Source organism: Canis lupus, chromosome 18 (genome assembly GCF_003254725.2).
Source record: "Canis lupus dingo isolate Sandy chromosome 18, ASM325472v2, whole genome shotgun sequence".
Lineage (NCBI taxonomy): Eukaryota > Metazoa > Chordata > Mammalia > Carnivora > Canidae > Canis > Canis lupus.
The window spans coordinates 32,657,304-32,801,062 of NC_064260.1; the positions used below are offsets into that span (position 1 = coordinate 32,657,304).

General features: G+C 47.8%; 2 protein-coding genes across 18 annotated transcripts in view; both read right to left on the minus strand.

Moving 5' to 3' along the window:
* Positions 1-5,667: 5,667 nt before the first annotated feature.
* Positions 5,668-96,641, minus strand: CD44 (CD44 molecule (Indian blood group)). Of its 17 annotated transcripts, none has more exons than XM_025452462.3 (19): positions 96,371-96,641; positions 59,897-60,062; positions 55,601-55,734; positions 49,325-49,393; positions 46,535-46,768; positions 42,418-42,537; positions 40,013-40,141; positions 38,634-38,759; positions 35,909-36,022; positions 35,323-35,439; positions 32,469-32,597; positions 30,892-31,020; positions 27,665-27,766; positions 25,723-25,809; positions 24,635-24,841; positions 21,916-21,981; positions 18,161-18,232; positions 16,079-16,157; positions 5,668-8,860 (listed from the first exon to the last, which is right to left on the minus strand). In XM_025452462.3, the coding sequence occupies exons 1-19, from the start codon at positions 96,435-96,437 to the stop codon at positions 8,656-8,658; spliced, it is 2,352 nt and encodes a 783-aa protein (XP_025308247.1). In that variant the 5' UTR covers positions 96,438-96,641; the 3' UTR covers positions 5,668-8,655. The 17 variants fall into 17 exon arrangements, with proteins under 17 accessions (XP_025308247.1, XP_035557268.1, XP_035557269.1 ...); XM_035701375.2 differs by lacking the exon at positions 96,371-96,641 and adding an exon at positions 91,958-92,201; XM_035701376.2 differs by lacking the exon at positions 42,418-42,537 and having other exon boundaries at positions 96,371-96,605.
* Positions 96,642-140,564: 43,923 nt separating this feature from the next.
* LOC112663468 (uncharacterized) overlaps positions 140,565-143,759 on the minus strand; it is a 5,865-nt gene continuing 2,670 nt past the window's right edge. The window contains exons 3-6 of the mRNA XM_049096397.1: positions 143,324-143,456; positions 142,489-142,538; positions 141,481-141,634; positions 140,565-141,090 (exon numbers count right to left, since the gene is read on the minus strand). The gene's annotated coding sequence lies outside the window, so the exon portion shown is untranslated. The remainder of the gene's footprint in view (positions 141,091-141,480; positions 141,635-142,488; positions 142,539-143,323; positions 143,457-143,759) is intronic.

Here is a 143,759-nt window from a genome sequence, read left to right on the forward strand (position 1 = left end):
ACTTTTCTTGATTAGGTTTTACCCAAAGCTCTATATTTTGCCAAAGGAGAAAGTGACCTGTAACAGAGGGTCAAGGAGTTGAGAGATACCCTGTTGAGAGATGTCCCAGCCTCGTGCTGCCATAAGAGAGAGCCCACCATTGCCAATGACTGTGTCCCCCCCCCGCCCCCCAGGGCCAGATCTTGTGGTGCTGCCGGTGACGGGTCCCAGCACCTGGTGAGACTAGCTTCAGAGAGTGAAAGATCAGAGAGGCCAAGTGTGGCCAATCCAACCTGCCCTGGAGGGGCAAACGGCCAAGCTCACTTCGGAACTGGATTTCTCTATCTTCTGTAGACAAGAAGGCCTTATTAAATAAGTAGGAACTTGCTTTCCCTACATTTGTTCAAGTCTTGCTCTTCTTTGCATTCCTCTTAACTCTATTTTTATCCTTCCGATAACTTTTCCTGATATTTATTTCTTCATTTCTTAATGAGATTTGAAGAATCCTTGGAGAAGGAGAAAATAAAAGGTACAGTGCTTTTTGAACTCCAGTAACCTCGCCTGAAGTTCGGATTGCCCGTAAGCCTTTACTGTTGAAAACCTGTCTCTCCACTTCTCCATGGAAGGGTTCCCAAGGTGTGGGCCGGGCTCTGGAGCTAGGCTCCTAGAATTCCAACCCCATCTCCTCTCTCTCCTCCTCTAAAAGCCACCCTGAAGCCCCACTCTGGCAGAGTCTCCGTGCAGTAAGATGTTGCCAATAATAAGCCTGCATGCTCTGCCCTTCCTCAGAAAACAGGAGGGAGAGCCTCTTTTCCCCTCTCATGGTTACTTGGGAGCCTCAGAGTGGGAGGACCCCAATTCTTGGAAGGGTGGAGGGCTCAGAAATTCTCAGGATATTGACTTTCCCCACACCATGGTTCATATTCTATTTAGGTTCCTACTATGTGTTCCCATGAGAAAAATGTTGAAGACGGCAGGGAAGACGGAGAAAACCTGTGGACATCTATTCTATTCCATGCATTTTTTCATACATTATCTCATTTAATCGCTCATCCATCTTTCTGGTAGCCATGATGATTCTCATTTTATAGATGAGGAAACTAAGGCTCAGAGCCACTCAAAAATGCACTTAAGGTCACATAGAGGGTAAGTGTTAGGGCTTAGGTTTGTGCTCAGAATTTTATTTTAAAGACCATTTTCTGACTAAACTCTAGCTGCCATTCCTGAGTTTCTTGCCATTCTTCTGTAAGAGTGAGGAAAGAGGAAGTGGTTTGGACTAGACTTCTGGAAAACAGTAGTCATCACATGATGAGGCAAGCAGTCTGGAAGCCTGAGGGAGTGGGTTGAGGAGGCGGGTTATGGGGAGCCCTGATGGGCAAACCACCAGTGTTGAAGACCAGATGTCAACACAGGCAAGAAATGGGGCTGGAGGCTGGGTGCTAGATATTAAGAAAGAAGGATGGCTCAGCCAGACTTCCTGCTCCCCTGACCCTTTGCCCAGGCAGCATGGCAAAAATCTTATTTACATAGGACCTGCTTCTTCTCCTTCCAGTAAACTAAGCATCTATGAGGTTGTATACAGTTTCCTAAATTAATTCTATCACCAATCTGGCCTAAATAGTGAGTGTATCTTCACCTACTCATTCCCAAGCCCTTCCTGTGGTTTCTGGAAGCTTCCTTCAGTCCCACCAGGCCCAGAGGATGAGGGCACGCTGACCTGGTTTGCAGCATTTGGAGATGACCTCCTAACTCTGACAAGTTCAGTTTACCAGACTTCTGACTACAGGCAACAAAGCATGTTAGGTCAGAGGCCCTGGACAGAGCTGAGCTCCATTCCAGCTTCTACTCCTTTTTACTTGTGTATCTTAAGGACAATAATTAACTTCTCTGCCTCACCTATTTAAATCAGGATATGAATTCTCCTTCATGGGTTATAGGAACAACTCAAAGGTGTGTAAATCCAGGAGTCTATAAGTGCTCAGTAGAGGGTAACTTTTGAGGCCATTATTGATCTCGGCCTTCTGCTGTGCACTGGAGATACAGAGCTGAGTCCTGCCTTCAGGCTTGCTGTCTTGTGGAAAAGACAGGCCCCATGGGGCAATTAATTAGGTGCGGAATAAGACCTGCTTCAATGACACCTGGACCAGGTAAAGGGGTGGCTCTGGGAGGGGAAGGGGCTCAGCCTGGTTGGGAGCGTGTTGAGGCAACTTTCTGGACATCTTGATCAAAGCCGTGGGTGGAGCTGCAACTTTGGTTAATCCACAGCCACTGCTTGAATGGCCAAGGTTTCATCAAGGGATGCCAACTAATCTGCTACCGGGACTCCTTGCTCTTTAGTCTGACTTTGGAACCAAAAAAACCTTTCTATGGAAATCAAAGAGCCTTCGAGTCCAAAATATTCTGGTTCTAAGCATCCTAAGTTAATAGCTTAAAAGCTGATTAGAGTTCTGGAAACCGGAGGTGATGGCGAAGAGAGAAGTTAAGTGCCTACTGTGCATGAGGGAGGTGAATTAATATTCACCTAGGAATTGATATTTTCATGGGCCTGATATATGTCAGGCCCTCCCAGGTACTATTACCTCATTTAATCCTCAGAGCAGCCCCATGGAGGTTTTTTTTGTCCTTCTTTTACAGATAAGAAAACTAAGACTCGAAGTGTTTAAGATGTGTGAACAGGGTTGCAGTTAAGTGGTAGAGTCAGGATTAAAACCCAAGTTTGTCTGATTCCAAATCTCATTCTCTGTCTACTGTTTCAGACAATTTCTGGAGCGGAGATTCACACAGGTCCCAGCTCCTTTCTTTCCCAATAAACATGGCATTTATATATGTCATTGATGGTTTTCTAAATTAATGCTCTTGCCCACATGGCCAAAATGGCATGTGCACATAAGCGTAAACATGAGAGGTGCCCTCAAGTACAAGAACCGTTCAACATATCAGTCACAGATTGATTACACTAGTGACCCTGATCATTGGCCTCCTTGTAACCACACTTTTTGCAATGTGACTTTGCAGCTCCTCCCATTAAGGGGTAAAATCTGTTTTCCATCCCTTAAGTCTGAGCTGCCCTTGCATTGTCTATATGGTGGAATGATGAGAGCCAGCTCCAGGTCTAGGCTGGGGGAAGCCTTGTGGGCAACTACCGTCACTTGCATCCCCGTCAAGCCTAGATTAGACAGCTTGGGGCATGTGAGGGACACATAGAAAGAGAGCCCTCCCCGCCCCCATCTTCCCAGCCATCCCAGGTGAACCATCACAGATTCTAGCTGACTTGTTTGTGAACACAGACACACATGTGACTACAATCATGCCCAGCTGAGCTCTGCCTGGATCCGCGGCAGCACCCAGTCAAGGGGCAAGCTCCTGAGAAATAATAAATGTTTGTTGTTTTAAGTTCCTGCATTTTCGGAGTAGTTTTTAATGCACCAACAGCTAACTGCTAGAACCAAAAATGTCATTTTCTTCTTCATTAGAGGTCAATTCATTTATTGTCAATACTTCAGTTTGGACGGGCTGTGCCCTAGAGCTGCTGTGCGGCTACCGTTGCGGGATCTCCCTGTTTCATCATTACAGGAATTCCCTCTATTTTGCTTTCTGAATCTCATGCCTTCCTCCTTCTGGGTAACTCCCTTGTTTTGATGGAGTACATCCTGTGAGAGTTGCCTAAAAATGGGTGGGTAGGTTTGGAGACAATACATATTTGGAACACATTCATGCTACCCTTTCTCTTAAGTTGTGGGTTAGCCCAAGTTGAGTTCTAGCTGGGAAATATTTCTTTCAGAATTTTGAGGGTACTGTTTCATGGTCTTCTGTGTGGCTGTTGAGGAGTCTGGTTCTATTCTGATTCTTAATCCTCTGTATTGTCCATTTTCCCTCTCCAGAAGCTTATCAAGTAGTCTCTTTGCCTCAATTGCGATGCATTTTTAAGATGATGCGCTTTAGTGTGGGTCTGTTTTCATCCATTGTGGTGGGCATTCACTTGGTCCTTTTAATCTAAATATTCATATTCTTCAACTCTGGGAAACCTTGTTGATTTATTCTTGAATGAATCCTTTCTCTTAATTTTCTGTTTTTTTCTTTCTGAAACTCCTATTATTCACATGCTAGATTTTCTAGAGTGGTTCCCTATTTGTATCTTTTCTCCTCTGTTTCCTTTGCTTATTTTTTGCTCTCTTTTCTGGGATATTTCTTCAACATCACGTTCCAAATCTCCTACTGAGTTTATTTTTTAATTTGTGCTTTTGAGTTTAAAGAGCTCCTCTTTTTTTTTTTTTTTTTTTTTTTTTTTTTTTTTTTTTTTTTTTTTTAATTTTTATTTATTTTATGATAGCCACACAGAGAGAGAGAGAGGCAGAGACACAGGCAGAGGGAGAAGCAGGCTCCATGCACCGGGAGCCCGATGTGGGATTCGATCCTGGTTCTCCAGGATCGCGCCCTGGGCCAAAGGCAGGCGCTAAACCGCTGCGCCACCCAGGGATCCCCCAAGAGCTCCTCTTTTGTAGGTGTTCCCTCAGTGTTCCTTTATATGCTAGTGTTGTGTTCTTGTTTCATTGATACACTATCTCCTCTTATCTTAAGGAGGTTAGTAATGACGTTTTTAAAGGTTTTCTTCTCTGTGAATCATCTCTACTTCTGATGTTTAAGAGGGAGCCCCCGGATGCTATGAGTCCTGTGTGCCTGGCAGGGCTTGAGATGTGATCATCACTGAGCCATTTCCTTAGGGGAGGATCTCTCATGTTAGTATTTTTAGACTTTTCTCTGAGGCTTATCAAATTCCCCAGAAAGATTGGTCTTCTGTCTGATGGGTACTTGCTTGGTGCTGGCATTCTAGAAGCCAAGCTGGGGGAAGGGCAGGGGAGTCTCAGCATTCCTTATGTATGCTTTACTTCTTAGCATGGTATTTCTAATGTCAACTGGATATGCCTTGTTGCCCCTCCGAGACTGTTTTGCCCTCTCTAGAGAGTGGGCTACTGGTCATTGGTTGGGATTGGAAAACAACAGTCACTCAGCTACTTGGAGTGAGGAGGGAGATTTGGAGTTCTAACTGCATCTTAAGTAGACTTCAAAGCCATCCTCCTAATTTTAGCCCCATCTTCTCTAGCACATTCCAGTGGTAGCTAATGCTGCCAATTTCTGAGCCTTTGGTGGGGGTTCTGCTTCACCAATGCAGTTGTGTCTCAACTTCCCCACTGCTGGCTTAGGATTCAGCTTCCTCAGATTCGCTCGGTTACCAATGAACCGTCACTTCCCAGCTTCAAATTTTTGTTCCTATTGCCTCTTCTTCCATTTTCTTTGATCCCCCTGGTTTACACCTTTTTTGGAATATCTCTTTATTGTCTTTTCATAGGCCTGCATGAGAGAATGGAGGTGAGTATGTTCCCTCTTCTCTCTTTACCTGGAAATCCAGGAGTAGTTCTTGGCTTTTAAAGAACTAACACTTCAAGATATCTTATTTAGTTTAGGCCACGTGGACCACATGTTTACCATAGAAAATTAAACTTTCTCCCAAAGAAGACCCTCAAGTGGTAGAAGTATATGTGATTTCTCTTTTTAGAAAAAAATGAGTTCAAGCCCTCAGTCACTTCACAAACTTACCCTTGTGGTTCCAAATTGCCCAGACTGCCAGACAATCACAGTGGTACCCCTCCCAGACTTCCATTCCCTTTAAATCAGAGACTCCTGAGTCCATTTGCTTTAACCTTTTAATAGTAGCCTTTTGGTATTTTCCTATAAGTGCTTTCAACTGGGCAATATACATATCATGCTTTCCTCATTATCACTGGTCCATCAATAAATATACAAAAAATCAGAGGAAGGGTGTCCTGTGAAAAATTGAAGTAAAAATGGTCACTATACATGCATGAACAATGAGCTATTCTCTGAAAACTCAACACAAGTGATTTATAGAAAGGCATACCTATTACATAAAGGCAAATGGGCCATGTTATTCTTCTACTTAAGTACACTTGACATTTCTAGAGAAGTCAGAGATTCCTTTCTCCCACTCCTCTGCTGTACCAGTATTGAATGAACATTGGCTATGGAATCAGTTCTTGGTATCATGGTCTCAATATAAAACTTTGAGAGTTTCTGCTGGAAAAATCCATTCTGCCAGGCTAGAATCTACGAAATATGGATAAGAAGGTGTCTCTTGCCCCCTTTTATTTTCACCCAATGCTAATTTAAAGGCAGCCCTCAGGAGACACAAAAGATTTACAATTGTAGGAAAAATTACACCTTAAGCTCTTGGCTTAATGGAATTACACCATTATTTCAAATGGGAGAGAATACATTTTATTCCATGAACTTTGGACAATATTATAGGGGTATTACATACATCCAAGGGATGGAAGCTCTGGGCCTCTCCCATTGCTATTGGAGAACACAGAGGTATATCCAAGTGAGAGACTACAACAATAATAAAAGGAAAGATCATATTAAATTCTAAAATAAAACAGAAAATAATCACCTATCTCAGCCTATTTATTGGAAACGTCTAGAAGAGGAAAACCATCCTTAGCTGTGAGATTTGTAAGACTATCCATGACCCCAAAGAGAATCTGGGGACAGATAGAGCCTAGCATAGCCCTCCTGAACCTGATCCAGGAGTGGCTAAAGAGCTGGAGTGAGCGTGTCAGCAGCAGACCCAGGAAAGCTCTTGGAAAGCAGGAAGCACCTGGACACTAGTGGCTGTAAAACAGAGTGGCTATATGTCCATTTCTTTTTTTCATCTTGAAAATAAAAAGAAAACCAGACAGCTGGATATGGCACTGGCCAATGAAGTTCACAGAAGAGAAGGAAATTTTCAAAGATCATGATTGGGAGGAGGTTATGAGGGTGGATAGGGGAGAACAGAAGTTGGAAATGAGTGCAGAAAGTGGGCATCTCTTTTAAAAACAGATCCTTCATAATTACCCCATGTATAAGCCCAGCCCTATGTGGGACCTATTTTCTTCTTTTCCTCCTCCTCCTCCTACCTCCTCTTTCCTCTTTTTCTTTTCCTCCTCCTTCTCCTCCCTTCTTCTCTCTCTCTAGTCCTAGCAACATCAGCAGTTAAAGCTATCGGTTTAGGCAACAGATGACCTTTTACGGGGGCATAAGGAAGGAGGGCTCGTTTTAGAGGAGTCCTTACTTTATAGATTCAATTTCTTCTATTACAAATCCTCTTTGGGAGTTCCAGGGCCGATGGGACTTCTGAACTTATAAGTAAAATCTGAGGACTTGCCAAGCAAGGGATAAAGCTATTATTCTCTTATTTGGTCATAAACCTGCCTATCTGGTGCTAAGATTCCAATGGTGGGAAGGCCTGTAACCTTCTGAGGGACTTCCCAGGCACTTCACCTATTCAGAGTAACAACTGCATGGGGAACAGACAGCTGGCTTGTTAACGTATAAACAAATACAGCCATAAAAATACTCAAACAGGATCTACACAGCCTCCTCTCTTCCCCAACCTGTGGGAATCAGTTGGCTACTATCTATGCTCTCTTTCATCTCCATTGGCTTTTCTTTTTATTACAAGAACTCAAAAGGTACTTTCATATTGTTTTTGGACATCATTTCACAGGGTCAGCATCTATGAACTGGTATCTATCTGTGCCACGAAAGGTTAGGTCATGCAATGTAATGTGACTTTTCCTAGCCTTTCAGGGCAGAGCACTGGTGGCCATTAACACATAAAAGCAGTTGAGGCTCCTCCCCTTGCAATTCTGGTGCTAAGACAGGAGAAAGTCTTTGGAGCCCCAGAGATAAAATAGCACTGTCTTCCTTGATTTTCTTTGAGATTTGGTTGAGTGAGCCCGACTGGGGGCTTAGTGGCTCTGAGATGAAGACTTTCAAGGAGGACCTTCTCACAACTTCCTGATGAGTTTCTGGGGACCAGACCTTGCTGAAGGATCACAGCACAAAGGGTTAAGTTGGAAAAAGTACAGATGTTTATTATGAATCAGCTTAAACCCTTTATGCCTCTGACAAAGTAACCAAAAAAAAAAAATCATATCGATCAAAGGACCTCCAGGGTTTAATATTTCAAAAAAACAGATAAATAGCATCCTACAGATAAATAGCTTCACCTTTTGGGTATTTCCCAGAAGCATCTGAAAAATTTCCAGATGGTCTGTAGAAGCGGATGTGTAACCAGTACATTCCGACCCCCTACCCCACTGGAAAGAAATGCCCAGGGATTGGGCTGCAGGAGGGGCAGGGGGCATGTGGTACCTTTTAAATATCCTCCCAAGGGACCAATCCCTTTTAGCCCTGGGGGATGTTCTTAGCAGGTGGTTGTTGCCTGAGAGGGGGAAGGGAGGGAAGGTGGGGGATCAAGAAGATGTATATGTGCCTTCTGTTAGAAGCCGTCCATAGCACATCCTAGGGGGTGGAGGCTTTTAGATGGGAACTGGAACAGTCAAATTCTTGTGGATTATCCATTGGGCCCTCATTTCAGAAAGCAATGCTGTTTTTATAAATTGGACCTGACTTTAAAAAACAAAATGCAAAAAAAAAAAAAAAAAACCAAACAAACAAACAAACAAAAAAAGAAGTAGAAAACGTTATACTAAAAAAAGATCCCCAATAATGAAACAATCAGTAGCACATTGCATCTGTGAAGTGTCCCAGCTCCTTGCCATGATTCTGTCTCCAACTGCCATTTCTCTCCAAGGTCACCAAGTGTGGGGGTTACACCCCAATCTTCATATCCACGTTCTGCAGGTTCCGTGTCTCGTCGGCTGTCGTATACTGATCGGGGGTCTCTGAGGGTTCCTTGTTTACCAAGTGCACCATCTCCTGAGACTTGCTGGCCTCTCCGTTGATCCCACTTGGCTTCCTGTCCCCCACTGCTCCATTGCCATTGTTGATAACCAGCTTTTTCTTCTGCCCACACCTAATGATTCAAAAAAAAGTCACATGAGAAGGTGCCCTGATAACTCAAACCATCATCACTGTCGTCACCACCATCAGCATCATCACGACAGTGTTTTCTTTTTTTTTTAAGATTTTATTTATTTATTCATGAGAGACACAGGGGGAGACACACACACACACACACAGAGAGAGAGAGAGAGGCAGAGACACAGGCAGAGGGAGAAGCAGGCTCCATGCAGGGAGCCTGACATGGGACTTGATCCCGGGACCCCAGGATCACGCCCTCAGCCGAAGGCAGATGCTCAACCGCTGAGCCACCAGGGGCCCCATCAGGGACATTCTCCATGGCCAGCCTGAGCATGTTTCACCTGACTGACTGTAACTCATCCGTGCTTCTCAGAGTGTGTCCCTGAACCAGCAACAGAAGCATCACTGGTGAACTTATTAGAAATGCACACTTCTCAGCCTGACCCCACATGTACTAAGGTGGAGAAGCCTAGAAGTGGGTTTAATATCTGTGGTTTGAATAAGTCCCCAAGGGGTTTCGGTTGCACACTGGATTTGGGGAATCCGTGGTCACAACTCTGGGAAGCCAGGGCTAGTACTGTCCCCCTATGGCCGGTGAAGAGATCCTTATGCTCCAAGAATTCAGTTATCCCAGTTATTCAGCAAGCAATAAAAGAATCGGGATTCAAGCCCTTCCATGTCTGATTCCTAAGTTCTAATTCTCCTTCCCCATCCTGTGCAATGGCAATGTTTGCCTTTTTTAGACACATTAGCAGTTCCCGCAGACTTGGATAAACGATGAATATGATATGATGACTATAAATCATTCTGATTTGTGTAATTCAACCAAGCCCCATAACTTCCTCTCCCAGTGGACCCTTTGGTGGCCTTATCGAGGTTATTACTGGATGGCTTGAGAAAAAGGAAACCCTATTCATATTATTCTAGAAGAGTGGGGCCATACTGATTTTCATAGGCTAACACTGGGTAACTCGCATAGACGGGGGGGTTTCACTCCCTAAGGAAAGGCATTCGCCGTGCCCACAAGGCTTCTCAGGACCCTGCTCAAGGCGCGCATGCAGAAGGTCTCCTATGGAAGCCCATGACCTTGATCGCGTCCCCAAGTCTTAGTGCTGTTGGGGCATTGCCTCACCCCCCACCCCCAGCCTGTTGCAACGTTTCCTCTATCCTGTCACATGGGCACGGCCACACGTCTAGAAGTCAGATGGAAGCCAAGCTGCAGAGCCTCGTGGCATCGAGTAAGGTGGGGACGAGGGGAAATGGGCTGGCATTTACTGGACACCTCCCCAAAGCCAGACATATTAAATACAACTTCATGAAAGCCTCACAATAATCCCATGATGCAGCTGTTACTCTAGTTACACAGTAGTGGAAACTGAGGTCCAGGAATGTTTAATAAGTAGCTTGGGGTCACAGAGCTAGGAAGACGGAGTCAATATTCAAATCTCCGCCTCTCTGAGTAGATGCCAGGACTCTGCCCAGCTCTATTCACGCTGCCAACCATCTGGAGATCTGGAAACAGCATGAAGTCGGAATCGTTCACTTTGCCGCTGGATATTTGGACTCAGAGAGACAAAGACTCTATTATTCATGATTAGGGGCCATTCCCTCTAGAACTGCCAAGGCCATAAACTTTAATCTCTTATTTGGGGAAACAGAAATTATACCTCCTCGACAGGAGGTAGATCCTGTCTCCTCTGGCATGATGCTCGATGAGGGGTGGAGGGAAGGCTGCTTGACCTCTGGGGCACATCTGCGGGGCTGGGACTATGGGCACAGTCCGTGCAGAGTAGGGGCTGGGAAGGCTTGGTTTTGAGGCCTTATCGCTGTGGGGCCTGGACCAACTCATTTGACCTCTCTGGCTCTCAGTTTTCTTATCCATAATATGGGGCCAGGAAGAGCACCAACCTCACTGGATTGTGGGATGCCCTTGAAACAAAGCCCAGCACTGATACGGGAGTCTATTATTGTTATTATTGCTCTTACTAAATGGGGTGGGGAAGCCAAGGCCTTGGAGGAGCACTTGGGACAGAATCTGGAACGCAGTAAATGTTCAAAAAGCGTGTAGTTGTTCATAGAACCAGAGCCATATGAGTTTGGCTTTTGCTGGTTTGCCCTGGCTGCCTCCACGCAGTCGTTATATTTACCATGAAGATGGCCCAGGAGGCCGAAGGTGGAAGTCTGCTCGTTTTAGTTCAAATTCTCAAACGGTATCTCAGGTGTTCTTTGGAGGGAAAATATCTTATTAAAGCAATTCCCATTTGCTGACCTGAGGGTAGTTTAGAAGTCGAATGACATATTGTAGAAAAGACACTAACAATCATAAAAATAAAATGTTGGTGCCTGGGTGGGTGGGGTGGGGGATTTGTGCTCTTTAGGCTCAACAGAGCTGATTTTAAAAGTGGGTGACAGGGAACCCGCAGCGCTCAGAAATGCCCTGGTTGGGTTTGTCCTGCCCCCGTTTCCCTTTGGATTCATGTGTCTCTGTTATCTGAGTTCCTTCAGGGGGACAGGATGATTCTCACAAATAACCAGCCCAGTATGTGTTGCTCCAGGGCCTTAATGAGTCCTTTTATCTTTTAACTCACGACATCACCAGTTTATTACAAAAGGACATAACCCAGGAACAGCCAGATGGAAGAGATACATGGGGCGAGGTACGAGGAAGGGATGTGGAGCCCCCATGCCTCTCTGAGAGCACCATTCTCCCCGAATCTCCATGGGGTCACCACCTCAGATGCATTCATGAGTACTTTTAAAAGACAAGTTCTCATTTTTCCATTCTCCTTAGTTATAGGATTTTCAGAAAGAACACCAGAGCTGAGGGGACTTCAGACGTCGCCTAGCCAACCTCTTCCTTATATAAAACAGAGACTGAGTCCAGGAAGTGAAAGGGATCGTCTGAGGCCACGCGGCTGGTTAGGGCAATAAATGGGGTATCTGCAACTTAGACTCTCTGACTCCAAAGGTCAGAGATCTCTACCAAACTGCATCCCCTCTTCGCCCCTTGTCTCCTCAAATCTCAGGCATCCATCAGCCGAGCAGTGACCATGTGATGTGGGAAGGAGCCATCCTGGAGTCTCACCAGGAGAGGGTGGGCAGGCGGGGTGGGTGAGAAACCAGGTAACACACGTTCAGGGCATGGAGGAATTTATCTTGGAAAATTTGGGGGAGTAACTTAACAACCACTCTTTATGTCTTTTCTGCCTGACAATCCCTAAAGATCTTTAGAGAAATTTATGTTGCATTGGGTCAGAGCTGTGCCACCCAACGTGGGAGCCACCGGCCCCAGGTGGCTATTGAAATGCAAGCCAGTGAAAAGTGAACGAGGTTCAAAATTCACCTCTTCACTCAGACTCAGCCACATTTCAAGGGCTTAGGAGCCACAAGTGGTTAGTGGTTGTGTGCTGGTGCAGATGTAAAACCTTTCCATTGTCGCCGAAAGTTCTATTGGACAGCTCTGTTCCAGAGGACGGAACAAGGCTGGCTGAAGACAGACTGCGATAAGCCTGGCTGATGCTTAGGAGAAGGATGGCATTTCCAAACCATGGAGTTTTACAGAGGGGACCTGCAGAGCAGGGGAGGGAATGAAGGCCCTCCAGGGTGCACAGAAAGGATGATTATTCCCATTCCCATTAAGCCCTGGTGAAAGCCTTTTCTGTACAACCAATATAGTGACATCCCTGAATCATTCCTGTCTTGTGAAACCTCCCCTCGTAAGGTCCTCACATTTTTTTTTCTCCTTTTCATAGAATCAGATCAATTCCTTAGGGGAAAGGCACCTCTTGGGCCTCATCCGATACCTACCAACTCAACTGACTCCTAAGACAACTGTCTGCTCTTAAGGAAATGGAAGGAAGTAGGATTTCCATTGGAAAGCTGAAATTCAAGGACCCTGGTTATGAATATCAAGGAAAGATGGTGTGGGGTATCCCAGGGATGGGAAAACCTAAAGAAATAGCAGGACCCCTAAATCAGCATCTTTACGATGCACAACTCATCACTTTGTCCTGGAAGCCTGTGGTCAGGCCTCGCACAGCATTTCAGTGGCTGCTTCTCCACTTTCACCTTTTTTTTTTTTAAGATTTTATTTATCTAGGGATCCCTGGGTGGCGCAGCGGTTTGGCGCCTGCCTTTGGCCCAGGGCGCGATCCTGGAGACCTGGGATCGGATCCCACGTCGGGCTTCCGGTGCATGGAGCCTGCTTCTCTCTCTGCCTGTGTCTCTGCCCGCCCCCCGCCTCTCTCTCTCTATCATGAATAAATAAATAAAAAATCTTTAAAAAAAAAAAAAGGATTTTATTTATCTATTCATGAGAAACACACACACACACACACAGAGAGAGAGAGAGAGAGAGAGAGAGAGAGAGAGGCAGAGGAAGAAGCAGGCTCCATGCAGGGAGCCCGATGTGGGACTTGATCCCGGGACCCCAGGATCACGCCCTGAGCCAAAGGTAGGCGCTAAACTGCTGAGCCACCCAGGGTGCCCCTGGTTTTGTTTTGTAAAAGATTTTAGTTATTTATTTGAGAGAGAGAGAGAACACAAGTGGGGAGGAGCAGCAGAGGGAGAGAGAAGCAGACTCCTCACTGAGCAGGGAGCCTGAAGTGGAGCTCAATCCCAGACCCTGGGATCATGACCTGAGCTTAATCAATGGAGCCACCCAGGCGGCCCCCTCACCCACCCACTCTTATCTTCTAACCTAAGTTCCTACACCAGTACCCGGCCCAGAGTATCTCATCAATAAACATCTGCAGACTCCGATCCAACCGGTCAGTGCTGCTGCTGCCCCTCCAGGTCCCTCTGGGCCGGGCTGGCACCCTTCCCATTTTTAATCTCTTCTCCCTCGCCCGCTGCGATCACAGGAGCTCACTGAAAAGATGTTTGCTGAATAAACGGAAGCTGGCCATAGAGCCTCATTTTCCACCAAACTTTCTTTCATGAAAATAGGATGCTGGATCTCTCTAAAATGTCATATTTGCAGCGGAAAAGGCCCCAGCCTTTCAAGAGGATTAGAAATGGGCTTGCGGCCTCGGAAACGCAGCAGGTGCCGAGAGGCCCGAGCCGGCCTTAGCCACCCCTCAGCTGCGTGGCAAATGTGTTTTCGATTATCAAACCAGCACGTGGTCACTCAGGGCGTCTGAGCAGCTACTCTCCTGGTGAGATCCTCACTGTGTCGGATCTCGCGTGTCCCTGTTTGCTTGTCGCCAGGGTGACCACTGGTCTTGGGCTGAGGGTGTGCAGCCCCGGGCTGGCAGGGTGGAGGGCGACCGGGGTGGGGGTGCTGAAAACAAGCCCCGCTGTGCAGACTCCAGCTGCTCTCGGGGACAGCTGAGATGCTTCCCGGAGGAATCGCCCCCATGGTCGGCATCTGGGGCCAATGTTTCTATGACGACGTGTGCAAAGCTTATGGACTGGATAGGCGAGCAGAAGGGGTGCAGTCTAGGCCCTGGAACAAAAGGACTCATTTCCAACAACTGGAAATTCATCTGTCATTGAGCAAAAGTAACCTAAGAGAAGACCAGAAGGCTGGGGGAAAGTATAAAGACTCTTTGTAAGGGCTCCCTCAAGCCACATTATCTAAATCAGCCAAACAAAAAGCTCTTTCCATTCCGTCACAGGAGCCTTCTAGGAGGTCTTTCAGATTTCTTTTCCTAATTTTCGTTCCTCATACAGTTGGCTATCATGAGTGATTTTTTTATTATTCTCTCATAGGTATAGATAGCAACAGCTATTTGACTTTGGTGTAGCCCTAACTTGCACCAGGGTTAAGTGACACTATCTGATGTCCTCGGATAATCAGAGATCCTGCAGATGCGTGACACATGGCCTGAGAATTAGCCGGTGATGTCCAAAAGCCAACAAGAAGGATTCTAGCATGTTCTCTGGGTCCTCTCCCCAACCGAGGGGCCCCTTCTGGCATGTTAGATGATCTAGTGATACAATAAAGAGAGCCCTACTTGGAAGTAGGATTCTTTTGCCTTGTAGGAAGCAAGTTCCAGGGACATTTATAAAAGGTTGAATGTTCCTCTGCATACGCTCAGAGGAAAGCAGTGTACCTTTAGAGCATCTCGAACAGGAAACTTAGACTCACCCTTTGGAATGCCCTGTCAAAATTCACGTCCTCAGTTGCTAGAATGAGGTTTTCTCTTATTTCACTTAGGTGGCGTTACATCTGGAGCCTGGTCACTGGCTCAGTCAGGCCCAGTACTATTTAAATAATTTCCAACATGACAGGCCGTGGTTGAGGTGAGGAGAGAGAGGGACCTCTGAGGATATGAAGACATCCCATGCCCGGTTGGACTGTCTTTAGTCAGACACTTCTAAGGAAAGTTCTTCATCATTTCATAGACCTTACTGTTGGGGAGCTCTTCCTAAGCAACAACCTGAATCCTTTCAACTACAGTTTCCAGAAAATATAAATTAGTATCATTGCAAAAAACAAACAAACAAACAAACAAACAATAAAAAACCACAGATACCCAACACCTATTTCGGGTAAGCGTTCTACAAGGTTCCATGGGCCACAGACAGGCTAAAGGAGATGACCAATGCCTAGATCTTTATATGGTGTTTTTGCACATTGTGAATGCACTTACTAAATATTGTTTAATCAGTCAATGAAGGAGTGCATACTTTTGTGCCTTCCCAGTGATATATATATTTTTTTAATATTTTATTTATTCCTGAGAGACACACAGAGAGCGGCAGAGACACAGGCAGAGGGAGAAGCAAGCTCCCTGCAGGGGGGCCTGATGTGGGACTTGATCCCAGGACCCCGGAGTCACAACCTGAGCCAAAGGCAGATGCTCAACCACTGAGCCACCCAGGTGCCCCCCATCCCCAGTGAGATATTTTATAACTTTCAGCAGATAGCATCTCCATGGGCTTAACTCTGAAAAAATTAAGAACCTCCAAAGATTCAACACTATTTAAAAGTGATGGTCCAAATAATCACAATGTCTCTTTTATCTAAAGAAGGTGCCAGAGCAGGGCTTCTTAAACTGTACCATGCTCACAAGTCCCCGGGATCTCATCAAAACACAGACTCTGACATAAGATATCCGGGTAGGGCCTGAGATTCTGCATTTTTAACAAGTTTCCAGGGTGTTGGGGCTGCTGGTGCCAGGGCTGCACTCTGAGTAGCAGGTCCATGGAGCCCACATAGAAGTGACGTCCTTCCAAAGCGAAGGCCCCGAGCGCACCCCCTTACCTTCTTCGACTATTGACAGCGATGCAAACGGCAAGAATCAAAGCCAAGGCCAGGAGCGAGGCCAAGATGATGAGCCATTCTGGTGAGAGGGAACCAAAAGACACCTGTGAGCTTGGGAAATACACTTTGTAAAAACAGAAATGTACTTTATGTACTACAGATGGGTCTGGCCAAGTGGCCCTGCCGACCAGCAGAAAATGCTAGAACAACTCTGCTCTAGGTGTCTGCCCAACAGGCCTCTTGTTTTAAACTCTTATCACTAGTCAGGATTTTCAAGTTCCTCCAGGAGAAGCATGTCTCCAAAAAAGCGTGGAATGACCTGTAGAAACTTGTAACTGCCTTTGGCGCAATATTATTAGGGAGACTAAAGGGAATTTATGTTTCCCTCAAAAGGAACATGCCTCTCCTATATAAGAGCACCCACCTTGTGTTTTATTAAGAAACTCAAATGGGGGCCATGCACAATGGGTGGGAAGAGGACACCCCCATGGAGGGCTGAGCTTTTTGCATGTTCAGCTGGGTGTGTGGGGGGTCATTTGGCAAAACTCCTTCGAAATGTGCATCCTTTTGAATCCCGCTTTTGGGAATTTATAAGACCTCAGAATTTGTTACGAAGACGTTCATTGCCGCGCTATTTATCATAGTAAAAGTTGGAAACAACCTCATACGGGAGGAAGGGATCAGTTCCACAAATTAGGGTACACCCACCCTATTCTGCACTGCGAGAGCAGGAGAAGATCTACTGATGTTCGAAGCTGTGGGCAACCAGCTGGGAGGGGTGGTGGTTTCCTAAACAGCATGTGCGGCCTACTTCCATTTTTGTATGTAAGTTACATTTTAAAATGGTGGGAAGGACACCTATGAAAATGGTAACCATGGCATTTCGGGACGGCGAGGCAGCTAATAAATGATTTACACTTTGGTCCTTTGGTTTGTATTCTCTCAAATGTCTCCAATTATCGTGTATCACTTGTGGGCTGCTGACATGTTAGACACAGGTTTTACAATCAAGCTGTAAGAGGATGAAAATATGACTTGGCAACGTGGATGGATTCTCTTGCCAGCTGGGTTGTCTATCTGTGCAATGAGCTGGAGCTCAAGCACCAAGAAGGATAGGGAGGCACTGATTGTCCTTTCCCCTTTGGGAGTCTTGGGTTTCCTCCCCTGTCCTGCTCAGGACCGCGTTTGCCTGGCCTCCACCTGGTTAGGTGAGTTCGGGGAGGGAGGTGGAGGCAGGTGGACCCATTTTATCCTTTGCTCTGGTCTCTCCCGTTCGCTCTCACTGGAGCTGGGAAGAACATTGCAGATTGCTTCTCCACCACCCCCTCTCCCACTGGCTCCCATTCCAGCTGTGCTCAGGCAAGCTGAGGCAAGGGGGTGAGGTGCCCCCTACATTCTTCCCTCTCCCCGAGGGAGGCTCAGCTCGGAGGCCTCTGAAGAGGGGGTAAAGTTGAAAAGAGAATTTACAACCCTAGGAAAACCCTTTCTTCTTTGTAATCCCACTCCTTAGAAATGCTCAGTTTTGAGCCCAAGTCAAATAAAGAATTTGCCTCGAGTGCCTTAAATCTTGGTGCTCAGGAGAGCGGGGTGGCCCAGCCCTCCGACCGCGCGCTGGGACTCATTCAGACACCTTCCTCTGTCTGGATCCGTAAAGACTGTCACTTGAGAAACAGTAGTTTGGGGCCAGAAGAATGTTCTTATGCCACCCCACACACACGGCCCTTGTAGCTCCTCACTGCCTGCAATGGGAGAGGAAAGCTGTATGCTTCACCCCCCAGCCCAGACATAAAGGAGAAACCGGGCCGAGAGAGGCAGGACCTGGGGTGTGGCACAGAGTCCCTTGGGTGGTAGATCATTGCCATGGGAAGGAAGCTTTAGCGACTCACATGCCACCTCTTTGGGACAGGCCGGGGACAGGTCTGAAGGTTAGCTCATTCAGTTTTGGGGACCCGGAAGAAAGAAAGTTCCATTCTTTCCTACCAAATGCTCTCATTCCCTCTTTAGCTTGCAAAGAATGTGCTTTTTCAGTATCCTCTTTTCTTTTTTTTTTTTTTTTTTTGTCCTGCACAGTTTGAAACTTACCTGGGATTTGAGGTTTCCGCATAGGACCCGAGGTTGTGTTTGCACCACCTTCTTGACTTCCACTTGAGTGTCCTAAGGGGGAAAAAAACCCAACATCTCTCAACCAAAAGTTTGGAATGCACAACTACGAGTTCCTTACACAACAGCACGCAGGGCCAACCTCTCTTCTGTTCTGCGTCACTGCGAAGCTATTTTCTAGATCCAAGCCACGGACATTTATAAAGTATTACAAGAGAGATACCTCCCCAGAAAAGTTGGTTTGATAAAGGCCAACATCTGGAGATGTCATTTTTCATGAAGAACATGAGAATTCTCGCCAGCGGCACTATGTAGTGTTTAAGACCTTGGGCTCCAGAGCCCGGCAGCCCTGGATTCAAGTCCTACCTCCACCTCTTGCTAGTGACATTCAAGCTACTCTCTCCAGGTCTCAGCTTTCTCATTCAGAAAATAGGGATAAGGATAAAATCCACTTCACCATAATTCCACAGAGGTGTACAGAAGCACACAAGAATGGGAACTGGGTGTAGTTGCTCCGTGCTAGCTCTGATTTAGGACCTTGCCACTCAGAGCATGGTCCCTGGACCAGCAGCACAGGCATCACGTGGGCGCGTGCTAGGAAAACGGGATCTCAGGCCTCATCCCAATCCTACTGAATCAGAATCTTCATTTTAACGAAGATCTCTAGACGATTCAAATGCTCCAGAAAGTCCAAAGCAAATCTAACAATCGCATCTGTGTATTCACAGATGTGAAAATAAATATTAAGAATTAAGGGTTTAGGGGGGGCAAAGGCCCTTTCTGTCTGGAAATAAATCACCCTCTTGGAGTCCCTTGCTAATGTGCTATTGAAACATGCCCAGTTTTCAGAGGAATAAATATCTTCTACTGCCACAAAACAAAGTAAGGGAACAAATGAAGCATCTCAAACTGGAAGGACGCGTCAGAAGACAAAAAATCCACAGCTCCGCCTGGGAGGCTCATCAAAATGAGGGAAGCATCGTGTTTTTCTTTTAAAGTTTCTTTTAAAAACTTCTAAGACATCTCGTGAAGAGACTCACCTAAGGTAAAGCTTGGGTTTTTTGTTTGTGTTTTTTATGCTTCCTCCCTGGCTTCAAAACAAAATGTGAAAATATCCCACAGAAAGGAACTTGTTCCTGCCTACCAATGGGGGGCCCGCTACAAAATTCTAAAGTCTACCAAGGGAAGAAAAAGCAAATCAGGGCAGTCTGCGTGGCTAAGCAATGGATGGAGATGGACAGGCTTGAATTAAATGAAGATGTCTGTGGAGGGCCAAACTTCAGACAGTGGACAGTGAAATTCTGATGACGGTGGTTTATTTTGGATAGGCCAATCTGCTGTTTTCGTTAAACTCAAAATGGAACAAAACACATTCTTACCAGACCTCTGGCCATTCCACACACCTCATGCCACTTTGACACTGGCCTTGTACTTGGCAAACCCCAGAAGGAGTCCAAGATGCTTTTCCTAGCTGCCCCCCAGGGCCCTTGGTCATTGGCACATCTTTACCTGCACGGGTCATGGGATGTTGGCCATCTACACTGGAGATCTTTGGGCTTGAAAACCACCTAAGTGGTATAGGCACTCTCCCTGGTCTTTCTCTGACTCATAGCAGCCTTTGATATTTGAAAAGGAGGCCACTAATGGATCATAATCTCTTTATTTTGGTTTTCAAAAAAAGCGCTCCCAGCAAGGAAAGATCTGGGTGTGTGTACAAGATGAAACCTCCTACTTGAACAATACACACCTGCATAGGAGTCAAACAAAAGAGGCCGCTCCCGCCCACCTGATTCTCACTTCAAGCAAAAGACAGAGAAGATGGACGAGATATGGCAGGCCTCACCTTGCACCCCAGAGGTCTACAAATCCAGCCAGGGGAGGGCCGGCTGGGAAAGCAAGCCCCGCAAAGACGGACACTTGACACTGTAATTTGGAGATGAGAATCCAACCTGAGACGCGTGCACAGAGATAATTCAACTGGCCTCGACTGTGAGAAAAACAGTCTAGGACAGAGCTTCTCAAACTTCAGTGCACATACAAAACACCCAGTGTGGGAGGAGGGCTAGTTAAAATGCAGACCTTGATTCAGTAGGTCTGCGATGGCTGGCGCTTCTGCATTTCCAGCCAGCTCCTAGGAGATGTTCAAGGACCACGCCTGGAGTAGCTAGGGTCTCTTGATTCTAGAGAGCATGCGTTTTGATAATAACTCCCTATCATTTCCCAAACTCTTTTGTTTTCCTGATAGCTCACGTTCTTCCCAAGAACTCTGGGAGGTAACCGAGGCAGGTGCACTGATCCCTGTTCTACTAGGAAGGAAAGGGAAAGGCTGATCCCCTTTTTTACTAAGAGCTTGGGAAAAGCCAGATGCCCCACCCAAGGAACTCAGAGAGCCAAGACTTTGGTCTTTACTTTAGAAGTATTCCTAACGAACCCCGATATCCTGTGCTCTTATGTGAAAGCTTATTACCAAGCCACCATGTAAATATCCGTCTTCGTATTTGCTTTAAGTGTGTGAACCTTTAGACCTAGAGGCAACTGCAACCCTGACTTGGGCATGAAGGGAAGACCATGGTTCGGACAGATTACCTGGTTTTCATGGAATCACCTACACTGACAATATCAGGGCCACCCATACCAGCAGGACCTTTCAGTGGTCCCAGTGATACTGGTCACAAGTAAACCTGCTTCATGTCAGACTTTTGTTGCCCGCAGTAATGTTTCCAGGGGTGTGATCTGAGTCACAGTAAACACTTATCCATTTAATAATACGTGCCTGGCAGTAATTATGGTCATTATGGAGTGTTTTCTCCAGAACATACTTATAGAGGCAATATGAGACCTCAGGGCTTGAAACCTGGCTCCACCACTCAACTCACCAGTGACGTCAACTCAGCCAAGGTACTTGCCCTCTCTGAGTCCTAGTGTCCTCGTCCGTAATACAGGGGTGATAAACAGTACTTACATAGGTCACAGGGTTTGTAGGATGATTAAATAAAGTAATATTAGATGAACCATATGAAATCCTGGGTATTTGACGGTTGACCTACAAAAATGGCAGTGTCATGTGGTCCACCCTAGTTTATGTGAAGTGTTCACATGACACCACCAGCACACAGTAAATTCTCATTAGATGCTAGCTACAGTGCCATGTGCTGGGGGTTATGCTAAATGCTTTACATGGTTTCATCATTTAGTCTTTAAAACAATGCCCTGCAAAAAAATAAATAAATAAAAAAATAAAATAAAATAAAACAATGCCCTGCGACAATTATTATCCCAATTTTAATCATTAGGAAACTGAGTCTCAAATCCCTAACGCAACATCCTCAGTGTGTGGAGGAGTTGGGATCAAGCCCAGGCCATTCTTACTCCAAGACCCATGTTCTTAATCAAACTGGCTTAATATCTTGCTCAATTGAGACCCTGCCTGAATTCTTTTTGATCCTTCCACATGGAAGACTTTTCTCCAACACAGTAGTTCTGCATTGTCCCTGCAGTGTCAGCATCACCAGGGAACTTACTAGAAATAAATATGGTCAGGCTCCACCTCAGACCTACAGAATCAGAAACCTTAAGGATGGGGCCCAGCAGTGTGATTTAATAAGCACTCTCTGTGATAGTGATGCATGCTAAGAAAGTCTGAGAACCACTCTTCTTGAGCCAATGACTCATACTTTATTAATCATCAGCAGGCTCAATGATGATAACAGCAAATGACTACAGTAGCTCAAACTTACCAGCTGATTCTGATCCATGAGTGGTATGGGACCTCTCACTGGGGTGAACCGATGAGTCGTGGTCTTCTGTGAGGAGCAAGCAGAAAAGGCTCATTACTGGGTGTTCCACTGCAATTTACATTTCCTTACTTTTGCATTTTCAGACAGCTTATCGCAAGTTTAGTGTTTTAAAGGTCACCAGAAAAACAGTGGCAAGGAGCCTTGAATGGCTCCATGGTATGAATTACTGTTCATTGCTTGATCCACTGGTAAGTAGGCTAGAGCTTTAATCAAAATTAAATAAACTGGGACAGCACAGACCATCCAGGATGACCACAGGAAGTGTGGTTTTGGTAGAAATCTAAGAACATTAACACTCTGTTATGATGTCTTTGTAGGTCTGAATTGGAACTTGATACTATGTCTTTGAAATAGAGACTAAATGCTTTGAATTATACAGATGTGATCGCTGGGAGTGGTGTACTCTCTGACTCAGAGCATGAGCCACTTACGGAGTTTTCTCTGAGGCAGGAAATAGAAAATGGTTTTGGTGTGCAAGATCTTGGTGTTGAGTTATGCAAAAATTCAAAGGAAAGGTCAACTGCTTATGTAAAGAAAAGGAGTTTGAAGATAAGTGAAAAAGGAATAAGATGGGTGCTAACATGTAAAAAATATGGACCTGGTTATTAGAATAAAAATAAATAATAAAAAATAAGATTTTTCAAAATTGAAATCCGAATTTTCAACATCAAGAGTTAACATAATCTCCTCTCCCCAGATGTCTATCACCAAAAGGTTTTCAATTGAGACAGACTCATGAATTGCTAATATCTGGGTCCATAGGTCAAATCAAACATATGTAAATTTAACATATGGAAACAACCCTCCCCGCTCTCCTCTCTCTTCCCCAAACACTTCCAACATGCTGGAATCTTAGAACAAAACAAAACAACAAGACAAACAACAATGACAACAAAAAGGGAAAATGGTTTCATAAAATGGTTACCGTCACCCATTATGAAGACCTGTAAGGAATATGTAGAAATCTGATCATCACCATTTCCTTGATTAGAGAAGGTGGAGGTAAGCATCCTGTAATCCCTTGTGTAATTGTATAGAGGAGACAGATTGTTTTGTTCTTTAGTTAGAGTACTTGAAAACAGCATTTGCTGAAATGCCAACACCAGCACCCCCGATACCACCACCACCATCGTCATCACCACCACCACCACCACACCACTGCAACTGCAAATGTTTTAGTTCTGAACATCAAGCATCAAGACTGAGAAAAACGTATGGAAGACTGACCTTTACCTGAGTGGCTTGGAGGAAAACTAAGGATGACAGTTGAATCACTTACTAATCATTTAGTGCAGGAAGAACCACAGAAAATCCATCTGTTTGATCACGGAATATAGAAGGAATCTGCATATGTGAATATTAATTTTGTCGAAAGCATTTTATTTACTAACAAATATGTTATGTGACCCTTTCATAATACTATCACTTTTAAAACTGCCATTTAAAATTTAAATTCATTTGATCTCACAACGGTCCTTATTTTGCCAAGAGAAACAAGGCAGTGGTCTAAGATTAATTTCTCTGAAAGAAAACTGACAATGCTACTTGGAATGTTTAATAACTGAGGGCAGAACCATGCTGGATAAAGAACCAAAGGGTGTGAGGGGCTATGTCTTGCTACTATCACCAAAGTTAGTATCTTTAAAAACTGCCTAGAAAAGGAAGCTCTGGGTGAGCAGCCCAGAGGCAAGAATCCAAGCATGTGACATCCTGAGTCTTCTGTCCCCATATCAATTAGAGCATCACAGATGTCATCTGTTTTATCTATTGGGTTCTCATAAAACTTACTTTTTTTTGGGGGGGTGGGGAGGAAAGACAGACCTGGCTACAAATATACATTTAAAATCACGAATCTTTAATATAATTCAATGGTTGAGTGGCAAGAAGCACTTGAATCACTGGGATGGGGAGGAGAGATTGCAATTCTCATTTCTTAACCAGAGTAGTTATGTCCAGTTCTTTTTCCTTCAATGTAAGTTTCTTTTTTTTTTTTTTTCAATGTAAGTTTCTTAATGCAAATGGAGGAGCAAAGAAAGGGAGAAGTAGGCGAGATTAGGTATTTGAGAAAAGAAGTCTCACTCTCCTTTTAGGTGGTGTCCAACTTAATTGAATGAGTCATCTTTAGTCATCTCTTTGCCATTACAACACGAGAAATCAAGCCTATGCATTATTAGTAGATTAAATCATAAAGTCTGAAGTGTGAATCATAAGCAGGTTTAGCCACGAGCCCTCCACCAACAGTAAAATTCACCAATCCATCACCAGTAAAGATGATAATTTCAGAGCAAAAGATTTTAGCCTATGGAAATTTTTCACATGTTGGGTAAAACCTTACTAATGAGGTAGCATATCTGAGTTGAATCAAATGAATTTGCCAATACTTAACTACTTTGACCTACAAACACGTTAATTTCCTATGGTTCAAATTAATATATCACAAGATTAGGAACAAAGAGAGAAATCCTAACATGACAACCAAGTCACAAAAATAAACGGAGACTGGAATGATGACCTGTGATAAAGGTCATTCCCGTATCGCAAATCAGTCTAATCATAGCCCGCACAGAAAATGCCCCCCACCCCCACCCCCTGTAGTACGAAAGTACGCGTTGTGTCACTCTCTAGGGAAATCGAACCAGATAGCAAACGGCCAAGTTACCTGAAAGGAAATGAATAACGTTAGAATTGGAATCTCCAGCAATATTAACTTCAGTAACTCCAGGGAACCCCGTCTTAGCGGGGGTCACCGGGATGAGGGTCCTGTATTCATTTGTGGCTGGCGAGTGAGAAGGAGAAGCTTCCACTGAAGGAGCTGAGTCTTCGGGAAGATGTCCACCTTCTCTTCCACCTCTGCCATCAGTTCTATCTGTATGGACGTGGAACCAATGGTGAGCCCACATTTGTGAGTCCACCACCCATCGGGTGCTTGTCTTCAGAACATGCTAGTGCTGCAAAAGCTTTCCACTTGTTATTCATGAGTACGAAGCAAAAGACAATACAGTTCGTTCTACTATTGAACCAAAGCGATATTTTGCGATTGGCACCACCTGGACATGCCTCAGTGGAAGAGATTTTGGTGATCCCAACACCCAGGAGAGGCATTTGTTGCAACGTCTGCCTGGATTACTAGAGTTAGGTTTATGCTGCTGCGACGGTGACCTTGAAGTCAACTCAGGTACTAGATAATCTGGAGCTCTTACTCAATTAGACCCGCCTTTGATGAAGTAGAGAAAACACATCATTGAACTGAAAAGTAAAATCATGCTCCCTGCAAAGGGAATCGTAAAGGCAAGGTTTCAAAGCCCCGAGGCTTAGATTACTCTTTCCTTTGCCATAAGGGCACCGCTTCTTAATCACCAGCACCATGGATATATGTCCAGAGGATGAATGGCAAAATAATATTATTGATGAAAGGAAAACAGAAGAGTGATAGAATTCAGACCTTTATACCAATTATAAATCATATACAAGCGATCTGTTATTTTAAAACCACGCCACTAGCTCTAGAGTTTAAGAAACCTAAATTTTTAGATTGAGAAATACTGTTTGTACTTTATTATGTACAGTAGCTTCTAAGAGGTCTACAAAGCAGAAACATCAAAGAACCATCACCAGCCACACCTTCTGATCAGAAGTAACAGCTTAACAGCAGCCAGTTGTGTACCTCCACCAAAGACACCGCAAAAATATCCATAATTTATTGAGCTTTATCAAGAGCTGAAGCCAACTGAGCTTTACAATCCTTACTGCTAGTTGGAGTAGAAGCCGTTGGATGGTTTTTATCTTCTTCCAAGCCTCCAGGTGATGTGGAGAAGCTCTGAGTATGACTTTGCTCTGTTTCAATGAGGGAGGAATCCAGCATTAATTTGGAGCCATGAAACGAATCCTCCGTTAACTGCGGACAGGGAGGATCTAGCTATGGTAGTGTCAGACGGGTAGGTGCACAGGAAGGCCGAAGTTTGTGTATACCATTTTCCTCTGATTGCTAGAAATGTACAACAGAATTCTGTTTCATCCCTCATCAGCTCCTAAGAACCTCTTTTTCAGTATAGTCAACAAAGATAAAGTGCCAAGGTGAAGCCTGAATCAAAACTTTGTCCACCCTGGATCATCCTGGCCCAACTCTAGCTTCCAGCCACTTAGGAAAACTAAGGAACACAGAGACAAGGAAAAAGGAATGGTGGGTGGCAAAATGGGACTGTAGGGAAATAAATACCATGATAGCAGGTAGCACACTTCCTAGGATGAAAGAAGAAGTTCTAGAATAACCTGCTCAAGTAACTCAGATCAAATTTACACAAAGAAATATTTCAGCCCCTTCTAAAGAATATTAAATTAGAGCTACCATTATACTCTGTTATTAGGTTTTTGATCTTGTCTGTAAATGAGGATTCTCATCACTGCACCGAAACATCAGGAAACGCTTGCCTGGGCAAACACAGGGCCCTCACTGACATGTACCAATCTGAGGTTGAACCACTGCCCATATCTGCAATCACTCTGACTACTTGGGGTTGATTTCTTTTGTGTTCTTCTAAGAAAGGTACTGACCTGAGTTACAGGTGCAAGCATTCCATAAAGCACATCCATAAGCCATGTCCACCACCAAGTAAACATGCCAACCAGGAGAAAGGCATTCACCAAATCCCAAGCCCAGTATCAGAACAAAAGTCAGCAGGGACATAGAGTGGAAACACAAGGCCCCCCATTGAAGGGGACCATTCTTAGGCTTCTTTCCATCTCCTTTGATGCTTAACACTGTGCTACATACATTCTTGGTGATCAACGCATGCTTGTTGACTTTTTCCCTCTACCTAGAAGGGCTCACATGAAGGACTCTGACCAGTATGTGTATCAAGCAGTGAAATGAAGCCCTCATAAATCTGGATTTTTTTCATACTCGGTCAAGAAATCGCGAACGACTTCAGGCTGCCCTCTAGGATAGCCCTGTCCATATAATGGCAGTTAAAGCTACTAACAGTTTAAGCACTGGTTCGACAAGATGTTCAGTAATGGGAAGAGATATAAGTAAGTGTTCCTCTTTTGTTTCTGGGTCCTGCCACTTTTGTTAATGGTCAACAGTATGTCTTGCCCTCCTGAAGCAGGACTACAGGCCAGTAGAGGGGCTGTTATATCCTTCCAAGTTGTCATTGAAAGAGGTCCTATCCTGTCCAAGTCTTCCACCAAATGTGTGTTCGGATCTGCAGAAAGGCTGACATGTGGACTATGGCTGGAGTCCTGTGGGCTGCTGTAATTTCTCCATTCTCTATGATTATCTGGCCCCACAATTTCTTTTCTCAACAACCCTACCTCTCTTCTGCCTTGATTGGAGGAAAGATGGGAACCAAAGGGAGATGGTTAAAACAGAGAAACCACTGTCTTAGCCATGGTCTTGGGTTTTACTCACATAATGATTTAGGGAAGGAAAATCAAGTTGGGAAGAATCCCACAACTTTTAAAAGTTTTCTTTAACATAAAGTCATTGCATCTGGAAATCACCAAGAATGAAGGCAAAATCAGATTTAAAGAACCCACCAAGAAAATAGACAATGAAGACCCTTTCATACTCTGGGCTTGAGCCGAGCCACGTAGCACTAACTCCATTCCACCACCAAGCTCTGCAGGTGGGCCAGGGTGAGGAAGAGCTGAAGCAGGACACAGGCCAGTAAAGGGGCTGCTATATCCTTACGAGTCGTCATTGAAAGAGGTCCTATCCTGTCCAAGTCTTCCACCAAATGTGTGTTCGGATCTGCAGAAGGCTGACTTGTGGGACTATGGCTGGAGTCCATATCTGAAGGAATCAAACCAGTGTTAATGCTTGATTTACTAAGCACTACCTGAGGGTGGTTTATGGTCTACAGACAAACTATTTTCATACTCAAACCTGGACAAGAGGGGGAAAAGTACATACTGACTTATGTCTCCAGAACTGGAACAAATTATTACTTCTTCAGAAGAGTATCACAAGAAGTAATTGGCTTTATTTAAAGACTGAGTGTATGAAAGATACAATTTTATGTTTTGTTGAGTCTGGAAGGACTCTAAATGAACATGAGATACCTCAAGCTTTGCAAAAAGACAGAAACAAAGCCTGTGTGTCACTTGTCCCATGCCATACACATTGCCTCCCTTATAGACCCATGTGATCTGGATCATGGAGAAAAAACAAAATGCACTGGTTCAGCTCCCATTTCTTCACATGTCCCTCACTTGGCAAAAGAGCTTTTTAAACTTTTTTTTATTAAAAAAAATGTACAGCCCCCTTTCTCTTTTGGTCTTTTTCCTTTCACAAAGTGAATGTGCATATAACATAAAATTATTATCCAATACTACCTACATGGAAGCCATGGGAAGTATTCAGGGGCAAGAATAAAAAGCAGTAGATGTCAGTGAATCATTCTTCCTATAAACACAAGTTTGAGATGTCTCTGGGATTTAACATGTGCAATGTTGAGAGACGCCAAAATGTCACCGAAGGATTTAAATGTGCTGTTTCTAGTAATTGCCACAGATCGGTGGGGCTGAAATAACAAGTCCTGAGTGAAACAGCGACCAAACAATCCAAAAGCACTATCACTGTTGCTGGCCGTCCAACTCCAAGTCTACCCATACTGCTGCATCCAGAGAGATTTAATCAGGTCCAGATGACTCCAGAGGGAAACACAGGAATATTGGACACTCATATCTACAATGAAGCCTTTATATACAAGAAAAGAGAATTAAGATCTTTGTAGGGCAAAACATGGCTGACTGTATTATCCCAGGTTTCAAAAAGGAGGAAAGGCTAGTTAACCTAAATCAAAACCCCAAATGGATATGCTCTCAGAAAAAGTCCTGTCTGTTAAGCCTCTAGACACTCTTGCTCACCTTCCCTTCTATAAGTAGAATCCTTCAAGATATTTTGCACCGATCTATGGTTGAAGTCAATTGTATTATCTTTGACATGTTCAATTGAATAGACAGACCCTCTTTCTGTTCATCAGTATGGAGGATTAATATTGATCCTGAAGGTTAGTTTTCACTGGTTTGGTTTTCCACCATGGATACACCAGCGCCACCAGCAGCCATGTGCACACACGTGTGTTGGGTTGGCATGTGGCACTTCAACCCCGCAACCTAATGGCCACAACCTAGCCACTCAAACTCATCTTCCTTTATGAGAAAAGGGCCCAGTCACTCTGAAAAATCCATACCATCCTTTGGTTTCCCTTCCTTCATGCCTCTCCATACTTGAGTCTCCTTTCTAGAAAAACTTTCCCTGACTTCCTTTCTCTATTCATGGTTTTTTTGTTTTTTGTTTTTTTTCATTTTTGTAAAACCAGATCTGATCTACTTTTCTCCGACACTCTGGAGAGTCCTTTGAATTTTTGTGTTTATCGGGGGCAACATTCATTTGACATCTATTACTTATCGTTTAATATTGTTAGATACATTTTGATGATAAATGTTCTCTTTTCCTAAATTTTAAGTTCTGTAAGGCCATGGAACATGCTGTGTCCATAATGCACTGCACATTAACAGATATTTAACAAAATTGTAGCTTAAGGGATATCTGATCATTAATATTGGGGAACAGCATAGGATGTTTTAAAGGAAGGAAGCCATAGAGACTCTGGGATTCATTTTGTAGATAATTTGGTTCAATTCAACATCAAGAGACATCATTATTATGCTCTTAGAACCCATTTTAATACAGTCTATGTTATGCATACCCTTGGCAGTTTGGATCCAGATAACATATTCAATGCTATGACTGAAAATTCACTTCCCTCTATTGACTCTTGGTTTTTTCTCCTTTTTTGGAATGTGATATTTCTGTGATCAAGACATCTTGTCAAATAATTTTTTTAAAAAACTTGAGTAACTCAATTCACGGGTATAGTAAGGAGCACGGATTCTCCAGCTTAGTAAAGACTGAAAAAAAAAAAAGTGATAACACCACCTGCTGCCAACTCCTGCAGATTCTCTCAGGAAAGCTGTCATCTGTTCTGATAAAGAAAGAATTCCTTTTGAATATAAAAACTGGTCAAAAAAATCAAAATCCTCCATTTTTTGCAGAACTACAACTAGTATCTCTTTTACTTTCTCTTTCATTTCTATTTTTAATTGCTTATAGATAAATAAGACTGATATTTAAGAAAACAGGGATTCTATCCTGTATAAAAGCAGTCCATTCATTAAATTTGCAAATATTTATTGAGGACCAAGAGTGGTCCAAACCCTAAGTCACTGGGTACCATACTTCTTTCTAAATGTGGCAAGAGTGAATAATTATATTTTCTGAGCTTTTTAGTTACTTGTTTGAAATGAATACTCACCAGTTTTTGACCTCTAAGATTTCTTTAAGTTACATCTTTGGGTCTACCATGAAAAAAGTCACTGAATTCAATCACTTCACTCTCTTTAAAACCTTGTACTTAAAAGTAAACAGAAAATAAATCTTGAGGCTGCTTCTTCTTCAGAGAAAATAACTTCCACTCCTGCCACTTTAGGACTAATTCTGCTTTAACCCTCTGGCTGAATTCTTTTTTTTTTTTTTAATATTTTATTTATTTATGACAGATACAGAGAGAGAGAGAGGCAGAGACACAGGCAGAGGGAGAAGCAGGCTCCATGCACTGGGAGCCCGATGTGGGATTCGATCCCAGGTCTCCAGGATCATGCCCTGGGCCAAAGGCAGGCACCAAACCGCTGCGCCACCCAGGGATCCCCTCTGGCTGAATTCTTTAACCTCGGCCCAGGATTTCATATTCAGATGAATGTACTTATCACCCCTACCTAGAAAACTAATTTTTGAAGATACTTCAGGTTCCTTGGGAAAGCAGACTGGTCTAAAATCAAGGGCACATTTCTAGGTAAGTGGCCATTTGGTGCCTTTCAAAAACATAACATATAGAAAATCTCAGAGGCTATTACCCATCCATCTTTCCGTTTGATGACCTGGTCCCATTGGATGTGAGATTGGGTCAAAGAAATAAGTCCAGGAGCTGTCCTCTTGACTCTGCGTTGTCGTTTTTTGATCTGGATGGCTGTCTTGGGCTGTGGCTGTTGTGACCAGGTAGTTCAAGCAAGTGTTAAAATGTTAGTTGACATCTGACCAGGGATACACTGACAAATTTAAAGAGACTTTATTCTCTAGACAACACAATGAAAGCACCTTCCTGGTATAGAGGGCCAAGAACTTGTGTAAACACAGGATGTTTTAGCAGGTATGGGTCTGTTCATGCTCATTTACTTAGCAATCAGCATGTGAACTAGAGGACACAAAGGTATTAATAACTCCTGCACGAACAGAGAATGAGTTATAGTCATCATGTGAAGATAAAGAGGTAGTTCTTGAACCACATGCCATTTTGCCACCAACCCTTAAAGGAGGAAGTGTCTAAGCGCATGATGTCATTCAGAGACAACCACATCCCAGTGAAATGCACATTAGACTGGTAGTGATTTAAAGAAGGAATCAGGCTGCCCACAAGATAAACATGAAAGTAAACAGCATTCATCTCAAAAGCATGAATGGAATCCATCAGAAGCATTACCTTCTAACAAGGGGATTCACAGCTCAAGGGACATATAAGAATTCAGCACGTGCTTTTGCTTCATTCAGAACCAGTGGAGATACATAGGTAGGGAAGATTACAATAGGAGCCCCTTAGCAACAACCACACCACAGAGCCAGTCACTGAATCCACTGCTTTGCCAGGTATGCATTCAGAAGCTGCCACACACTGGAAGCACATCCTGCATTACATTCTATATTGCAAATGGAAGCAGGGGGCTATTCTGATACCAAGTGAGAATACAGAATTCATATTCTCTTACAAGACAGGATGCATTTCCATGTTTCTGTCACACAGACAAAAGAATCATGCATAGGAGTTTGCAGAGTCAAGTTATCTGGTATCACTTAGAGATGATGACAGGACTCAAGTCCAATTTTCATGATCCCACAGTTCAAGAATAGAGAAGGTGTATTTTTGTAAATCTAAGAAAAAAGCACTGTGTGTTCAAAGAGAAATCTCCAAACAGACATGACCAAAGGGCTAAATGACATCAAACAGTTATTTTCTAACTATCTGGCTCCATTTCTTCTAACATTAGAGTTCTGACCAAATACTTTCTAACATGCCCAGTATTTTATAAAGCTATATCGTAGATTCCTTTACAAAACAAAAGGGAGTATTTGGTAAGATCAAAGTCTCTGCTAAAATCTCACTAGGGGATGCCCAAAACTAGATCTGAAAGTGGCATATGCAGGAGTCATATTCTCTGTGTCTTCTTTGCATGCTAGATCAATTCCTACTTAGGTGATTTGTTATGAGCATTTAAGAGTTGGCTCTGTGTTGACCATATCATAATTTACTAATTAATTAATTAATAATTAATAATTTGCAATTCTTCTTTCAATGTCTTTTTGTTCAGTGTTCTCTATGCTTAACATTTAACCCAAGAGGAAGTTTCCACCCAAGTTTGCTTGTTAAACAACCCATTACCAGCTGTCCCTGCTGTTGAATGAGAGTCTTCTTTTGGTGACTGCGGATATTTCCCATGCCATCCATTCTCAACCCACTGCTCTTTCTGGGTAGCTGTTTCTTCTATTGTACTACTAGGGATTGCCTCGGCTGTGAGAAGAACAATTGTGAGCCATTATTGTTCAATTTCCTTACCAACACATATCTTAATATGTCAAAGCCATATACCTATGGGAGAAAAGGTAGAAAAGGACAGCAGCAAGGACAGAGACCACTGATATTCTGGAAGAGATATTAGAGATCAATGGCCCAATCTTTCCATTTTTCAGATAGGAAAACTGGGACTCAGAGTACTTTTGCTCAAAATCCTACATCCAGATTGGCACAAAGTTAAGACTAGCCTAGTCTATGAATTCCCAGTAATGAGTCTTAGTTTACCATATTCCATGGCCTCATATATCCTTGTCTGAGAGAACATTGCCTCCAAAGAATTAAGCCCTTTGCTGCAGTGATTTTGAGGGGAGGAGTATATTATATAACCAATTGATGATAAAATCAGCATGGTGGGAGGACTTCTCAAATGGTGGTCACATAACCCATGATCACATGCACTGGAAAGGCACCAGCAGCAGATGTGCCCAGCATGAAAGATGTTGACAAAGACTGGCACATTACAAAGTTATGTCTACGTGGCATCTAAAATTGCCAAAATTACTTTTTAACAAAATTAAGTCAATGGAAGAAAGCTATTCTAGCCAGTGTTTGGGATTATACAAACAATAGAAATGTGTGATGAGCTAAAAATTTCAACCTCTCAGTGTTGTAGTAGTCCAGTTTTAAAAAGAATAAAATGAATGGAATAAAATTGTATCAGGGTGCCTTTGGGAAAAATCAGAATGCCACTGTCATTTTCATTTATAGCTCCTAATAGCAAATGTTCAGTTCATCAAGAAAATGAGAGCCTATAGACTTGCCAAGCCAAAGTGTATTTTGCAACTGGTAAGACTGGTTGTATTCCATAATTTTAGAAAATGATATGTGTGATTTGATAATAAGAAAAATCTTTAAAAAATAAAACCTATGTCCTCATTTTACCCTTGCATTGGCCAAAACATTCCTGGGGTTAACTGGTTATCCAGAGGGAGGAAAAAGAAGTCCCAAATCTTCAGTTTCACCTCCCACTGACTAAATCACTACCTCCTGACAAACAACGAAGTTACAAAAACCATGAGCCTAATTACAAAAAGGGGGAGACTAACCCGAACATAAACTGCCTACTCAAAATGTTTTAGAAAAGAAAGAAAAAGACAAATGCATGGGTACACACACACACACACACACACACACACACACACGCACACATGCACACACTACACTATCTTTAGAAACATAACGATCCTTTAAATATCCAGTGACCCTGCTGTTTGCAACATATGGATTGGCAGAGGATAGGATTTCCATCGTAAAATATGAAGGCTAACTCTCTTCTAGAAGTTGTAATGGTCTTTGACAAAGCCCAGAGGTCACCAACCAGAATCTCTTTAGGTTTTGTAAGTACTGATAAGAGAATTGCTGTAGAGGTTACCACTTTCCCCTTTCCCTCTGTGAGGTTCTGTTACATCTGGATTTTCAACCCCCCTCCAGGAATGCTGTCCCCTCCCCCCCTCCCCCACCACCTTTTGACAATGGGCTCATTAATTCCAAGCCTCTTAAGAAACTGTCTCCTTTTTAAGTACAAACTGTCTTAAATTCTAAGATATACTGGTTCCAAAGGGGAATGGTACGGAATCCCATTCTGAAGAGACGTCTGCTTCTCATTTTTTCCTTCTATCAGAAGACTCTTGTTAACTCAGCCCATAGCCGTCACACAAAAATAAAATCCACTGGGATAAGAAATGAGCTGCAGGCCTGTTGGGTGTATTCAGCACAATGCCCAGGACTTAAAACCTACATCCTGGTTGATGTCTGAAATGCTTCTTTTGTTGTCTGAAGGCATCCCTCAAAAACTATGGCTTCTCTCTTTGGTTTCTAAGTGGCTGCTTCTTACATTCTTGCCTTAGGAGTATCCAAAGCTAAGAGAATAATAGTTAAATCATAGTTTTAAAGATATTACAAGCTGTCATCCTAAATTAAAGCTTCTTTTTTTCCCAAACATGATAGGCATATCTCCAAGAAGGAAGAAGAGTATATACTCCTTACTTTTTTAGTTCTATCCTCAGAGATCAGTAGTGAGACTTGAGATTGTTTTTGCAAAACCTGAGATGTTTGCACGTAAGTAGAAATAACAGTACAAAGCCTTCCCCAAGCTACTCTGAGCTTAAAAACAGAAAAAGAACAGTCACAGAAATTCAAATATAGTCTATATGAGCTACTGACCTTCCTCCAAAGAGTACAAGGGATGCCTTTCTACAATGCAGTGAGGAAGAGAATGTAAAAAAAGAAACTGGATTCATCAAAGATCTTCACAGAAGATAAGCATTCCAAAGATCATCAATGCACTTGTCAAGCTTTCTTTCCAGATTCCACTGCTCAGCACCAAAAGATACACTCTTCATCACACATTTCCATAAACACACACAAATCACCCAAATGGAACCTTGAGGGATCTCTAACACACACACAAAAAAACATATCTCAGATCTCTTAAAAACATTTCAACATTTTGGCCTTGTGGGCAACCTGACAAATTAGCATTTTTCTTCCAACTCCTAGAACTTGTGTGTAGACTTGGCAGCTTTTCATGCTCCATGGATAAAAGAAATTACTGTATAGAAATAGAAGACATGGCTAATGTCTAAAAAAAATTCTTCCCTATTCTTCCGAATGACTTCACTAACTCATCTAAGCCAGAACTGCTGACCACCATCCTCCTTACTTGTGCTTGTAGCATGCTGGGCCTCCTCTTCATCATGGTGCTCATGGTGAATGAGAGGAGAGTGTGGTTCGCGGGTCCAGTTTTCTCCATTAGCACTGGTGCCACTTCTGTCCACATCTGCCGTGATGATGGTTATATACACTGTGACTTTTTAATCAACCAACCTTTGGTGTTGTGCTCTTCCATTACAAAGCATGCTATTTAACAGTGCTATGCCTAAATGGTACCTCTGAGCATCTCCGCTCAATACTTTTGAGTGACTCCACTAAACTCTCCCAAGAGAAAATCAATGGGCATGAAATTTCTTAATGATTACCTGTTATTCTACTATAATCACTTTGTCGAGGGCAGCACCATAAACCAAGGTAATGTGTTCATTTTTATAATAAAGCAACATAAAGTATCTTGTACCCAAATGGTATGATTGATAAATAACTCCTAGGTCGAACCGAGTATCCTCATGAAAGTTTAGAATCTGTGATGAGGCATTAACTACATTTCCCACTGAGTCCTGATGATTGGCCTTTGCAGCATCATAGACTTTGAGGGAAAAAAAATCTTTAATGAAGTATGCATAACCCATTACCAGTCATCCTTGTAGTAGTCTGAAGTAATACTTCTGGATTCGATTCGCCTGGGCTCCACGGGGTCCAATCCTGGTTCTGTTTTGGGTGGCTAAAAAGCCGTGGTGTGGTTGGAACTGTGATAATGATGATTGAAGCAATTAGGAAAATGTTAGCTCTTGAGCCTTCACTACTTGTTTTACACATCTCTCTCTTCTTTGGTCTATACAGTGAATCATCTATACCAGGTTGTATAGATGGTTGAGTGAAAACGGAGGGAAAGCAGAGAGAGAGGGACTTCAGCTTGATTCAGACATATTGTCAAGCACCTCAGTGTCCTCTACATTCTGTCAAAGAACACGTTGGTGTCAGTACACAACATGTTCCAGAGAAAGCAGCGAAAGGAGCTGCAGCAGAAGGAAGAACAGCTTTGGAAACACCCTCCACCGAGGAGAGCCGAAAACATTAGCATTTTGCCCATCCATGCAGTCTGTAACAGCCCTGTGCGCCTGAGAGCCCTAGGAATTGGTATCACTGGCAAGTGTGCTACGTGGAGATCCTCAGGCTAAAGAGGTAGATACCTGAAGACTATACCATGATGATATGATCACTTTATTTCATTAAGAGTTTTGGTGGGGGAAGGCATACCCTGAGCAGCCAGGGATTTCCTATAGATGATTCTAAGAAAGAACATTGACCCAGAACAGCCATATGATTTACATTTCTAAATATTTAGCAAATACCTATGGTATTCTCAACAAATAGAAAGCACTTCATGAGCAAGCCATTCATAGCCAATGAGAGAAAAACAAGATTCATACATTCAGTAGAAAAGCACCATAGGTAACCCACCACCATTAGCAGATGGTCGACGGCGGGGGGGGGGGGGGGGGGAGGAGAAAAAAAGAAAAAGAGGCATACATCCACCAGAGGCTGAAACTGTCACCCAAAATGATAGAGCTGGAGTAGGAGACACCTGACAGAAGGATCACGACAAAATTAGGATCAATTGCTTTTGTGAAAATATTATGTGCAAATCCATCCTAATTCTTCCAAACTTATTTCAATACCCAACTAAAATCTCCACTAGTTCTTTTACAGAACTGTAATACCATCAGCTCTATTTCACGAGTGAAGCAAGTCAAGTTTAGAATCATTATGCACATTCTCAACAAGCGTGAAAAAGTGGCAGTTGTCATATCCCTACAGAAGAAAAAGGCATCCTGCTTAATCACGTACACAGGTGCCAAGCAGTGCGCTGAAAACAGTGAGCTGAAATTGGAAAATACACCACAGAGATGAAAAATACCAATGGGCATTTTCCCCAGGAGCTTAATCACACTATTTATTTTCAGGTTGATCTGTTTGGGTTGCCACCCAAGAAAGCTGAGTTTCTCAAGTATCAAGACCACATCTTTACTGATGGCCCCACCTTCTGTGTCCTGAACCCAGAAGACAGTGTGATAGTAAAGCTCCAGTGTCTTTTGGCTATTTGATTTTCTCTCTGAAGTTATTAAAAGGGGTTTCCTTGTTTTCTAGACCAAGCTCTGCAGAGGTGTCCAGTCTAAAGAATATACCACTTAAGAGCTTAGATATAAAGTATCTAGGTCATCTTCAGTATTTGTGGCATCGATGCCATATACTCCGATGCCTCAGAGCCCAAGCTACTTTTTGGACTCGTCCCTTCCTGGGTGCTGTCCATTTAGGAGACAGCACTCTCAGGTTTCAGTAAGACAGTCAGAACTTCAGTGACCTGAGAGAGTCCATGTCACACCACAAAAGTATACCATCTCTGAGGACAAGAGTGATGAAGTGATATGGGAAATTCAGGTTCAGAATTCTCATCTTTATTCAGCAACATCTCCAATCATGAGAGATATGTCCAGGAAACCCGGTCATCTGGCTAACTATTAGACTGACCTTTGCATGTGTTTTTAAAGGATGCTTCTCAGCTCAATTTCCATCTCTGCCCTCGAAAAGTTTTATAACCGTCACAAATTTGGATACTATTATACAGTGTATTCACTATTTGTTTTTAACACTTGGCACTGTTTCTGTTACAGCTCAGCTAACATTTGTCCTTTCCTTCAAAGTCTTTTAATTATATGGGTGCCCTACTCATTTGTTAAAACTGGATTTGCCCCCTTGATTTCAACCAAGTTTTGATTCTGACGATTCTTGAATTCTGGTTCCCAACTTTTAAGCCTTTCTAGGACCGTTTAAGTCTTCAATGTAGAATCATCTACAACTTTTAATTAATATCCTCCCACTCACATTCTACTGCTTCAATAAATGATAGTTTGAAGGCAAGAGCTCTGTGTTTTTTTTTTTTTAATCTTTTTGTTCCCAGCACCAAGCACGGTAGGTACACAATAAATATTTGTTGTAGTGTTTTCCTATGCCATTCTCTGACAAAGCCCAATAATTCAAGGAGAATCTGCAGCAGCAGATCATATAAATATACAAAACAGAAAGAACCTAAGGCAATAGGAGTTTTATAAAAGATATTTTCCTAATTGCTCCATTGCTCTATTGCTCAAATGGAAGGAAGTCTTGACTCCCATTTTGAAAAAAAAATTTTTTTCTTCCTTCATGATCTAGGACTAAGGTATAACTAAAGTGTGATAAGCCATAGATTTATGCTCACTTTCCACATTAACTATTTCCCAAGGTAGGCACTACTGGGCATCACTCAGATTAATCAGTAAGCCTTGCATAAATGGTTCTACTGTAATTGATTATTCTTACTGGTGCTGGAGATAAAATCTTCATCATCATCAATGCCTGATCCAGAATAACTGGGGTGTTTGTCTCTTTCATCTTCATTTTCTTCAGTTGGTTCCCAGCCTGCTGAGATGATACTTGAATCCGTACCTGTTGTGGTGACTTATGTTAGTGGCTGACCTGGATGCCAAGCAACCCATTTGACAAAGGAAGAAAATCAGGCACAGAATGTATAATGGAATTCCCAACATTTTAAGAAGAGTGAGACATCTGAGTTGCGTACCCCCAAATTCTTATATCCTAGTCTATGAAGCTAATGCATAGATCTAAAAACAATTGGCTGTGACCTTTACAACTGAACACTCTCTTTAAGGAAGTTAAAAGAATAAATATGGACATAACCCCAGCAAAGAAACAAAAGAAGAAAAGGCCAGTAAACTCTCCCCCTCCCATGCTTTCAGATTATTAACGTATTAAGCATGTGCCATTAAAGCTAGGGTGTCAAGAATAGAATGAAAAGATTTCACATGTGCCCATTTGTTTTGTCCAGCCACCTTCAGAAAACTTTTGGAATCCAAACACATCCATCATTTTTTAAAATCCCATAGGTGTATTCACTAATTCACTATTTGTTAACTCATCTGTTGGCCTTCTAGCATCAATCACATCACCAGAGCTCTGAACACAAATGCAAACTGAATTACCATCCTCAACAACCGAGCAGCATCCAGCCACAACAAAATTAGTCAATTCACAAAGAAATCATGCCCGGCATTTCTTAATCAACCAAAAGAGTCGACCAAAGTGGACTGGAGCCAAGATTTTGAGAAATTCTCACGTTTTCCCTTCTGTACACATCATAGGAAGGAAGATGGAGACCCTCAGCCTCTTCTCAGTGGTTACTGTTGAAGATGTCTTTTTCCTGAAAAGGGCTTTCGTATACTTTCAATGGGGGTCATGCTATCTTTTGGAGTGACCATCTGTCTTTTCTTACTATCAGTGGCTGCCCAAAGAATAGTTCCACTGAAGGAGAGTTTCTAAATTTTTCTAGCTCCAGCTACGCTATTTTATTTTCTCATGGAAAGTCAAGAATTTTTAATGACTTTTGTCATTTTGGAACATCTTTCAGAGTCAAATTTTGTTCTGTCATCAAGAAAGATTGGCCCCCTTTCACAGTGCTCTTATTAGCCTCCTCTGGGCCTGTATTAATTCTGTGGAATAGAAAGAAGAAATCTGCTTATTAATGCTATAAAGTCAAACATATGGGTTTCCAAGTTCATGATGCTTCAAAAGTTATCAGAAACATTCGTGAAACCAGAATGGACTTTAGGATAAGTATCCCCGAGGTCAATGAACTATTGAAAATTGTCAAGAGATCTTATGAAATAATAATAACTCATTACCAGCCATTATTGTTGTTGTGTGAAGATGATTCTTGGACTCTGATGGTTGAAACCACCATGAAAGCCAATCCTGGGCTTCTCGCCTCTTGGTTGCTGTTTTGGGAGTTGTACCACTAGAGCTCCTCAAAGCTGTTGTAACCATAATTGAATTGATGGTTGAAAGGTTAATTATCAGTTCCTAAGAAATATGCTTCTACTTTTTTACTACTCCAGAGAGTCATCTATACTGAGTATAGATGGTGGGAAGAAGCAGAAAAAGCACAGAAGTTCCACTTATTTTCAAGGCTCATACTGCAGGTCATAGAATATCAGAAATGGAAGGACCTTAAATATTATCTGGTTCATGATCCTTATCTTAAAGAGGAAAAAAACTTGCTGGATGGAATGTGCCTTGTCTGGAGTCAGAAAGGCCGAATGACAGAGTGTATGACGGCAGTCTTTGATTTTTGAAAAACTATAGCATAGTAGAGGGATTAAATTTTTGTCTGGCCCCCAAAAGGTCAAACCAGGACCTGTGGTGATAATTGCAGGGGGACAAATATTCTTCCAAGTGTTGGTTTTAAAAGGTTATATTCTAAACTATCCAACAACAAACTTCCTCATAAAGTATCGTATTCCCCACCATCAGAAAGATCACTTAGGAAAACTGTGTAGATCACATGATTAGAAGTATTGATTGAGTGGGGCACCTGAGTGGCTCAATGACTGAGCATCTGCCTTCGGTTCAGGTTGTGACCCCTGGGTCCCAGGAGCAAGTCCCACATGGGGCTCCCTGCGGGGACCCTGCTTCTCTCTCTGCCTATGTCTCTGCCTCTCTCTCATGTTTCTTATAAATGAATGAATGAATAAATAAATAAATAAACAAATAAATAAAATCTTTTTTTTAAAGTGCTGATTGAGCTAGACTATTGAAGATCCTCTCCAAATCTGAGAGTCTATGATTCTGAAACCAAGCTCTCCAGAGTCCTCGCCTTTCATGTTCTACGCACTTTATCTTGGCCAACCAATATCATTCTCCAAGAATTTAGGGTATGATATTTCTGCCAGCAATCCCAGACATGTAATCCCAGCAATCCCCAATACGCAGAAGAATGCCACATGAAAGGAAAGACGGAAAAAGATGCCTTCCACCTCTTTCCATTTCATGTCCAGATCCTCCAGCAAGTTTGCCCATGGTCACTTTTTTTATACCAACGCTATACTTTGCAAAGCAGAACAGGACATTCTGAGTCCATTTTTGAAAAGAAGGAAATCAACTAGGAAAGATGGACAGAAATTAAGTGACCCAATGATCTCACTAATAGGATCAGAAGTAAGAGTCCTGGTTTGAAAACTTCCCCAGACTACCATTTCTGCCACCATAACGCGCACCAGAAGAGTATTACATAGTAGATTAAAAAAAAAAAAAACTAAAAAAAAGTTGAAGCAGAGAGGCTGAAACCATCATGAAATCCCCAAATACAAAAAAGTCAGGTGTCAAGAAAGCCCAGAAATGGCCCAAAACGAAGCACTGGCAGGAAGAGCTTTTCCTTCACAATGTTTGTTCTATGAAGACAAACATTGTAAACATTTAACATTTGAAAATAGCATATTCTTTTTTCTGCAGCCGTCTCCCACGTGACCTTTATCACCACGATACGCAATCACAACAAAACATCAGCATTCTTTTCCTTACATGAATATTTGTTAAAATAAAAAATATACTCTATTCAATGTGTTATAAACTAAGCCAGTGTTAAGGACCATTTTTATTACTCCCCTTCTGCAGAAAGAATGCCCAATTATTTTGAAATATGGGCATATCCTCCCACAACCAAAGTTGATAAATGAAGATATCCTTGTAATCTCCCATTGTTATAGACCTGGAACCTCCTCCTGCATGAGCTCTGAGTTCAGAATTCTTTGCAGGGATTTAGAGTTACTACTCAAACATCCAGGGAGCCTAGATTCTGATGGAAAACAACAGGTCCACTTTACAGCTGAGGATTTCAGTATCCAAAAAAGTGCACAGGGCCTACACTTTCCATCCGTAAGTCCTCATTTCCTTCTATTATTATTGACTGCGATCATTAGATCAGCAGAAGGTAGGAGTCTGCATTTTCCTTCACAGATTTCCTTCAAGAGGGTATATTCTGAATGGATCTCCTAATTGAAGCTTCTGACGGAAAACTAATTTTGATTCTCTGTGCATGTTGCCAAAGGGAAAACAAGTAGAACGTAATATCCAGTTGTATTCCCAGATCCACAGGCCTCTTTGATAAAAGAAAGGGTACCAGATCCTGATTCCCTAAAGATGGAGAAGGGACATCTGTGTGAGACTTCAACATGATAATGGATGTCCTTCTCCTTGACGCTGAAACGCCTGGATGCAGGACAATGGATAAGCAGAAGACATAAGAGTTTACCTGTTGTTGCTGTTGCCGTGTGATCCTGAGTCTTAGGCTGTGAGTTACCAAACCAGGACCACATCCAATTATTTTGCTCCTGAACTGCTGCATGGCTGTTTGAGTGCACAGCTGAAGTAACTGGATCAATTACGAAAATACCATTTAGTGAGATCTTTTCCTTTAATCTCAGATCTATGGATATATAATGTCTACACCTATAATAGAGTGAAGATTAGAAAAGAAAGATCGAGCTCTGGTTTTATCATCCCAGTCTCCTAAAGTCTCTTGGACTCTCAGAACAACATGAGAAATGCAAATTTTGAAATGTCTTCATTTCAAACAGAACCCTCTGTATACAGGCTAAGAGCAAAATCAAGTAGGAACTTAACAACCTGTGAAGGAAAAGAGATTTTATATCTACTTGATGGGGCGACCCGGCCATGAAGTGAAGGTCTTTGATACAGCATTACATAAAGTTGTTGTCCTTCATTTATTTTTCGGGTGTCTTTAGAGGTGCTTGCTTGTATCTTTTGGGTCTATCACTTTATGCAGGTAGCTTATGATGACAACTGGCATTTCCAAAGCTCCACCCACACTCATTAACTTCAAGTCAAGCTTTATGCTAGAGCAGGAACTTGGCAAAGGGTGTGTGTTCAAAATGTTGAAAGCAGATAAAGTTTTGTCAAGTTTCCATCTATCACTTTCTGTCATTGTAATTCTAATTCAAAATGTGTTTCCAGAAAGGAAACAAAACTGCCCAAGTTAGAGAAATTCTGGACTCTATTCAAACTAGAGAAAGGATAATCAGTGATATTTTGCAATTTGGAATCTCCCATTTGACTCTCAAGTAGGACTTGAGTCCAGAATGTTTCCCGGTAGAAGAATAGCAAAGATGGTCAAAATAAATATCTAAACCAGCTGAGATTTTTAAAAGCCATTTTGAGTTATACACCCCTTTGAAAATCTGATATAAGTTATGACTTCTGTCCTCAAAAAAAGTGATCTGACACATACACATTCTCAACATTTTATATATTCTTTCAGGCTCTTGAATGCCTTATGGCCTATTTTTGAACCTGTTGGAGGGCCACGAACTCCAGGTTAAAAGCTTTGACTCTATATACACCAAACACCAACAACCTGTGCAACATGTTCCATGCTACAAAGGACACGTTTGCACAGAACAGAGAGTAGAGAGATGGGAGCCAATTTCACCAATGATGCTCCCAGATAAACCTGAGCATCCCCCTGAGGCACCCCATTCTTCCCTCAGAAATTTTATTAAAGATGCAGAGCTCCTGCCACCTTCACCCCACAGGAGACTGAGAAGAGAGCAATGAGAAGGAAAGATACAAGAGCAAGATAGAAATAGAAATTGTTTCTATTTTCCCAAAAGGAGTCATATAAGATTTGGGGAAAGTGGAAAGAGCTATTGTTTAGCCAGCAGTTTCCAGTTTTCCCCACCCAAGTAGGCCACACCAGACCAAAAATATATATTTATATATTTCTTTGACACCCAGAAGACAAGGAAATAGAGCATTCTAAGGTACGAGTCTGTTTTCTGAATTAGTTTAGACTTCTGGATTCCAGAGAATTCCAGATCACCAATAGAAAAGAGGCTGACGACATGCCTCCAGGAAGGCTCTTCCAAGAATAACATTTATAATAAAAAGCCTGTTGGAAGTTAAACCTACCCAGATGGTTGTTTTTTCTGGCTTTCCTATTGCCACCCACTTAGGACCCTTAAGGAAGGAATAAGCCCACCAACCTAAAGACACACTTCTCTGTCCTCGGCCAGACCCCCCTCTTGTCCTCTTGCATGTTTTAGGGAGGATCTACAATCACTCCCTCCCACCAAGACCCACCTTTCAGTCCAATAGTCATGAAGCTTTGGGAGTCTTCTCACTGGGCTCAGAAAATGGGGTCTATGCAGGAACTTACCAGTGGTGACTTTTTCTAATATGCCATGGGCTACTTTCAAGTGCCCATGCAATTTTTTTTCTTGGACATTCTTCTTTGTATGAATTGATTTATTGAGCTGCCATTGGCCATTTTTGACGCTATGGCCCTTCAATGACTCTCAGGCTAGCCCTGGACTCACTTTGTTGGACCAATGGGTCTCTCTCTTCCTGAACTACTAAGAGAAACTTAGCTAAGCGCTCTGAAAAGAGGAAAGCACAATTCTTTTCTCAACCCAAATCCTGAACTCTGCTTAGTTAAATCTCAAAGCATTCCTTCTCCTTGATTTCTGAACAGTAGATGGGCTCCACGATGGACAGTCCAAGTCTGAGGCAGTAACTAGGGCAACATTTAGCACAGAGAAGGCCTCAAATATTGGTTTATATTTGGCAAATATTGGTTACTAGCTAATGAATCCTTATTTCCCTTCGGTATGACTTTCTAATGGTACTTACCACTGGATCCCAAGCATCAGAATAGGCTTGGTACATAGTAGGTCCTCAAATTAGGTTTGCTGACTACCTAACTTGGGCAGGAAATGTGCAATCCGTAGGAGATGTGCTATGACTGTTCATAACATGTCCTTGTTGCCTTTCTAAAGCACATGTGCAATACTCATTATTTTACATAGGCTAATAATGGCTTAAATGTTAATTTCACCTGGTTCCTAAAAGATATTTTGCCATGATTTTCTTCTTTGGTGGGAAATAGTACTTTAGCGTAGACTTGATCTGCCTCTCACTGAGACCACTAATTATTATGTTTGCCAACGTCTGACAAAATTGCATGCCCTGATGATAGGCACCTTCCACATGGTAACATTAGCAAGGCAGGGAACTCAAGAAGCAGCCAGCAGCACTGCCTGCTTGGCTTCCCGAAGCTCCTCTCAAGAAGGGTTGTCCATGGGACAATAGACAACGAGGTGACACAACTTCAGAGAGCCAGTAATCTGGGAAAGCAGGAGCAGTTTGAAAACGTCTGCTTCCTGACAATGCTTCAGAGGATCTGCAGAGAATGACCAGACTCCAAGCCCATTTGTCCCGCCCCCACAGCAAGCTGCTAAGAGAAATCTGAAACACTGGTGAGCAAGTCACCTTGTGTTAAATCGTAGCGCTCTGAAGGTCCCTGGCTTCTGGGTGACAAGGCACAGAAAAGAGCCCTATCTTGAGCATTCACAAACCCGTGAATGTCCACCACACTCTCCGGAGCCCGGAGTTCCACCCCTCAAGAACCATAGTCAGAACAAAAGAAAATCCACAGCGTACTAGGAAAGCTGCTCAAGAGGCAGATGCCCACTTCAGTTTGAATAATCCTCCACAGAAGGAACACAGCCAATCTGGAAACCTGTTTTAAAACAAATCATAGGGAAAAAGCAGAGAGGGAAGCAAAGGAGGCAAGAGGGAGATGCAAACACTTTCCAGTGAAAGTGGAGCACGAAGGGCAAAACCCCAAATAAATCTAATGCAATGTTTACATATTTCCACTCTCGCAGTCCTAAAGTAATGAATTATCCACGTAACCAAGCAAGTATTAATAGCCTTCCCCTACAGACTGGGATGGACAACTTTTAAGTAGATTTAATTTGATCAGTTAACGCCATCAGATATGCTTCCTTAGACCAAAAAAAAAAAAAAAAGAGAGAGAGAGAGAGAATTTTTTTAGTAAATCGTGGGTGCTGAATATGACGGAATATTGTACCATCGATAATATAACATAAATCAAGTTAAAACAGAAAAGTATAAAGTTGAACAAAGCCAATGGAATGGCTTGCATACATTGTAAACCCAACTTTATGAAGACAATCTTATCCAAAGGTGGATAAGAACAAGAAGGAAACATGTAAAAGTAAAAATAGCTTCTGTATCATGCTTGAATCGTCACCACATCCCTGGGACAAGAGAACAAGAAAAATTGTTGTACGAAGCTTCCAGTACAGCACTCCTTATTCCGAGGTAAGCAAAACAGTGGAGTAGATGGGGGGAAAAATCATGGGACGGTAGCAGGCAAGACATACAGGGCACTGACAACCACCATAGCCCACCTCCCCAAATGCCGTCCCCAACTTCTAGACACAGGAGACAATCAACACACAAGGGAATGCATATCACCCAGGAAGATCAGAGACATATTTGTAAACAAATCGCCATTGGAAAGCACAGTGACCCATTCTCCTTACTGGTAATGGGGGTATGGTCTGAGTTGCTAGACACCCTGGAACTGTCTTGGTCCTCGGTCGGGTATGCAGTTGGAAGGTGGGTGTGGAAGATGTTGTAGCCTGCCGAAGTGCTCCTTTCACTGGAGGATCCACTGCTCACATCATCGTCAGTGGGATTGCTGGGGTTGATGTCTTCAGGGTTGGTTCTGTATTCACCCTTCTGGCTGTAGCGGGTGCCATCACGGTTAACGATGGCTGGGAGAAAGAGGAGACACTCTGAGAACTTGACAGCAGACATTTTCTGGGTGTTAGGAAAGACTGTGCATTATCAGGTGAGACAGTGACTTCAAAGCTCTTCTTCTTTGTTATTAAGCAAAACAACACCTAACTAAGAAAATCTACAGCCCCCCAGCCTACCCATGCACCCTGGAAATGGGGATGGGGAACGACGGGGTGTTTGGAAGTTCCCGTGTTTGAATCCTGGCTTCGTGTGCCCCTCAACAAAACCGATGCTGAGCTTCCCATTTGTAAAATGGGGATGCCACTAACCTTTGGCTCCGAGCACTGTATGATACATGGTATATAAAGTGCTTAGCATGGGATTCAAAATTTAGTTGGTCTCAATAAATGATAGCTCTCCCAGTGGTTCCTATCCTCCCTTTTCAAGGTCGTGTAAAATCTGTTGCTATTAATTCCATCTACTTCTAGAAAGGATGTGAAGTAGGCGATGAAGAGGTCAGTAGTCTCAACAGGGAATAGATGTCTGCAAATCCATGAAGAATGAGGCTTTCTTTCTAAGGTGCGAATTGTGTCCGTCTAAGTGAACCCCTGCTCTGGCTAAGAAATCAGCGGGCCTAAATGCTGGACACAGCCTCTGCCCATCCTCTGTGAGATTCAACCTTGAAATTAAGAGGCACGGATGCATATAAAGATCAAAATCTTTGATTCAAACAAGCAAATGCCTAGAATGCACAGGAGAAGGAAAAGCAAGAGTGAATTTGTTCATTGTTCCTCCCCGAAAGGATTTGCTGCCTTCAAGTCTGGGCCACTCACTGCACAAGTGGGGATTTAGCTAAAATTATTTTCTGCTATATTGCACTAGACTAAATGTGCCTTTTGTCCACCTGGCTTGTCCAAGTGGAACCATTAGCAAAACATAAATTAAAAAATATAGCAAGAGCACCTGGGTGGCTCAGTCAGGTAAGCAGCCAACTCTTATTTCAGCACAGGGAGTGATCTCAAGGTCATGAGATGGAGACTCCTATGGGCTCTGTGCTTAGTTGGGGGGGCGGCTACTTGAGATTCTCTCCCTTTGCCCCTCCCCTCACTCTCTCACTCCTTCTCTAAAATAAATAAATAAATCTTTAAAAAAATATTGCAAAATCTCAAACACCCTGATAATCTCTGCAGATGAAGATGTGATAAGAAAATAGGACCAAACTCATACAGGTCTGGACTTTGAAAGGCATTTGGTGGGGTCCAAGGAAATGGGACATTTGTTGAAAATGACTATGGGCCTGGTATGCATCAGACATTGACCTTTCTTCCTTTTCATTTCAAATCTCACCTGTTGTTCTATTATCCAGATGAGAAAACTGAGGCTGAGAGAGTAAGTCAATCCTTTGAGATCACCCAGGTGGTAAGGAACTAGGATTTCAAACTAAGCCTGACTGAGACAGCACATCTCCCCTTCCATGAGGCACAGATCAGGGACAATTTTTGACCTAACAGTGGGGGGCTGGATTTACGTAGCCAGGTCGATTCTCCTCCCTCTGCCACCCACCACCACTGTTCCCTTGCACACTGAGGGGTCTGGCTCCTAGGAGGCAGAAGTCAGGCCTCCTCAACACTGACACTTTTCCAAAAAAGGGAGGTTCAGAGGCCATAAGATCAGGGTTAATAAGTTGACCTCTGAAAATTTTGGTTGGGCTTTTCTGTTTTCGTACAGTGTCAGATGCCTACTTCTCGGGATAACCAAGATGACTTTGCGGTACAAATAATGTTGAAATCCCTACCAGGAATTATATGCCCCTTATAATTATCTTTCAGCATGCAATTAAGTAAAACAGAAAATTTAGGGGGCTGGAATGGGTCTCTCCCTAATACGTATAATTCCCCTCAAGGAGAGAGAACATGGCTCACACCCAGAACCTTCAGCAGCTAGAATTAAGAAGACTATTTAATTTGTCCTACATTTAAGTGTATTTTTAAGGATGCTGTTTGCTTGTGACCAGTGGTTTAGTTGTTCACTTGCAGGAATTTGTTTATTCATTATTTTATTTTTTAAAGATTTATTTGAGAGAGAGAGAGCATGAGCAGGAGGGGCTGAGGGAGAGGAAGAGGGAGAGAATCTCAAGCAGACTCAACCTTGAGCATGGAGCTGGATGCAAGGCTTCATCTCAGGACCCTGAGATTGTGACCTGAGCTGAAATCAAGAGTCGGACACTCAACTGACTCAGCCACCCAGGTACCCCTGCAGGTTTTTTTTTTTTTAAATGTATTTTAAGTAGCAAAGAATGGGCTAATTAAGTGAAAAATATCAAGTAGATAATTGCACTGTGTACACAGATGTGCCAAAAAAAGTGAAAGTGGTTTCCAAATGACTGCGGTTTGAGGAACAATGTGTTGGGGTCAACCAAATGGTAGCTTCAAGCCACTACAGGGAAAGGGGAAGGGGGCAGTGAATCACAGGCAATGTCCCTTGCCTTGGGGAAATGGTTGTTCTTCTCTTCAAATAGAAAACACAGAAAATGCGCCTAAACCCTTTCCCAAGAATGTGGTCACTTAATCAAGGTCAGAAGACATACATACTTATGGTAATTGGTCCATCAAAGGCATTGGGCAGGTGTGTGACGGATGTACAATCCTCTTCAGGTGGAGCTATGGAGTAGCAAAAAGAAAAAGCATGAGAACTCTAAAAAATAGGAGCAGAACTGATACCCATTTCTAGTAGTTAGGATGGGGTTTTATTAAAATTTATCCCACATAATTCTCTTTTTTTGACTATTGAAATATGGTTGACACACAGTGTGACATTAGTTTTAGGCATACAACATGGTGATTTGAAAAGTCTACATATTACTCAGTGCTCACCACAATATGTGTAGTCACCATCTGTCACCTTACAACATTATTACGATATTACTGACTCTATTCCCTACGCTGTACTTTTCATCTCCATGACTTATTTATTTTATAACTGGAAGTTTGTGCCTCTTAGTCCTCTTTATCTATTTCAGCCAACCCCCCATCCTGCTCTCCTCTGGCAACCATTAGTTTGTTCTCTGTATTTATGAGTTTGTTGCTGTTTGTTTGTTCATTTGTCTTTTAGATTCCACATATAAGTGCACAAAATGATCTTTCTTTTTCTGAAACTTGATTGAGTCTCCTAGGAACTTCTCTGGCCCTTGCAATACATTTTTCACTTTTATTTACCTTCATATGTTTTTGGAAGCTTACTTGTTCCCTTTCCTACCCTAACAGATCCATTTATTAACAAATGCATAGAAATGTTCTCTGTCGGGCATTGGAGAAGGCTGGAGATACAATGGGAAATAAGATAGACATGGATCTTTTCTAATGAGGCATACATTAGAATTACTTTTTAAGTCTGTTATTATCAAAGGAATGTGGGAATACTGTAAAGACATTTTTCAACAAAGGAGTGCATGAACTCCTCTTTTAAAAAGAAAATCATGTGTAATCCCAATACTATACAGAAATGATAGAAACACATGACAAATATAATAAAATGTTTATCAACATGAACAGCATGTGAATATGAAGACTCAAATAATCACCAAGAATTTACTTACTAGAAATACTCCACAGCAAACTAATCTTTAGTGTCTTTATTAAGGCACTGATGTGTTCATTAATTTAGCTAAGCTCCGTAAGTGCCTACTCTGTCTAGAGAGCTTCTCAACATAGAGTTACTGAGGTTGCCCACCATTGGTCCAGATGCCCAGACTATTTCTTGGGACAACTGTGTTGGCATATCTCACCATGGAAACCTCTGGCTTCTTTTCCTTGTGTCCTCCATGTATCTCCTACTTTCCCCCTTCTTCAGAAATCTAAAGATCACCTGGAGACATTACTAAGTAGCCCTCTAAGAACACTTTGTAAAGCCTTCTGAAGACAGGCCCTGAAGGTTCCACCCTGCAAACCACCCTTGAATCCCAAGAGAAGATGGAGAATGCCTTAACCAGCCATTCCAAATGCTCTATTTGGTAACCAGACCTTGTATTGAGCTCTAAAAACTCAGAGAGCTTTAAACTGGCTGTGCTGTTGCAGGAAGTATGGATCCATTTGCATATTACAGCTTTTATATTATGTGTGTGTGTACACGTGCACTCATGTGCATGCACACATACGTCTGTGCACAAAATGGCAATTTATTTGTTAGGTTGGTTTCTCTCAGAGTTGCTTCTTGGCAAAGAGGAAGGAAGAAAGGGATGGATGGATGGATGGATGGATGGATGGATGGATGGAGGTAGGCAGACTGCTATCACAAGGAAGGCTGTTACCACAAGTATTTTTAACTGTTCTGCCATAAATTGCTAGGTAATCGTGACAGTGGACAGAAACAGAAGTTGAACAAAACAAGATCTGGGTGCTTGCCAGTTCCTAGAAGCATCTTTTCTTACAGGTAAAGGGTACCTGCCTATTTCTTTGGCCTCATAGTGAAACTAACTGGAAGCTTTATACATTCATCTAGAGAAAAGCACATTTTACAAAAAGTCATTTTTGCAAAGGCTAATTAAAAGATCTCCCAGAAGAGAGTCTCAGAGAAAGTCATGTCCTCAGTAAGGCCTTCCCTCACCGTCCAATCTCAAGAGCCCCTTAACCAATCCCCCACATATATCACCATCACATATTTGCTTACAGTTCTTCTGGCTTAATGCTGTCTCAAATTCTCTTGTTCATTTTACTTGATGGCTGTTCGTGACACATCTCCCAACCCCCAACCTCTGCTACCCACCCAGCTCCAAAGAACTACATAAATTGAGTAGTGATGTGTAGTGACCTTATCTATCTCAGCCAGTACATTTATGTGTGACGGGTTCAGAGAGGCAGGCACTCGATAAATATTTGTTGAATGGATGAAAGAGGAAGTACCATTATAATTCCCATAGGTTCATTCTTCTGGGAATCATACCTAAGATGTTAACCCCTCCAAATCATCTGCAGTGATAAACATGTCAAGAAATGTTTAGATAAACCCTGACTGGCAGCGCCATAAGAAATATGTTTTAAAGGGTTCAGATATATCAGTTCATTTATTCATCTTGAGCATTACTCATGTGACAGATTTTTTTAAAAAGGAGCAAAGAGATGAACATGTTCCTTTCCTTGCTTTTGAAGAAACCACAAGGTCACGGGTGACGATAACAACTAATATTCCTTTAGAGTTTTGCAGTTTTCAAAAAAAAAAAATCTCCCAATGATTTCCTTATTTGAAAATCAGGGCAAATAGCCACCCTGGGAGATCTTGATGAGTATCTATCCCGTGTGTTTGGGTAACACCACCAGAAATGAGAAGCTTCTGATACTGTTATGTTGCACAGACCCAGGAAGAGGCCTTGGGTTATGACTTTTTAATGGCAGGGTTGGAACAACCTCCCCCAAATTCAGGCAATAGTAGTACACTGGGAAGGAGTTTCTAAGGGGTAGGTTGTGATATAATGGGGCATGGTGTAAAAACACACTACGGCAGTTTTGGAAATCGTTAGAACATTTGTTCAAATGGAGCCTCCTCATGCTCCAGTTCACCTTAACTTTTATAAAGAACACCAAATCAGGCAAGCGCACCGCGATGAATGGTGACCCAAATGTGCAATTAATACATTCACGCTCCCATGTCAGATAGCAGGGCCTCACTGGCAGTCTTTTATTCTGTTTAATGAGCACTGCACAGCTGGGAGAATGGGGCCTGGTGAGCTTTTCCTGAACCTATGGGGTTGTTAGAAAGACTCTGGGTGGGCTTCCTGGTGGGCTGCAACTCCAAACTGTGCCTCGACTGTACCAAAATAGCCAAGAGAAATGTTAATTATTCAGTCTAGCCAATTACTCAGTGCCCGATAGAAAGACCTCTTCCTCAATGCCTGATACAGTCTAGGTGTCCAATAAATATTTGTTGAGTAAATGAGCAAACGAATAGATAAATGAATGTAGCCTCTTCTCCTCGATTCCTCCTTCAAAAGAGAATGAGGCAGTTTATCAGAGGCAAACTTAAAAGATGCACTAATTCAAGCCAGTTCGCTGGGCTATTAACATAGAGGTCACCAGGCTCGGGCTGGGCCTCACTGAGACATGAGGCAATCAAAATCAAAACCATGGACCTTTCTAGGGGCTGCCTTATTTTCATCTGTGAACCACGGGCAAACATGTTTTATAAAAATGCTGCTGAAACTGTAAGCACATGGAAGTCTTCTGCTAAGATTGAGCTGGCTTTGGTCCCTATAGACCAAGAGGGTTTGTAGGGGGTCACATCACTGGGCCTTGACCATCTGTCTGCAATTCTCACGCTAAGCCGGACTCAAGGATCTTTCCAATGAGATTCACTGCATGGAACAGAAGATTCATAGCATATGAATCGACATATCAAGATCCATGGTTCACTCCGCGCCTCTATCATCTGACTCTAAACCAAGACATTTCAAATTTATTATTTTTTTATTTCAAAGACGTCTTCTCCAGCTTCTTTCTTTCTTTATTTTTTGTTTGTTTCATCATTTCAACAAGATTACCTCTCAAGACAAGAAATATAGCTGCTGGTTCTTTCTCACCCTACTTGCCCAGCAGGGTGCTGACTGCATAGAATTGATCCATAAATACTCTTTTTAAAACTTGAAGAAAAACTTATAAAAGCAGCCAATCCACATTACATTGGGATAGAAGAAAAGGAGAAATCTTCTCCTTAAACTTTACTACTTTCATATGGCCATTCTGGTGTGAATACACCAGCTGCACTTCTCCCTCTTTTCAGCTGGATTAACACCTCCCCCACCAAGGAGAGTTCACTTCCTTCTCTAAGGCCAGACCTAACCTTACAGGCAAAAATGAGGGGCAGGGAGAGAAGTCTCCATAGTAACTTGTCCACATGGCTGCCAATCCCTGTGTGTGCTTCTACCTTTTGGAGTTAAGATTCTTTCTAGCAAGCGATACTAACCTGTAAAATAGGTGAAACAATGTGAATACACAGCAATGTAACTTATGGCCTATGTACACTGGACAAGGTCCAGTGGGAGAAGAAATAGGCAGCACCCCGAGACTCCCGAGTATGCAGTCGCATGCTAGCCCTGTCCCACATGACCAGCCCTTTCATCCGACACACAAAGTCTTTCTTCCCAAAGTCCTCCTCTGACCTCTGGCACTAAGAGAAGCTACCTAGACCACGTCTTTCTGTGTCTACTTCTCCTTTGCCGGCATGTGGTTTTTCTCATCATCATGTCCTTAGAACAGACATTCTGGGTATGGATATGGGAACTGGGTACGGGCCGTGTACCGTTTAGCCTCATTGGGATGCTCCTCTCTTTGGTTAAACTCCTTCTGCATTCCTTGTTCAGATGCCACGGAAGAAGAAATACTCTATAGTTCTCTTCTCCTTGTCTTACATGTCCCCCCCCACCAAGGTTTAGTGACTTGCATATATTTGACTTGCATATATTTGTCTTGGCCTCACACCCATTTCAACTAATCAGCCCTGAAACTCTCTTTCTCCGAATCTCCAGATTCCTCTTCTGAATGCCCACTTGGATTCTTACTGCTCACGCTGCAGCAGGTGGTCGGCAAAGTCGAAAGCTACCGATGGAATCTCGCGATTGCTTGGGTGCTTCTACTTGCACTGAAAAATCCATGCAGGTTTTACATTCGTTTATGATATCTGTGTTTGTCTCCTGCAAATAACGCCTGAGGTCATCACTGGAGAATATCCGCGTTTGTCTCACGCATAGTCTTTAATCACTTTCCAGCTAACTGAACAGCCTCCTTCCCGTCTTTAAGTAAAACTGATGTGCCAGAAAGATGTGTTGGGTTTACCCCATGGGTCTATCTTCCCTTCGTACAATCTCAGACCTCCCTGAGCAACAGAAGGCCCAGTTTGAGAAGTAAGTGATCCATCCATATTTGATTGTGGCCATTCAAAGATTTGACACCTGTGTTTCTGACCCTTTTCAGAAGACCCAGAAGATACATAATGACTAGAATTCTTGAATCTTGCTGGACCCTGAGTTAAACTTAGAAGCATGAGCTCCTAAGCCACTGTTTGGGAGCAAATGCCATAGACGGGGAGAGGAGCCTGGCCAGCAGCCTGGCACACACATCCTAAGTTGGCTTTCTTGTTGTCTAGGTGTCAGGTTCTCAGATGTTGGGAAAGGAAACTTGAGAAGGTCAAAGGCCTACTGGGTATCCTTCCAGCTTTCTCTCCAGCCCCAACATAAAATAAATGCCTCTAAGCTAAGCCATTTGGTGTGTACCCCAATGCTACCATTAGGTTCATGTCACTTCCCTACTCAGACCCCCGCAATGACTTCCCATCACACTGAGAATAAAAGCTACACTCTCGACCATGGCCCATAAGGCACTATGTGTGCGCTGGTCCCTGCTTACCTCTCTGACTTCATCACTTGGCATTCTACCTTCTGATTGCTGGCCTTTATCTACTTGGGCCCCTCAGTGTTCTCAGAACAATGAGACCCCAAGGCTGCCCCATACCTGGCTTTGCATGCTGATGTCAGTTGGGGCTCTCTCAAGGGCACCTCCTCACAGACACCTTCCTCGACCACCTTCCCAGAGAAATGCTTCTCTAGCACTCTGAAGCCTCTTCCTCTCTTTTTTATAGCACTCGTCACTCTATGACTTCATATTATTTATCTGTTTCCTGTCAGCCTCCCTGCCTAGCGAGTAAGCATCCTGGACATAGGAATCTTGTCTCTGCTGTGGAGGTATCCAATGAGCATCTGTTATATGAACGGAAGCTATGTGAATCCCCGCTTAAGCCAAGACTCAACTGCTGTCAGCCATGTCGCCAAAGGCTTGTGCGCCCAAGGCAACCCCAAACACAAAGACAATTCACTTGGAACCAACCTGAAGCATTGAAGCAATACGTGTCGTACTGGGAGGTGTTGGATATGAGGATGTACACCCCTGTATGGTTTGCAGCACAAATAGCATTGGGTTGGATACGGGGGATCACCACATGTCCTTCTATGAACCCGTACCTGTGAAAGAAAAGCGAGAAGTTATCCACCTGCAAGGTTGCGATGGGGATTTCATAACATTTGAGCCATCAAATGACGTCTCAAACCATGCACTGCTTCATTCAATTCACCGCTGGGGATCTTAGAGGGTTTGACAACTGGGTTACATGAAATCCAGAAACAACAACAGAGAGAGAAGGAAGAGGATCAACAAGGCTGAGACAAGGTGATTTTATTTAGAGCTCTATAAAGAGCTTGAAAAGAAAAAAAGATTTATGAAAGAAAAAAACCTGGTTTTTTAAAAAGTTTTATTTAAGTAATCTCTACACCCAACGTGGGGCTCGAACTCACAGCCCTGAGATCAAGGGTCGCGTGCTCATCCGACTGAGCCAGCCAGCCGCTCCAAAAGAAAATACTGGATTCAACTAAAATATACGGACAAGAGTGTCAAGTCAGTTTGAATACATGGGCAGAAGCCTGAGTCACTTAAGAGGGAAGAATGACCACTTTATGAGGTGCGATCTACTCTGGCTCTCCATCACCTTCCTCTTTTCCAGAACATACATCAGATGACCAGCTCCCAGAAGATAGGCCTAGATGGCCTACACTTGTCAGCCCGCACTTGTCAAACCTGCCTCCTTCCCAGGTTGCCTCACCTTTTCCTGTGATTCCCTCACTCCAGACTCCATTCCTACACACACGAAGCCTTGTTTAGATGCTAGAAGGAACACAGGCCTTTTTCTTCATGAGCATCCCAGGCACAATTTCATTGCCAGTGGAAGTAAATTGACTGTCATTAAAATGGGAGTAATAGAGAATAAGTAGATAGCGTTGCCTCATTTAGCTCAGGAACCTTCCAGAAGCAGGTCAGTCAGAGAACTGTGTAGCCCCGTCTGCCCCCACCAAGATGTTTCCTGCAGATACAACAGACAGCACCCAGCCTCCTCTACCTGCATCACAGAAGCTACGTGCTCACTCACGGCACAACTTCTCCCCAATAGAAAATGCTTCCAAAATAAATAAATAAATAAATAAATAAATAAATAAATAAATAAATAAAAGATGCGGGCCAAGGAGGAGGTGGTGGCAGAGGGTAAGGGCAGAGAGGACGAGGCTAAACCCAGCAAGTTTCTGAAAATGCAATGCTGGGTAAAATGCACAGCGGAGATCCTTTTTAATCTTTGCTGCCAGAGGCAACAGTACCCAGTGCATCGCCCGCAAGGCTCAGGGAAAGGGCTGTGAGTTTGACATTTCTAAGCCCGCAGAGCTCCTTAGGTCTGTGTTGCAACCGTAGCTCCCATGACTAATTCCTCATCTGAAAGGACAGACTGGTTTCTCCAAAGGCTCCTCAGGTTGGTGGGGAGGGAGAGAGCAATTAAATGTTAATAAGTTTCCATCTATCTGGGAAATGCTACTAATCAGGGTGGGGCGGACGGAAGAGGGACTGCTGAGGTGTTACTGGAGCCTGTGAGCCTCTGCCCCCTGTCCTGGGGCAGAGACCTGCTTCACAGCGCCTGAGCCAAATTAGGGCAACGTGTTTTGCAACACTTAATACCCTGTACGGTGGGAAGGATAGGTTTCTTTGGCACTGTTTTGCTCTTTTCTTTCTTTTCTTTCTTTTTCTTTTCTTTTCTTTTTTTTCTTTTCTTTCTTTCTTTCCTTCCTTCTTTTCTTTCCTTCTTTCTTTTTTCCTTTCTTTCTTTTCTTTCTTTCTTTTTTCTTTCTTTCTTTCTTTCTTCTTTCTTTCTTTCTTTCTTTCTTTCTTTCTTTCTTTCTCTTTCTTTCTTTCTTTCTTTCTTTCTTTCTTTCTTTCTTTCTTCTTTTCTTTCTTTCTTTCTTTCTTTCTTTCTTTCTTTCTTTCTTTCATCCTTCCTTCCTTCCTTCCTTCCTTCCTTCCTTCCTTCCTTCCTTCTTTTTTTCTCTTCTCTCTCTCTCTCTTTCTTTCTTCCTCGACACTACTCCTTGGTGAGCCTCCTCCCCACCCCACCCCTATCGCACTTGGGAGCTCTGTTTTCCCACTGACATTCTACAACCTACATTCCCTTGGTACGTTATGCCAGGGTGGTTGCCACATGGTGCTCACTGCCGCTTTGATGGGGCCCAGTGGACGTGAGCTGGGATATGAAAATGTAGATGTGCTTATACACGGCCCCAGAGGTGTGCTTGCTGGACACAGGGAGGAAAGAACCGCTCAGCCAGTCCATGCACCGTGCTTGTGTCTCCCCCCCACCCCCTGTTTGGCCCTCAGTTCTTCGGGAGGCTCGTTTACTTCTGGCCCTGGGCTCAGACGAGGCAGGACTGGAGGCCCGACTCCTCCTCCGTGCAGGCAATGTGGCCCTGGGCCAGCTGGGGCGCTTCTGCAAAGCTCTGGCGCTTCATCAGCAAGGTGGAGGGAAATGCTCGACCCCAGGTGCACAGGGCCCAGTGGGGGGTGAGGGACCCCGGCCTCTGGGTGCTCAAAGGTTAGCCTGTGGGAGTCAGAAGAACGTCCCTCCCTTTCAGCAGATGAGAACATTTCTGTGTTTCCTAAGCCCGCATTTCTCAATTCCAAGGCAGCTCGGGAAGTCTCCGTTCTTAGGCGACGGGCCTTGTCAGGGCCTCTGTCTCTGCCCATCCCTCTCTCTGTGTCTCTCATGAATGAATACATAAAATTAAAAAAAATAAACGGTTAACCTGGGGAGCGGGATGCACGGCCGTGCTCACTGGCCTTCCTCCACGGGAGCCCCCTGCTGCGCTTCAGAAGCTGCCAGAGCTTCTCCCTTCTTTGCTCCTTCGGTGGACCTAGCTCTGGACACACGCACACGTCTGTGCACATCTGCCCCTCGTCTCGGGGACAGTACCGCTCGGTCGAGCTTCCTGCAATCGCGGGGTGGCCCACCTGCAGCCTATGTCCTCCAACGCAGCAGCCCCGTGGGCACCTGGAGCTAGCCGAGCACCTGAGCGCCAGCAGAGTCGCGGAAAAACCAAAGTTTGATTTCCTTGCATTGTAATTAAGTGGAAGTTGCTGTGTGTGGCTAGTGGCTCCCCCATCGGCACAGTCTTGGGGTGAAGATCTTTCTTTGCCTTTCCAGCCGGGGAGTGTCAGCTGCCGTGCTTCCCACGCCCACGGGGCGTGCATTGCTCTGCAAGCTTACATTTCACGGTTTGGGTGAAGACTTGGGCAGCTTGACTTTTAAAAAGCAGCCTGTGTTTGCATGCGTGCGTGCGCTTAGAGGAGGGGAAGCACATTACCTAACGACAAGACATCGCAAGCGCAAGGGGAAGCTGCCGGCTGGCTAGAAACTTCGGAGCGGCTGCTCAGATTACCCGGAGCTCTTCTAGGGAAAACAAACCAAACCAGACCACTTCGGCGTGGTTGTCACCTCTGCCAGCGCCTAACGCGCCCCACTCCCCACTCCCCACGGGGTCACCAGAAATTCCAACACCCGGGGCCTGAGCCTTGTGGCGTCCTGGACAGAGGCTCGCAGGAGGTCTCCTGGGTCCCTCCGACCACTTCCCACTCACTTGTAACAATACATCTTGATCATTTGCACGTCCTTTTATTTCCAGTCTCAGATCAGAGCAACGCAGAGGAGAAACAAGCAAATGAGAGGCCCAGAGACAGAGACAGAGACAGAGAGACGGAGGGAGGGAGTTGTTGGAAAACTCTGCTTTGAGCCAAGTCTGCAGAGCCAGGACTGCGCCCGGCACATATTTATTTTAAACACTGTCATTCGGTTTACGTTTTCTTGTGGTTCTGACAATGATACCGCGCGCTTCTTCAAAGCCGGGAGGGCGCTGGGGAAGCACCTTGGGCCAGAGGACGCCCACCTGGACCCTCATGGCCTCCTCTGGGCAACCCCACTAGGACTCCCAAAGCTGTCTCTAGCCCGCTTTATTTTTTATTATTTTTATTTTTTTTAATTGGAGTTCAATTTGCCAACATATAGCGTAACACCCAGTGCTCATCCCATCAAGTGCCCCCCTCAGTGCCCGTCACCCAGTCACCCCCAACCCCCGCCCACCTCCCTTTAGCCCGCTTTAAATGCCAGTCGTCATACAGGTTCCAGGTTGACTCGGCCAAATTAACAGGTGGGGACGACCCTTCAGGCAACCAACCATCCATCAGCTGTCAGGGAGGAGCCTGCGGGCTCCCGGCCCCGCCCCCGCCCCGCCCCCGCCCCGCCCCCGGCTTTCCTCCCACCTGCAGGTCTCAAAGCCCACGCTCAGGGCTCGCTCCATCTGGGCCATGGTGGGCAGGGTGCTGTTGAAAGCCTTGCAGAGGTCGGCAGCCTCCGTCCTGGAGATGCTGTAGCGACCGTTTTTCTCCACATGGAACACACCTGCGTAGCGGCAGGTTATGTTCAAATCTGTGGGGTGAAGCAGAGATGTTAGATGCTTTGGCGTAACTTATTTGAGAAGGGTTAAGAGGTTTGTGGGAGGGTAGATTCGTTGACAACAAACAAACACCTCCCCTGGCCAGAGCCTTCCAAAGCACACACTTTAAGCTCAACCCCGAGCTAAGACGCAGGAAAGGAGCATCACGCTTGACACTGCCTCCGTCGATTGCTCTACAAAGAAGTTTTGATTTTTTCATTTTGCTAAAGATCTTATTTATGTATTTGACAGAGAGAGCACAAGCAAGGGGAGCGGCAGGCAAAGGGAGAGGGTGAAGCAGGCTCCCGGAGGAGCAGGGAACCCAATGCAGGATTCGATCCCAGGAACCCGGGATCATGACCTGAGCCAAAGGCAGACGCTTCATCTACTGAGCCACGCAGGCGCCCCTACAAACACATTTTTAAAAAGCATATGACTTATTTCTGATTGTTAAAGTAATGCAACTTGGAGAAAACTGAAAATCCAGGGAAATAATGAAGGAAAAGCAAGGTGACCACTAGTGCCAATGCTCCATTACTTACATATAACCTCTAATGGCTTCTGGTTGCCCCCAGAATACACGTCCTTTTCATGGCTGACATACCTACGTGAGCCGGCTCCTGTCTCCCTCTCTAACACTTAGTAGCTCACTCAGTTCCAGGCACAAAACTTGCCTTTGGCTCCTCTGGACATTCCGAGCTCTTTGCCACCTTAGCACACAAATGTGCTGCGCCCTCTGTCTGGAATGTTCTGTCCTCAAACATCGTGTTTTGTGTTTTGACTCCACATCACCCACTCACAGAGGCCAACCCACGGTGTCTCCCTCACTGACCCTGCTTTTGTGTCTCCACAGCAACTCATTTATTTATTTGCATTTAAATATTAGTAATAACGATATCACCCTTCCTGTGATAGAAGCTCCAAAAAAAAAAAAAAAAAAAACGCAAGGACCTTTCATTTGTTTGTAGTGTTTCTCTAATTCTCACAGCAGCGTGACAGAGAGTCGATTTCAACGAATATTTACTGAATGAATAAATGGCTCCTTAAAATTTCCAAGAAAAACACACACTTTTGGACATCTTGACAGAGAGAGCCAAGATCGGCTGTTGGCTCCCAAGGGTTAATGGCATTCACAATGAAGCCTAATGGCTATCAACTGGTTAAAGAGTGAGTTCGTCTAAGGGCTTCTGTGAATTCTGCAGACATTAATCTAAAATCTCCAATAAGGTGCTGAAGAATTATCTGATTCTTCTTGATGCTGTGCAACCACCTCAGAAGGCCTCTATACCTCAAATAGAAAACTCGTTATTTCTCTGGGACAGTATCATCCCCAGTTCACCCTTCAGTGAACTCCAACATGGAAAGGTAAAGTCCTTGGAATTATCCTGGTGGAGCGTGATTCCTTCAGAGCACCGCCTTGAGCCGCAAGCACAGTCCTTGGCCAAGGAAGGAGCGCACCGGCATTTCCTCTGGGCCTACATGGTGGCCCCTGTGCCCGGCCAGGCACCGTGTTGTTAGTTAGAAGCCGAGTCTGGACTCAGATGGAGTGGGTTTTAACTCAGACTCCATCTCTCATTGGGTGGGTCCACAGGTATCCGAAGATCCTGCTTGTTTATCAGGGACACAACAGAGGCTCGGAGACATGGGTCCCCCCAGGAAGTGAGCCCTTCTATCTAGAGCCTAGAGTTGACTTCCTGAATTTCAGCTGCCTTGTTTTTGAGTTCTGAGCTGAGAGCCAGGGAGGGAGGCCTGTTGCTGCAGTGTCCCTGGGTCCCCAGCACCTTTGGGATTCTCCGTTGCGTCATCTCCTGCAAACGCCGAGAAGTGAGTTGCATGCATGTGTGTACAGATTCTTTATCCATAAAGAAAACTGAAGCTCAGAAGAATTAAACAGCCTCCCCCCATCACCCCTAATCGGTGGCGGAGCTGGACACCCACCCTCCAAACCACTTGGCTGTGCACCCAGGATCCTTTCACATCATTAGAGTGGGTGTTGGCTGTAAGGGCGAGAGGCACAAGTAAACAACTGCCACCTGAGGACAAAGACACGGGCTCCCGGTTGCTGAGCCGGACGGGCAGTGACTGCTTTCTCCCCTCGAAGCAGGAAACAGGTTCTAACCACCAGGAAACAGTGTCTGATGATTAGCAAACTGAGATGAGAGAACCGTGAAACTTCTGTTGGATCTTTTTTGACCCTCAAAATCCTAAAAGAAGAAACCAGCAATGGAGCTTCGAGAAGACAGAAGCCCACCTCAGTTGCTTCTCTCTCTCTCTCTCTCTCTCTTTCTTTTTCTGTTTTTTGTTTTTTGGTATCATTAGCACGTAGGTGCTTTTTAAAAGCATCAGACCTAAGTGGAATGGAGAGCATGCATTTTTGCATGATGGATCCTTTTGGGGTCTACGGGTGTCCTCCTTCGGCCGCTCACCCCTCGCACGCCGGTGGTGGCAGGAGGATGGTGAGCGGGCAAATGCACAAGGCCCTTTTGAAATGGTGTTTGTTCTCCCTGATTTTCAGCCTGGGCCTCTGTCAGGCAATCTTCACACAGGGAAAGCTGTCAGGCTGGGTCGACAGCCCTGCCAGGGTGGCCTCCCTCCGCCAGCAAACAGAAGGAAAACACGGCCTCGCCGTCAGCTTCTTGGAGGGGAGGCTGCCGGGGGCGGGGGAGCCACGGCAGGGAGGCCTCCCACTGGGGGAGGCCATCGGCCTGTCATCGCGTGGCCAGGTGGTTGCTGTCACCCCAGGGTTATAAACAAAGTCTGAGGCCTAGCACGGTGGTTTGGAGCTGAATGGCAGTTTCTGTCGCATTAAAATTAATTCCCGTTTAACACCTGGCACATAGAACATGCAAATGCAAAAGGAACCGAGACTCTTGCATAAGATGCCTGGGGTCCCCTCGGTACACAAGACCCGCATGCACCATGGGAGGGAGTTGGCATGCGTGAGCGCAGAAACTCAGCGCGGGGTCGTGTGTGCCTGCCGTCGGCCAGGACAGGGCAGCCAGAGCCAGGCAGGCTCCACCTGCGGCCTTGCTCCGCGGGGGCCTAGCCAGGGCATGGCACATGCCGGCAGTGGCCCGGGGCTGCAGGGCAGGAGCAGGTCTATGCGGACTGAAAGCTACAGCTTCCCTGTAGCCTCGTCTAGGGCCAGCTCCTACCCTGGATGGGATTTAGCCACCCGGGACGTGCAGAGACGGTGCCCGAAACTTCAGTTCAGGTCAGCCATCCCCATGAGCCTTATCTAGCACCTCCCCTCTGGGTCCCCTCTTGCCTTAAAAGGGATCAAGCCTTCAGGGCTGTGTAGCCTTTAATCCTTAACGAAGATTTGCCAACAGGCTTCCTCCACGTGGATGGAAACCCAAACTATGAGTCCAAGGATACTAATAATACCAACAGCAATAATAGTAGCAAATACAGACTGCGCCCTTATCCATATGCCAGACGCCCCTCTAAGCACGTTACAAGTACTAACTCCCTTTATCCTTAAGACACCCGATGAGGGGCACCTGGGTGGCTCAGCAGTTGAGCACCACCTTCGGCCCAGGGCGTGACCTGGGGGTCCTGGGATCGAGTCCTGCATCGGGCTCCCCGCATGGAGCCTGCTTCTCCCTCTGCCTGTGTCTCTGCCTCTCTCTCGGTCTCTCGTGATTAAATAAATAAAATTTTTTTAAAAACCTGATGAGGTAGGTAATATCACTATGCCCACTTTCCAGGTACAGGAACTGAGGTACAGAGAAGGGAAGGAACATGCCCAGGATTCACAGAGGAACTCCAATCTGGAAGCCAGGACTCAAATCCAGCAGCCAGACACCACGCGTCTACCTGTGGGCTGCTCCTGCCAACCCTGATTTAAGTAACACTCTGTGACCTCCCACCCTCCCCGGTGCAGAGCTGAGAACATCCCAGGGCCCAGGTAAAGTCAGAGCACGGCCGAGACGGGAGTAGCCACAGACCACAGATGATTGCACGGGGCACCGGCATCGCCGGCACTGGCCACACCACGAACCGCTGCAGAAGAGCAGGACTTCCCACGCGTGCGGGCCTCCCTCCTGAGAGCCAGAGGCCTCCGTGATTCGCGATCTATGGTGACTGAAGTCACTAAGACTGAATGGCCAATTGCATCTCGCGAACAGGCGTTTCCAACCGAAAGTAAGTCAAGAATTTTTTCCGTTGAGCCCTCTGGGCTCCAATAAGTCTCCTGGGTCCTGGGATAAGGAAACCGTCCCAAGTCCCTCCCTCTGAGGGACCCAACAGGCAGCATTAACCGTTCAAGGCCACTTTCAGATTCAGGGAGGAGTCTCTCGGCGGGGGGGGGGGAGGAGGGGAATGCCACCCAGGCCACCGGAGTGCTCGTTACTATGGGAGGGACAGGGGGGTTATGGGGTCTGGCACCCAGGGGTCTGGTCACCCACAGGGGAAGAGGCCTGCTAGGGACCTGTCAAGAAGACAGGGGCTCTCCCAGAGTGCCTTTCTCGTCTAACCGACTCCCTGGCACCTACTCACAGCTCAGGGTACTGAGGACCCTCCCACAGCTGGGAGGTGGCCGCTCGCTAGGCCACCTGCACCAGCTTTTACATGGGCTCCCCCTCTCGGACACCCAGGCTTCTCAGGGGGGATGCCTACCAGCCTCTCAGGGTCTGGCACCGCATTAGAGCCAGCGGCGTGGCACACCTGTTAGGCAGCCTATATGCTTCAGCTAATTTAATTCCTACAAAAATGCTATGAAGGAGGCACGACTACCAAACCCATTTTAGAGACAAGGGTAAAGAGGCACAGCTGGGGTGCACGACTGCCCCCCTACACCCCTGCCACCCCCTCTAGTCCTCCAGGTGGGAGAGACAGGGATCTAACCTCTGGGCTGGGCCGCCCATGAGCACGGCAGGGTTCTGGGGTAAATTCACTCTTACTTGGATAAATCCTCGATGACCCATATAACACCGTTAATCTTACCTAGATTTTCCCCTAAGCCACAGATCAAGGAAAATAGGTTTCTCTAGTAAAATCGGCCCAGCACATTGCAAAACTCTACCAAGTGAGACTGCAAGGCCGGAGACGGATGGTTTGCCCCAGCCACTCCCCAAGTGGTAGCAAATCACAGCACCTGCTGAGAAGAGAGCACCGTCTAGTTTCCCGGTAACTCACCATTATCCACGTGTCTGCAGACTCTCCGGAGGGGTGTGTGTGTGTGTGTGTGCGCGCGCGCGTGCGTGTGCGCTGGTGGGGGGGGGTCACACCAGCCGACCAGCGATGCAGCGGGGTGACAAGAGGTTTTGCACCTCAGCAGGTCTTCGGGGAGGTGGAGGGGGTCCTATAAGCCTGGACCTTGTGTGCAAGCCTATGCACGTATGTATGCTGTGCGTGGAAGGCGTTTGTGTGGGACAGCATCCCTAGGTTTCATTCATTTCTCAAAGAAGTCTGTGATGCCAACGGCTAAAGGATTACAAGGAATCATTACCTGCAGGGTCTCTCCGGTCATGAGAGATTCCAAGATTCAGGAATCTTGGAACTACCTCGTGGGCTGTGACAGCAAGGACCATAAGTCTCCCAAGGACCATAAGTCTCCCTTCCCATGGTGTCCCCACCGCTCAGCACAGTACTGCCCAGCCTAGGTACGTGTTGAACAAATGAGTGACAAAACGAATGAATGAATGAGTGCCTACTCCATCCTGCCCCCCGCCCCCCGCCCCCACAAACAGAATGCCTCCCAGGTCCGCTCCCCACATGACATCTAAGGAATCGCTAGCTGGGCCTCGCTGAGCATTCCCTGTCGGATGTATAAAAGGTCTTTAACCAAAGCACCTGCTTCTGAGAACCTTTGCTGTCTTCCCTGGAAGCAAATGTGTCCGGTTAGAAGGTGGCTTTGTCTGTCTGAATTCTGACTGTCATCTCTGCCATGGGCCTCCTGTCAGGGGACTGTTTCCGAGGTCAACTGAGAGAGGACGACAAGCCATGCTGCGTCCCAGGTGAAGGCCACCAGAAGATGACTCAGGGACTCTCGGTTCTCCACACCAGACTCCTCCAGATGGTCCCAAATGAATCAATTCATTCTCCATCACGAACCACCAGATGCGCCTGGTCCCTATTTGTCATCTCCCCAAGAGGGATAAAGCAGAACAGGACTTTTTCCTTTTCTTCCTACTGATTCGGTCTCCGAGTTGGCCATGTGTCTGGGGGAAGTTGCGTTTTCTTGAAGTTGGGAATAGGGACAGCTCCTGGGACCCGGGGCCTGGTTCAGTTCCCTCGGCCACGAAGACAAGTACCGTCACTCACCCGGTGCCAACGCTGGGCCATGTGAGCGTTTCAACGTTTACACCTCAGAATTCATTTAATTCTTGCCACAATCCTATGGGGTCGGCACCTTCATTATTCCCATTCTAGGCAGGAGGTAAGTGATGCACAAAGACAGGATGGACCAGGGCTCGTAGGCAGGGGCTGGCTTTCAGACTGGGCGGTCCAGCTGATCACACCGAGGTGGAGGTGTGAACGGTGCCCTGTGTGTGGGGAAGGTGCTAGAACTACAGGCAGCCGCTTGTCCTCCTTGAGGTTTCTAAAGTGCAGTGGGGTGAGCTCTAAAAGAGAGCTCTGGAAAGAGGAATTTGAGCTCACTGAATATTATTTTAAGATCCGAGGTCCCTTGATCCTGGGCCCTAAGGCTCAAGAGGGCAGGGCCTTTGCTCAAGAACCTGGCGAGGCCTCAGCGGAAGCCCTCCCAAACTGAAAGCCCACCATCTCCCTGGGGAGAAGAAGATTCAGAGGTCCCAGGTTCGCTGCCTTTCCCCACAGTGGGCGGCCTACCTCTTCCTGATTCCACCTGGAGGCTGAGAATCCAGCCCCAGCTACAGCCTCAGGTTTCCTTACCCTTCCTTGCCGTTCCCTGGCCCATTGGGCGGGCAAAGAAGAGAGGATCTCAACACTCCCGAGTGGCCCAGGGCTGGGACACCAGAGCACAGGCCATCCCTGTGACATGCTGAGACGCCTCCGGCCCAGCCCGGAGATCTCAACACACCAAAGCTAAAGTGCCAGGCCAATCGGGCTGGGGCACGGCACTCCAGGCTAACTGCATGCAGCTCCGGCGGGCGCCCAGAAGCACTGGTGGGTTCCCCACATTTTTCATTTTCATAGTGTTTGTCACAGAGTAGCCAGGGTTCTGTTTCTGTCTCCTGATTTGCTGAGCTCATGGCTAAAAAAAGATTACACAACTCACAACCCTAACTGAACTGATTCTGATTAGAAGCAGGGAGAGAAAAGGCCAATTTTTTCTTTCTTTCTTTCTTTTTTTTTTTTTTTTCTTTCCCAAGGATTATTCTGTGTTTAAAGCCAGGTGGGGCAACAGAATTTGTCTCACCAAAGTCTCTTGAGACAAAGAGAAAACAAGATCCAGAATGACTGAGCATGGTCCCCCAGCCAGTTGTGAGAAGAGCAGGGCCTGGGGTGGGGTGGGGGGACCATAACTGCTAGATTCCTGACTCCTAATCCAGTGCTCTTTCTCCTGAAGAGCTTTTGTAAAGGGCCGGAGCAAGCTGTTCCCAATAAATCCAGCATCCACTGCCTTAACGGGACACGAAGAAACCGTTCTATTCTTCATTTCTTTGATGTCTTCAAAGCCCACGAGTTTCTATCCGGGAGTCTTGCTAGCTGTTAGGGCCCCTGCTGCCACCCAGGCCCGCCAGGCCAGAAGGCTGGCAGCCTTCCTGCTGCCCCCACGTCACTCGCCCCCATCCCCTGACACCCATGTGATGGGCGCCTGGTGAAAGGATCTATTGTTCAGGATCCACTTCTGAATGAGGCCAAGATCACACTCAGTGGCCGAATCGCCTTTGGCTGCCCAGTGCAGGCCATGAGTCTTGGGTGACTCAGTCTCTCCCGGAATTGCCCCCGGAGGTGGGTGAGGGTTTAATGAGCAGAGAAAATAGTCATACACCATCATACCCGGAGAATTTCCTCCAGAATGTGTCCTGGGTTGCTTTCAACTGAGCTATTCATCTCTTGGCACTTCCAAGGGAAATGCACCCCAACTTCTTGGCGCCTGGCTGTACCCCCTGACCTCTCAGCCCCTTGTCCGTGGAACAGAGAGCCTACCATAGCAGCCAACACCAAGCCAACAGGGGCCCATTACATCCACACTCTCAGAGGAGAGTCCAAAGGGGTTCCTCAGGCCCTGGCCCTTCGACCAAGGCCTCCCAAGGCCTGACCCAATGGGGCCCTTGGGTTGTTTTCACAGTCTGAAGAAAGACCCCGCCCCTGCCTCCTTGTAGGGTGATGGGAACAAGGGGAGGGGACGGGGTGGAGAAAGCCCATCTGGGCTCCCACCCCCCGATCCTGGACTCAACAGAATCTTCCCGGCAAAGGGGAGTGAGTATGTGTCTCAGAGCTGTCGTCTCGGTTGTGTACTGAGGTCAAGTGGTCTTGAGTGAGCACATCTCCAGGAAGAGAAACCACAGTGTGTACACCTGCGCGTTGCCATGGTGATCTGGAAACACTCAGGTCTGGCCCCGAAACCTTTGTTTTCTTCCTTTTTTTTTTTTTTGATCCGATCAGTTTAGCAGATTGACTAGCACAAACCCAGGATGTGGTCAAATGAAATGAGAAAGCATCTCAGGGACCCACACGGGGTTTTTCCTGTGCGAGGAAGGGGGAGAAAAAGGGGTCCCACCCCAGTAACTAGATCTGCTTTTCCTGGGGCCATGAACAATCTGTGCTCAGCCTTGGCTCCCGTCTGCCACCTGTGCTTTGAGGAACTGGCTGACTTGATTTAGGCACTTTATGAACGCCGAGGCCGACTGACGCTGGAGCTGCATTTCAGGGTGTCTGTGGGCCACTGATGTGTGGGTGAGCCCGGGGAGGGGGGCCCACCTGGGAGGAGGAACTGGTTTTAGCCCAAATCCTGTTAATTATAAGCTGCATGACCTTGAGTAACTCACGCCAGCTCCCAGGTTCACACCTCACCTTCCTACCTCCCAGGGGGAAGTAAAGAGGTAGGGAACACTTGTGGGAGGAAGGGGGGAGGGGTCAGGCACACACTGGGGAGTCTTAAAATCTCAGATAGCTTCTCAAAAATCCAATATTATTAGTTAGGACACATTCGGGCTCCAAGCCCTGCGGAACAGACAGATGGAAGTCCAAGCAAGCCTCAGTTATCTCGCCACGTGGGTGGTTTCCCTCTCCCATTACAAAGCACTTCCACAGCCCGAAAGGGCTCCGTGAGGCCCAGCTGTTGACACCAGGGACCCATTTTACAGATGCAGAAACTAAGGAACAGGAGATCCAGAGCCTCAAAGCCCTACAGAGTTTGAATGACACCCAGACTGCAGCTCAGATTTTCGAGCTCTCCTGCTTTCTCCCATTCTCAGCCTTGCTGCCCTTTCCGTGTTGGGTTGCCAACAAGCGAAGGGGAAAGGTGAGTGCTCAGAGAGGAGGGGGGTTTCAGCCAGCCCCCCCCCTCCCCAAGGATGTGTGAGGCAGAGCCAGGATATTTAGGATGGGTAAAGGCAGAGCTGTTCCAGGGGGAGCTGGAGGGAAGGCAGAGTGGCAGGCCCCAGAGCCTCCATCCACCAGCTGCTCATTCTTGCCCAGCCCCCACACCACCCCACCAATGGCCCTGGCACCCTCCACAATGCTCTCGGAGGCTCAGCGGAACACTCTGGAAACCATGGCAGTCCAGGCCAGTGGTAGCGACGACCGCCACCCGGCAAGGCCTGCAATGTGCCAGGGGCTCCCAAGCACTTGGAGCCCTAAGAGGGTTAGTCACTCCTCGTGATGGCTACGGAAACAGAGTCGGAGCCTTAAGTAATTAGCACAGGCTCACAGCTCAAAGGCTGCAGCCCAAGCGAGATGCAATCGTGTAAAACTGCTTTTCAACTGACACTGGCTCAGGAGGATTATTTTTGCATTTTTCCCTCTCAGTCTCAAGAATAAAAATTACCTTGCAATTTAAGGTTCCATGAAGACTGTGTCTAGTCCCTCCCCCGGAGAGGAGACCACACAGTCTGAATGTCCAGTCCTATTCTACAGGGTTGGGATTGGTGGGTTAGCTGTGTACCCGACACGGTCTAGAGAGTCAGACCCTAAGGCGAGGCTGTTGTCCTTCAGGTTGGAGCCATCCAGACGGAGGGGAGCAAGACTGCCACCAGCCCCCCAGAACCCAGTGCTCCCCCAACTTTGATTTTTTTACCTCTTCTAGAATCTTCACAAGTGAGAAAGGAAAGGTTCTGGAGCCTATCGAGCTGCTGGTCTGAGTCAGACATCGTCCAGGAGCCTTAAGAGATTTTACACTTGCACCTTCCCGAGGTCAAATTATCATCCCCATTTTGTAGACAAAATAAGTGAGATTCAGAGCACAATGGACCCAACATCCCACCGTGGAAGTGGCAGGTTCAGGAGTCAAGCCCAGGGATGACACCTGGTCTCTGACATGAGTCACGCTTCCTGGGGCCCAAAGATGGTCCCACGGAAGGCCCAAAATGCAAGTGCACTGCACGGCGTGGTTGGGACACTCAAGTTCCTACAAGTCCTACCGCCGCGCCCCTGGCTGGCCTCCCTGGTTATGCGAACACTGATTTAGCACCTACTGTGGGCTGGGGTCGGTGCTAGGTGCTTCACACTGATTGCCCGACTTAATCTCCACAATAAAGGAATGAGATACATGCTGTTACTAGCACCGAACCATGTTGCAGATAAGAAAACCGAGTTTTAGAGGGGCCAAGACACCTGTCCACGTTTGGACCGGCAGAGGATCAGGTGCCTGGCGCCTTTTCTCTACACAAACTCCTCTCTCATTTTGCTTAACTTCAGCGGGTTCCAGGCCAGTTTCGGGATGATGCCTCTTGCCAGAGATTTGAGCGCCTCTGGGTTAATATTTGCTGGTGCCACGCAAATAGAGCTGGAAGACGAGTGCTCCTACTACTGGCTCCTCCAAGGGGGAACTCACGGGCCCAATGAGATGGGGAACAGAAAAACTGGGCCCGCCCTGGGCTTGGGAAGCCTGTGCCCTCGACAGAGCTGACCAGCCCAGGCCCACAGGCAGAAGGCGAGCTTCACGAACAGGCTGGATTTCCACCTGGCTGCGATTCTAGGCCACTACCGTTGCTCTTCCCATGACAGAGGGTGTCTGGTTCACATACCCCTTCATTGATAGGCTTTTACCCAACCATTTTATTAACTCCCTCTCTCTCTCTCCTTATTATCTCTGTCTCTGTCTCCCTCTCAGATGCTAACGTGAACAGGGATGTGGGTGCCTGTTTGTGAGCGTGCATGTGCTTACACGAGAGGAGGGGCTCGCTCTCCTTCCCAGTCTAAGAACACTACTCCTGTTTATTCTCCAGGTGCTTTTAGGAGTAACGCAAATGTTTCAAAGCAGAAGCCCTATGGAGGGAGATTGTGGGGATATTTTTTTTAAATCTGGGAAAAAAGAGATTTCCAGGACTGGTACAGTTGCAATTGTCCCGTGAGCTAATAGCTTGTAACTCACACCTCTTCCTGGGCTTTTGATCTGTGAGATGCCAGTCGGGAATGCCAGGCTCCAGAGAACTTATTTCTGACAAGCTTTTTAATAAATTTGACTCGAGCCAGGGGGTTTGGACCAAAGTCTTCACCATTTCATGCTCAGCTGTGGTGGGCCAAAGACAACTTCCTGCTTTTAAGGAACAGGGCCCATGCACAGATCCAGGAGGCTTGAAAGTGAAAGAGGTAACAAATGACCCTTCTGTGAAGTTGCCAAAGGAAATAAGACTTGATCTTCCTTAAAATAAATGGCCATCGGACATGGCAAGAGACCATACCTGGTGAAGGCTCCTTTCACGACAGACATTTGAGAAGCGTTCCAGAAACATCAGGGTGAGGACAATGAGCCTCTTCCTATGAGATCTTGGCCTCCCAAATCACCATTAGTATCGCCAGGGTATGGTGCCAAGTGTGAAGATGCAAGTGTTATGCACCAGATATGTCCCCTGGGAGCTAGAGAGACATACAAGGTCCATCCCGTCAAAGAGCTACCTGCTGGGCAGCCCAGGTGGCTCAGCAGTTTAGCCGCCGCCTTCAGCCCAGGGACTGATCCTGGAGTCCCGGGATCGAGTTCCACGTCGGGTTCCCTGCATGGAGCCTGCTTCTCCCTCTACCTGTGTCTCTGCCTCTCTCTGTGTGTCTCTCATGAATAAATAAATAAAATCTTAAAAAAAAAAAAAACAAATAACAAAGAGCTACCTTCTAATGTGGGGAAGCAGATGCTATACAGGTAAATGATTAATATAAAAACAAGGCAATTTCAGGTACTAATAGCACCCCAGAGAAAATAAAAGGGGGTTCTATGACAGAGCATGATGGGGGCTGCTTTGTCAGGCAATCTATGTGGTCTGACACTTTTCTATGAACTTATGGACGTATCTTACTCATTCATTATGGGGCCATGGGTGGGATCAGATACCCAGCCAAAGGAGACTACTACCCCGCCCCACCCCCGCCAACCCCAAACACACACACAGATAAAATCAGATTTGGAATTCATCTTTGCCTTCCAAGGTCCATAGGAGATATCCCTAGGACGTGGACTTAGTAAGGCAGACAAGAGAAGCTTGGAAGGCAAGGTCCGTGGCAACTGAATGATCTGGCTTCTGAGATGAGAGTTCTACTGGGGTCCTAAGCTAGGGACAGAGTTGGTGGAGCGGGGTGCACCTGTCTCTCCCGGTCCTTGGCCTCCACTTCACACAAGCAAATCAACCGCCCAACAGAGTGCGACTGTGATGTGTCTGCTCTCAAGCCCTCTGAAGCTTACGAGGGCCTCGCTCCCGGCCAGCGGCATCCCCGGCGTCCCTTATTTTACAGTCACTGGTAAGGAGCACCAGCGCTGGTGGGACTCAGCAGGTGCTGCCTGAGGACGGCATAGAAGGCCGCAGTCTTTCATCTCAGAAAGACCTGGCTCCAAGTCTCAGCCTGGGCTCTTGTGGTATGTTACACTTACCGTGTTTTCCTAACCTTTATTATTATTATTATTTTAGATTTTTTAAAAAGGTTTTATTTGTTTATTTTTATTTGAGAAAGAGCAAGCGAGAACACGAGCGAGGTGAGGGAAAGGGCAGAGGCAGAGGGAGAAACAGGCTCCCCGCTGGGCAGGGAGCCCGATGCGGGACTCGATCCCAGGACCCCGAGATCATGAGCTGAGCCGAAGGCAGGGGCTTCACCGACTGAGCACCCAGGCACCCCATGTCTTTTCAACCTTTAAACCTCCGTTCCTTCACTAGTAAAGTGGAGGTAATGCCTACCCCCATGGGTGCTTTTAAGGGTTAAAGGAAGAAAGCACCAAACACTCAGCAAAGGTGCTGACACCTAGCCGAGTGCCTGGTACTTGGTCAATATTATCCAATCATCACAAAGATTAACGTGTATTTAAGGTAGCTCAACTATAAAACGCCTCTTACTCTAACTCCATTCTTTAGTAACTGGTCAGCCGCCCACAGTACCCTTGGTGACGGCCACGCGGAAGCTCAGGAGCCAGGAGCCTAAGGACCCAGAGACGTGGCTCTGACTCTACACAGTTGTGTACTGACTTGTACAACTTCACCCTAGGAAGAAGCTTGCCTCAGGTGATGCTAAGTCATAAAATCAAAGTGGGATCCATTGGGATGACACCCAATTCATCTTTATGTCCCCAGTGTCTGGGTGCTGTCCAATAAACGTTCCTTTGGTTTAGTGGGAGAAGCATTAGGCTAACGGTCCAGGGCCCTGGGGTCTGGAGCCAGGCTTCTTCCTAATCAGCTGTCCTTGGATAAGTCACTTCATCTCCCTGGGCTTCAGTTTCTTTATCAGAGAAGGAAGAGTTTGGATGTGGTGACCTCCGGGTTTCCAGCCCACCTGGTCCCCAGCCAACCCGGCTCCCTGTCTCTAGGAGGAGAAGTCTACGCTTCTTTCTAACTTGCTCCCCCGAGCACCCCAGGAACCTGCGTGGCTCCCTCTTGCCTGCAGGACAGTGGCATTGGGCTTGGCATCCAGGCGGCGGTGGTGTGACGGCGCTGCTGACAGCGGCGTGTCAGGCAGGGTGGATGGCCAGCAGACAGAGACAGCAGACAAGACAAGAGAGAGTCACCAGCATCCTGCTCTCCGATTACACCAAATAAGCGCCTTCCAGCGCACAGAGATTAGAACCTGCCCTATCGAAGCTGGAGGGAAGAATGGTTTCAATTAAGAGAAACACAGCAGAATTACTGATTTCCTTAGAGACACTCCTCCTAAATTACTACAAACAGCCCCAGTGCTCCCTATGGTGAATTTTAGCGTCACGGGCCAATTCAAACCATTCTTCAGTTGTGAGGCAATCCTCAGTCCTCAAACTCTCAGCAGCCCCCACCTGCACCAGTGGGAGGCGGGACGCTCCCCAATCTTTGGTGGTCTTGGAGCTCCCACCGCCCCTGGGAAGGGGGCAGACAGGCAAGTTCCCACCACCTCCTTTCCTGAAGATAGCTCCCAGTAGTTCTAAATTGTTTCAAAGCCCTTCATTTTCCAGGAGCCAGAAAAATCCAGACGCTTGGGAAAAGGGGATGCTTTGAATTTTCAAGACCTCCGGTTCTGGGAATGGAAAAACGAGATGAACTCCCCCATAAAGGGGAAGGGAAGCTTGTGGGGCAATGTTGAAAGGGAGAGAGGAGCTCCGAATTGAGGTCCAGCCCCACCACATTAAGAGCTGAGCTGTCTTAGCAAGTTCCTTTACTTTTATGAGCCTCAGTTTCTCAGCCTGTAAAATGGCTCTGATGGAATTTCAGCCAACCATCCACTTAGTGGATATCTGTACATATATACCTCAAAGAGGAGTTTGTGCCAGGGACGTAATAAATATATACAGCAGCAGTGGGCTTGGCTCCTAACAGGGGCTTAGTAAATGCCAATCTTTTTCCTTCTCCCACAGGGATGTGAATCTCGGACGACTGGCCACAGCTCTCCTCGAAACCATGGGTACCCCGACTTTCTAATTAATGACATCTTTACACCACGAAACCCCATCTGTGCTTTGATAATCTTCTGTTTTGGCCTGAACAACAGGCCACCGCCACCCTCTCACAAAATCGACAGCAAAATGAGAATCCAGCAAAAAATGCAAACACTCCTATTAAAAGGTGCAAGAGCCTTAGTCACTTCTGAGGTGTGGCTGGGAGAGGCCAGACCTTCCTTTCTTTAGAGGACAGCAGAATTAAGCAGTGAAAGGCAATTAAAGGTATTTTTGGAGAGGAGAGAATCGAACCCCCCACCCCCATGACTTACTGCCTCGACTACAGACTTTAGAGGCCGGTCCTCCACCCACAACCAGGTAATCCCAAGCTCGGCCTTCTGGGGAGGAAGTGGGCTCTGGGAAACTCCACTGTTTCCAGAATGAGAAGGAAGCCACCGCACTAACGTGCCCCCGAGGGCCCTTCCATACAGTGAGGCTGGAGAACAGGACACCTGGACCGCGAGGGAGGACAAACCACCTCCTCCTCCGGCCCCACCGCCAACCCCCAGGACCCAAGGCAGGAGGAGGCTGATCCTGCTGAGACAAGCAGCCTGGGAGGCTGGCTGTCATTTTGCGAGGCAAGACGGGACCTGCAGTGCATTTCCCCACCCGCTTTCAGCAGCTCCCGCACGACCCGGAGTTCCCAGAACATCCCACTGCTGTTTCATCTGCTCAGCAAGCAACGGCCGTTCCAGGAAGCACCCGTGGGTGCAGCTCTCCGGTGTGCCCTCCTCACCAAAGTAGATGTGAGTCCACTGCCTGATGTTTTGCCCAGAAAGGGGATGGGGATGAAAACCTTCCAAAGGCAGCTGCAAGCATTTCTCAAGCGTAACAGCAAAATGAAGTGAGGGCTGAATGGTGGAGAGCTCCGGGGCCTAGTAATAGTGGCCACAATGATCACTGATGAACACGGCTCCCTCCCTGCCACTCGTTCCCTCAAGGGCTTCATGCAAAGGATCCCATTAGTCCTTACACGACCCAACAAGTAGGTATTGCTACTCTATTCTAAAGATAAGAAGCCTGAGGCTTAGAGACGTTGTGTAAATTGCTTAAGGCCCCATAATTGTTGAGTAGCAGGACTCCAACGGAGACCTCCCTCTAGCGCCTACACTGCTTTCTGAGCGGCAGGACACCAGACTCAGGGTCCCCCTGTGCATCCCTGACAGCCTGCCCTTGCCCCGGGCACTCAACTGGAGTGAACATCCTCGAAGCCAGCCTTTAGCAGCCGGTCAGAAACCTGGCTTTAAGAGACACTGTTCCCTGTCGGCCTGTTTGAAGCGAGGTCTGTTTCTGAACGTCTTCCAGAAGGCCTGGGAAGCTCGTTTAGGAGAAGAAACCAAATTAATTTTCCAGTTTTTAACAATGCAAACAATGCAGAATATAAACACGGTTGTTGACTTTTGCCTCCCAAACAATATAAAGAACAGGAAGCTCAAACAGATGATAGAGTACGTTTCCTGATTCTTGAGAAACAATCCTTTTGGAAGGCTGGGGCTTATCTGGTGACAGTTGTTGGAAAGCAGAGAGAGCTGTCTCAAATATGTCCCAGAGGGAGCCACAGGGAGAGAGGAGTCTAGAGGACCCAAGGCTTGCTTCCCCCAAACCTTGCCTCGTTTTTCCTCTGCCTAAACAGAAACAGACTATTTCTTAGATGATGCCAGCCAAGGAGGGGAGGTAGGAATTGGGGTGGTGGGCACCATGAAGAGGAAGGACAGAATGAGCAATGGGGCCTGCTTGCCGACCCTCCTTTGCTTTTTAAGTGCTTGTCTCTTATTCCAAGAAAGATGTCTCAATAAATGATAGATGACAGAGACACAAATGGATCTGTGATAGATACATAAATAGGTAGATCCACAGGCAGGTAGTAGGTAAAAAATAGATCCATAGGTACACAGATAGGTAAGTGTATAGATGATAGATAGATAGAACCAGACTGACAGAGTGTTGTTTTTCTAAGTTGGATTTAGCGATCACAGCCTGAATCCACGATGGTAAACCACAATCCCACAAAATCGCCCCAACATTGAAGTGGATACAGGCCTTCAGAAAAGAGAATTCCAGCCCCAACTTCATTCAACAAGGTTTTATTCAGGCCCCATGTGCTGGGCACTCGGACCAGGGCACCGAGCAAGGGAGGCAAGGCCACTCACTGTCCCAAGGGAGGCTATGGCCCAGAGGAGAAGACAGACATTAAACAAGTCAATGACCGGACACAATAGATGTCATAACAGAAGTGAAGGGTGCTGAGAGGTTATTCCAAAGGGAAACCTTTCTTCCGCAAGACCTTTGCTGGCCCCAAGGGATGCCTCTCCAAGCAAATGCCATTTCAGCTGAGAACTGGAGTAGATTGGGAACGAGGCAGCCAGTCTCAGGCTCAGCAAGCCTCACTGTCAGGAAATTCACCCTCAGAATAAACCGTAAAATCACCAGGTTTGATTTTATAAAAATGATTTTTTTTCATAAAATCCATTTCCTCTGGCTCTTTCACCATCAGACACCAAAAACAAGTGGTCCTTTCCCGTGTAAGAAAGGACCATATCCTTGAGGTTCACATTAAACACCCTTTGGGCTTCTCTTCCCTTGATGCAGTCATCATAAGTCTTTCAATGATATTTAGGTGAAAAAAAAAAAAAGAATGGAAAACAAATAGTAAACAAAATCCCAAAGTTCCCCCCCACACACACACTCCATACCACTAGATGCATGAGCTAGCTGCATCCCAGGAAACCCTCCTGTTCATCTTTGGGCTTATTAGAATATTAAGATGTTAGACCCTTGAACTTCAGACTCAAAGAAGCTACCAGGAAGGCATTTTTCTGCTCGTGAAAGAGCAATTATTAATATAAAACTCAATAGTTTTGGACTCCTTGAAAGGAAGTTGGGTCCACTGGAAGCCAACACACTGTGGTGAGATGGACATCAGCTCTGGGAGTGGAAAACTAGGGTTCAAATCCTGAAATCTGCATTAATTAGCTATATGACCTTGAGAAAGTCATTAAACTCGTCTCGTATACAGGAGGATAATGACGCTAACCGTGAGTTAATGTGAGGGCTGGATGATATAATGGAGCCTAAAACACTTCGCACACATTAAAACACTCTAGGAGTGCAGTTATAGAAAAGGGAAGCTAGCCATCTCCCTTGAGGGTGGTCATCTCATAATTTACAGGAAGAGATACTCATTCAGGGTCATAGTCATGCTTTTAAAAAGGATCACTACAGATTAGTGGTCCTCACGCCTGGTGTAGCTCCAGCGGTGCTGAGATGGGTTGCTAATGAGTCTCTAATAATAGAGCGCTCAAGTATGCAAACAACTGATTATTTCTTGTATAAAATTTTTAAGGTTATTCCCCGATATGCTTTTTGGGGGAGAGAGAAAAGGACAAAGTTCCAGCTGTTATGATTGAATGCAAGCCACAGACCATCGAAGTCTAAAAATGCAGTGTCCCCCATGTGAACTCTACCCATGAGGTGTGTCTTCTCACGAAACGGCTGAGGGTGTGCCTTAGGAACACAAGAACTTAGCTTTGCTTTTTTTCTTTACTCTATATAGAGTCTCAAACCACAACTCGACCGGGTGGGTGGACACCCTCCGGGGCCTTACTCATTGTAGTAGACATTGTTATTAATGCAACAAAGTTCTCCTAATTGACTCTTGATTTTGTTCAAAATCCCGAAGTTGTGCTTCAGGGGGTGTGAGGTCCCAACTCCCAGCTCCAACGGGTGAATCATGGCTGGTCTAAGTCAAGCACTGTGGTCAGAGTTCTCCTAGCCAACAACTGGCTCTGCGTGAGCATTTCGTGGGATGTGACCCCAAACTTCAATGAAAAGGAAAGGAAAGTCAATTAAGGACTTCTGGAAAAGCCACCCCTCCAATTTTCTAGAAGAGACATTTGTGAATAAGCATTCCTCCTCCTGCTGCTGGATATTGTTATTTTTTTATAGGATGCTTAAAACTCTGGAAGTCAGTTTCAAACTACGAAGAGGGCTGACCTGTAGGAAGCCGATGGGCGCGGTGGAGTGGAAAATTAGAAGAAAACTGGATCTTTGATAACATCATTGAGTTCCTGGTATTCCAACCTCCATACTTCTTGTTTGGGAAACAGCCTTTTATGACGGTTTCTGTCACTTACAGAGCTATTCGGGTGGCACGCACTGACGTGGGCTTACCAAGAAACAGCTTCGGGTAGTTACCAGCGACAAAGGAGATAAAGAAGTGAGGCCCTTGTAGCCAGATGGTTAGACATCGGAATCCCAGGGGTCCGATAGAAACACCTGCCCGACTGCTGGAAGTCATCCTGCAAATCACTCCCTACACACCCACTGATCGAACCCCAAGCCCAAGCTCCAATCTACAAAGTGCTCAAAAAACAACAACAACAAACAAACAAAAACAAAAACGAGAAATTCTACCAAAACCAATGAGCTCTGACCCCAAACCCAGGCTCAACTTTCAAGATTCCTAAGTCAATTATGAACTTTTTCCCATGGCTTAAAATAACTCTGACATCATATGACACTTTCTGTTTCCCAGAATTTGGGTTCCCTTGCTCCCCCCAACACAAACTTCTACACGTCTCATTCAGTAAAAACAAACAAACAAATAAATATAAGCCTCGCTCAGCTTGGAGGATGCCATGCATGGTTCTCTATTCATCCACTGTCTGTTTCAGGGCAGATGTGATAAACCAGTTGCTTTCAGAATTTTGAAGACTAGAACTTTCTTTTCTTGCTCTTGTACTCAGTGAGCCAAGTGTGACACAGCCGGAAGAGGAGGTGCTTTGGCTCGAGTTGCTGAAGGGGCTTTGACCTCACCCACCAGGCAGTTTCTTGGTCCTGAGCACTGTTAAGGTTGAAAAGTTCAACAACTAGGGCCCCCAAGGACCTGGGGACATCCTATAAACCTAGTTGCTGCTCTTCATCCTACCGGGCTCCCCTGATGCTCCAGATAGATGAGGTCTCCCCGGTACATGCTCCCGGAGACCCTGCGCTTCTCCATCTCAGCATTTACCACTAGAATTGTTTACTCTCTGTCTTCCAAGATAGACTGGAAGTTCCATGAGAGTAGAAACGGTGTCTCTCTTGCTTGACAGTGTATCCCCAGTGCCTGGCCCAACACTAGGTCCATAATATTGTTCAATAAACACATGTTGTATGAACCAATGAATCATTTGAAAAACCACTGATTATTGACTCAGCTCACAGAACTGCTCAGAGAGGCTGGGCAAATGCCAGGCCGGGTTGCACCGGGCTCTCTGGTTTCTAAACGTTCATTAAGTCGAAAGGGATCTCAGGTGAACACCAAATACGGATAAACAGGTATGGCACAGGAAACCAGGTCCAAGTACAATAAAGGCTCCGAAAAAAAAAAACAAAAAAAAAACAAACAAACAAACAAAAAAAAAACAATAAAGGCTCCGGCAGTGTGTAAGCCATTCCCCGTTGTGCCACAAAACCCGGTACCCTTTTAGCTTCCTCTCCTGGTCACCCCAGTCTTCTCGCCAGCCTCGTCTTGCTCAGTGCCTTCCCTCTATCGACTCAAAGCATGAAATGGAAAGAGCATTGGACTGAGAATCAGAAGACCAGCGTTTTGATTCTAATGAGTTATGTGACCTGGGGCCGGAGTCACTAGTGGGCTTTGAGATGCTTTTCCCTCCTCTGTCCGATAAACAGAATTTGTAGCATCCCTTCCCATTCTGACACCCCATCATCTTTGGCCTTTAGTCACCAGCCCATGATAACTTCCCATTTAGGGTCCTCCCTGCCTCTCTCCCCTTCTCCCTCCTTGGATCCATACTTTGGTGGATCCAGGCCAGCCGGCACTTTCTCAGCCCTAGCAAAGCATCTAACCGCCCCCCACCCCCCAAGCCCTGCCTCCGGTGTTTGTACCGAGTTACCTTAGCGAGGGCATTGTGATTCAGCTCGCCAGGGCACCCCAGTCCCCTGCCAGCCCGACTGCACCTGCACCTGCCTCAGGAAATGACACAGCCAAGCAGCCTGAGCACATACCAGGTCTTCCTAGATAAAAGCGCAGCCCAGGAGGGGACGGCAGCTCCAAACAGATTGGTGAACATTCCGAAGAATACAATTTCAATGATTGGGGTCAACCAGCAACGGGAGACAGAGATAAAGGCGAAAGTTACCTCCGGTAATAATAGGACCTTGTAGTTCCACATCACGTGCTTCTGCCTACCAGCACAAAACACTTTCACACCAGCAGGCAGAGGTGGAGAGGTCCAGGGGAGGCAGAGGGATTATTATCCCCAGGTGGTTCACACAGTGTATCGAAGCATTAGACAGATAAAGCCAGTAGCCCAAGGTCACACAATTAGGCTTTGACACGGTGGGAATTAGAGCAGAGTGTCCTAATCTCACCTGGGGGCTATTTCTAGTAGACACTTGGTGGAGCCTTTTATTTATACCTTGGCTCTATATTATCTTAGCTGCCAAGGTAGGGAGCTTGTTTTTTCTCTTGGGGATGAGGAGCGTCCCAGGATGGGCTTGCCAGCCTGAGCTCAGAATCCAGCCTACTGGACTTGGATGCGACAAGCTGGACCCAGCGGGGCCAGGCTGTGGAATGCTGCTGCTGTTTGCACTTGGGAGGCACAGGAGAGCCCCGAGTGGCAGCTGAGAATGCAGAGGCTCCAGGGCTGATAAAAGTTGTAATTAAGGCGCACATACAACCCTTTCATCTTCAAAGGCTTTACTCACATTAGCTAGTTATTCCTCCTATCACCCCCATGGGTGAGGCATCATTTTTGTCTTCTCAGTTTGCAGATGGAGAAGCTGATGCGGAGAAGGGGCCTTGTGCCAAGGAGCCTGGCTCTGGTTCAAACAGAGGAGATTCCTGGCTCCCAGCATCCAGCCTCTCTTGGGGTGACGGGAAAACAGTGCAAATGAATCCTAAGAGAAGGCTCAAGCAACCAAACTCCTCTGGGTAAGAGTCTGGATTTATACTGTTCTGGAAGGAGGTGGAGTCTACACAGAATGACTTGCTCACTGGATTTGAGTGGCCAACGTCCCAGTTTGCAGGCAGCTATCGGAAAGGAAAACTCGAAAAGCCTGCTGCTCCACTGGAGCCATCCCAGTGAGATGGGGGGCTTCCGCGGTCCCCTGCCCGAGACAGACATCACGAACAGACCACGCACGGCACCCTCTGCGGCCAGCCAAGGTCTGGCTCTCGGCACAGCCCTCCAGGCAGCCTCTGGTAATCGATGGGAAGTGGTACGTGGGCTGACACCTATTTGCCATCAGGGCTGCAGGGCTTGTCTGGGATCATCTCAAGCTGCCAGTCTCCACCCCAGCCAGAGCGGCCCCAGTGGCAACCCAAGTGGTGCTGGCGCTGCCCCACTGCTGAACCCTGCCCAGCAGCCTCCAAATACGGTGTCGTGGGAACTTCTCTGGGGCACAAGAACTGGATCTTGCAGGCGGTGCCACTGACACATGATCACCTGGAACCTGCCCAGCGTCATCCCTCACTGTTCTTCAGCTTGGCCTCCCGTCCAGGCAGGCTGCACCCTCCCTGGCGCCCCACAGGCCATACGTAACTCCCCCCACTTGAACCTTCTCAGCTCAAGCTCTGCACCCCCATGGGTCACCCTCTTCTCTGCCCTGCTCATCCACCTCACGCTCAAGTCCCACTCCTTGCACGAAGCCTGCACAATCACCGCCCGTGCCCGCTTTCCCTCGTCTTCCGGCCCTTGATGGCCCATCATCTCGTAGGGCTCCTTCACCTGTTTGACTTTTCTCCCACCAAACCGTCAGCTTTCTGGGGACAGGAACTAGATCTTCCACTCCCCTCAATCCTTTCCACGGTGCCGGTCACACTACACTCTTCAGTGAATTGAATTAGTGAGTTCATCACCATCTCCTAGTTGGGCAAAGAGGCAAACTGTAAAGGGCGAATCTTGCCCACCATCCTCCTGGGACTAAGGGGGAGAAACACCAAAGCTCCACTGGCTGCATGCGGCTGTCACTTCTCCCGTCACTTCTCCTAGATGCTGTGTCTGCGGAACCGGCTGGAGATGACCAAGCGATAACTGAGGGCATGGCATATGACAAAGAACAGAACCCAGCTGGTATTTTACTTTGGTTTCTGGTTGGCGGATACTAAAAGGGCACACCCAGGCTGGATGGGACCTCAGTAAGGACTTTCAGTGACTGACAGGAGGTCAGAACCCTGACAGGGCATTTAGTCCCTGACCCGCTTTGGCAAACTCCTAAGTAGTGCCGTCTTTAGGACTTCCTTTTTTTTTTCTTTTTCTCTTTCTATTTTTCTCTCTCTTCCTTTCTTTCTTCCTTCCTTCCTTCTTTCCTTTTCCTTCTCTGGGTTTATTAAAAAGAACTAAATATCTTAGCAGGAATCTGGAAGGCTCTGAGCAGAAGCAGCAATTCGCCATCTCAAAGGGCTGCGTTGGCCAATGCATTGGTACGTGTGTGCATGTGTACACACATACATAATATTAAATATTTGTTTTGTTTGCTCTTTTTTTTTTTTTTTTAGATTCTCGTGGCCACCCTAGTTGTTTTCTGTAGGATTCTATAGCTCACCCTCTACGCACCTCTTTGGCTGAATGATGTGGTTTTGTTTTGCGTCAACATGCTGCAGCATCCCCTTAACGGAAGCTGAGGAATCTAAGTTGCTCATCAGCTTTGAGAGTAGAGGACATTATCTTTCCCCCTCTTGGCTTTTCTGATCACTTGAAGCGATGTTTTTTAAAGCACAGTTTAAAGGAAAAGAGTATCGCATTCAGATCCTGCAGGTAACCCCAGGACTTGCTTTCTGTGGTTCTAGCTGTGTGACTGAGACGTGTACTGCACTTCTCTGGCCCAAGCTTCCTCGTCTGCCCATTCCCAGGCGGTCGAGAGGATTCAGCTGAGTCCTCTGAACAAAGCACCTTGTTCCTAAGAGTCGTGCTTGCCCAGTGGGGTTTAGAGTAGAACTGGGTCAATAGATTTGTTTCTGGCATGGATTAATAATTCACTTCTGACATTTAATACAAACCATGCATCACTTTTTTTTTTCGCACTGCATTGTAGTCCTGTTATTCTTTCCATTAAGTTTTATGAGGCTTAGGTGTTCGTGGCCCACAGAGTGGTAGATTCATAGAACGTGAGGCCTAGAAAGGATTTTACAGATCAACTGGAATCCAGCCCTCTCATTTTATACATGGAAAATCGGAGGTAAACAGGGGTGAAATGATTTGTTCAGCAAACTAAAATATAATAATAGTCAATTTCTATTCTTGAGGCACCTCTAAGTGTAGACACTGAGTGCTAGACACCACATGCTAAACATTGTTCTAGACATTTAACATGTGCACGGCCTGAGCTCACACCACTCTGAGGTGGTAGAGAGGGGAATCAAACCTCAGGTCTGGCTCTTCTCACAGCCCTTACTCCTTCTACACAGCCCTCCTCCAAAGCCAAACCTCCGCATTCCCGGTGTACCACGCAAACCCTCTGATTTGGCACAAGTGGTCTTTGGAATAGAAGGTTTTAAACCATTGAAAGAAACAACTTCCTCTTTTTTTGTTTTCACAGAGTGACCAAAAGCCAACATCTTTTCTATAAGTGTCATTGAGTATATGATTTTGAGGCTTGGGTTTTTTTGTTTTTGTTGAGATATATATATATATATATATATATATATATATATATATATATACATACATACACACACACACACAGGAGGCCAGATTTGGAAGGAATTGCTGGGGCATAGAGGCAGACAGGCTTATAGGAAACCAAGATCCCTGTTCTACTGGACAAAACCTAATGAGCTCTGAACAACCCCCTACCTTGCCTGACATGTCAAACTTCAGGAGAGATACACTCCAATTAAGGAGAATGCAGAGAAAAGCACTTTTAAGGAAGTTTGAGGCTCACTAAAAGAGACACTGGAAAAAAAATAAAATTAAAAGGTTTTTATAGACCAGAAAGAAAAAAAAGGATGAAAAAAATTAGCCAGAACCTATAAAAATCACAAAAGCTAAATGATAAAGGTTGCTTTGCCAAATCTAGAAATTCCATCCATTCATTCAGTCATCCGATGTTTACTGAGCATCTACTATAATGGGGGAACTGATGACTGGGGGCTACCATGAGACAAAAATACATATGATGTACATAAAGCATGAGTTCTCCCCTAAGGAGCTTATATGCTCACCAGTGAAAGAGAACAGATGGCCACACACGGCTCAGAGGCATCCCTTAAACTTCATTCTATTAGATGGAGGTATACATGTAGGGTTTTTATGAATTATCAAGGAGAAGCAAGGCAATGCTTGCAACTAAGCACCTGGGTGGCTTAGTTGGTTAAGCATCTGCCTTCAGCTCAGGTCATAATCTCAAGGTCCTGGGATCGAGCCCTGCACTGGGTTCCCTGCTCAGTGTGGAGCCTGCTTCTCCCTCTCCCTCTGCCCTTCTCCCTGCTTGTACTCGCTTGCACGCTCTCTCTCTCTCATAAATAAATAAATAAATAAATAAATAAATAAATAAATAAATAAATTCTTTAAAAGAAAGAAAGAAGACAATAGAGGAGAGTAAAAGTCTCTCTGGTAAGACCAGAGGGATGTGCCTGACCTCGAAGGCTGACGTTGGGAAGACACCTTGTGCTACCACAGAAGATCCACAGCAAAGATGAACTTCAGGGCAAAAGATTTCTCTGGCAGCATCACTTCCCTCCCCAAAGTCTGGTCCACCTCTGCGTGACCAGCACTCTTGTAGGAACCTGAACCCCTGTCTTCCCTTTTCTGATGAAAAATGTGACCATGCAATAAACCGGTGGGCTGGGGCTGGCTCAGTGACATCAGCTGGTCTCCTGCAGTCTGTAAGACGGTGCACAGCTCTGCTAGACTCTGCTTCCTGAGCCAGATGCACTCAGTAATGCCAGCATTTGTGACTGGCAGGTCGGAGATCTTCATTTAATATTTCTGGAGTGCGTGAAGACTGGGGCCAGGGGCCTGGGCAGAAACCACCTTCTAGGCCCGAGCCAGGAGACCAGGTATTGGTTGCATGGCATTGTTCATTTCTCCTTGACATCTCAATTTGCATAATAATAAACACCTGCAAGGCTTTACTGCCATCACTCTAACACCTCTGCAGATTCTCTTTGAGAGAGGAAGTAGTAAAAGAGGCTGGGGTGTGGGTCCTAGAAGGTACTGTAGACCTGCTCAAGTGAGAGGAAGTAGTAAAAGAGGCTGGGGTGTGGGTCCTAGAAGGTACTGCAGACCTGCTCAAGTGAGAGAGGAAGTAGTAAAAGAGGCTGGGGTGTGGGTCCTAGAAGGTACTGCAGACCTGCTCAAGGGAAATTCAAATGGGTAATGAATCTGTGATGAGTCTCTGAGCCCAGGCCAAACACACACAGACGAGTGTCAGGTGTCCTCAGGTGGCTCTGACTCCACCTTTCTTGGGGGGCTTGTCCTGCCCATCTCCCCTACCTCCCCCAATGCACAGGTCACCTGCTGGGCCACACAGAAGCCAGGCCACCCTTAGGTTTAGGCGAGGGCTGTGAAGAAGGGCCCACTGCTAGTATTTGCTCAGTTCCTTGTGTCAGGGTGAGTGTAGCCTGATTTCTGATGGCCTCCTTCCTCAGTTCCCTCCTTCCCTCATCAATTCTAGCTGGTGGAGAGAAGGCCCTGGGGCCAAAGACCCTTGCACTGAGGGCAAACCTGCTATTTAACACCCCTTTTCTAGCTTTGGCCATTCATGAGCCAAAGTCCTAGATGGTGGAGAAACACTAATCAGCAACTTCCACCTCTCCTCCAGGGGACAAGTAATGAAGTGATAATGAACAAACAACTCAACCCACCATCCTTTCCAATCCTACCTCTTCCCCAGCTTCCCATCATATGGACAAGAGCAGAACTTCCATCCAGGAATTGGAATGAATGAGCCACTCAGGGTATGAATGGGGAGAAGCTTCCATGACAACTTCTTTCCCCTTCATGCTTGCAATTCCAGCCCTTCCTCTGACATCACGTGTAAAAAGGGAGGGTAAGACTAGCTCTGTGGATGTTATGACCCAACCCACACCTGATTCCCAAGTGGAGTTTATGAAAACAACCACAATACTACCAGATATCCCCATTCGGGTTTCTGGGGGCCCTGACATCTTGGCGTACGAGAAGCACAGGAATGAAGTAACTAAGAGCTTCCCAGTAGCCACATCACTTCGGTTGAAATCCCAGCTCCATCACTTAGCAGCTCTGTGGCCTTGGACAAGTTACTCAAATTCCCCATGGCTCAGTTTTCTCATATTTAAAAGAGGGATGATAAACCCCACTACTTCATAAGGTTGGTGTATGAGTTCAACAAGTCGGTATAAAGGACATAGAATGGTGCCTGTCCTGGCACCTGGTTAACGTTCCATGAGTATTTACTATTGTTACTAATTGTGGTGATTGTTATCTCAAAAATATACACCTAAATACAAAGAAACAAGTGCAAAAGGTACAAGAGCTCTCTCTGTCCAGAAAGGTTGTGGGGAAGAAAGATGAACTTACAGGCACCTTCAGAGGAGACTTGCAGTGACACCATCGCAAATGTGAATAATCTCTCCCCGCTGGAGTTTTGCAATTAACCTTTACTCTCAAAAGCTGAGGACTTGAGGAAGATTTTTGGGGCCTGGGTTTTGCAAATCACCTCCTCGGTGACTCAGCCCTCCCCACCCACCTAGGACCTATCTATGCCCACACTTGCACTCACGAGGGCCACTTGCCGACTTGGGTGGACACACCCAGGCAGCCAGGGCACATCAAACTCAGAAAGATCTGGCTTCGAGATGTTCTTTCCCCCCACAACACCCATCCCTTCCTTCCTCGTTTGACTCCCTGCGTCCGAGCGTCACTGGGCAGGTGATCCCTGGGTAGGGTAGGCAGGACCTGCCCCAGGTGTGGGCAACTCCAGACTCAGCAAGCTCTACAGAGAGGAGGCATGGTTTGCTGTTGCCGGTGTGGCTCGCCACCAGACAGCAGGCTTCCCTGGAGCCTTGCCCCTTCCTGAGCTGCAGGAGACCCACAGAGAAGGTGACACTCTTCTGTGAAGCTCTTCTGCTTCTCTCCTGGGTGCCACCACCTTCCAGAAGCAGGCATGGAGGCAGTTGGGGGGGGGGGGGGGAGGCGGGCAGAGGGGTGTTTAAGGAGTCCAACCTCAGATCAGCATCTCCAAAATAATCTCCAAGTGGGCTGCTGCTAGGGAGTGTTTTATTTTGAAGCTTAAATTTAGGGGTTGGTGTCATCATGCTGCCTGGCTTCCACTCCCTTCTTGGCCTGAGAAGCTGGTAACCCTGTTCTGAGAGAGACGTCCCCAGCCACAGCAAGCAGCCACCAAAACCACAAACAGATGGGTGATCTCCCTGTTTGGGCAGACCGAGCATGAGCCCTGTGGTGGGCAGCTGACCAGGCAAGCGCCCTGCTCACCCCTGCCCTGAGCAAAACAGCCATCCCCACTGCTATCGCACAGAGAGACGTGCTGTCTTATGCATGTGTCCAGCACGCTTCCATATATAGGATGGAGCTATTTCTGTAGTCTGCATATTCATTTCAGTTCAACAGTTCCTGGCAGCTAGGGCCAACCCTGGGATCTGGGACCACACACACGCACACACAATATGATTGTGACATAATCCCTGGGGCTCCCGCAGTGCTGCAGAAGCCAGATAAGAGAAGGCAGGTCAGGCTTTGGGTTTTCCCCCTTTGAGGGGAGTGAAAGTCATTAGCGCCCCTTGGCCCCCAAAGTGAAAGAGGCCTCTCTGCCTGATTTTACTGCACAGCCTTGAGGCTAATTAATTTTAGCCCTACGAGGCTGGGGGGGCCTATCCTACCCGAGGGGCCCTATGAGGACCAGGTACCACGCTGTCAGAGGCGAGCTTACTGGAATGGCTGCCATCGTGTGACACCAGATTCTCAACGTGAGGGGACTTCGCCAGCACCACCGTCCCTCTGGCAGTGTCCAGAGGCCTTTTTGGCTGTCACACCTTGAGGAGGGGCAGGGCACTACCCGAACCGGGTACGTGGAAGCCAGAGAGCACGGCCAGCCAGCACCCAGGAAGCCACACACCACACATGACAGGGCGAGCTAGCTGCTCAGGGGCGAGGGAGGTGGCCTTCTTATGAGCCCCTCCCCCAGTGCCCAACCCCCCAGTGCGGCAAGTGGGCCCCCCGTCAATGTTTGTTGGCCGTATGGGCTAGTTAACTCATGTACTCGAGAGTGGGTAAACTGATGGCAGGCAAGAGGGACACATCCCCCTTTTCACTTCTGCTTCTTCATACATTCAAATGCCATCCTGTCCCCATGGCCACCTCCTCCCGCCCACCTTGCTGCGTGTGTCACCAACGCCCTTAGCCTCACAGTCTCCTGACAGCCAGGCCGCCCAGCAGCTGCACCATGTTCAAAGTTCTTGGCTGCAGGTGCCAGTGTCACACCTGTGATTCCCCGGTGGTGCCCGGCACAGCGGGGGGCCCACAGAAGACACCCGACCGGCAGATGCCCACTACAGGCAGATGCGTGGGCTCAGGCGTGCACACACTCACAAGCACACCCACGGTGCGTGTAGGCCCACGTCTAGCAAGCAGGACTCCAATGCGTAGCTTGTCCTGGTGCTTTCCATATCGGGGTGACCACGAAGTGGAGAGCAGAAGAATAGTAAATATTTCTCCCCAGTATTTCTCCACGTTTTCTCAGCCAAGCGTCATTTGAATCGGACACCTGGCCGACAAAGGAGCTGCAAAGCTGTGAATTCCTTTATGCAAAGCGCCTTGCAAAGCTTCTGACCCCTGATCACACGAAACCAAACACATTTACTGGTAGAAAAACATATAGACGCTCAGTCAAAATATATGCCGTGCGTCAATTGGTAGAGCATTTGCACATTTGAAAGCCGGACTCTCCGGGGAAACCTGGCAGGCACGACCACTTTGTCCGTGCCCAGCCAAGGTCCACAACCACAAACCAGGGAGCACCCCTTCCACAGTCTATCAGGTGGCCCTTGCTTCCCAAACCCTTGGTGGCCCGCTGAGGGTGGGGGTGGGGGGTGGTATGCTTTTTAAGAAAAATTGCAACTTGCCGCATGAGTAAAGAGGTAGGGTTTGAAGTTAAGGTAGGAGGCACCGGCCCCCCTGCTAGTTCTCAAGAACACTCGTGTGCTTCCCATTCAAGCAGAGACACAAAGGAAATTGAGTCATCGGCCTCTTGCCGTGCAATCCCCCAGAATTTCTTTCTGAAGCAGAAAAGATCCCCTTTGAGGACCATGCTTTGTCTGACAGCATCTGCCACCTGCTTAGGCTCCCTCTTGCACAAGAGCCGCTTCCTTTTCAGGCTCTGGGTGGAGCTGGCCGAACCGAGGTGGTGGGAGACTCAACTGCAGCCTCTGTCTCAGCCCCGGCCCAGTCCAGAGCGGCCCTGGCCCCGGCCCAACACGGCCTCAGCCCCGGCCTCAGCCCCGACCTCAGTCCCAGCCCAGCACACTTCAGCCCCAGCCCTGGCTTCATCCCCAGCCCAGCCCCAGCCCCACACAGCCTAGCACCAGCTCCAGCCCAGCCTCAGCCCAACACAGCCTCAGCCCCAGCCCCAGCCCCAGCCCCAGCCCCAGTCCCAGCCCAACACAGCCCAGCCCAGACCAGCCTCAGCTTCAGCCCCAGCCCCAGCCCAGCCCAGCCCCAGCCCCAGCCTCAGTCCCGGCCTCAGTCCCAGCCCAACACAGCCCAGCCCAGGGCAGCCCAGGGCAGCCCCAGCCCCAGCCCAACACAGCCTGGCCCTGGCTTCAGCCCCAGCCTCAGTCCCGGCCTCAGTCCCAGCTCAACACAGCCCAGCCCCAGCCTCAGCCCCAGCCTCAGTCCCAGCCCAACACAGCCCAGCCCCAGCCCAAAACAACCCCAGCCACAGCCCAACACAGTCCAGCTCAGCCCAGCCACAGCCCAGAGCAACCTCAGCCTCAGCCCCAACCCCAGCCCAACACAGCCCAGCCCAGCTCCAGCCCCAGCCCCACACAGCCTAGCCCCAGCCCTAGCCCAGCCCCACACAGCCTAGCCCCAGCCCTAGCCCAGCCCCACACAGCCTAGCCCCAGCCCCAGCCCAGCTCCAGCCCCAGCCCACACAGCCTAGCCCCAGCCCAAGCCCAGCCCCAGCCCAACACAGCCCATCCCAGAGCAGCCTCAGCCCAGCCCAGCTCCAGCCCCAGCCCCACACAGCCTAGCCCCAGCCCCAGCCCAGCCCCACACAGCCTAGCCCCAGCCCCAGCCCAGCCCCACACAGCCTAGCCCCAGCCCCAGCCCAGCTCCAGCCCCAGCCCACATAGCCTAGCCCCAGCCCAACACAGCCCAGCCCAGAGCAGCCTCAGCCTCAGGCCCAGCCCCACACAGCCTAGCCCCAGCCCAGCCCGAGCCTCAGCCCAACACACCCCAACCCCAGCCCAACACAGCCCAGCCCAGCTCCAGCCCCAGCCCCACACAGCCTAGCCCCAGCCCCAGCCCAGCCCCACACAGCCTAGCCCCAGCCCTAGCCCAGTCCCACACAGCCTAGCCCCAGCCCCAGCCCAGCTCCAGCCCCAGCCCACACAGCCTAGCCCCAGCCCAGCCCCAGCCCAACACAGCCCAGCCCAGAGCAGCCTCAGCCTCAGGCCCAGCCCCACACAGCCTAGCCCCAGCCCCAGCCCGAGCCTCAGCCCAACACACCCCACCCCAGCCCAACACAGCCCAGCCCAGCTCCAGCCCCAGCCCACACAGCCTAGCCCCACCCCCAGTCCAGCCCTAGCCCCAGCCCCAGCCCCAGCCCCAGCCCCACACAGCCCAGCCCCAGCCCCAGCTACAGCCAGGAGCCACTGCTGGGCAGGCCAGCTTACCTCCCACCACCTCCACGCTGTCAGGGAACCCTAGTTTGACACCATTAGCCTGGATACCATAGACTGATCTGAAATCTCACTTGGGTAGCCGCATGTCACCCGGAGCTCCATACTGGCTTTCAGTTCAAAATCCTTGACTTTTGTAGGCAACTGTGTCAGCCTGCCACCTGGGTCCTCGAGACTTTCCTTCGTTGGGCCACATACAATCTGCTAAACACTGAGGGCTTCCACGGAGCATGTGACGAGGGCCTTTCTGGGTCAGTGCATCTAAAATGCTTGCGGGGTTAGGGTGAAGGCCTCTGCAGAGCCTCTTCCTTAATTTTCAGGCAGAAGGCATTGCCCTAACTTGTCTCTTAGACAAGGAACAGCCTCTCCCTTTTTTTTCCAAGCCTGCAAATGAGAGCATGTCTAGAAGGGCAGCTGGACTCTGATAAGGGAATTGACTTATTTTAGTAACAAATAACTAGGTTGGCATCTCTTGACAGCTGTGGCCAAGCTGGGGAGAGTCAGTCCAGGGTAGGGCAGCCAAGAGGCCACATCCTGCTTGGGGGGGGGGGGGGCAGATGGGGCGGGCCGGGGGAGAAGCCATTCACACCAGGCTTCACATTAGCTGGTCACATGTTACAGGGAGGGTAGGAGAATCACACACACACACACACACACACACACAGTTTCCAAAGTACTGAATCAAAGGCGCGTAAGCACTGGAGTCTAACACTCCAACGTTAGACAGTGGGAAACCCCACCTCTGCCGTTTGCTAGCTGTGTGTCCTTGGGCAAGCCATGCCACCTCCCTGAGCCTCAATTTTCTGGTCTAGAACATGGGGTTAAGAAAGTGTCAAACATGCCCAGGACTGTCGTGAGGCTCATATGGAATAACCTACTCCAACGGCTCGGCAGAGGGCCTAGCACAGAGCCGCTGCTCAGGAAACGCCACTTCCTGGGACCTGGAACTCTTCTTTGCAGTAGCAGTGTCAGGCTTCGAGAAGCAACTTTGCTTTGTGGTGAGAAACCGACATCATTATTCCTATCCTGAACTCAAACTGGATATAGCAGAGTAAAATTTAAAAATGTGGTGAATTTGCTTCGACGTGGATGGAACTGGAGGATATTATGCTGAGTGAAATAAGTCAATCGGAGAAAGACAAACATTATATGGTCCCATTCATTTGGGGAATATAAAAAATAGTGAAAGGGAATAAAGGGGAAAGGAGAGAAAATGAGTGAGAAATATCAGAAAGGGAGACAGAACATGGGAGACTCCTAACTCTGAGAAACGAACTAGGGGTGGTGGAAGGGGAGGAGGGCGGGGGGTGGGGGTGACTGGGTGACGGGCACCGAGGGGGGCACTTGACAGGATGAGCACTGGGTGTTATTCTATATGTTGGCAAATTGATCACCGATAAAAAATAAATTCATAAAAAAATTAAAATGTGGTGAGTGTTGGGGTGCCTGGTTTGCTCAATCAGCTAAGCATCTGCCTTTGGCTCAAGTCATGGTCGTGGGGTCCTGGGATGGAGCCCGGGAGGGATGCTTAGTAGGGAGCCTGCTTCTCCTGCTGCCCCTCCCCTGCTCGTGTGTGTGCAGCGTGCTCTCTCTCAAATAAATAAATAAAATCTTAAAAAAATATATATTGTGAATGTTTAATGTAGCATTTAAGGTGTGAAACAAGTGTTTTGCCCACTGCAGGGGCAGAGGGGGTGCTCATTACCGTCCTTGATGAGAGGGGTGTTTCAGAGACCTGTGGTTGGAAATGTCCAGCCCTAAGTCTGTCTCCAAGAGGGAAAAGCCACTCCTCCTCCTCTTTCTGTTTCCTCCATGGGAAAAAAGAAGGGTTTTTCTAAATGGTCCTTGGAGTCCCCATGGCTGAGTCTACGACAATGAGTCAAGAAATAGTTCTCGAATGAATGGAAGGGGATCTGTCATAACTTAAGAATTTCATGAGTCCCATGCTGCCCCTGCGTGGGGTAATTTGGAAGAAAGTGGCACCTCTTCCTACTGGCTGCCAGCCTCAGACACACCTACTTGGCACTGCGCCTCTGCAGGAAATAAGATGTCCAATGTGTATCTGGGGAACAACGGACTTAATTGATGCTAACCTCGGCAGTGATGCATTTCTTGCTTCTCCACCCGGGAAAACACAGCCACAGCCCTCACGCCCAGGAAGGGGGGTCTCTACTGCTCACAGGGAGCAGAAGGGAACGTGCCACCCACAAGCTCCGAGGCGCTCAGATGAACCCCTCTTTCTCAACACCAGGGGCGCACCTCCCAAGCAGCGACCTGTCGTCCACAGACAGGAGGAGGCGAGACGTCAGGAGGGCTCATCCACTGCCCTCTACCCGGGGCCACCTTCTTCCCCCTGCATATGACACCTCGTTCAAAGTGTCCGTTCTCCAACTTACTTTTTGGGTCCAGTGTTGGCCATTTCTCTACTTTTTACTTTCCGATATGCAGGAGGAAGCCTTTCTTTCTCCCCAAAGCCGTGCTCCCTTCCAGAGTTTCCTTGTTGTCCTCTGGAGGCCTCCTGACTCCTCCCCCTCACCCCCACCCCCACGGGGGACTGGGCGATAGTACTGCCTCCCCCCACCCCACCCCACTCCTCTTCCTCCTTCCCCGCAGCCGAGCTGCTGTTAAGTCACGTCTCCCTTCCAAGTCTCAGTTCCTTCCAAACAGCATTACAAGCACCCGAAAGCCAAGGCCCCGGAGTTATTGCTACTGGCACTTTGTCACGCTTCCTCCAAATGATGCTGTCCAAAAGGACCATGAAAACGCGGGGCAGGACTGAGCCTCTGGTGTCTGGGAGAATCTCAAGGACTGGGGACAGTGTCAAATATCAGGGGGGTCCGGCCTTGATATCTGGAACCAGGGAGACCGGGTAGGAGTCAGGAACCCGGAGCCTCAGAAACCGAGCAGAAGGCATCACCGGCAGGTAACTGGCCAATGGGCCTCCCCGGAGGTCCCAGGCGGGCCGGCCCAGGGCGCCCCCCACGCTCCAGAATTTCTCCTCTCGGCCATCCCAAATGTTTTTGCCTTTCAAGAGTTCAGTGGAGCTCTGTTCACGTTGGAAGCCTCCTCTGTGGCCTCTGGTCCCCCCTCAGGCCTCGACCCCTGAACTCTTTCCAAGCACGTCTGTGCCACACACGGAGTCCAACGCAGTCCCACTAAGCAGAGCCTCACGGACCTGGGTGCACACGCGCACCAGGCCTTCCAGCCGCGTGAAAACCGGCCAGTTACCTAACCTCTCCGCGCCTCCGTTTGTCTCCCTCCTGGGAAACAGGGCTAGTGACAGGACCCTTCCCACTGCGCCCCCGTGGGGGTAAAATAAGGTCAACGCTTGTAAAGATTTAGCACAGTGTCTGGCACGACGGAAATGTGCAGTCAACGGTGGCTGGCGCTGGCATTTCTTCCGTTACTGGGACCATTATTATTATTATTTCTGTTTCAGGGCTCTAACTCTTCGATCCCCACCTGAGCCCGGCCTAAAGTACCCAGGTCAGACTGTCTTTACTCTCCTGGTACCCCCAGAGCCGGGTTTACTGAATACTTGCTGAGTAGAATCAAGCCATAGGCTGAGCTGTCTTAATGACCCAGCTGGCGCTTCTTAAAAGAAAAATTAATTTTGCTAGCAATAAGCAAATCAGCCATGTAATTATCTGTCCACATATAGACAGAGGGAAAGAAACACCCGGAGTTCAGTCTCCCCAGAATACCTCACACGCAGCCACCCCACTCCAAAGCCACTGAAGATACAGACCCCGTTTGGTTAGGGTATAGCCAGCCCGAGCTCCCGGGTTCCTAACAGGACCCGGCCGCCCAGGCTCCCCTCCCTGCTGCGAGGCTGCCAGGCCGGGAATAGGAGCCACATCACTGCCTGGATTTCCCCTAACTGATTGGCAGGGGTGGGGTGGGGTGGGGTGGGGTGGGGGGGTGCAAGGACTGGCTCAGTCCCCGCCTTTCCTCCTCGCGCTCCCTGCCCCGGGCTGGCACCTCGTGGAAACCCAGAACCTCGCAGAGCTGGTTCAAGTTCCCACAAGCGCTGGAGAGTCGGGGCCGGGAGCCAACTGTAAGAGCCTTGCAACCCGGGCGCACTGGGGAGCCGCAGGGCGCAGGCACCCCTTTCTGGAAGGCTCGGGGCCACCACCGGCTGCCACCCCAGCTGCTCCAGGGCCACCTGGCTACCGGCCCGCCCGCCTGGGGCGCCCTGGGGCGCGGGAGCCGGTTGGTGCGGACACCGGTTGCGCGCACGCAGGACAGTTACTTTCTGCCTCGTGCTGCGTCCGTCCCTCTGCGGGTCCGTCCGTCGGTCCACGGCGACCTCAGCCAAGACCGCGCGCCGCCAACTTTCTCCTCCGCTCCTTCTCTTTCCCTCCCAGCCAGGCTGGTGCTGCCCGCCGGCCTCTCCCCAAGGGCTGAGCGCAAGCCCCGCGCCCCCCGCCCTGCGCCCCCCGCGCGCCCCCCGCGCCCGCATCCACGGGCCCCCCGCAGGCACTCACCGATCTGCGCCAGGCTCAGCCGCAGGAGGCACAGTCCCCAGGCCAGGTGCCACCCCAACTTGTCCATGGTGCGAGGCGCGAGCGCGGGGCGCCGGGGTCCGGGGGTCCGGGGGTCCGGGGTGCGGGGTCCGGTGCGCGGGGCTGGGCTGGGGGCGGTGATGCCGGCGGAGCACGGGGCGAGCGCGGCGGCCCGAACCTGTCGGGGGGCTGGGGTCCGGCCGGGCAATGAGGGCGCCTGGGAAGTTGGGTGCAGTTTTTATTCAAGGGCTGAAAAGAGTGACCTAAGAGGGAGGAGGGAGCGAGCGCAGGACACACCCAAGCGAGGGGCTGTGACTAAGCAGCCGGCGGAGGTTTAAAGACGCAGCAGCCTCCCGGCCCTTCCGCCCCCGCCCCGCGCTCCGCGGACACCCGCAGCCCGGGGAGGGGGGAACCCCGGGGAGGCCCTGCGCCCCCGGACGCCCCGGCTCCCCTCCCCGCGCGCTGCGAGGCGGCCTCGGGACCATCGACGGTTCCCTGGGTCCCTGGTTCCCTGGGTCCCGAACCCGGACCCCCGCGGCGCGGGGCGCAGCCTCCGACCCGACCCTCCCCCGGGCTTCAGGCGCACCTGGATGTGCTGCGGCCGCGATGGAGGGCGCCAGGGGTGCTCCTTGCTCACCGTGCGGAGGCGGGGCCGAGAGCCTGGGGTCCTCTCCAGGCGGACAGGGCGGGCGCATTCGTCCTCCCCCGGACCAGAAGCCGAGTTCTCACGGCTCTGGGGGCCGTTGGCTTTTTGTCGGGGCGGCTCAGGGCAAGCCGAAGATGACCGGCCGTGGACGGGGCTGCTATTTCCCTTCCCCAACCCACGTGTCATCTTCCAGGCCCAGGCTGGCACGTGGGGCCATCCGCCCATTCATCCAGCCAGCCAGCCAAGCTCATTCATCTTCCCAAACATCCTTCCACCCAGCTACTCACCTATCTCCCCATCTTTCCTGGGGGGGGGGGGGGGCTGGCACATCTACCCATCCTCCCTTCCCTCCATCCACTTGCCCACCCACACATCTTCCCTTCCCTCCATCCATTCATCCAACCACTTATTCATCCCATCACCCTCCCATACAACTTCTCCTCCACCTGCCCGGACATCCTTTTTCCACATGTCCTCATAAACCTACATCCATCCATCCATGTACTGTCTTCTTCTCCAGCCAGCCAGCCACATCTGTTCATCAGTATATCCATCCATCGTCCATCCAGTCATCATCCACCATTTTACCCATCCCCACATCGACCAGACATCCACCTGTTACTCTCTCTTGCTATCTAGACTCTTATCTATGCAAATAGTAATCCACTTTCCCTCATCCTCCCTACCCAATACACCTCAGAAAGGGAAGGAAGATTGTCTTATTCTTCAGGAGAGGCATTTTGAGTTGGAAAAATCATGCTTTGCATTATAGTTTCATATCAACCTGTAACACACGGTGATCTCATACTTGATAATCAACGGCAGTATTTATTGTCAGTGTGGACCCCTGGGAGTGTCGCCGAACAGCCTTCCTGCAGGGAAGGGAACCCAGGAAGAGGTCATGGTTGTCAGGGACTGCGGCAAGATCCTGAAGGGGCTGTGCCAGAATTTCTGAGCCGAAGGCGTTTCCTTGTGATTTTGTTATTTATTGAAAGAAATTGAGAGAAAGTGCATGCAGCCATGTCTGATTCATCAAACATGTCGCGAGTGCTCAGGGGTGTCAAGATAAGGAAGATCTGAGATCTGCCCTAACTTGAGGGGCCTCACGCTTTGGTCGGGAGTCAGGCTCGCCAGCTGGCTGTTAGCACCCAGTATGAGATGTGCTGCAAAACACGTGCGAGCAGACCGTTGTTATCCGTCCTAGAGAAGAGAGGCCCATCTTTTCCTGGGGAACACCACGGGGGTTGGGGGGGCTTCACGGTGGAGGTGATATTTGGACCAGGTCTTAAAGGAGGAGGAGGAACTTTTCAGGAAAACTGCAAGGACAAGACATCCACCAGCCACGGACAGTACTCTGTAGTGTCGAAGAGCAAGGATTCAGGAACCAGAAAGCCTGGCTTCATACACGGCCCTGGTGACCTTAGACAAGTACCTTAGCCGCTCTGTGCCTCAGTTTTCTCACGTCTAACGTGAGGTTAATAACAGTATCTGCCTCATAGAATTGAGGAGGATTAAATGACTCCAACGTGCTGCATATAGCAAGCGCTAGATCTATGCATGTATATGCATAGAGTAAGCACCGCGGATGCGTTTGTTATCATGACTAAAAGCAGAATTGTGAGTGAGCACAGAAAAGTGAAAGCGCGTGACAGGTTCGGGCAGCGGAGAGCCATTTAGAGCGGCTTGAATATTCGATTAGACGAAGGGGTGGGGAGGAGGACAGCAAGACAGGAGGCCCCGGCTCAGGCCCTCAGGCCCGAGGCTGTACCCAGGAGCTGGAACTTGACCCCCAGGAAATAGGGAGCCAATATAATAAGTATTATTATTGTTGCTGCTGCCGTCGTTATTGTTACTACGATTATTACTGTGCTGAGAGACACATACCGTACATCCGTCATGGACTGGTCTCGGTCAGCTCTGGCTGCTGTCGCCGAAGGCCACAGACTGGGTGCTTGACCAGCGGAGAGTTAGTTCTCACAGTTCTGGAGGCTGGGAAGTCCCAGGTCAGGGTGCCAGCAGGGTTGAGTTCAGCTGAGAACACTCTTCCTGGTTTGTGGACGGCTGTCCTGTATCCTCACATGATGGGGAGAGACAGAGATAGAGACGGGGGGGGGGGGGGGGGGGGGAGGGGTGGAAGGAAGGGGGAGGGAGAGAGGGAGGGAGAGGCAGAGCCTGAGCGGGGCGGGGGAGGGGGCTTGCTCTCAGGTTGGTCTCATAAAGGCACTAATCCCATTCATAAGGGCTCCACTTCCCTGACCTAGTGACCTCTCCAAGTCCCCACCCCCAAATGCCATCGTACTGGGGGGTTAAATGTCCAAAATAGAAATTTGGGGGAAACAAACATTCGGCCAATAGCAACCTCTCGCTAGTTCAGGGTGAGGGTTTTGAAAGCCTGATTGACTACAGGCTGTTCTCTTGCGTTCCCAGGGAGAGCGTTGGGGGCCGAGTAATGACTGGACTTGTCCCCAACCGCCGTGTTGCCGCTAGCTCCAGGGTCCCCGGGGTGGCCCGGCTGAAAAGAGGAGCCCCACCTGGGGAGCGGGCACTTTCAACAATGCCACCAATGGTAGCACAGTTGACTCACCAAGGGGGCACCTTCCCAAAACACCTGCGGGCACACCGAGCTCCAGGCAGGTCTTCAGACTTTGGCTGCCCGAGCAACCAGCCCTGGTGAGTTCCGTGGAGAGGGCACTGGCTGGGGGGTGGCCTTGGACACCTTCCTTGGCCTCCAGGGCCTACAGCTTTCCTTTTTCAGAGGAGGTGAGCCAAATGGGACGGGTGTTCACTGCAACAATACTTCTTGTTGCGTTTGATGGGACGTGCAGGCTCCTGGGAGACCCCTTGGAACCAGACACGGGGGTCAAAGCAAAGGCTGTGCCTTCCCCACCCTGCCCCCATCCCAATGATGAGTTCCAATCTCATCAATTTTATACACTAGAACTGTTGTGTGACATTGCATTTCGACCAAGGATTTTACTCGAAAAAAGTATATATAAGGCACTCGACTAGGTCTTCTCCAACCCTGATCTCTTCAGCACTTTTTTTTGTGCGGTCCACAATCAGCAGATGACGTAACTGGTGTGCGAATGCTTTACAAACTCTAGAAGGCCATGCAAATTCTAGGGGTTGTAATTAGGAAGTGTTTTCCCAGGAGGAAATATTTGGCGTGCCTGCTTCCCGATAGCTTAGAGAGGGACGGGGGCTGTTCGCCCCCATGCCACAAGTGACTCATTTCAAACCGACCTAGCAATTGACTGAGTCAGGGCCAACCTTCGGGAATTCCTGGATCACCTCTCTGAGCTCCCCCGGTCCTCTTTCCACCCCAGATGCGCCCCCCAGCCCGCTCCTCCATACCGCCGGTCTCACGGAGATGTTCTCTGCTCCTCTCTGAGCCTCCATAAAGCTGAAATCCTTCCCATTACTAAGTTGAGATGCTCAGTCTCTGCTGGGTGTTGCACCAGTTACCTTTCTACACCCAACCCAGGCATGTGGGAAACTGGAAAAGAGCTTGAATTGATCTGAGTTGACATGAGGTCACACTGTTAGACCAGAATCCAGGACAGAATCAGAAGCCATGGGCTGAGGAAGCCCAGACCTGAGCTGTGGTTCACCCCCTGATCAGCCTGGGTGACTTCACTTAGGTCACTTGACCTCTGGGAGTTTTGGTTATCTCATCTACAATATGAGGTGCATAAAAACCTTTCTCCCCATCTGCTATGAGTCGTAAGTGAAAGAAGGCATCAGGACTCGTGGTAGGGCTCAATGACCCACCAGCCTCTAAGCTACCTGAGGACAGGGGCATGTCTGTCTCAGACACTGATTGTACCGGCTTCTCAGTTCCAGGCAACTCCCTGTCTCTGGCATATATACCTTTCTCAATAAAAAAGCATTATATAAAGGCATGAATGACTTGTTCCTTTTCTTCCCCAAACATTTTATAGGGTAACTTCAGGAAGTACATGAGCCAAAAGATAGAAACGTTTGGACAACATGACACTTTCTAGATGAATGCAAGCAACAGTGTCCCATCTGGGTGACCATTTTCAGAAGACCCAGTGGAACTTGGGCATGGCTCCCTCTGGCAAACTAGGATTCATTTATTTATTTTTCCTAAAGTGGGGGCCTGCTGGCTTCTGACTAGTAATAAATCTTGTTCTTAAGTAAAAAAAAAAAAAAAAAAGTCAAACCTAAACCAAATGTGAGCAGGAGTGTGTGGAGCAAGGCTGGAAGGTGGGACTGAATCATGGGATTTGAGGATTATAAACACAGCAGGCCACCAGCCGCTTTTAAAGGGAGAACATTCAATTCTCGCACGGGGCTGCTAAACACAGAAGGAGCGATCTGGCAAGGTATAATAAAGTGTGATTCTGGTTCAATTTTTTAAAAGATTTCATTTATTTATTCATGAGAGAGAGGCAGAGACATAGGCAGAGGGAGAAGCAGGCTCCCTTCAAAGAGCCTGATGTGGGACTCGATGCCCAGACCCCGGGATCACAACCTGAGCCGAAGACAGACGCTCAACCACTGAGCCACCCAGGTGCCCCTTATTCCAATTCAATTTTAATTTAAAAAAAAAATCCATTCTTAGTTCGCTCTCGACTTGTGAGTTCTACACATGCAAATGAAAAGTGGTAAAAAAAAAAAACCTTCTGTGAAATAATTGTTAGTGAAGTCTAAATAAACTGGTAATTTGGGAAGCGATCTTCATGACACATAAATGACATTGAATGAGTAATTAGTCTCGAGCTAACCAAGTGAAACTACAGAGCTGAGCCTTTAGCATTACCAAGGCTTTCAAATTTAGCGAATAAAAGAGCCCACGTGTGGCTGGTGCACCCTAGAAATGCCAACAGGGCCAGGGGCCTCTGGATTCTAGATGTGTCCATGTCAGGTGCAAAATGGTTTTATGCAGAGCTTTGGAAATTAAAATAGTGTGCCAATAGGTCAAGTCCCACAATTTGGTGGTAGCTAATTTAGAGATGCAAATTTTTTTTCTTTTTATAATAAATTTATTTTTTATTGGTGTTCAATTTGCCAACATACAGAATAACACCCAGTGCTCATCCTGTCAAGTGCCCCCTCAGTGCCCATCACGCATTCATGCGAATTTTTGAAGACGAAATTTGAATTAGTGGTGTGTGACGTCATGTAGAAGGCTAATCCATGAGACTCCTAACTCTGGGAAATGAACTAGTGGTGGTAGAAAGGGAGGTGGGCGGTGGGGAGGGGGTGACTGGGTGATGGGCGCTGAGGGGGGCACTTGATGGGATGAGCACTGGGTGTTATTCTGTATGTTGGCGAATTGAACACCAATAAAAAATAAATATTATTAAAAAAAGAAGGCTAATCCATTCTTGAGACTTGACTGCATTCTTGCCTGGGACTTCCGTGGGGCACCCTGACGTCCTCATACTACACCCCTCTTACTTCCTTGTGTTTGCTTAAGCTGGTTTCTGTTGCGACCAAGGAGACTTGATAGACATGGGAGGGCATCACTCTGTTTTACAAGAGAGTAAGCAGAGGCTCAAACGGCTGGGGGATGTGCCTACTATTAGGTCTTGAACTCAGGACTTCTGGCTCTAAATCTCAGGTCTTCTGACTCTAAGTCCCCTGCTCTTTTTCACTACCTGGCCTCTCCTACAAACCCTCCCTTTTATCACCCAATTATACCAAAAGAATGCAATTATTTCTCCTTCACTGTTCTAGAAAGTGACATCCCTCATGATCTGCCTACAGTTGCATGGCAATCCAAGTGAGTGTGGGTCTTCCCAGGCCTTTTCCAGAAAGCCCCTTTCTGCCTGAACATGCCTCCTAGACTATTTCAAAAGCAAAACCTTTCAACTGGCAGATGGTAACAGCTGCTTCTCTTCAAAACACCCAAAGGGTGAAACTTCTGGGCTCCAATGTACGGGCATAGCATTCTAGCCAAGTCTGGATGGTGCTCAGGGTTAACTCCTGCAGAAAAGTTTGCAGGTACTGAACGTGGATGCGAGGCCGGGCCCAAACCCGTTTTATTACTGGATACTGTTGCTCAGCCACAGCAGGGTGCAGCTCGAGAAGGCATGGCGTGGGTGAGAAAGAAACGTGAACTTAAGTGGGAGAGGATGTGGTGAGGGAAGGGAGAAAGAGACATCTTGAGTGTGTGAGTGGTAGGGGAAGGACAAAAGACAGAGACATGAGCCCACCATGATACGGAGACAAATAGAAGTCTTCTAATCATCAACCAGGAATTTAATGGACATCTACTGTATACATTACATGGACTAAGCACCAAGGGAAAAACCTAAGAGGAACGGGACCCGCCCTCTCTCCTCAAAGTGATTAAGGTCTAGGTGAGGCTTGGCCAGTCACTTCTTTGTACCAAGTACTACTCTAAGTGGTAGGAATCCAACAGCAAAAGCAAAAGCAAAAACAAAACAAAACAACAACAACAAAAACAGTGTCTTACTGTCACTTAAGAAGTCAGGGGAGGGTGCAGGGTAAATTTAATAAGGTGGTCGGCAAAGTCTGTCTATAGGGGTAACGTTTGGGCCATAAAAAAAATATTAGAGAAATGCTTTCCAAAACAGAGGGCACTGCAAATGTGAAGGTTTGGGATGAGAGTACTCTGGGTATGTTTGAAGAAGGGAAAAGACCAGTGGGCTGGAGCTGAGCAAGCGAGCGAGCAAGTGGTAGGAGAGGAGACCGTAAGCTTTAAGCTCTTGTGTGGACTTGCAGGCTGCAATAAGAAGTCTGGGTCCTCTGGAATGATCCTGGTGGGTTTTCCTTCACTTTCTAGCTCTGATGAACTAGTAGAGACTGCTTCGGGCATGTGAGGGGGAGGACTCTGAAGTTTTCCAGCTCAGGGAGTAAGTGTTGAGTGATGGGTCGGGAAGATACAGCACATCTGCGAGATGAGGGGATGGTGATGCTCGTGATCCACACTTGCCATCTCTGATCCGGTTGGAATAGTAAGTGTATCAGGTTAGACCCGGGTTATGCTGCGGGAGCAACAGCACTACAATCTCAGTGGACCAAAGGCAGTCATCCAAGTGACTTCTTGCCGCGTGACTCCTTGCCATGCTAAGTCTACTGTGGGCCCAGCAATTCTCCAAGGCAGCTGTCTTCCGTGCAGTAACTCCGTGATTCTGAGTGGTTTGGTTTTGCAGCATCTCCGTGTTAGCGGAATTACCGCAATCAGGGAAAGAACAGTAGAGGATCTCATGCCAGCGATTAAACGCTTTGGCACAGAAATGATACATGCCATTTCTGCTCACATGCCATGGGCTAAAACCAGTGACATGACCCCATCTAATTGCGGGGGAGCTGAGGCAGGGCGAACCTCGCATGGGCCTAAATGTGCAGAACCGAGTATGAGCAAGCAGTAAAAATGTAGCACGTAAGTTAACTTTAAAGAAAGTCTAGTAACCCTCCACTGCAGGGTGTCACAGGCTGGCCGAGGGACAGTAAATAAAAAAAGGAGTTCAAAAAATAGTAGGATTGATCAGGCGTGGTTCCGAAAGTCTCTACAGAGAAGGGTACCTGAGTGAGATCTTGATAGACGGCCTTGTTGGAAAGTCACCCTCCAGGTCTACCTTCCCCACTTCTATCCCATTAAATGCTTCCCTTTTCCTGGTCCAACCCCATCCACGAGTCTGCAATAGGGTCTCTGCACTTATCTGGCTCTTTAAACTTATTCTTTTGGATGCAGTAACACGGTGGGGGGGGTAGGAAAGTTATTCATTTGCTGTGTAACCTTGGACAATTTACTCAACCTCCTAGAGCTTGAGTTACTCATTTCATGCTTTATATAATTATTGTGAAGATTAAAGTATACTTTGTAACAATGTATCTATTTATCTTAACTTAGGGTTTTGGAACAGAGCAAGGTTCCAAAAATTGTAGCTATGATTTTCTTTGTCTTTTTTTTTTTTTTTTTTTTTTTTTTTTTAGGGAAAGCCTTTATTTTTTTTTATTAACACAAAGTAAGGAAAGAAAGTAATCCCAGGGTTGGTTTGGTAGCTCAATGATAGTATTACAGACACAAAATCGGTTCATTTTTCTGTACCACTCTTAACATGCCAGATTCCTTTCCCAGTGATATCTGCCTCACGTCACAAGATAGTTGCTGTAGATCCAGGCATTAAATTCTCACTTGATCATGTCCAAGGCTGAAGAAAGGAGGTAGGCGAGTAGAGAGGGATCTTTCATCATTGGTCATCTCTTCCAATCAAAGAGAAAAATCGTCCTCAAAAGCAAAAGTCCCTCAGCCAACCTCCTTACGTCTCAGGTTCTGGGATTCAAACCCAAATTCAAACCCAGATGTAGTTACTATTTTTGTTACTCCCCCTGCCTGTGAGTTCTATCCTTTCTTGGCTTCGCAGATACTGCCCTAGTCCAGTTTTCACTCTACCTTTCAGATGCATTCCTCTTTCTGTAGCTTGTCGTCTAATTTAGCTACTGACAAAGTACTCAGAAATGTAGAATGGCTCAAAGACATCGAAATTTATTTTTGAATCATCTCGTACTCATAAAGGTTTCTTAATGGGTAGGATGGTGGGGAGGATGGAGGATTCAGGCTGACGGAGGCTCTGTAATCCTCAACGCATGACTTCCAAATCGGCTGGGGGCATTCCCATTCAGTCAGTGGAAGGACAAAGAGCATGGAGGACATTTGGGGGGGGGGTATAAGCAGGCCTGAAAAAGGGAGCATCACCTCCACTCAGGACTCCCTGAACCACAAGGGAAGCTGGGAAACGGAGTCCTGCTGTGAGTCCAAGGGAGGGGGGTAGAAAGCGGAGTTGAGTCCATCCCTGGCTCCTCTTCTGAGTCCTTTTCTGCATTCCTCCTCCCGAGGTGGATGTCCTCAAGTAGACGGCCGGGTTTGCATCTGCACCTTCACTTTCTCCCCGGGCTCCCCTCACCTACGATGCTGCAACCATGAGAAAGGAGACACCGGTCTGACCTCCCTCACTGAGCGCGCCTACCCCTACAGGAGCCCTGTTCACTCTTCTCCTTGTCTCCCACTTGCAGATACCAGGAGAAGGTTTGGGGCAAAAAGAAAGAGAGTGGACTTTCTTGACTCCAAAACCAGCCCGCTGGGAATGTGAACACAGTTTATAGGCAGGAAATGGTCCATGTAGTCTTAGGCTACAAACCTATGGCTTTTCTCGGCCAACTCTCTGGGACCTGGTGAGACTAGGTTTTTTTTTTTTTTTTTTTTTTAAATACTATTTATAGACTGCTCTGAGACCATTTCTCAAAATACGAATTTCAAGGGATTTTAATATAAGGGTGCTCCTCAATGAAAGGCTTTTCATAAATAAATACGTTTGGGAAACACTAGGTTAAAAGAGGTGAATGGGTGTCCTTGTTCTAACTGCTTTTCCTTGTTTTTTCACACATCAGCCATTTCTTGGGGGTTTGCTAGCATTGGACACCGTGCGGGGCACTATGGACTGTGGTCCACACCACCCCCCCCCCCGTAGTCCCTATTCTCTAGCAATGTAAAATCTAGCAGCAACACACACTGTAAGTTTCCAAGAGGGGGGCCGTGGTATGCAGCTTTTCCCAAAATGATTTGACCACAGACCCCTCCTTTTTTTTTTCTTTTTTATGAAAAGGAGCGTAATACATTTTCACACACACATCACGTAGTTTAAACAATTACCAACTCATGACTCGCTTTATCTATCTGCACCTCCTACTTCCTTCCTCACCACCTGATTATTTTGAAACAAATTCCAGACATCATATCTTCTTTATAAGTAAATATGTCGGGCAGCCCGGGTGGGGTTGCCGCCTTCAGCCTTCAGCCTTAGCGCCGCCTTCAGCCCAGGGCTTGATCCTGGAGACCTGAGATCGAGTCCCACGTCGGGCTCCCTGCATGGAGCCTGCTTCTCCCTCTGCCTGTGTCTCTGCCTCTCTCTCTCTCTCTCTGTGTGTGTGTGTGTGTGTCTCTCATGAATAAATAAAATCTTTTAAAAAAATAAGTAAATATTTCAACATGTATTTCTAAAGGAGAAGGGCTCTTTGAAGGAACGTAACTACGATACTGTTATTACAGTCTTAATGATTCCCAATTTTCTGCACTAGAGGTTTGTAAATGTAATATTTGAAAAATATATCAGGATGCAGTCCACATTCCCGGCATGGGAGATGTATGGTGGAGCGCACCCCCCCACCCCCCCCACCCACACCCTGGGGAGCCGTGACATCACCTCCAGGAGAACACCCTAGTCCTGAGGGCAGTCTCCCCCACACCCTGGGGGACCCAGTCTGCCCGCAGTAGAACTGGGAAGGAAGTCCCTCCCGTCCTCACAGACCCCAGGCCTACAGGAAATGGGGCGGCGAGGCCTGTGGTCATGTCCCTATAAGTGCTGGAAGTGGCTCTGAAAAGCGATGCGGGGGAGGGTGACCAAAATCTGGGCAGCGGGAGGCAGGCCTACCACGTGACATTGTTCAGAGAAGTTTCTATCAGTGATGCTCCAGCATCTGCCCTCTGACCCCTTGAAGCCTTCGTGGTCACATTGGCCTGGGCGGTCATACGCCTCGAAGACCGTTCCTCCCCCGAGTCTGGCCCCGCGACAGTAGGTTGGGCAAAGGCAGGGGAACTGTGAGCACTCACGGGGACCCAGAGGGCCGCCCCAGAAAGAGAGGGGTGCCTGGGCCTCAGGGTGCCTCATCCGGCCTTCGAGGCAGCCGCCGTCCCCCCTCCCAGGCCCGACGGGCCAGGCTCGCCCTTGCTCGGGTGGCGAGGATGTATTGATCCAGGCCTGGGCTCGAGGGGCGAGGGTCCCCCAGGACAGGGGCCACGTACCCCCACAGATCAGCTCCCCCAGCACTGGGCTCCCGTCCGAAGCAGCGACAGGCCTCTCCGGCCCTGGCTGTGTCCTCTGCGGAGGCCTCGTGGCCACCTCCCCGAGCCCCGAGCTGTGGCCGCTGACACCAGGCCCGGGGACCCCGAGACGCTCCTGTCAGAGCCCCCAGTCCCTCTCTGCACCCCGGGCCCCAGGTAGCCGTGGACCCCCACTTTTTCCCTCCTGAACCATCTGAGAAAGGCCCCCAGCAGTGCTCAGTCCCCCGGCCTCTGCTTTCCTCTTTCCTGCCCTTCACTCCTTTGCATCTCATTCCCTCTAGAAAAGTCTACGGTGTGTGTGTCTCCACCTTGGCTTCATCCTGCCTGTGCCCACCTGTCGGTGACGCCACCAGTGGGCAAGTCCCGGAGAAGCTCCCACTAGGTGGCCCTCGGGACTCAGGCTGCCTGGAGTCAGGGCAGGTTCCTCTCCTTGCGGGGGGCACAGCAGCCTCGGGCCGCGGTGTCCGCTCCAAGTAAAGGGGACCTGGCGCAGGAGACGAGGAGGAGCCCACGACAGCCTCCTCCAGGTCAGGCCTATGGCTGCGGGTCCCATGCGGGCTGAGCCACATTGAGCTCCAACCCGGGCCTGGTGAGCCCTCTCCCCACCCGGGCCCAGGGAGCCCTCTCCCCACCAGGGAGCCCTCTCCCCACCCAGGCCCAGGGAGCCCTCTCCCCACCAGGGAGCCCTCTCCTCACCTGGGCCCGGCAAGCCCTCTCCCACCAGGGAGCCAGCTGCGATTCCACCTGCAGTGGCCCAAACAGATCTGTTTTGCTTTTATTGCCAAGGCGGTGCCTCTGCAATGTTGAAAATGCTTTTGGGAGGAAGAAAAAACAAAAATCACCCAGATTCCACTTGTTATTAAAAGTTATTTTGCTCTTGTGTGTTTTCCCTTTTTCCCCTCCAGTTTTAGATCACATATGGGCAGATTGGGGTTTTTTCTAACTATTGCCATCGTGGTGTACATACCGTTCTCCACCCGCTTTGGTCCCCTAGCGCTTATTCTATAGTGCTCACTTCCCAGCACAAATTCCAGAATTACTACTTAAAAAAAATTTTTTTTAAAGATTTATCTATTGAAAGAGATTAATTAATTTATTTAGGGGGCAGGGAGCTGGGGAGAGAGAGTCTCAGACTCCACACTGAGCACGGAGACTGACACGGGGTTCAATCTCGCAACCCTGAGATCACGGCCTGAGCTGAGACCAAAAGTCGGACACTTAACCGACTTTGCCCCTGCCCCGTGTCCCCAGAATTACTATTTTAAAATTACGTCCAACATTCCACTGATTGGATACAGCTTAATGTATGAAAATATTTCCTTGCTGCTGTATGTTGAAGTTGCTTCCTCTGGTCACGATTATATAGAACATTCTACTGGAAATTTCTATGCATGTGACTTCTTGCTTCCATGGAATTATTTCCTTAAAAAGCTATCTGTTTGGAACAGTTTGATTGCAATATGGAGTTGGTAGTAAGAGTGGAGACCCTATAGGGTTAAAAACCCAGCTTTGGCCCTTGCTAGCTGAGTAAACCTTGGACAATCTTTCTAAGTCTCCATTTTCTCAGACGTAGAACAAGGCAAACATAATCCTTAGTCCATACGGTTGACGTGAGGACTGAATAAAGGAAAGTACCATATATTCCATATACTGCAGCTGTTCCGAGGACGCATCCCGTGGCTGCGACGACTATCCATGCACTCACACTGTTTTTCTCTTCCTTTAGACTGAGCTGACCCAACAGCACATGGCTGAAAGGTTAAATGTTTTCTCGAGGCGGACTTGACCTGGTTTGCAATAATGCAGCGGCTCGGATTGCTTTAGATCTTGCTTCACTGATAGCTCCCAACTGTGCCGCTTGCTCCCTTCACAAATGTGTCTCTCCCGAGTCTGAGACTTTAGCCAAACCTCAGTCCTGCTTGATCTCTTTCAAGCCTCTTTCAAGGCCTTTGTGGGACCCTGGCCCCAGATGACCTCAGGTGTATTAAAACGCCCCCTTCCCCACCCTGCAGGGCATCCCATCAGATGGGGGGAGACTAGCAAATGTGAGGCCAGCCCTGGGTATCCTGGGTGGCTCAGTCGGTTAAGCATCCGACTCTCGGTTTCAGCTCAGGTCATGATCTCTCACGGGTCGTGAGATCGAGCCCCGCATCGGGCTCTGTGCTCGGTGGGGAGTCTGCTGGAGAGTCTCTCTCTCTCTCCTTCTCCTTCTGCTCTCCTTCCACTCACACTCTCTCTCTCACTCTCTCTAAAGTAAATAAATAAAATCTTTTTTTAAAAAATTAACTACTCACTAATTTTGCGGTGTGGGTCGAGGTGTAGGGATCGAATGAATAGTGTCACCTGCCTTCCTTCCTGAGTTCAGAACCAAACTGGAAGTATACTCAGGAGTCAGGTAGATGGAGGCGAAGATGCCTTTACCCACAGGAGCAGGGGAAGAAAAGACTGTGGCAAAAATACGCAGCCACAGGGGACTTTCGAACACTGCCCCTGAAATGAGCTTGCAGCACCTCCCTCACCCCAAAACACCCTTCAGGCTCCCCCACCTGCCAGGAAGTACACGGGGCCTTGAAGGGACCCTGCTACACGAGGCCCATCCAGAAGGGGGTGGGGAGCTGTGTGGAGAACATTCGGTCTTTTTCCAAACTCGCTGTCAGAGAGGAGGACACAAAGGATGGAGAGGCTGGGAGTGTTTTCAGCTGCAGTTCCGGGGCATGGGAATATCAGGCCCCGGGACAGCAGGTTTCTTTTCAGACCCAATATTTGGTCCCATACTGACCTGCTGGACATGAAGATGACAGGTTCAGTCTCACCATTTGGACCTTTACTACCGTCTCACAGCTATGGTTGGGCCCACTCTGCCCCTCCTCCTCCCCTGGCCCTCCCCATAACCCCCAGGAATAGCCAGTCTCTGTCCCCAGGACAGTGTTGGCCCACAGCTGGCACCCGCCCCCCCAAGATGGAGATGTAGCTCTGACGTCGTCGGTGGCCCTTGCATCACGTTTTCACCTTGCTTTTCTATCAATTTACAATTCCATCCATCACGTAATAGGATTACGTCAGGAACAACAACAACAACAAAAGCCAAAACCCCCTGTTCAAATCGGCGCAGGTAATAGAGATCTATTATTTTACATCACGAGAGGGTGGTATTATCACTATTACTCAGTGATATTGAACTCAGGTTCTTTCTCTTTTTCTGCTCTGTCAACTGCCCCTTGACTTCACCCTAACGCTGGTCCTGCTTGGGGTCCTAAGGTACAGGCTGCAGTCCCAGGCATCTCATCTGGGAATTACCTCATCCAGAAAAAGAAAAGGGACCATGCTGTCTGTTCCACTGTTTTGAATGAGGACCTCCTCCCCAAAATGCCCCGCACACTGTGCTGGCCATTACTAAACCAATCTTTAAGCAAGAGGATGGTGCCCCCGTGGTGGTCCGTTCACAGCTAGATGGGCTGGACACACTAAGAAAAGTGGGGCTGTGACCCAAGGGGAAGGGGAGAACGGATGTTGGGTGGGCAGCCAGCCATGTCTACTGCGCATCACTAGGCATTTGCTTCAGTGGTTGTGATTTTAGAGACCCAATGTCCTATTTTTGTGTTCTCAGCTCTGAACCTCTGTCTCCTCATCTGCCTCCTGCACCACGCAAGGCCACCATGAGGCCTGAGACAGCGCGTGGGACCACAGAGGGCTGTAAACCTGGCAACCCATGAGCATGACCCTCAGAACGTGAGCCTTTCCTCCCAGCCCTGAGGTGTGACTCCTTCCAGCCTTGAACAGTTGTTTGCAAAGCTAGGCAGTCCTTGCAAGACCGGAGAGTGGAGACATCTCAGCACTAGGGTAAGAGTTCCTCTTGAACCTCCAGATATAATGAGACAATGTAAATACAAACCTAAGGAAATTAAACCAACAAAAGAAAAGATGCTCAACACCACTCACTCATCCTTAGGGAAATGCGAATTAAAAGTCTGGAGAAATGTCCCCTCACACCCGTTAGGATGGTCACCGTCACAAGTGCCGGCAAGGGGGCAAAGACACTGCAACCCTTGTGATGACACTGTTGATGGGAAGAGGAAACGGTGCAGCCATTTATGTAAACCAGTAGGGTGGTTCCTCAAAAAATTCAAAAGAGTGTTCCCATGTGCTCTAGCCGTTCCACGTGTAGGTTTATAGACAGAAGAATTGAAGGCAACCGTGTTCAGCACCGTAAAAATAGCTAAAAGGTGGAAGCAATGCGGGTGTTCCTTGATGAGTAAATGAACAGGCCAAATGTGGAAGATCCAATGGAACACCGTTCGGCCTTAAAAGAAAGGCAAGCTACAGCATGGGTGAATCTGGAGGGCTTCACGCTCAATGAGATAAGCCCGTTGCGGGAAGACAATCACCCGTGTGTGATTCCACTTCTGTGAGTATCTAGAGTAGTCGCATCCATAGAAAGAGAAAGGAAAGTAGTGATTGCCGGGGAAGGGAAAACGAGGAGTTGTTCAGGGGGTAAAGAGATCAAGCTCAGCAAGATGCGAATGTTCTAGAGATTGGCCGCTCCGCAATGTGTACGTACTGAACGCCACTGGACTGTACATTTAGAAATGGTTGAGATGGCAAAATTTATGCTATGCATTTTTTACCATAATAAAAAAAGTGTTACGTTAAAGTCTGATAATACGCAGCGCTGGATTGTACATAAAGAAATAGGCACTTACCTCCACCCTATAAACAGTGGATGGGACAAAGGTAGGGTAGTGAGGAGGGGAGGAGGGGGATTATCCGGGAGGAGGTCCATGAGGCCTGGATGAAGGATCATAATATAATAGGACCCTAAAAGCAGGAGCAGAGTCAGCTTCCAGAGACTGCCCAGTCTCTGCCCAGCAAGGACCCTCCGCAGCCAGCAGGAGGAAACTGGGCCAACCGCCCTGGCCAGTCAAGTGAACGCTGGATCTTTCCGGGGGTGAGGGCCTCCCTAGCTGCCTTTCCCCTGGCCATCAGGTAAAGGCCCCTCTCTTGTCACTTACTGGTCATCTTGGTGCAACTACCATCTACGCAGGCCCAGAGATTTGGCCGAGGCCTCTCTCCACTGCCTGTATCGGGCAGGGTTGGCTAGCTACCGAAAAGCTCAACATTTATTTTTCCACCCCAAGACAGAATGTTTCTTACCATTTTATCCAAATACCCGACTCTTTATGATACAATAGACCAAAGAAGACCACCTTCTTGCTCAGTAGGTGAAGTGTCTAACGGCAGCTCTGATCATGATCCCAAAATCATGTCAGGCTCCCTGTTCTTTTTTTTCTTTTTTTCTTTTTCTTTTTCTTTCTTTCTTCTTTCTTTCTTTCTTTCTTTCTTTCTTTCTTTCTTTCTTTCTTTCTTTCTTTCTTCTTTCTTCTTTCTTTTTCTTTCTTTCTTTCTCTTTTCTTTTTTTTTTTTTTTTTTTAGTGGCTTAACACAGTAGAGCTTTATTTCTTTTGTACAAGGTTCAACACAGAATTTTTTTTTTTTTTTTTTTGGTCGAGCAGCAGCCCTGGGCAGAGAATGAGAGAGTTGGTGAGTATATACCAATGTGCCTGTCACAGTACCTTATGAGGACAAGCCCCTTTATAACAACCTAGAACACGGAGGCCCGCTGAAACGGAGGGAGTGCCTGTCATCCCTTCACTGCCCCCGGCGCCCCCCATACTTGGTTGGCTTTTCCAGAACCATCTCAAGAAACTTCCACGCCATTCCCAATTGCCATGTTTAATCATACAAAGGGGAAGATGTCATTTCTACTCAGACAAAACCTATTTTCCTCTGCTTCCACCTACAGGAATTTAATTAACGAGACCATATTTCCCAGTAGGTGCAGAGAACCCGGCAAACACACCGCAACAGCCGGAGGAACTGAAAAACATCTGCTTGGCCATTTCCCTGGAGGAGTCCCCTCCAGCCCTGACAGTCCAAATTCTACTGTCCACTGGTGGTACACACATCTCAAGACCTAAGAATCCTCTCCTTACTACTCAGCCCATACAGATCTTGCCCCTTTCTGCCTTACAAAACGATTATTATTTTTGTTACCATCATTGGAGATCTGGTTATCATTTGCACTGAAGTCCACATCTTTGTGCAACAAATATCTACTGAGCACACCAGGCTCCAGACTAAGAGATTCAAAGATAATACAAGGGAAACAGCTCGATGGAATATGCACGCCAGCGAAGGAGGTAAATGAGCATAACGTAAAGCTGAATGTTCTAGTGCTCGCAGGGAGGTACAAAGCATCTTGGGGTTCCAGAAAGAAAAGGAATCTTTCTGAAGAAGAAGGTGAGTTGGTGTGTTTGAAATTAAACTCTGGGGGATCCCTGGGTGGCGCAGCGGTTTAGCGCCTGCCTTTGGCCCAGGGCGCGATCCTGGAGACCCGGGATCGAATCCCACGTCAGGCTCCCGGTGCATGGAGCCTGCCTCTCCCTCTGCCTGTGTGTCTCTGCCTCTCCTTCTGCCTGTGTCTCTGCCTCTCTCTCTCTCTGTGTGACTATCATAAATAAATAAAAATTAAAAAAAAAAAAAGAAAGAAAGAAAGAAATTAAACTCTGAAGAGTGCAAGAGGCCTTAACAAGTAGAGCCCGGGGAGAGCATTCCAGGTGAAGACAAGAATGGATGAAGGCACCAAGGTGTGGGAAAAGTTCAGAACGAGCAAGCTGTTCTGTATTCCCAGATAAAGCTGGGAAGGTGGGTCTAACAGTTAGGATTCTTTGAGCTGCAAGTAATAAAAGTATGTCCCAAACAAGCTTAGGCAGTAAGAAAAGATATTTCATACGTGGAGACCCCGAGAGGCAGGGGAACTTCAGGTGCAGTTTGATCAGGGCTCCATGTCTGTTTTTCTGTTCTTCTCTTGGTTCTGCTCTGCTCTGTGTTCTCCCTGCCCTGAGGGAGGCCATCCTCATGGTTGCAAGCTGGCTGCCAACTATATCCAGGGCATAGGTTCTTCGTGTTCAGAGGGAGAGAGGAAAGAATATTTTTTCTTTCCCAGAAGACCTGAGCAAACCTCTCCTCAGATCCCACTGATGCAAAATGTCTTAGGACGGCCTGTTCCCGAACCAATCAATGACAAGTGAACTACCATCAATAGGATAAAGTGACAACTTAAGCAAAACACAAGGTGGAAAGTGAGTCACAATGACTCCTCTAGAGTAGGCTTGGGCCGGTCTCGAATCTCAGCCTCAAGAGTCTGTGTGTAAAATAAAAAGCACGGGAGCTATTGATTGTGTTTCAGTAGGGGGGTAGATAGAACCAAGTTTAAGGGGAAGCTTTGGATGCTTCTACCAGAAATACCAAAGCAGGGGGAAGTGGGTGTGAAAGAACATTTGTCCGCTGCCATCCTGTCTTTTCCTTCTCTCCACGCGAATCACAGCTTCTGGGAAAGCAGCGGGTCACTCCCTTACATCAGGCGTAAATGACTGAGAAGGTCTGACACGAGTGGGAATGGAAACGAGAATTTTAATGGAAGAGACACTCCAGGTGGGACAGGGTGATTGTAGATGGGGAAAGAAAAACTAAAAATAATTCTGAAATAGTGGCTGGATGACTTAACCATGCAGTTCTGTGAACAGAAAGATGATCATCTAGGAGAGACAGTGGGGTGGCTTTGAGCTCACAAGTCAGATGCATGACTCATAGCAATGGTGATAACAATGAAATGATGCTAATAATGAAAAAATGATGCTAAGTAACAATAAAATTAGTGGTGCGGGGCCGTTAGTATATGTCAGGCACATAGCAGGTGTCCGGTGAATGTTTTTTCCCTCTGCTCTATGTGCGTATTCATTTATTCCTTACAACGGGCCCACAGGTATCCCCATTTTGCAGAGGAGGAAACTGAGGTTCGGAGTGGTAAAAGGAAACGATCCAGGGTCACGCCACGGGTGAGCACGTAAGGTGGAATCAAGCCCAGGCCATCTGACTCAGGACCCTAGTCTTTCAGTCTCTATAACAATAGCTACCATTTATCAGGCATCTACTTCGCGATGGAACTTCATATACATTCTCTTTAATCCCTAAGAGTCAGCAATTAAAAGGGACAGTATCGTCCCCGCTGACCGGGTGTGCAAGCCCAAGCACGGGAAGGGTAAGAGACCTGCCCAGAGTCACACAGCTAGTAAGTGGCAGAGGTGGCATTCCAATTGCAATAGGCAGGGGCACCTGGGTGGCTCCGTGGTGGAGCGTCTGCCTTCCGCTCAGGGCGTGATCCCGGGGTCCTGGATTCGAGTGCCGCATCGGGCTCCCTGCATGGAGCCTGCTTCTCCCTCTGCCTGCGTCTCTGCCTCTCTCTCTGTGTCTCTCAGGAATAAATAAATAAAATTGTAAAAAAAGAAAGAAAGAAAACTTCTTCTTAAAAACAAATTGCAGTAGGCGTAGCTCCCAAACATGCGCCCTTTCTATGATGCCATGAGAAAGACAAAGGCGTCCTAGGGCCACAGGATCTCCATCCCTCGTCTCATCAGTGAGATTTTGCACTTCCAAGCTTGGGGACCCAGCCTTACACATTTGGGGTACGTGCCTGGTGGGGACCTGGCACATGGGTGCCTGGAACCAATCGAACTGTGAGGTCCCTGGGAATGTCTGCAGACAAGAAAAAGCTGGAAAGGCAGCGGGAGAGTCCCAACCGACTGAAACACAAAACTGGGGGAGGAGGAAGGGTGGATGGCCTACAGCGCAAGCCTGGCTGCGGACAGCCCAGCCCCTAACTCGGGAGGCTGGGAGCCCTGGGCCCAGCGCTGCACCTGCGGGCTCCAGTGTCCTCACCTGTAAAGTGGGGCTCATAGAGGCGGCCTCGGCCTGGGAGCTGCCCAGCAGGGACTGAAGATGAAGCAAGGGAGACACTGGGCTCGTGGCCTGGCGTAGGGACGCTGACTGCGGGCGGCGACGTTGCCACACTGGCTGTCGCGCTGGTGATTCCTGCAGGGGTGCGTGGAAGGCACGCGGTCCGAGCCTCGGGGACGCAGGGCCCCTGCTGCTTGTGTCTCACGGCGCCCCGCCCGCTTCGAAGCCCCACACAGCCGCTGCCCGGACCTCCAAGTTGCAGCGGGGACCTCTCCCAGACAGACGGACAGAAGCCCCAGCTGCTCCAGGGCAGAGGAGTCGGGGAGCAGGGCGGGTGCCGGGCCAGGGCTCGAGGCTCCTCCTCGGCTCTTCCAGGCCCCACCAAGCGCGGCCCCGGGACTGGCCCCGGCTGCACCTGCCGTCCAGTCGCGTCATCTGTGTTCCAAACTGGGACCGACAGCCGCTGGCCCCGGGCTCCGGCTCTCACAACCAAGAAGCAGCGGAGCTGTGAGGTCGGTGCTGCCCAGGAGCAGCTCCCCCTCTCGAGCAGGAGGGGGAGGCAAGCTGGCAGCCCGAGAGGCCCGGGGACCCCTAGCCGAGGGCCCTGGTTACCCCAGGGGGCCAGCTCTTCCCCAGCCCGGCTAGCCTAGAGCCGGCGGGAAGCAGCTTCCTCTCAGCAGCCAACAGAGGCTTCTGGAACGCTGTGAATCCACAAGGGCTTAGTCACTGAGCATTTAGGGCTGGCAAAGCCCTTCATCCAACAATCCCATTTTACAGGTAAGGAAACTGAGGCCCAGAGGGGGGAAGTGACTAGTCTAAGGTGGCTCCAAGGGGTGGGTGGGGCTGGGGCAGGAGCTTCTGCTGCACACTGGGGAGCCCGGGGCTTCTCCATTACTCAAAACCACAGAGCCCGCCCCAGCCTTCTCACCTAAAAAGGGCGGGATCCTGTGATCCGGTTGGGACCTGGGACCCCAAGCCAAGGGGTATTTGAAAGAGGACCTGCCAAAAACAGATGTTGGGCAAAAATGATGGCACAGGAAAAAAAAAAAATGTGCTTTGACAAGGAAACGTGCTCACCCTAGAGTGTGAGAAGCAGCAGCAGAGTCCCCAAGCAGAATTTATCCTCAGTCCCATCTGGGTAAGGAGCTCACACTCACTCACACACACTCAGTCACACACACACACACAGCCTGGAAGGATGAATAAAGCAAACTCTCTTCTGGGAGGCAGGACGATGGGTGGTTTTTGTGTGTCCCTTCTTTGTCCTACCCCTATTTCCTAAGTTTCCTACTTCGAGAGTGTTTATTTCTGTAACAACTGTTCTAAAAAGACACAGAATAAACAGGCAGGCGCCCGGGGCCCCAGGCCCCTCCCTCAGGCAGGCGCGCAGAAGCTCCCAGAACAGCCTGCACCCATTGCACAAGGCGTGGTGCTCTCCTTTCCGGTGAATCGGAAACAAGCTGAGACCTGAGCGCAGGCAGCCCAGGCTGGGAGCCGCAGCTCGGGCCCAGGGCACCCCTGGGTGTCAGGGGCGCCCCCGGGAGGAAGTGCCGGATGACTGCCCCCCCCGCCCCACCCCTTGCAGCTGGCTCAGCCAAGGCCAGCCCGGGGTCTGACACGTACGGAATGGGGAAGAGCAAGACGGAGGCCACGCGGCCCCTGAAGAAGCCTCCCGGCCTGGTCGCACCCTCCAGGAAACCTCGTGGTCTGCTTGCACTTGCGGACCCACCTGTTGCACGTTTGCAGTCCCCTGCCCACTATGATGTCTTTAAGACCAAACCACTTTCTGGATTATTCCGTGATGCCATGCGGACGTCCCAAGCTTCTTGTCGAGGACAGCCCTGGGAACGGCGAGCCTCGTTATCAGGGCCACGGAGCCCAGGAAGGCTTTATTGAGACAGAAGACGTCCCATACCCCATGCCCCACACCCACCCCAAGGCAGGACCTCGGTTTCCCACCTGATGACCTGCCTGGAGCCCATGAGAACATTGGCCGCCAGATGCTGCTTTCCTGAAGGACCACCACACGTTCAAGGGACACCTCCAGTAGGAAAGTGTCCCTGGTCCCATAAGGGGAAGGCCTTCCTCGAAGGAGGAAGACCATGTGACAGAGATCAGTTCTTCATTCTGCCACCAGCTGGCTGTGTGACCTGGGGAAGATCACTTCCTGTCTCTGACCTCAGTTTCCCTGTCTTCATGTGGTGGTGACAAATGCAGAGAGAACTGAAGCCACCAGGTCTGAGGGCATCATGGAGCAGAAGGGCAGAGCGGAGGACCTGAATCGCAGCTCTGCTCTGATCCGCTGTGACCCGGGCCTGTTAGGGACACACACCCCCCGCCCCACACCACCTGCCACCGTTCCCCGCCCCGCACCCCCGCTCCCTCCCTGCCAACCTTCAGTTCCCTCGGAGGTGCAGGGAGGAGGAATTGGCTCTAACCTCTGTGTCTGGGGTCAGCAAGTTACTGCCCTCAGGTACCTGGCCTGCCGCTTGTTTTTGTCTGGCTGAAAAGTATTTTGTTGTTTTGTTTTGTTTTGTTTTTTACAGTTCTAAATGGCTGTAAAAAATAAAACGAAGAGTACTACTTCACAATACACGAAATTTATATGAAATTCAAATTTCAGAGTCCAGACATCAAGTTTATTGGAACACAGCCCCGCCCTTTTACTTATGTATTCCTGCGGCTGGCCCTGGGCTGCAAACCGGGGAAGTCAGCGGTCGAAACAGGGGCCACACGACCCCCAAAGACTCAGACCGTTACTAGCCAGCTCTTTCCGAGTTTGCGGAGCCCAGATCCGATGGTCTGGCGCACAGCAGAAGGTCTGCAAGCAGGACTCTCCTTCCTCCTCAACTTCTTTTTGATCCTCTCTTCCAGGTCCCTGTTTGTCTTGCCCAAAAGATAAGGGGTATGGGCATCTGGGGAGGAGGGAGGAGGAGGGGACCCTCTTCACCCCAGATCATCAGGCTCCTGGAAGCAGGGAGACCGTGTCACAGAGATCGAACCTCCGTCGTGCCGCCAACTGGCTGTGTGCCCTGGGGCCAATCGCTTCCTCTCTCCGAGCCTCAGTCTCCCTCTCCTGTAAAATGGGATCGCGGGAACGATGCTCACCCAGCACCTGCCACAGGCCAGGGTTGTGCCGATCCCGTCAGTCGCTTCTCCAGCCTTAACAAACCTATGAGGTGGCCTCCAGCAGCACCCCACTTACAAGCACAGAAGGCCGCGCCACCGAGGCTGGGTAGCCCAGGGTTCAGGCAGCCCCGTGGCTTGGCGCTTGACAGCGGCTCACAGGCCTGCGTGCTTCCCGGGCTGCAGGGAAATCCGCTGAGACGCGGGACCTAACACCTCTGGCGTTCTGCGGCCACGTAAACTCCTTTTACCTTGAAGAAGAGGAGGGGGTGATGTTTCCCAATCCCTCCCTGACGGTGGCAGAGAGCGTGGCGGCACCAGGACGGAGGGGAGATGTGTGTGGGTGACAGCGAGCCCCCCCACCGCCCCCGACGCTTGCTGCTTGCTGACTCTCGGGAGTAGGAGCGAAAGCACCACCCCGCTCCCAAAGCCCCAGCCGAGTGTCCCTGAGACCCCATCTCCGTCGCCCCTTGAGTGATAAGCAGGAGCCACTCTGCTCCTCCGGTGGCTGGAAGCGGGTGGCAGCCGTCCCTCCCTGGCTCTGGGTGTCCACCAGCACGTGTTGGGGCGATCGGGGTGGGCCAGCCCCTGTTGGCCAGCCAGGAGGCCGGGCCGGCCCCTCTGCCCTCCCGGGATGAGGGCGCGCCTTCTCCGTGGAGGGTTTTCTAGGCCTTGCCTCTGCTCCTGTTCCCTGTGCTTCTTCCCGCCTCTTGCTCTCACGTTAGATCCGGACAAGGATCGGGTGTCTGGGGTCAGGGGGCCGCCTAATTGATCCCCATGAGCATCTTTTGCCCTTGCTCGACGCTGGGAGGGCGGGGAGCTGGCGCCTAAGGTGGTGGCTTGAGTAGTTCAAGGTCAACAGCTGGAGCTCCACAGCCCTAATCCTCCCACCACTTGCTGGCTGTGGGGCCTTGAGCAAGTCCCTCGGTGTGTCTGCACCTCTCTTACCTAGTGAGCAAACTGGGGACCGCGCCTCCCTCATCGGGGGTCACTGTGAGCATGGGGGGGGATGCACGCGGGAGGCCGAGCCCTGCCGGGCATACGCCCCGTGCTCAGCACACACCATCGTGGGTCCCACCTGGCAGCCGCTTTAGCTTCAGGCACCTCAAGAGCATGGCAAAAGCCTTTTCCACATGGAAAAAGATCCAGCGGATCCTGGATCCACCCGGGATGTACTGAGGGCCTCCTAAGTGCTGGGCCCTGTTTTAGACCCAGAGAATGCAAGGATCTCGCAGTCAAGGGGAGTCTGAGCAATAGAAAGACATAGAAGCAGACCCCTGTGCTGCGCGGAGCTAGGGCCCGGGATGTGTGGGTGGCGGGGAAGCACCCTCCCACTCTGCGAGCACCTAGCGCTGGAGCGGGTGAGCACAGGGCGCGGAAGACCCACCAGAGGAGAGAAACCTGAAGCGGGTCTTCAGTCCTCCCTAGTCCTCAGAGGAGCAGGAAGACGGCTGGTGGAAAGACACAGCCCAGCGCGCCCTGTCCACACAGTCACCCTCAGGAGCCTCCCTAAAGCCCCACCGTGGTGCCCAGCTGAGTACCTTGGCGTCGGCCCGGGAGGGGGGGGGAAGCATGGATGTTCCCTTTAGCATCTAACACTGAAGCCACAGCTGCCAGGATGGGGCAGGAAGAGGGAAACCCTGCAAACGCCCCAGCTGGGGGGGGGAGGGAAACGAAGGGAAAGTGAAAGTGGGGTGGGATGGGGCAAGGCCAGGCCTCACTGCCACGGGGGGTGCCTCAGAGCAACCCCACCCTGAGCCCAGAGGACAGGCCACTGATGGCCAACGAGGCCCCAGGAGAGCTGAGAGGCCAACCTTTTAGTAATAAGGCCAACCTCCCCAAACCGCTCACAGAGGGAAGGGGACCAGCTGGGCTTGACGGAAAAAAGAGAACTAGTCCGAAGAGGTGCCATCCCTGCAGGTCTTGGCCTGGATATTTCTTCCTGGAGCCTCTGATCATGGGGGGAAGCCCCGCTGCTTGCTCTCGTAAGAACTGGAGAGCATCAGCATCCAGGGAGGTAACAGGTGTGGCTGCTCGGATGCCTGCCGCCAGCACGTCCTCCCTCCGCGCCTCCCTCCCGCCCAGGGAGGCTTCAGCCCAGTGCTGCTCAACCCCAAGCCCAGCAACACTCAGGTCTTCGACGTGGCCCCGGGCCGAGAGAAGAGAGCGCTCTCCGGGAAGCCGAAGCCCTGGACCCGAGTCCAACCTTTGCCCTTACCCAGCAGCCTGGCCCTGGGCAAACCTCTACCCTCACCGGCCTTCTGCGTCTGTAACCAAATAATGAGACCACACACGGCTTCCCCTTAGAGTTCGCTGTGAGGAATCCATAGGACGTGAAAACACACTGATGTGCTTTAACTGCAGATGATTGTGTTTTCGGGCTCCCTCACTGAGTGTGAAGTCCCCGGGGGCGAGGGGTTTTTCTGGTTTACTGTCGCATCCCGACATTGAGCACGCCTAACATGTTTGGAGGGTGGTTCTGCAGGACCGAGGGGGAAGTGGTTTCAGGCAGCCCCCCAACCTGCTCCAGCCTTGTGATCACCTGTAACTGCAAAAGCTACCACAAGCATCCCCGCGGCAACAATGCAGTGGCAAGGAACACGGCACCCTCTTCCTCACCTACCCTGCCCTTGGGGACCAGTTGCTGCACCGGACTCCCCATCGTCACCTGGCCTTCCTCTTGATTGACAGAGGTCCAGTTTAGTCTGAGTTGGCAAAGCCAAAAGCTACATTTCTTACCATCCCTATATCTAGAAGAGCCACGGGACACAGTTGTGGCCAAAATGGTAAGAAGGTGTCGGATTGAGATTCTGGAAAACATCCAACAGGTTCATCTGGCGTTTTGCCATCTGCCCTTCCTCTTCTTACTGCCTGGAATATAGAATTGATGTTGGAACCTCAAGAACCATTTGTGGGGGCACGCCTGGGTGGCTCAGCAGTTGAGCGTCTGCCTTTGGCTCAGGGCGTGATCCTAGGGTCCTGGGATCGAGTCCTGCATCGGGCTCCCCACAGGGAGCCTGCTTCTCCCACTGCCCGAGTCTCTGCCTCTCTATGTGTGTCTCTCAGGAATAAATAAATAAAATCTTTAAAAAGAAAAAAACGTTTTGGAATCATGAGGACGTGATCCATATGCTAAGAATGACTGAGTAGGTCCTGGTGGCATTGTGGAGCTGCCATATAACCCCAGACCACCTGCTTTTAGAACTATAACCTTCCTGGTTGTTAAAGCTGCTGTTCTCTTCCCCCTGAAACCAGAGGTTAAGATGGGGAAGTGGAGTTTCCTATTTGTAGACAAGCACAGTTGTAACCGATACACCCTTTCTTCCAAAGACTAGGTCAGGGCCACCTTGGCCATCCTCTAGGACTCCTCTCGGCATTTACCATGCTGCACTGTGAGACCCACTTCCTCCTATTCAGTCCTCACCAGACCACAAGCTCAGGGAAGGCAGAGCCCACCATTCTGCGTTGATCACTTGTGCAACCCCTGAGCAGGACAATTTCTGGCAAACGTTAGCTTCTTTATATGCTTTTTTTGAATCAATGAATGAAAGAAGACCATAGAGACGCCTGGGTGGCTCAGTGGTTGGGCACCAGCCTTCAGCTCAGGGCGTGATCCCGGAGTCCCAGGATCGAGCTGTCCCACATCGGGCTCCCTGCATGGAGCCTGCTTCTCCCTCTGCCTGTGTCTCTGCCTCTCTCTGTGTGTCTCATGAATAAATAAAAAATAAAATATTTAAAAGAAAGAAGAAAGAAAGAAAGAAAGAAAGAAAGAAAGAAAGAAAGAAAGAAAGAAAGAAAGAAAGAAAGACCATAATTCTGATTCCAGGAGGTGTAGCTAACTTGCCTTAGCCCTAGGAACCATTATGTATGTCTGGCCAATTTTGAAACCTCTGTTGACACATCTTTGAAAAAGTCAGCTCTTAAAATGGTTTCCTAAAATACCAAAAGCTTTGTAAAAAACCTCTCCCAGCCTCCCACAGAACCACTGCTCTTCCTAACCACCCATAGCCCCTCGTGGCCGCCCTCAACTTGCCATTACACGACCCAGAAGGCACCTCACACCAATGCTTTGGCAGATTCCGATGCCAAGTGATTATCACAGCTGAGAAGCTGCATACCCCACAGCATCTAGAGAGCTCGACCGAATGTACGGAAATGTGTGTATGGAAACGTTCACAGACATACTTGTCGGGTGGCTTTCCTATGTTAAACATCTCAGTTATTTCTAAACTTGTACAGTTACTTTCTCCCTGACTTCCGGAAGGTTCTGACAGTCTCCTCCTCCTCTTTCCTTTATTGTGACTCTCTCCTCAAAACCTGCTATTTTCGCTATGTCCCCAAAACATTCACACTTTTTCTGTATCCAATTTATCCAACTTAAATATCCAACTATATAACTTCATCTTCCTTCTTTTAAAAAAAGGGGGGGAAAAGATTTTATTTATTTATTTGAGAGGGAGCATGAGTGGGGGAGGAGGAGAGGGAGAGGGAGAAGCAGATTCCCCATTGAGCAGGGAGCCTGATCCCAGGACCCCGGGATCATGACCTGAGCCAAAGGCAGATGCTCAACCAACTGAGCCACCCACGTGCCCCGTCTTCCTTCTTTTTGAAAAGCACAGGAAGTGTGGTTCCTGGGTGGTTCAGTTGGTTAAGCGTCTGCCATCAGCTCAGGTCGTGATCCCAGGGTCCTGGGATGGAGCCTCGTGTTGGGCTCCCTGCTCAGCGGGGAGTCTGTTTCTCCCTCTGCCCCTCCCCCTGCTCGTGCTCTTTCTCTCTCTCAAATAAATAATAAAATCCTTAAAAAAAAAAAAAGAGAAAAGCATGGGAAGTCCATATACTAATACTGAAAATGCAAAGTCCATCTATTTCCAAACTTGGAGTTCATCTGTTCAAGATGTTTGTTGACAGTTATTGGAAGAAAATCACAGATGATGCAACAGAGCTGACTGCTAATGACCTCTTGGTTTCTTCTTTCTGGGTTCACACCCTCCCAGGAAGTTCAAGGGGCTACACAACCTGAGGTCTTCACTCTCCTTGCTCATCGACCAGCCGAATGGGAAGAGCTCCAAAGACTTAGAGGAGGATGGAGCCACAGAGGGAAGAAGTTTGGGCCTCCTGAGTGGCTACGTGAACCAGAGACCCACAGATCTGTACTAGACTGTCATAGATAAGAAATAAATTTAATGGTACCCAACCAGGACTTTGGAAATGTATCTATTATACCAGCCAGCATTATTTATAGATGACTCTTTACTTATCAGTAACCCTGTGTGTGTGCGCGCGCACACACGTCTATATGCTAAATGCTATCAGTTTACTATATTTTGGAGTTACTTACAATCCATGACTGCTGACTGTGAGTGGTTAGATCAATGGTTCTCAACAGAAGTAACTAGGAGCTTTTAAAATTTCCTAGCGTGTGGGTCTCCCCACAAGAGGTTGTGATTCAAGCTGTTGGTGGAGGAACTCAGCCTTTGCTATTTTCATAGCGCTGATTCTAAAAAGACAGGCAGCGTTAAAAGCCATAGTTCTAGAGAAGGGGTTCTCAAACTTGAGTGTGCATCAGAACACGTGACAGACTTGTGCAAGCTTTCTGGACTACCCTCCCTGCCCGCCACCGCACCCCCCCCTTGAGTTTCTGATCCAGCAGGCTTGGCATGCAGCCCGGGGAATTTTCATTTCTAATGTGTTCCCCCATGAGGCGGATGCTGCTGGTTCAGGGACCACACTGAGAACTACTGGTGCAGATCTGCGAATCCTCATCAATAAGAACAATCATACCTGATATCATACTCAGCAGACACTAGCCACTAGGAGTTGAGTGTATGATCCAACTGAGAACGAAGACACGCAGGCCTTTAAACTTGATAAAGTGACCCTTCTTACTCTGTGTTTCAAGAGTTGAAACATCTTGTACAGAAAATACATCTTGAACAGATGAACTATTTGCTTTGTTTTGCAACCCAACCGGAACACTGCATAGGGACAGGAAGAAGAAAGAATATTTGGGCAAGAGAGAATGTAATACTCTGGTTTGAGCTGGTATGTGGAAGCAAATACGTAAGTACCTTGTATGGACATGGCACCTGTAGATCTCACCCTATTTTTATCCTTTGGTTACAGGAGATTTCCAGAAGAAGGAGGACTTCTAAGCATCTGGGACTGTGAGCAGTAGAACTCAAAAAGATGGAGGAAAGAGTGTCTATAGAAGGAATGACCTAAAATATCAATACACACACACGCACACACTCATTGAATTTATAGGGGAAGTGGGTGATCAGATTCGGTATTTCAATGAGGCACAAAATAGGTGGTAATTGAAGTACGGAAGTCTGATGACCTTTTGTGACTGCTCAATCATCTGGAACTCCTCCTCTGTCCCCAAAAGGAAAAAAAGAACTCTTTCAGTGATCTAAGTGGAACACCTACCACAGCCTTGAGTCTTCCATACAGGCGGACCTCACTAATCAAGAACTCTCTATTTGTGATATATAACATGCATATATACATATATATAAACACACAGGCACACTTGTAATATAAATGATCCTCATGGGAATAAAGCTTTTTAAATTGAGCGGAACGGACGACTTTGCACTTGGCATTGCTACCACTGTTTGTTTTACTCTTATCAGTTCTAGTACTCAATCTAATAACCACTTTTATAAGGCACTATATACCTGCAAAGAGCTATCAGTGAAACCTCCTTCTTACTTGAGGGTACTTATTTGCAAAATACAGACATTGATTCTGGCTAGTAGAGAGAGAGAGAGAAAGGAGAGAAAGAAAAGAAAAAGAAAAAGAAAAAGAAAAAGGAGGGAGGGGGAATTTAAAAAGCATTGATCAGCTCACAAAACTCCCAAAGAGCCAATAAACCAGGATTAGAATTTACACAGCCAAGAACAACACACCGAATCATGCCCAGACTGGTCTCAACCAGATCCCTCCCCTGCCAGTGCTGGGCACTTGGCCACTTCTGCCTCCATTGCTGGGCATGGGCATTGCTGCTAATTGAAGCACTGCTGCTTTGGGGAGACAGATGAAGCTGCTCCTATTCCCTTCATTGTTGCCACAAGGATTCCTATTTGTTGGCTCCACTGGCCCTGTCTCTCATCAAAGCATCGTATGAGTGTGTCCGCTGGGCAGAAGCCCGGGTCACATGCAAATGCTTTCACTGCAAAGGAGCCTGGGAGGTAGTCTCTCCCTTCCACTAAGAGTCACAAGATGAGAAATTCTCCAAACACAGCAAAGACGTTGAGATGCTGGGTAGTCAAATGGAGCCATAGATGTCCATTTAGCTAGTTTTAGGATGTTAAGCACTATATAACTTTCATTTCCTTAAAAATTCTACTCTCCAGATATTTCAAAGTCATACAGAAAAATTTTTTAAATAATGAAAATGCACGCTAGTTCTGAAAGAAAGCATGTATTTTCTTGTTAGGAAAAACGCTTTCCCAGAGTCCCTGGATTTTAAGGATCCAGATCATGGATTCTGTGACTCTGAACATTTCAATAAGGAACTAAGATGTGCATGGCGGGTGGCTGCAGAAATACTAGACCTTGTCTAGACTCGTTGTCTGGGTTTTCACTTCCTGAGACTCATTCATTCTACCTGCCAGAGTTTTGGCACCAAACAGATGGCCACTCACAAGGGTGATCGAAGAGAGTTTTCAGGGGGGCTATTTACAAAGGTGTAGATCTCCTAAGTGGAGACAAACAAGAGATAATGAAGCACCCTGGGGTTATAGGGCAAGAAGGTGTTAGGATGATTAGATCTGAAGGGGGAAAGGGAAGAAGCCAGCCCCGTGGGGTCCTGCAGCTGCGAGAGTGAGGGTGAGCGGTGACTACCACACCCTAGATAAAATCCACCAGGCTTTAGCACCACATGGTGGGTGGTCCATGCACTTTACCAGGGTCCCACATCAAGGACAAAGACTGTTCAAAGAATTTCTCTGCTTTGCTGCTCCAGGTTTTCTCCAAGGTGCAAAAAGTCACTTAGTCAACACAGGTATATGGAAACTCAGAAATTCACGGAATTTGTGTTTCTAGGGGCAATTTCAATCTGTAATGAATAGGATTCAATGAAAAAATGGCCAAACTCCTTGGCCTCTGAGGAAATCCTTCCGAGGCATATGCTAACCGTTCCTCAGAGAGTCCCCAAAGTAATTGAGCCCCAGTTGTCCACGGCAACAACCAGATTATTAATACACACTCTACTGGCTTTTCTCCCTTCCTTCTGCTGTCTGGGACCAACTCCCAAGTAAACCACCAACACTCAAGTTCTTTTCTCAGGTGCTGCTTTCAAGGAAACTCAAGCTAAGACACGGAAAGCCAATCTTGGGCAGAAAGCACAATCACTGCCAATCTGCAACCTGACATGAAGAGAACTCGGGGAATAAATAATGGTATTGATCTCTCTCCACCCCACCAGTCCCTCCAGGGCCTCTTGGAAGACAGAGGTGAGAAAACTCAGGTGATGTGGTCTGTGGATATCAGTCTCACAGGGCACAGAGACAGATGGGGAATAGTAGAGTGGATTGCAGAAGCAAATCGAAACTCTCCATCTCAGCCACCCCTGTGGTCCCTCAGCAACTTCAACGTCCCTCAATGATTGTATCATTTGAGGGTGACGAATTCAGTCACACTGTCACCTGAGATCTCAAACTTTAGTCCCCACCAGAGTTTTTCCTATAAGGTAGTGGAGGAAAGTAGAGGCAAAGAAACAACTGATATAAAATTAGCTTCTACAGATCCCAATTCTATACCTAGCCATTAAGTCTAAGGCAATGACTATCATTTCCTCCTACCGCCCGTTCTATGCTTCCCAGGCCCTCTGCCAGCGCCATGTTTAGATGAAGTCCTTTACATTTGTGACCCAAACCTTCATTGCCACAGCTTGGGTAGGGCTCTCTTCATTTGGATCCCACAGTTATCCAATGATCAGGACTAAAAGGCAAAGAGTGCCAGGAGATGCCCCTGGTATGGAATTCCCCAAGCTCCATGCAGACTCATTCTTTTTTTTTTTTTAAGATTTTATTTATTTATTCATGAGAGACAGAGAGGGAGAGAGAGAGAGAGAGAGAAAGGCAGACACATGGGCAGAGGGAGAAGTAGGCTCCCCGCAGGGAGTCCAATGCAGGATTCCATCCCCAAACCCTGAGATCATGCCCTGAACCGAGGGCAGATGCTCAATCACTGAGTCACTCAGGCATCCCCAAACATAGCCATTCTTGACCCCTTTGTAGAGCATCACCCCAATTTTTCCTTACTAATACAGTGACTCTCTTCTCTCTTGGTTCAGGTATATGAGGTTCCCATAATGGCTAGCAGCAAGCTCAAGCTTATGATTTATTAGAACCATAGCTGTGATCCCTGGGAGAAGCACTCCACCTTTGGGCATTAGGACTTCCAATCATATTAAGCTCAAGGACACAGGGAAGGAAGTCAAAAGTTTTTCTAAATAGGTTATTTCTTGTAATAGTGAGAGGGGACACTTTTACCTCCACCCTTGGGTTTCCAGATCTGTGCGTTCTCCAGGTGGGGGAGGTGGGATCACACGTTGGCTCTTAGTCAGATGCTACAGACTGTGGGACAGCATCCCTAACCTCACAGGGTGTTGCCTACCGGATAAATCCATAACTGAGGCTTCAGCAGACTATTTTACTATTATTTCCAGTGTGATAGGCAACCTCTAAAATGACCCCCAATGATCCCTGCTTCCAAGTATTCATGCCCTTGTGTATTCCCTTCCCCTTGAATGTGGGCAGGATCTGGTGACTCGCTTCTAATGAATAGAATTTAGCAAAAGGGATGGGATGTCACTTCTAAGATTAGGTTACAAAAGACTCTGGCTTCTGTCTTCCTCATTTTCTCTTGCTTTCCTGCTTGCTTGTTCTGATGGAACCCAGCTGGTCTGTCGTAAGCTGTACTCAGGGGAGGTCCGCATGGCAAGATACCATGCATTGGCTGGTATCTCCAGCCAATAGTCAGCAGAGATCAGCAGCCTGCCAACAGCCATGTGGGTGAGTGACTCCTCCCCTAGTTAAGTCTTGAGATGATTACAGTCTTGGCCAACATCTTGCTTCTAGCTTTGTGAGGGACCCTAAGTACCCAGGTAACCATGCCCCTTTTCCTGACCCATGGAAACTAGGAGATAATATTTGTTGCTTTAAGATGCTAAGTTTTGAAGTTATTTGTTAAGCAGCAATCAATAAATAATACACCCAGCCAGCTCCTTCTGGATGTTGGGATGTGTGGAAACACCAGTAAATTCTGTAGTCATGAACCTCATGTTATACTTTTGTTATAAAATGATTCCCTTGCTTGGAGCCAATGTTATATGGACACCATTCTCATATATAAAGCTCTCTATACAACCCCAAAAGACAGTGCTGGCAAAGTACTGAGGGTAAGAAAAAAAAACCTCTGTAAATGAAATGGGTATCTTCTCCTATGAGGACAAAACCCTATTTTCTCCATAATAGAAGGGACCCAATATGATCATCCTGCTACCAGGCTGGTCCCTCGGGAATGGAACCACATTACAGACTTATAATGGTTTCTCTTGGGGGGCCAAGTGGTCTTGGCCATGGTGGTAGCTCTATCAGCCTTGGCAAGGCAACATTTATGTTGTTGGGTCCACATATGTCACCTACTCCTGCTGCCATGACCCCTTCTTACATGAAGCCCAGGTCATCTTGAAGAAAGACTGACAACCCTCAGACAGATCATTGTGTTTAGTTGATTACTGGGAGATTCATCTGCAGTAAATGTCCTCAGTGAGAATATATAAGATACATTTATCCTCCCACTGTGTGGCTGTTCCCAGGGATCTATTCACATGCATCTCCCCAGCCTCCTTGTCACCAATCTTCCAGTCCTACTCTTTCCAAGCCCCTAACCTGTCAAAAATTCTACTCACGGCATTTCTCATCACCAGTCTTCTTGATATGCGTATGTCTGTAATAGTGGCCATGCACTTCTGTTGGTGCCAGGATCTCATGTAGACGCATCCATAAACTTGGTCTGTCATTGTCTTTTCTTCTTTAACTAACCACCACAAATTTCCATGAAATCATACATATGGTTGCAAGGAGAAGGAATAAATGCCATGGGGACTGAACTACTTGCTTTTGCAGAGTACTTGTGTCTTTCGGATCACACAGGCTTGCTGATTTTCTAACTGCATTCTTAGTCTGATCGATATTCAAAGATTTTAACCTATTCTTTTCTTTGTGAATGCATTTTTAGGGTCCTCAAAGTTAGCCAACCCTGTACCGTCATCTTTATAATCATCATTGTCACCTAAGTGACTAAGAACCACAGCCATTGAGCTCAAGACAAAGCTGCACTGCATCGTATCCCCTGCCTCGGTGGAAATGATATAAGTATTTATAAGGCCACAGCACACCACAATAAAGAGCTCTCTTCCTCCCACAAGATAGCTGTATGTGTGCTTAATAAATGTGTTCGCAACTCAATCCCAGAATCCTATTTTGAGGAGCTATTTCCTTGGGCCTCTGCTGTACCATTTATTGCCAGTGCCCTGGCACAAAACAAATGGCACTCTGACAAAGGGATTGAAGGGAATTCAGTGAAGGTACTATTTACAAAAGTGTGGCACTCTGAGGTTGTGAACGAGGAAGTCACCATCACTCCTACATCTACAGAGAAGAAGAATGGAGTCATTCCTGGAACCTAGTGGGGCCTCTAGCTCTAAGAGAGAGCTGGCTTCCATAGAGGAGCACAACTATTATTGAGGCCTGGTTGGTGGGGTGCTGGGGAATAAACAATCTCTCATCCTGCTCTCCTTTCCCTTGGCCTTGTCTGCCATCAGCCATCGATCACAAGTCAGAGAGCAAGAGGCACTGCTGAAGCTGTACATACGTATCAGCCTCCAGAATCCCAGAGCATGTGGGCAAGGGCAGCAGGTGGATCTGGAGGGGCAGATGGGGAGCATTCAGGACATGCCTCATCCCACTGCAGAGCAGCCCATCCTCCCAAGAAGGTAAGAATGGAGTTGACCTAAATGTTGGGAGGTTCCCTTTCTATGACCTTCTCCCAATTCTTCAGTGTTCTTAACCTGTGAAAGGAGCAGGAGTTTCCGTGCTTGCCAAGCTGTCTTAGTACCAGAGGAGCTGGGACAGAGTCAAGACATGTGCTAGGGATGGAAAAAACTATGGCAGGATGTGGGTCATTTGACTTTTGCTTGAAGGTTTGCAAAAACAGATCATTATGTCTTTAAAAATTTATTATGAAATAGAGCACAATGTTTTCAAAGTATGGTTGAAATAAAGTGAGTTTAGGGAGGTGAGGTTTCTCTGTTGAAGAAAGGCATCATTCTCACCTGCCACCAGGTGGGCTTTGGTGGAGAAATTCAAGAAGTACTAAATGACTCTCAAGAGCATCTGTCTCCATATCTGACCTCCAGGGCTCCTTAGATTCAGACTTCTCCAGGCCCCTGAGTTCCACTCCCTTAGCACTTGGATTCATTTTTCAAATAGCTCCAAATAGAAAAGCTCAAGTATGAGAAGGTAGGAAGCTCTCTCAAAAATGCATCTGAGTTTGCAAGTCCATCACACCTCAGCCCCACCCCAAAATATCTGAGAGGAATGCAGTGCTGCTCTTTGGTTAGCAATGAGCTGTTCCCTGGAGGGCTACTGGCTTCCCCAAGGGCAAGAGTTGAGTTTAAAAAAAAAAAAGTGCAGGTTAAAAGGTAAGCAGACACTGGCAGCCTGGACTGTCATGGCAAAATTAGAAAGGGACAGTGGGCATAAGAGGTGGGAGTGGAGAGGAGCTCGGCAGTCGATAATGGGGGAATGGAGGTGACCATGGAGGTGGTGGGACTAATCCTGGGACTCGTGCTAAACTTCATTGTTGCTGCAATAAAGCGAAAGGAAATAGACCTACATCCATCTGGGCTACCGTTATTTACTGGCTCTGAGTCAGGCTGTGTGCTAAGAAGTGGGGACAGCAAGCAGGGAGTCAACTGCAGTCCTCCACTCTACCAGCTGAGCTATCGAAGGGATGAGGACAGCACCCAGATCGGGAAAGACGAATCTACTGGCTTGCGTGGCACTCACAACTATCAAGGTGAGGGACAAGAACGGAAAACAAGGAAGCAGACTGACTCATCAACTCAGACACTGACAGGTGTAGTGCATGAAAGAAGCTAGGGGATGGGCAGGGGCTGGCGAACTTCCCACTGAGGGTCAGATGGTAGTTTCAGCTCTGCAGGCCACCTGGTCCCTGTTGCTACTTCTCGTAGGTAGTACTCAACCCTGCAGCCGCAACACGAAGGGAGTATGTAAATGAGTGTGAACAGATCTGACCTTCTGACCATAGTTTGCCAAGCCCTGGGTTAGGGCAAGCAGGAGGAGTGGGAGGGATGTTAGCAAAGCTCCCTGGGGACCTGAATAAAAATAATAATAATAAAAAGGACCAATCATGGGTGGTCTGGGAGAAAAGCAGTCCAGATATGACAATGAGCACTTGCAAATGCCCAGAGGTAAAGGACGTAGCATGTTCCAGGAACAGAATGAAGGCCAGTGCGTCTGGAAAGTATTAAACCGGGGCCAAAGAAGTACGAGGTGATGTCACCAAGGTAGGATGCCACTTAGTCTGGAGTTTTTCCCAGTATGACAGGAAGCCATTGGAGGGTTTTAAGCAAAGTGATGATCAGAAACGTCTGTTTCTTGTCAGAGAGAAGAAAGAGAATAGTAATTCCTTATCCAGAGAGCAGCTGGACAATGTTTAGTGCATGGCGGTAGGTATTACCTGCCTGTGTATTGGCTGGTGGCGGCACTGTGCCTCCAAAAGCCATCAAGTTCAGGAATGGATTTGTGGAATATAAAAATTAATGAAAGGGAATAAGGGGAAAGGAGAGAAAATGAGTGAAAATATCAGTGAGGGTGACAAAACATGAGAGACACCTGACTCTGGGAAACGAACAACAGGTAGTGAGAAGGGAGGTGCATGTGGGGTTGGGGTGACTGGGTGACGGGCACTGAGGGGGGCACTTGGCGGGATGAGCACTGGGTGTTATGCTGTATGTTGGAAAATTGAACTCCAATGGGAAAAAAAAAAAAGTTCAGGAATGGATGGGGGAGCATCGAAGCCAGCGAGCACCTCTCCTGTATTTTATTTTATTTTATTTTATTTTATTTTATTTTATTTTATTTTATTTTATTTTATTTTATTTTATTATTTCTCTCCTGTATTTTAGAGACCAGTGAACTGAAACCCAGAGAGGTTAAGTGCTTTGCCCAAGATCACCCAGCAAGTCAGCAGCAGAGCAGGCCAGGAACCCTAAAGAGAGAGAATGTCGGCAGAGAAGCTTGGCCCGATAACAAAGCATTCATTGTGGGAAGGGCAGGATGATTCTGGATCCAGTATGGTGATGTCACTTGGCTATATTAGTGAGCCCAACCCCATACGGGCCTAATGGAAGATCTCTGGGGAGAGATAAGCTATGAGAAAAACCCGAGCAGCAAGGGTTGCCAGGTGTCATGGAGTCGCGTGGTGGTCTCGAGCGCACGGACGTGGCCTTGGGCATGCTCGTTCTTCTGGCCCCCGTGGGCTGAAGAATCACGGACGTGAGACTCCAGTGGAAGAGGCCAGAGGTGGACAAGGGGACAGTAACAGGCACCAACTGGGAGTGACAAGGGCTTGTTTATGAGAGCCTTTCATAAAACCCCGAGAGAGCTCAGAAATACTTTAGTGACACTCCGAGAAGGGCTGACGTGTGTGGTAGCAGGTGAGACCAGTGGGACGTGATCTATTGCTGTCAAGTGCATCCCATTGTTGCCACCCTGTCCGGTGCGCTCTCAGGAAGCATGCGTCACGTTGCAAATTCAGCTGAGAATATTTGCACCTGTATCCTTGTGCATTCAGCAAATATACTGGAATCACCTCAAGTATCTATCTATTGCCTCTTCCCAAACCCTGGTTTCTCTGGGAGCTAGTACACATGGTGCTAGAGCCCCCAGACCTGTGCTAGAAGCAAGCTTTGGCAACCTCGCAACCCCGTTGGGCGGGACAGGACTATGACAGACAGAAGGGTCCTATGTTTCGTGAGGAATAGGGCAGTGCTGGGCAGCAGGAGGGCCATGCCCGGGGTCTTGAAGTCAGTCCTCAGGAGATGGGGCTCCCCTACAAACAGGGCCGCAAGGTCCCACCAGGGTAAGACCCGCCGGCCTGCCAGCCAGGGTAGCTTTCCTATTATCCCCAGACGAGGGCCCCGAGTTCCGCCCCTTGCATGGCAAAGCTAACTTGCTATTTTTAGGGGGGAAAACTGCAGTGAAATGTACTTTCCAATTTTAGGGCTCCTGCCCGGGCTCTATTCCTAGTGACCAACTGGAAAAATACCTCTCATTCTGCATGTACATATTTGAAAACTGGCCAGTGGTTTCAGAGTCCACTCCCTGGAGAGAGTTTGCAAGAGAGAATCAGTTCCAAACAACAACAGGCCCCTGCTTCCAGGAGAATGTCAGCCCGTAGTTTTGCACAGAGGACGCTAACCTTCATGGCGCCAACGTTACTACCTTCAGCCACAGGGAAATTGGAATCTGTGTTTTGCTTCTCGGGGAGATCCAGCTACGGCCTTGGGGCTTTCTGCTAATGAAGCTGACGCAACTGTAGAATGCATACGTAGGAAAAGTCAGAGCTCCGAGAAGAATGCCAGGCCTGTTGTGACTTTCTTCCAGTAGGTTCCATGTCCAGGAGGAATCACGGACCATGACAGAGGAGGCCCTTGATGCTTTCCTGAAAACAACACTGAACAGAAGATGTGCTGCATGGGCCCCAATTGCCTCTACTCGAGAGGGTGCCTGGGAAGGGGTGGATGGGAGGGAGCCACAGAAGCCAACATCGACTGGAACGTCAGATGATCTTCACAGCGGGACCGGGGCGGGCAAGGGAAGTCAGCTCTGTGGGCCCAATAGGACAGTTACATAGCTGGCGTTACTCAAAACATTTCAAATGTGCTTCCATTTTTAGGAGATGGAATCTGGGCCCTCCTTCAGGGGCTGATGACTCATCTTTAACCGAAGGTATACTTACTTAAAGAGGCTGGGCAATGCCTCTGGAAGGGCCCAGGGCCTGGCTTCTCAAACTGGAGAACCTGTTCCCTGGGACTATGTGGACAATGACAGGGACACGAAGTTTAGGAAAACAGACCATATGTTTCTGGAACATTCTTTTCACTTGCAGACCGGTAGCTAAAAAATAACGTTACGGTATATAATGTATCAGTGAGGCCCATTGATGCCCATTTCCAGTGTTTCTCTATTGGGAAAATGTCCTGTACTGCGAGTCCTGCTGGAATTCACTCTTCCGTCTTCCCTTGTAGTGAGGCTGCTGGTCACGTCATAGGCCGTGCACTCACACAAGACTCCGCAGAAAGCCATCCAGGGAAGGGGGCCTTGAGGAATCCACGTTTGGGCAGCAAGGGGGGCAGAGGCATCCTTTTCCACGTGCGGTAGTTCTGGATCTTTGGTGTCATCCCCAGTGGGATCAGAGAGAGAAGCCCCATCTGGAATGAGCTACGGTGTTTGCGTTCAAGGCTGATGCCAATGGGGATTCACTGGGGCAGCCCCTGCCAGGTGGTTTGGACAGGTTTCCTGTGCGTGGAGGCCATAACTTTCTGATTCGCCTTCAAAATCCACAGTTGCCCTGATGTCTCATTGTGTCTGAATTAGCAGAAACGGGCTCTGCTGTTTTCAACCAAGAATGGGAACAGCCACACGTGGATGGATCATGGAGCCAAGTGCCATGTCCACCATCCAAATGCCAATGAAATTTCAACTTGTATTGAGCACTTTAAGCTAAGTCCTTTTTATTCTTCTTGGCTGGTAGGGACATTTTGGTGGAAATGTCTTGAATATCCCTAGCCTAAGGTAAAGTATGGGGATGGAGGGAGAAAAAAGGAAATAAATGAGAGGTGGGAAAGAGGCAACATAGAGGGAAAAGGAGGCACAGGAAGACAAATAAGTGGAAGAAATATTTGTGTACATACTTGCCCGCCTTAAAAAGGTGGAGACATAATTATCTCGTGTGTTCCTCCCGTCAACCTTGTGGCAGTCCCCATCCTGCAGATATGGAAGTGGAGGCTACGCAGGGAGGCTATGGGACCTGCCCAAGCATATGCAGGTGGATGGCAGTGTTGAAGCAGAGACTTGCCCGTCAAGTCCCGCTCTACCACACGTTGGGTCAGGTGCTCTGTTTCCTTATCTTGTTTTCCCCAACAGTAGAAGAAACAGCAGCCCAGAGAGTAAGAACCAGAAGGCCTCCTTCCTACCTCCCTCTCCCAGGGTCTTTCTCTCTAAAGCTTGTCCCCCAACACCCTCTCCACGCCAGGTGACCAGGTCATTGCGGCCCAGGGAGGCAGTCTGGCAGGCGTGGCTCTGCTCAGGCGCTGTGGCTTCGGTGTTGGAATCCCGCTCTGGGCAGCAGGCACTGTCCTCGGAGAGTGTAAACAGTCCCTGGCCAGAGGCCCTGTGGCTTCCAGGGTGCTGTTGCCTTTGGCTGGAACAGGAGCTCTGTGTCTTCTTCCCCTGCTGTCCCTCTCTCTAGGCAGTGTCACAGGGCCTGGGCCTCACACACACACATGGCTTTGTCTGGCACAACACATGCCCGAAGAGCCCTGAAAATGGGAACTGAGCTGCTGAGAGACAGCATCTCCTTTTGGAAACCTGTGCACTGCTCCGTGGCCTGTGTTGGCAGGACGGCTTGAGGCGAGGCTGAGAAGAGGGGAGACCCGAGCCCACTGAGTGCCTGTGCCCACAGCTTCTGGCCGCATGGGGCTGGAGCCCGATACCACTTGTGAGTGGGGCTGCAGGAGATACCCCAAAAGAGTCCAGAACTTAATTGCTAATAATTATGGCTATCATTTGTTGAGTACTTAGCACAGCCATTCTGTTGAGTACTTCCCATACTCATTCTATCTGAACAAAAACCCTGAGAATAAGTACTGTTGTAATCCCTGTTTTTCAGACAAAAAATGGGTTAAGGCATTTACCCGAAGTCCCACCATTAGAGAATGGCATACCAGAGATTTGAGGCAGGTCTTACAGACTATGAGAGCCATACGTACTTAATAAGTACTCAGCCTTTTGAGTTCTAGGTGGCTCACAAAACAAACAGATCTTTAGGAACAGTGAATTTAGTAGTGACTCTAAAATTTTTGTCTCCCCTACAGTTGTTTAAGGATTGTGCGTCCAAATCCAGGCTGAGCTCCTCAGTTGAGCTCCTGAGGACTCATCCATGGTGTTCCTTAGATGCCCACCGGGAACTCCACCTGGCACTCTCCTGTTCCCACAGCCTGCTAAGGCTGTCAAGAGATTAACCATGTTCATACTGAGTAGATACAAGAAACTGGACTGGTGGGATTTTCTTTATTTTATAGCCCATATGACGCTGAGTATGGGCTGGTAACATTTCAGTGCTTATTTTCAAGGCTGGGTTATGGTCTCAGACATCCTCAAGCCCTTTATCCCTCTGCCAGAGGGAGATGGAGTGATTTTTGTCCCTGTGCATAGGTTTCTACTCCATACTCCACTCCACCTCACCCCTATTTTGGGGATTACATCTCTGACTTGCAGAGGAGGAGCAGAAATAGGTAAGAGAGAAAATATCATGCCCCTTTGTCATATAAGAAGAATGCTAACTCAGACCCACCTTCCTCAGTGTCCGTTCAGCCCCTGTCTCCCTGCTAAGGTAGGAACAGGTTGTGGCAGATGGATTTTACATATACTACATGCAGGAGGCCTACATGGGTCTTGGGTCTACAATTAAATGCTGCTATGGAGCCAGGACAGAAAACTCAACCATCAGGATATCGAATACGTGGCCAGAGCTGACATTGCTAGTCAATCACAGCACTCCTCGGAATCAGGAGGTGACCTCTCAAATGCTCAAGAGATGCTCTCAGCAGCCATTACAAATCAACCAGAGTGCACGAGATAAGGCCTAGTTTTAAACATAAACCAGCCTGTGTGCTCCTTACAGGGAGAGATCCTACCTTATGGATGTTTTCATCTCCCTTCAGTGTAACCCAGTTCAGATTGGTAAAGTCTGAGTAGCCCTCAGTGCTTGTAGAATGCATAAAAGAATGAAATCGTGAATTAAGGTAGTTTTTAGACAGATGCGACTTAGTCTTCTTCTGGGTACTCGATCTTTGACGGAGGTCTTCTGGATACCAAACTTGTGCCTTGTTCACATAGATCCTCTCTTGCTACTTGAGCTCTACAATTTTCCTCAAGGAGCCCAAAGCTGAGGAGCTTGTGCATCAGTGTCCTAGAGAGCCGTTAGTGAAATAATCCTTTGCCTGTACCTTTCCTGTACCCTCTACCATAAAAGTCAAACAAGAGTCCATTGAGCTGTAGCCAGAAGACCCATTAGAATAATAGACACCAGGGTGGATTTTCTCAGCTTCTGATGACTAAATCTTTGTTCCCAGGCCAAGCTTCTCTGCTTGACTTGTTCTTCCCTTGGGATGACTTCTCTCTAGGAGGCACCCCATGCAAATAACCTTTTAACAGACCTGCCCTATCAGTTCCTCAGAGTTTCCTAGTCATGACTAAATTCCAGCAGTGGACGCAGTGTATACCTAATCTCTTCCTCTTCCTCTTTAGCCCAGAGATCAGACGTGGCAGTTAGTTACTGCTACATAACAAACCACTCCCAGATCTAGTAGCTTAAAATAACAGCCATTCCTTGCTTCTCACAAGTCTACAGGTCAGCTGGATGCTTCTACTGGTCTGGATTAGGCTTGACTGATGTTGGCTAGGCTCACTCACGTGCCTATGGTTAGTTTGTTAGGTAACTGGGGGATAACTGGTCTAGGATGGCCTTGATGGGATGACTTGGCTCTCTTCCATGTGTTTCTGACTTACTTCCAGCAGATGAGCTTGGGCATGTTCTCACGATGAGGGCTAGGGTTAAAAAGGGAAAGCAGAAATAAATCCGTGCTTTTCAAGCCTCTGTTGGGGTCAAAGTTGATTATATAACTAAACAAAGGGTCAGTGTGAGAGTACACTAGTAAAGGGGAGATATGGAGAGGCATGAAAATGGGCATGAATGCAATCAGTCCCACTGCACCATGTTAGAGGATGTAGTCTTCACCAGTGGGAAACATTTGAAACAGTGCCTGGATGTGATCCTGACTCCCTCGCATGATGGGAAAGGTTTCAAATCAATGATAGTCATACTTCAGATGAATGTCTTAGGATCAAAAGCCTCAACTGAAATGCTCTCTGGTGTTGAGCAGGCTTTGACCCTGGTTGGTCTGCTAGGCTTTCCTCAAGGACCTCAGAAGATGAAGCAAAAAGGAAGGACTTCCCTGGAGAATCAAAGCTGGTTTGAGGGTCCCCAGCCACTTCCCCTTTGTGTCCTGAAATTACTTTATATTCACAATGACACAGACAACCAGCTTCTTGTCACTCTCCATCTCTGGCTCTTGTACCAAGCCGGGCTTCCTTCCACTTGCTTAGATTTCTACAGCAGCTGTCATCATCTGGTGATTTGGATGTAGTAGGTGTCAAAAGTGGGAGTGAGGATTCATTTTTGGGGCTTCCAGAAGCTCATTTCCTATCTGGTTCCAGTGGCCACTCTTTAGCCAAAGCAAGTTCTCAATCTCAATAGTGAAAGCATTCAGGAAGCTCAGAATGATTATGCCTTTCTGAAAGTTTAACTCCCTTCACTCCCATCCTGGACCAGCTGAGCCCTATTGCAGATTTCTTTTTTTTTAATTTTTATTTATTTATGATAGTCACAGAGAGAGAGAGAGAGAGAGAGAGAGAGAGAGAGGCAGAGATATAGGCAGAGGGAGAAGCAGGCTCCATGCACCGGGAGCCCAATGTGGGATTCGATCCCGGGTCTCCAGGATCACGCCCTGGGCCAAAGGCAGGCGCCAAACCGCTGCGCCACCCAGGGATCCCTGCAGATTTGATCATTCTCATGGGCTAGACTAAAATGCCCTACAAGGATTATTGCATGCATCAAGGTTGCAAACTGGCAACTACCTTTTGGGGAATCATCTCAACTGGAGAGATCTGAAAAAAGCAGTTCTTTTGCAGGTTTTTCACTCTTCGGTGAGGTCCCTCCTTTAGGAATGAGCAGCAGGATTTTAAAGTCTTCTCCTTCAGTGAGCAGATACATGAAAAGCCCCTATTTCTTATATCCTGACCCTTAAAAAAATCTGAAGCAATTCCAATCACCTTTCTCATTAATCTTGGATGTCAATCCCCCACCCTTTTCTTTGCAACACTCTGGGTAATCACTCCAATTGATCAGAGATGGCACCTGAAATGATAAAGATTTATCATATTGAATAAGGATGGACCAAAGATTCTAAGGTAAAAATGAGTAAAATGGCTTATTGTTATGGGTTGAATTGTATCCCCTAAAAATTTATAGGTTGAAGTCCTAGCCCTCAGAATGCAACTTTATTTGAAAATAAGCTTTTTGCAAATACAACTAGTTAAGATGAGATCATACTGAAGTATATGACCTAATCCAATTAGACTAGTATCATATAAAAAGAGAAATTTGCACATACAGGCACCCAGGAAAACCATTTGAACATGAAGACAGAGCTGTATAAGCCAAGGGAGGTCAAAGATGGCCAGCAAACCACCACAAACAAGAGAAGAGGCCTGGAACAGGCTATCACAGCCGTCAGAAGGAACCAACCTGCCAACACCTTGATCTCAGACTTCTGGCCTCTAGAACTGTGAGACAACATATTTCTGTTGCTTTGGTGCTCAGTTTGTGGTCGCTTGCCATGGCAGCCCTAGAAAATCCACACATGGGTCAAAGAGAATCTTGTCTATGGAGCAGATTATTTCTAGAAAGTTCAAAGAGAGAGGCAATTTTAAAACAGAAAGGTAACTTGGAAACCAAATAGACAACCTCTTTCCCCGCAGCCACAAACCTATTTACAAATAAAGAAACCCAAGCCCAGAGAAGTCATGGGGTTTACCTACAACCACTGAGTCAGCTAATCAGAGCTGCGAATTAAGGTTAAGTCTTTTGACTGTCACCTCCCTGCGCCCAACTTCAGTGCGAATTTTGTTTTGCCATTTGCTTACGTGCACACCTCCTCTAATTTACCATGACACCTGGAAGGGAAGGACTGTATTCATGGACTATAACATGGTGCCTCACTTGTAGCAACAAATAACATTGGTTACTTATAGCTAATTATTTCCAGGGTCTTCCACAGGATAATCTTCCTGTGGACCCCAGAAATGGTGCTTTTCCAAAAGCAATAGCGATTTTGGAGAGAGAACAGGAAGCAAGGTTCTCTAAGTGTCAGGCTGTGGACAGCAAGTCCCAATGGCCTGCGAGTGATCAAGCCCTGTCCTCAGTCAGCCTGAGCCAACAGCCTTCTGCTGACAACACGGTGCTCAGGGTGGAGCAAGCCACGGAGAGGCCTGCCAGGCGCCCAGAAGATCCTGGCCGGCTCCCTTCTGCAGCTACAAATTTATGTCTCCTCCCCGGCTGATATTCTTCTATCTTTGAGGCAGGAGCCCTCTTATTTATCTCTACACCCTCCACGTTGCCCACAGCCTAGGGGTGGACTCGACCATGGCAGATTCCCAGGGAGCGTGTGTCGGCTTGGACAGACCGTCTATGCAGCCGCCTAGCTGTCGAGCACAAGAGGAAAACTTACAAGGTGTTATTTTGCTAAAAATATACCTCTGAGGGCAATCTTGTGCCTTGTTATTTGTAACTCTTCCTTTCCAAAGCTAGAAGAGAGTTGAAAGAAATCATCATCAAAATGCCACTTTTCAACACTTAAAATGTCTGCCCAAGTTTAGAGAACAAAGCTTCAGCCAGTCCAGTCTCCCCAGGAAAATCTCACACGTGGCACACGTATGATGTAAATTGTGCACTGTGCTCGGTTTTCCACAATAAACAAGAGCTTAGGATGTGGAACTCGTTTTATACGTGTAGTAAGATCAGGTTCGTGATTATATTAATGTATTACAAATAGCAAATATATTAAAGGCACTTATGACCTCATAGGACTCACATTTCACTTTCACAATCCGTTTCGGTATTCTTATGGTTTAAATGGGTTCTGGGGAACAGAATATAATTTGCTATAATTGAACTGGCAGGAAGTCAGGATGGGCTTTATTTATGACAGCTATTCAAGACCTGCTCAGACTGTGTGCAGCAGGCAGTCGCTGGAGTGTGTCTGGTCTGGCTCCAGAATTGTAGGGCTCAGGAGCACCGTGGACATGCAGCAGGGAAGTCAAGGATCTCTCCTCCCCACTGCCTGTCACCCCAACCCGTCGTGCCCTCCAGGAGGTTTCAACCTCCAGCACACTCCAGGGACACAGACAGGGGTAGGTGAGAGGACCCCACCAGGTTGAATACACCATGGCACCGCCAGCCCACAGCACTGCCACACTCTTCCCCAAGGTGCCATGGGGTCATCCCTCCCTGCATCTGCCCCTAGGTCTCCTACTGGGAGCAGAAGGGAGAATGGGGTCTCCTGCCCACTGGTAAGACCTGGTAAGCCGACCTGGGTGAGAGAGGCCACAGTCATGGAATGGGGGTGGGGAAGGGCAAGTCAGGCGAGGTCTGGGTCACTAGGGGCTGGAGTTGGGCTGCTGGACCACCAGTGAGCTGAGCTCCATTGTCCCATCACACTTCACCTATGAACACAAATTCAGAGATAAAAATTAAGAAATGCAAGACCGCAGCAATGTCTCGGGTTAAAGTCAAGCCAGGGCCCTTGAGCATGAGTCTCAGACAACTGCCCCAGTTGCTTGCCCAGGAATCCAGCCCCACCTGGCACATTTGCTTCGGGGCTTTCTTTTCCATATGGGCTTTACTAGATGTATCGGTCCCACGGTTAGCACGTACCGTTTCGTTCAATGCCACATAAGAGCTTGGCCAAACTAGCTTGTAGGATCTTTGGGAGTCATCCCTACCCTGGTTTCTCCCGAAGCACATAG

Bases quoted from the DNA above. Each gene is read 5' to 3' on its own strand.
- CD44 (XM_025452462.3), bottom strand. From the start codon at position 96,437: ATGGACAAGTTGGGGTGGCACCTGGCCTGGGGACTGTGCCTCCTGCGG. The intron at 46,769-49,324 runs GTATGTATGTCT...TCTTTCTCCCAG, and splicing joins TGATGGACCAATTACCATAA to CCATCGTTAACCGTGATGGC. The intron at 32,598-35,322 runs GTAAGGAGGATG...TTCTTCTCACAG, and splicing joins CCAGCATGCTACAAGCACAA to CCGAGGCAATCCCTAGTAGT.